This window comes from Vidua macroura, chromosome 4, assembly GCF_024509145.1.
Source record: "Vidua macroura isolate BioBank_ID:100142 chromosome 4, ASM2450914v1, whole genome shotgun sequence".
In the NCBI taxonomy this organism is placed as follows: domain Eukaryota; kingdom Metazoa; phylum Chordata; class Aves; order Passeriformes; family Viduidae; genus Vidua; species Vidua macroura.
Genome location: NC_071574.1, coordinates 49,845,408 through 49,989,586, shown reverse-complemented (window position 1 = coordinate 49,989,586; position 144,179 = coordinate 49,845,408). Strand labels below are relative to the sequence as shown.

The 144,179-nt window shown below is 37.2% G+C and overlaps 2 protein-coding genes across 7 annotated transcripts; one reads left to right on the top strand and one right to left on the bottom strand.

Annotated features, from left to right (window-relative positions):
* Nucleotides 1–24,745: 24,745 nt before the first annotated feature.
* Nucleotides 24,746–27,598, top strand: SHISA3 (shisa family member 3). The gene is made up of 2 exons (XM_053975229.1): nucleotides 24,746–25,040; nucleotides 25,934–27,598. Exons 1-2 carry the CDS (start codon nucleotides 24,746–24,748, stop codon nucleotides 26,383–26,385), a joined length of 747 nt encoding a protein of 248 aa, XP_053831204.1. The 3' UTR covers nucleotides 26,386–27,598.
* Nucleotides 27,599–31,305: 3,707 nt separating this feature from the next.
* Nucleotides 31,306–135,464, bottom strand: ATP8A1 (ATPase phospholipid transporting 8A1). Of its 6 annotated transcripts, none has more exons than XM_053975222.1 (37): nucleotides 135,332–135,464; nucleotides 127,174–127,288; nucleotides 125,880–125,979; nucleotides 123,328–123,426; nucleotides 120,407–120,452; nucleotides 116,455–116,495; nucleotides 115,489–115,562; nucleotides 111,378–111,447; nucleotides 110,654–110,781; nucleotides 107,358–107,469; nucleotides 106,381–106,546; nucleotides 104,112–104,239; nucleotides 101,377–101,454; nucleotides 98,937–99,025; nucleotides 98,376–98,420; nucleotides 95,870–95,942; nucleotides 93,786–93,891; nucleotides 92,508–92,590; nucleotides 92,294–92,343; nucleotides 86,818–86,887; nucleotides 85,730–85,814; nucleotides 82,078–82,217; nucleotides 80,097–80,235; nucleotides 78,835–78,899; nucleotides 76,324–76,496; nucleotides 73,572–73,755; nucleotides 73,352–73,462; nucleotides 66,802–66,876; nucleotides 66,559–66,681; nucleotides 63,972–64,050; nucleotides 60,068–60,129; nucleotides 56,846–56,902; nucleotides 56,284–56,391; nucleotides 44,363–44,451; nucleotides 43,842–43,934; nucleotides 36,108–36,199; nucleotides 31,306–35,767 (listed from the first exon to the last, which is right to left on the bottom strand). In XM_053975222.1, exons 1-37 carry the CDS (start codon nucleotides 135,378–135,380, stop codon nucleotides 35,670–35,672), a joined length of 3,495 nt encoding a protein of 1,164 aa, XP_053831197.1. In that variant the 5' UTR covers nucleotides 135,381–135,464; the 3' UTR covers nucleotides 31,306–35,669. The 6 variants fall into 6 exon arrangements, with proteins under 6 accessions (XP_053831197.1, XP_053831196.1, XP_053831198.1 ...); XM_053975221.1 differs by lacking the exon at nucleotides 115,489–115,562 and adding an exon at nucleotides 112,844–112,917; XM_053975223.1 differs by lacking the exon at nucleotides 98,376–98,420.
* Between the last annotated feature and the right edge of the window lie 8,715 nt (nucleotides 135,465–144,179).

Sequence of the window (144,179 nt, the reverse complement as noted above, 5' to 3'; positions counted from 1 at the left end):
TTTGGCCAGCAGAGCCCAGGTTTCTTTTAAATCCTCCTTCTATAGCTTCCATAACAATTACCCCTTGTCCTATTGCAGTAGACCCTGCAAAAAAGTTTGTCCCCATCTTTCTTGTAAGCCTCCTTTAAGTCCCCTGAAAGGCTGCAGTAAGATCTTCCTGAAGCCTATTCCCCATGCCAAACAGCTCATTGCCAGGTCACGTCCAGCCTCTCACCCACCAGCATTCCCAAGTCGCTCTGGGCAGGGCTGCTCTCCAGCCATCCATCCCCCAGTCCGTGTCGATAGTGGGGGTTGTCCCGACCCAAGTGAGGGGCCTTGCATTTGGCTTTGTGGAACCTCCTGAGGTTCCCATATGCTCACTTGTTGAGCTTGTCCAGGTCCCTCTGGATGGCATCCTGTGCCTCGGGCACGTCAACCTCAACCTGTGGATTGCTGGGGGTGTCCTGAGACAGCGCACCCGACTGCGCAGGCAGCGAGTGAGCAGGTGCGCATCTGCCAGGGGATGCTGCCCCGGGGGACCCGCCGGCACAAACCGCGGTGTGACGGCGAGCAGGACGCGGTTTCGGACGCGGCACCGGCCGCAGCGGCGCCCGGCCGGGCTGCCCGAGCCGGGGGGACCCGCACGCTCCGGCAGCGCCTCCAGAGGGCGCTCCCGGCCGCCTTTCGGGGCGCTCCGGCGGCGCCGCCGCTCCCGGCCGGCGCCGGCCGCGACCCGCGGGGCCCGGCGGAGCTTCCGCGGGCGAGTTACACAACTCCCGGTGCCGATGAAAGGCATTAACACACCCTACAGACCTTCCAGAAAAAAGCAGCAGCGCGTATACAAAAGGCGGTTTGCCTTCCCCCCCCCCTTCATTACATTCCATTGCTTTGATAAATTGTGCTGGTTTTGGCTGGGGTACGGTGAATTTTCTTCACAGTGGTTAGTACGGGGGTTTTACCCTTCCGACTTCCCTTATCCCACCAAACAGAGTGAGTGAGAGGCTGCGTGGGGCTGAGCTGCCGGCCGGGGTGAAACCACGACATGAATACATTTGAAATAGTTGTAGGGTCACTGCTGCAAATGTGGTGCCCAGGGAAAAGGAGCTCACGTGTTTTTCCATAAGCTCTTCATTTTAAGAAGTAACTAGCAACAAAGGAAGAAGAGGTGGTCTGAGCCTCTTGTGGGATGCCTGTGGGTGGGAGTCGGGATGGATTTCCTCCTGTTCTCCTCTCTCCCCTGGTGCTTTAACCATAACTAACTGAAAGGAATTTCCTATACTTGGAATAGTTTTTATGGTGGCTGAAAATGCAGATGCTGAGCGTGCTCACCTTTACTTCAAATAAAAGAAGCTCTGGGTGAAATAAGGCCTCAAAGAAGATTCAGCACTTCATGAAATTTTGTGAAAACTATAATGTTTTGAATTCATACATGGAATAAGAACATAGACTTCAGAAAGGATTTTTATTTCATTATTCTCTATGCCAGATAATTTGGGGTCTTGGAGATATAGCTAGGGTATGCCATACTTTCCAATTCCAATACTTTTTAATTGCATCAATACCTTTGGGTTGATCTTACTGAAAAGTTGCCTGTCTTTTAGCTAGTAGAATATAAAGTTTGTTTCAAATAAATACGGATGCTCCTGTCCTAATGGTGAAGTCAAATCTGCCAAAGTACTAATCTGGCTGTCTGAAAATAAAATAATATCAAGAAAAGCTCGGTGTTTTTCATTTTTTTGGACTACAAACAATGTGAAAAACTCCTGTAAATGTTTGGGATGCATTAATGTTTTCCTGATTCTTCTAGTTATGGTTTTTCAGTGCACAATTCATATTTGTTTTCAGACACTGCCAGGGCAGACGGTGTGCTCTGACAAGCTGCAGGCACACACTGCTTCAGCAGATTCCAGGGATTTGTTCTCACTGTTTATTCCAAAAATAAGAACATCTCCTCCTAATAAATGTTGTATGCAAATGTGGTTCAGTCATTTCGACATGAGATTCTAATTCATTCATTTAGAGATGTTCATTTTGTAGTGTATGCAAATTTGCATATGTAATTCAGCAAAGGCAGAAGCAATCTTTTATTCTTATCACTTCTGACATTTTAATCAATGATTTATGTCTTATTCTTACATTTTTTAGCCCTCCCTTGGAATGCTAAGGCAGATTATTATGCATTGATATTTCTATACATATATAAAGCTCATTAAGGCTCTTTGACAGAAAAATGGACAAAGTGCAGGAACAGGGGGCAGGCATTTGGGGGCTTATGCTTTACCTTCTCTACAGGCTGGTTTTGCTCATTTGATAAACAGCTTCCCCGTGTTAATGTTGCTCCATCTGTGCAATAGAGATAGCACTGCCCAAACTCAGAGGTGAGACTAATTGTAGTTTTTGAAGCTTCTTGAGCTCCCTGCCTGGAAACTGCTCCCTGGCTGGAAACTGCTATATAAATATTCTTCTGGTCACAAATAAAATGAATGAGGTACAGTCCTAGGTAATGGAGATATCATCCATTATTTCTAGGTTTTGTCTGTGTCAAAGGTGTCTGCAGAAATGGTAACCTCTTTTTCTAGAGACTACCCCTTGAAGGTATTCACAGTCACACACTCACTGACTTTTTGACAAAACACAGATTTTATTGCTATTTCCTTCTTTTGACTTCATTGGCTTTCCAGATCTGAGGGACTCAAGTGAATTTTATTACTTCCTAGGCACCATCAACAGAATAATTTATCTAGTCTCAATGCCAGTCAGTCACTCCTCTGTGAATCCTTGGAGAGCAGTTGAGTTACAAAGATGATTGGGAAAGGCCGAATTGTAAGACAAAGAATTATGGAGGAGTAATTTTGAAGGCCTGATTTAACCAACAGACCTTTACAGCTGGGATGAATATGTGAATAGAAAGAAATCAGCTGGGATCCCAGGTTCCCTTTTGAGTCTGAACCTGGGTTGCCATATTTAGAAGAGTGATGAAATAAAACAACAAGGAATTTTTCAAAAGTGTAACTTCAGCTTAAAGGGTGAAAATATAGTCTGCAATTTTTTCAGAGTTAGGGCTTTGATTATATAATTTTTGGAAATACATTTGTATTCTTATATGCAATAAAATCAGACTTGCACCTTGCAGGAATCCAATTCCAATCTTCACAAGTGTAAATCCATCAATGGTACTTGTCAAAAGCAAAATCTCAAGCATGTTTACACTTAGAAATGGGAACTATAAACTTATACTTTGTGCTTAGAGGTGTGTGTTTGGTAAATGCCACACCATATTTCTGGAGAATAGAGGCATATATGAGAAATCTATTCTTTATTCTGTAAGACTGATGCAGCTGAAGTTCACAGTGTCCCTCTAAAATTTCTAGGAATCTAGGAAAATTTCTGGAGGACATCCAAAGTCACAGTCCAAACACTTTTCATCAGAGTAATTCCTGAATTACTCCTGCTGCACACTCTAAACTACTCCTGCTGTACACTCTAGTCTGCCTCCCATATTTGAGTAAATCCATGTGACTGCAGTTGATAAATAGTTGGCCCAAAGAAAGGATGGCAGTCAAAAGAGTCCCAGAAGATACAACTGGGCATTTTCATTATGAGAAAGTGCAGCCTGACATCTAATTCTATACAGGTATTGGTAAGAGTCCTCTGATCTGCAAATATACCCAGATAATCTTGATGTCATGCTATCAAGCCCAGGATAATGAGAATAAACAAGATAAACAACCAGCACTATGAGTTTCTTTCTTGTAACTATAGTAACAAAAGTAAACATTCTTGACATTTGTGTAAAGCTAAACAACCTGAACAGAGATGAGTGCACACCTCTCTGATCTTGGACATGTGGCTTAAAACAGAGTTCTTGTTGCTACTAGTGAAGAAAAGTATAAATTCTAGGGAGGTGCTTAGGAGTCAAAGAAAGGTGGGGAAAATAGGCACTGAAGTATCTTATCTATGTCACCTCTTCTAAAATAATTACTCAGACTGTTGTTTTTCCCCTAAACAAAGTATGTTAAGAGTTGTCTAGTACCACAAGGATAGACAACTATCTTGAAAATAAAATAAAATATGTTATTTTCAAAATGATTCCAGGGCCTGGAGCTCTAAAAATGTCATTGTCCATACTCTTTCTCCTTGTCCTTCTCCTGACAGGCCAGAAAAAAGAGCACCAGTGTTCATACTGTCAGAAAATGCATTTCATTCTTACATTGCATAAACATTTCCTGTATTATACAGACATTCCAAACATTTTTTATCTTAATTCTCTTTATTTTGGTTTAGTTTATATGAAATGTGAAAAATAATAACAGGGATTGATGTCCTTGTGTTTTCTGTTGTTACTGAGACCAGCCCTCAGAACCTCAGAGAGTTGGTAATGTGGAATAAAGGAAATAAACTCAATTGTAACTGTAATGGTTTATTATTTCTTAACCTTTATCCTACAACACCCTCCAACCTTCCACTTTCTGAGAAGCAGAAGAACACCAACTCCTGTAAATGAGAAAACAGGAAAAAGAAAGACATTTGGACTGTGTAAAGTGCAAAGTGATTTCTGCTTCTGTATCAGAGGCAAACAAAACAGACACATTTTCAGTTAGGTACACATATTTTGTGTTTTTACTTGCAGGATATATGGTGTCACAGGAAAGTCAACCCAGACCAGCACATTCTGGGCTGCTGCTCCCTCCACTGCTTTTATGGAGCAGAGCTGCTCAGCTGGTGCCCCAAGCTCTCAAACCATTTCAACTTTTCATAAAAAGCTGCACTTCTGGAAGATTTGATATTTTTTCCAGTACCCAAACAGGACCTAGCAATTTATTTTTTGGTAGTAAGTACTCATTAACTGAATTTCAGAGTTTTCCTGTGTGGTTTTAAAGGTAATTTGGCCGGAGGTAAGAATACGGACCCCAAGGGCTACAGCCAGCATTTGTTTCACATAAGTCACAGCTTGCTTTAGGTTATATTTTCTTTGGAATGGAAAGCTAATTTGTTTAGTTGTGTTGGTCTGAGGGCATCAAATTGGCCCATACTGTCACTGGTAACAAAAACAAGCTCACAGACTGCTCAGGACATCAGTAAAAGTAATTGGTCAAATTACTTCAGCCAGCCATAGCTCTAAAGGTAGACGTCTGATAAGTAAGTCTTCACCTTTCAGGAGTTATCAGTCCATACATCATTCTTGACATGAAATGGGCCTCATTTCCACAGCTTTAGCACCAGAAGGGTTTTTTTTCTCCTTTAAAATAACAGCTGTGCACAAGATAGCACTGAAAATTTTATACCAGTAACTATTATCTTACTGAATCATACCTTAGAGAACAGTTCTCATTGGATATTTGAGTGTATTTTGTAATTGTACTACTCATCCACTGAAGCAACACCTTTCAAATCAAACATTAATACTAACTCCAAGCAAAAGAAGCTATCACGCTTCCTGCTAACAGTAAGATGAAATAAGTTTAATTATTTAGTAAAATTGTTTGTGCACACATGGCTTCTCTTTCATCATTGTGTCTCAGACTAACAGAACAATTTTCTTAAGCTAAAAGAGTATTTTTAAACATATGAGTTATGTGGCCTCTCTTCTTAAAATTTTTATACTGCACTTCACAGCAATGTGAAATTATTATAAGGAGCAAGACAGTAGGCTTGTTCATGAATAACATGAGGATGTTCTCTCTGTTGCTGGAGAAACAGAGCAGGTACCACCCAAACCCCTCTGGTGAACAGTGTAGGTGGGCTCCAAGCCTGGAGTCCCTGGGGCTTTCTTCCTTTGCTTTAAGATGGAAGGAGCCCTGTCACAAAGGGCTATCTCTAACAGATAATACTGAATATAGATCCAGATACTGGGTTTCTCTCCTTATATTGACTTTGATGAAGAATTAAAATTTAGGAAGAGTAAACACATCTCTGCCCTTGAAGTTTAGTTTCTTCACAACAGAAAAAGTTGCACCACCATTTTACAATGCATTTACCTCCTGGCTTGGTAATTTTTTTTTGCTATTGTAAAGATTTAATAGGTCTGGCTGCATTGGTTTTGACAGAATTAATTACTCTAGAGGATCAAAGGTGTTAGTATGACCCTGGCTTTTTACAGCATTAAAGGATAACCAATGTACAAGGTTTCAGATGCAAGAACTTCAGCCTCCTAACTCTGATGATCCTTTAAAGTTGTCAGGAAGGAAACATTATGTAAGGCATCTGAAATGTTACTCATTAAACTTTTTGTTCCAACACCATTTCTTATAAATGTTTTTTTTGAATTGAAGAGACATAAGTAAATTCTGTTTCCCATTATCTTCTCATCCCTTCTTTGATAGGAAGGAGGAGAAAAGAAGGGAGATCATCCTGGGTCATGCATACTGACTAAAAGTCCTTCTTTGGCAAATTGTGTAAAGAAGCAAGTGCTCCTAGGCATATCACTGGTGAAACAAAGATCACCTCAAGTTATGGGACATACAGAATCTGTGACCGCCAAAGCCCCTCCCCTAAATAAGCCTCCGTGGATACCTGGAGCTTGGACTGTAAGTTAAGGCACCACAGAGGGAACCTGAGGTAAAATAAAGGCAGTACTCCTGTCCAGGTGTTATCTCAGACCAAGGGGGAGGTAAACAAAGCTGGGGGAGATGATAATGGACAAGGAAAGCAAACACAGCAACCGTGCTGAAATCAGCTGATTTTCTAGCTACTTATGTGTCTGCACCACATAGTTTTCAATCAAACTTATTTTGTTTGTATCACTTAGCAGAAGTTCTGCCACTTTACACATCGTCTAGTATTCAAAGAATGATACTTCTGCAGTATCTAGCTAATATATAAATGTCCTGATGATAATCAGAAATGGACAAATCAGCAACCACATCCCAAATGGATTTCAGCATGTATATAGAGTTTGATATATATGGATACATGGGAAATCAGGCTGCTGCTTCTTGAAAATCTACGATGTAATGCTGGATTCCAGCCACTATGCAAGAATATGTGCAGACAGGGGACATAAGCTTTGTTACTCTCTTTGTTCAAATTTGGGTACAAGCTACTGAAAAACCAAACAAAATACTATGCTTTTAGCTCTTCACATTAATGGCTTGTTTCACTTTTCTACCTGTTTTCACATTTCAACAAGTCATTCTAATATGTGACCAGAAAAAGAAAAGGGAGACATTACAATACTAAAAAACTGCTCATCTGAGTTTAATAGTTCTATTTTTATAATTATTTAAAATATTATTATTTAAAATTATTGTCTCTGCAAGCTGTTGAAAGATGTTTTCATGATACATTTTTCATCAAAAATGCTAATCTTCCTTCTTAATAATTCTGCCTTTAGTTTGCCTAGTCCTTCATCTGCTAAAAGGAGTCTCCTTTGTGTGACACTCCTTCATGCAGCCCACGAACACCTTGCTCAGCCATTATTTGTAGTAGGACTGTTTCAGAGGGTCACTGAGATGAGGCAGATTAGAACAAATGCTAACTTAAAGTGAAGGACAAGTGATTCAAGGGGGTGCATGAGTACCAACCACTTGATAATCACTTGATAATCACAGGTTAAGTTGGGTTTGACTGCATGTCAGGGCTGTATGATGCTTCCTGTGCATGGTGCATCCTGAAAGGCAGCAAGAATGATCTGATATGGAGATCTGTGAGTTGAATCAATGGATATTTTGTCTTTTGGATTATCCAAGTACCAAATGCAACAGTAATCCTTTGCCTAAGCTGGACAAGCTGGGAATTGATAGTTCCTCATCCTATTGCATGTCTTGGAAGGTTCTGCCTCGCTTTAGTGCAAGAAAGGGAGGTAAGGGACCCTTTGCTATCCAGGCCCTTGAACTGCTCACCATTGTCTTCCTTAGTATCAGCAGCCTCCAACCTGGGGAATGGAACTATAAACACTCCAGTGAAATATTTAGTGTGAGAACAGATCTGACAGAGACAGGCACTGTCAGCACTGATGCAGGTGCTGGTGTGACAGCAAGAGAGCAAATGGCAGGGAATTATGAGGAAGCACCATTCCTAGGGTCACACTGCAGTCTGGCTGACAAAGAAGTGTCAGTTTCTGTCAGAGATGTGGCTTTGTGCTGCCTCCCAAGTAGGGAGCAGAGAGAGTGCTACTCTCCAGCTGCTAGTGGGCTAAATTTTTTCCACTGAGATGTTGCTTCCTGGGATTGCTGTTTCTTCTTTTGTATTTGTAGGCGTCTTTCCCATTACTATTGTGTGCATCAGGTTGTTCTGAAGGCTGACAGGGTTTCAGAGCTAAATCCATGTAGCTGCAAACCCAGTGAGTCTCAAAAGGCATCTTGCAGTTTTTGATTGTCAGGCATTTGTAAATTATGTGGTCACCAGGAGTTCTGGTACATAGCAGAGATCTTTTTTTTTGTATGCACCCTGAAAAGTTTTGCTCCCAAAGGATGTTGATTAAAAATTTTAATAGGGGTTTTAACACTCAAGCTACATGAAAATGCTCAGCCTTTAAGTGCTGTCCCCAGCATTAATAAAATTACTGGGAATACACTCTGCATTTGTGTTACAATTATCCCTCCGTTTCTATTTCGTTCCTCTAGATCATCTTGCTTCTTTCAAGTACCCTGTCTCCATGATTTATTGCTAGATCTGCTTTGTCACCATCTGCTCTGCTATTGCTCAAGAAAGAACAAATCCCCTGAAAATATTACTGTCCAGACTAAGCACCATATAAGCATCCTTTGCACATTCAGCCAAACATTGACTAATGGCAAACTAGACTATAATCACAAATTCCCTTCTTTCCTGTTCACTACAGTTCAAATTCATATTAAAAGCTTTGTGGAATTCAGCTCTCCTCCTTGTGGATATAGGTTACCATCTGTCTGGTTTCCAGTGGTACATTTAAAAAACATTTGTCCCATTTTCATAAAACATCCTGCTGTACAGAAACAATTTTAATATCTAATTACACAGCATTATGTATCACATATGTCACAACCAGTATAATTTGGCCTAAGTTTCTCTTATCTAGTTTAGTCTGTTTTACTCTTTTAAATTAGATTATCCAAACACCTATAAATCCAATAGCATGCCTCTAGCTAGAGTAATTAAAAAAAATAAAATAAGTAAATACTGAACTGCCTGAAGAATATTTTGGATTTAATTAGGTAATTTATATAAGATCTTAATTTCAAAATGAAGCAACATTTTAAACTAAAGGTTAGTGTACTTACCATTGCATTTAAAAAAAAAATCCAAATTAGTAAAAGCAGACAAGAGAATGGTAAAAGGTATCAGTTATTACGGTGCCCGAACACATGCCAAAAATATAGCAAAATAAATTATTCTTTCATACTTCTCAACTCTTTCTAGTCGTCACCAGAGGACAGTCACTCTGTAGTCAGTCAGGGGACGGCCTCTTCCCAAGCCACATCTACTCTGGGTACTTGATGTGAAGCCTACTCAAGCCTGTGGGAAGCTTCAGCAAGCCATGGTGCTGTCAGGGACCGTGGCTGAGGGTCTGGGAGAGGCAGCCAGGCTGCATCACAGCTGGGGTGTGGTCACACCCCTGGCCAGCCCACGTGCCATCAGTAACTGCCCCCCTGTGCACCTGTACAAGGCAGTTTAAAATGCTCTGGGTGCAAACATGCTCTGGGAGCACTGTGATTTCAAGTGAACATGAGACTTCTTGACAGCAAAATTCCACAAAGTGGCAGCATTCCTTGTCCTAGGCCTTGCACCGCTTTGCCTGGCTGGGCTGGGCTATTTCTGCCCTGCTCATGCAGGGATGATGCTCCAGCAGAGGAGGCATGATGCCTAGAGCACCCTGCTTCCCCATGCCCTGGCCAGGATCTTTCTTCTTCTCCCCCGGAAATGAGGGCGTTCCTCTTGGAGAGCTCCAGCCTGAGTGGGGTGAGACTGTGTCAGGAGCTGGAGCTGAATGAGGAGAGAGACAAATTAAGTAAGAAAAAAAAATCCTTCCTTCTTCTACCCAGAAATTCAAGCAGAAATTCTACCCTTGGCCAAAAATGATGGCATTCTGCACCAAGTTGTGTCATGATGCTTTTTTATGTTATCAGGTTCTGGAAGACTCAAATAGTATTTCCCACAGCTACCCCAAGAAGAATACTTGCAGCAGACCACTCTTGAGATGAGATACAGATGATGGATAGCAGCAATTATTTTTTTGAGAACAAATTTTTTTCTGTCTGTATCTAGTCAGAAAGCAGCTATCTTGTTCACAGCTATTTGTCTAAGAGAAGCTATAAATTTAACTAAAGTTCACAGGGAACATACACTCTGAAGGGTGGTGGAATTCTTCCCTGTAATCACATTGGTTCTGTCACACTGAAACAGAGCCAAATTGTTCAGAAGTCTCCCTCAATTTCTCTGAATGTTCCAGATAGATATAACACAGTTGGTCCAAAGAACATTGTTAATGATGGAGTGTGTAGTATATGATTTCCCCCCAAAACTCAGAATCATCTTAGAAGAACATGCAGCACCAAGAAGCTCATCCTGAAAGCAGCCAATCTTGGTTAACCAGCCTGTCTCCACTGAAATGCCTTGTGCTCTTCCATGTGAGAAGGACTCTGGCTGCTTTGCAAAGAAAAGGTCTGTTCTAAGAAAGTGTCTTCTTGAAGTGAGGAAGAGAGGTTGAGACACAGAGATATTTCGAGAGACTTAACTCTGTCATTCCTAGAGGGTGAATGGACTTTACCTAAGGCCTATGGCTGGGGAAAGGAGAATCACATCCCCCAGGACTGGTCATTGTTTGGTTGCACATTAGCAAACATCAGTTATCTGATGTCCTGAGCATGTGGGCACTTGACCAGGCTCCCCATGACAAAGTGGGAGAGGCAGGACTGTCAGCAGTGCAGCACCAGAGGCATACATGTGGTCAGAGCTACCCAGCTTTTGCAAACCATGATTATTTTCATGAAGTTATTGGTGTTAAACTGAATTCACAGTGGTAAATATCAGAGAGTGATGTAATTTAAAAAATGGACATGGAATCCTCAGGAAGAATTGCAGAAAAGAAGGGAAAGTTTGCAAATCACATAGATTTTAGAGAACTCTGTTCTAAAGACATCCCAGTAGGACAGTAAAAGCTCTTTGTAAGAAAGACTTCATAGGCATTAGATATTTAATTATACTGCTGAGCTAGTCAATGAGATTTAGAAAGTATTCAGCTATCAATACCAAAGCCTATTTGATAACTACCCCCAGTGGTATTATTATAGTATCAGGTGCAGCTAGCCAGGAGAAAAATAATCTGATAGCCATGAAAATTTATCAGCTGTTTCAGGACAGATTGTCTGACCAAGAACAGTATAACTCTGAAGTTATCTCAGAGGAGACCTCCTGAGTTCTATAATATTCAAACCGACATATGAATGAGTAAAAAAGAACACAGTTAAGTATCATAACTTATATTTCATTATAAGTCTATTACCCATGTCTCTTACCTCTTCAACTATCCAATAAAAAATATATATAAATACAGAAGGAAAATGATCTCTAAATTTACCTTGCTGTAACTTTGCACTTTTTGCTGAGTGACAAATATTTTAACTTCTTGCCCAGAGCTTCATTTACACATCTGTTCCTGAGCACGTTCACTCATACAAAAACTGTGATTGCCAGAGCAATCATGCTTACAGCCTGGGTACAAAATAATCTTCCATTTATGACTTGCCTATGCACAGAGGTTTAAGTGCTCCAATACAGGCAGGATTTAACAGGCATCTCACTTCTCATCAGGGAATTAATCAGGACAAATGATGGTAAGGCAGGCATTTAATAGGCAGATAACAGTCATGATGTTTGCACACATAAAGAGATAGTACCTGATGGCCCTGACCTGTACAGTGGGACAGAAGTCAAAGGTTTGTGTAAACTTATTAGAGATGAGAATGGAATAAAACAAATAAATTATCTGTGTGATTAAGTCGCCTGGTGAAGGAGAGTGTTCACAAGAGGCCATTGCTTTAAAGAAGTCTTGGCTCTATCACAGTTAGGAACTGCAACTCTGGGCACCTCCATGTTTTCCATAGAGTTTCTTGTGTCGCCAGTTCCCTGCTGTTCATGTGCCATTAATTCACCCGTGGGATGCACAGCTTTGATCTCAAGGATGCTTCCATTTTATTTAACTCAATTAGGGTTCAAATAAGTCTCAGCATATTTACAAATCCTTTATTGTGCTGAGTGTCCACATGGCTATGCAAGGAACTAATGTATCTAACCTTTCATGCCTAAGTGATGGGAATACTTGGCAGCATTCTTTGCATAAATCTGAAATATGCACTAGAACAATATGTTAATTCCATTTTATGATTGCTGGCAAATGCAAGACAGCAATACACCTATATTCATACCAGAACACACATTAATAAACTTAATGAGCATTTTAAGAATCTCAAATGATTCAAAGCAAAACAATATAAAGTGTTTTCTTTATGATTTTCAAGAATGATAATTATTTTAGTGTCTCTGTCTCAGTTCAACTTCTCTAACTAAATAAAAAGCCCTAGCTGTACAATAAACTTTGGAATATAAAAGGTGTATTCAATTTCAAACATATCTCCTGTTTACCAGAAGTTGACTTAATTATCTTTCAGGAAAAAATTGTTTAAATCTGCTTGATTAGTTTATAAGAAGGTTCTAAAGCAAGTCTACAAAATACAGATGCATCTTTTATTACAAACCAACATGACAAGATGATTTTCATTATTAGTAACAGTGAACCTGAGCATTTTTATTCTTACTGTGCTAAAGACTGTGATTTCCTGTAGTGTGTTTTTGATTCCTAAGGGGTATTTGATGGAGGGTGTGGGAACAAGCCGTTACAAAATCTGTGACTGGTCTAGCATCCAAGGCTGAGAATGCCTGAGGACTCGGTATTCTCAGCAGAACTACCAGTGTTTCATGGGAAGACAAGAATTTTTATCATGTCTTAACTATTGGTGGTAAAGATCTGCAATCTGCTAGTTTAATCTGCAGAATAATTTGCTGATACTTAAGTTTAACTCTGAAGTGCTTGTGTAATAGAGTGATGTTTAACCATACAGCATGTGATCTGCAGAACAAAAGTTTCAACTAAGAAAAAGACAAATGGGTGACTGCAGAGAAGTGCAATTATTCATAATTGCAAAATTATGAAAATTTTACTGGAGAGTGCATTAGCTTCTGAACAATTAAAAAAAAACTTGTCATGGAAGTGTGAGATTAGGTCTTAACTAGGTTAATTTACATGGCATTTGTTTGTTTCACTCCTCAGTACTCTAAAGCATAGGATTTGTAACAGGTCTATTAATCAAAGTGATGGAAGAATAAAATATTCCCACTTAGCCAGGAAGGCATCAAGTCAGTATCAAAATCACAACATTTTAATTTAAAGCTGTCTATCTGGACTTTGGAAATGTTTAGACTATGTAACCAAAAGTTAGAAACCAAACATTTGAACTAAGCTGATAAAAAGTGACCATTAATTGAGGCTGAAGTCAACAATCTGGCACTGAAGAAATTTCTAGGCCCCTGAGCCAAAAGTCTGAAGTAAGATTAAGTTTGTAATAATTCATCATCAATTCAGGATGAGATAAGCTCCTTGAAGGAAGCCAAACGTGGGTAATACAGAGGACTACAGGCAGTCTGTACAATAAACATTAACTTTTCTTCTGAGAGGGAGGCTAATGGTTCAGCTAATTTAGGACTGGTTTTTTAGAACAGTATTAACAGTGATTTAGGGCTGAGGCTACTGACTATTATTATTGTTAAAGATTTATATAGACATGCCAGCTATCAAACCCAGCTGTTGGACCAGCTGGGATAGGCAGTGTACTTGCACATATTAGTGCCAGCACTTGCTCCACTGACCTCAGTCTAAACCCCAGTGGTTTATTACTACAGGAGATGTACAAACAGCCTCAGTTATAAAGTGATAAACACAAGCGAGATGCTCTAGTTCACAGCCACCCAGCAAGCAGCAAAGGGCTCAAAACCAGGCTATGAACAAAGCATGCTCTGTTGAGCACTGCGGATTTTCAAGGGACAGCCCGTGGCTGCTGGAGGTCTGCAAGGCCCACAGAAGTGGGTGGGAAAAGCAAAGTGCCTCTATGGCTACTTTTGCCTTACACAATGGTTCCCAGTTTCTTTTATCCACCTAGTGTCCTTCAAAAGCTTCTTGAAAAGAACAGTTGTGCATAGGATAGATGTAGGAGGGGAGCTGAAGTGAGGTATTTTCCCTTGTTTTTTTTTCACTTGCCAAAAGGAGCCTTTGAGCGAGAGTAAAATGTTGCCGATGTGTTACTAATATAATCTGTGTGTGTGGTACACTGGTACATCCTCCTGCTTCTCTCCTGCAGACTGTGGAGAGAACTGCTGGCTGGGCCTGAGCAGGTGCTTCTTGCAGCCTTGCTGGGAGGATGAACTGAACTGGAGGGTGGGACCAAGAGTGTCCTGTGCTCATTACTGATCCTTGCAGCTCCTGGGAAATGCAAGCGCTGGGCAGTAACAGCAGCTGGCAGGGAGGACACGTGAGAGGCAGCTGGAAAGAGACAGACACAGGTCAGGAACGGGGAGGAGGAGACTGCTGGATGAAACATCCACTTTTGCCAGAGCCAGGATCTGTGATGGTGCTCTTGCAACACACTGCACAAACTGGGCTGCAATGAGGTCTGCAACCTGGCATCCCCACTGGAGCTCTCCCACCGGGAATGGGACATGCACTCCTCCTGCCCTCTTGCATGGTTACACCTGACTGTTCCGAATGCAGCCTTGGTATTATAGACAACATCATTCAGAGAAATAGTTATTCACCACACTGTGTCATTTCTCATTCCTCACACAACACTCGTGCACAGTCTGTATCACGATGCCTCTTTTGCAACACGTGCTCTGCACTAACAGAAACTGCTGCCAGAAAAGGAAAACCCGTGACATTTTTTGGTTATGAATACCCTGTCTCATGTCTCCTGGTGATAAAATGCTCCTGCCATATCCCTGGCCTGCTCTGTAGATGGCAGTGTGCAGTTACTTTCTGTGGTATATTTACACACTAGCTGCTTTCTTGACATTTGCTGGAAAACTACTTCACTCAGTAAACACTGAAAACGATAACATCGAAGACTATATTTAAACACTATAAACTTCATATCTGAAATAGGAGTATTTGTTAAGTGTTTGCTGTAAACTTTAGAGTATCATAAATCCACTTGTTTTTATAGGTCAGATCCCAAAAGAAATCTAAGCAAAGAGACTGAAATGTAGATAAGCAAAAGAAAATTTCCTCAGGCTGTTGTATATAAGAATAATAAGTAATACTCAGAACTAAAGTTATTAATTCCCCAGACACATGACTACATTCAGTCTACATGAATACTTTAAGTCAAATTCAAAAGCTAAATATTTTAAGTCACCGTTACCGGTCTCAAAAATAACTAATGTGTTCACCAAAACATTTTATGAATCTCCTCATAGTTCTTTAAAGTTTTAGTCTTATTTTAGTGTCCTACATGACAGAGTATAGCCTGTACATGTTTTCCTACACAATTCTTCCTTGAGTAACAATCAGGCTTCACAATTGCATTGATTCTTACATGGTGGTAATGCTCTAAAGTGCAAAGGGTGAAATGACTTTGTGCGGACCCTGCTGCTTGTGTCAGAGAATCATAGAATCATAAAATGGGTTGGGTTGGAAAGGACTTTAAAGGTCATCTCATTCCAAACCCCCTGCCATAGGCAGGGACACTTTTCATTAGATCAGGTTGCTTAAAACCCTGTCCAACCTGACACTGAACTCTTCCAGGAATGGAGCATCCACAGCTTCTCTTGGCAACCTTTTCCAGCACCTCACCACCCTTACAGTAAAGAGTTTCTTCCAAATAGCTAATCTAAACCTCTCCTTGGTCAGGTTAAAACTTTTGCTGCTTGTCCTGTCACTATTTGCTTGTGAAAAAGTCCCTCTCCAGCTTTCTTGCAGGCCCCCTTTAGGTAATGGAAAATGCTACAAGGTGTCCCTGGAACCTACTCGTCTCCAGGCTGAACAATCCCAGCTCTCTCAGCCTGTCCTCATGGAGCTCCATTCCTCTGATCACCTTTGTGGCTCTCCTCTTGACTTGTTCCAACAGGTCTCTGTCTTTCTTATGCTGGGGGGCCAATAGCTGGACATAGCACTGCAGGTGGGGTCTCAAAAGAGAAGAGCAGAGGGGCAGAATCACCTCCCTTGCCCTGCTGGCCATACTGCTTTTGATGCAGCCCAGGATGTTTTTGGCCTTTTGGGTTACAAGAACACATTACCATCACATATCTACCTTTTCCTGAATGTCACTGATGTACAGTTGAAGCCAGGAAGGTTTGACCTGAATTTTGTTCCTTAAAGCTGGGCTTCAGGATTGGCACCTGATAACTAAAACTAAGCATGTAGGTGAGCATGAAATACAGCTTTGTTCCTTCCCAAAAGTTTTATCTCCCAAGAAGGAAAACTGGTGTGGAGACTAAGATAGGAAATGATAAAGTGTGCATGGGGCTGTCTGGCTTGAGCAGAAGTCGCTCCTCGGCTCATCCAGGAGCCCCTAAGAAGGCACTAGGTCCAATGTTGCTGGGCAAGTGCTTTGCTCTTCATTGCAGCAGAGAGATAAGCAGAGTGGATATCAGATGGGATGGATATACATCCCAATAGTGGCTGCCTGCTAAAAGTTCTCCAGCTAAAATCTTCTCTGTTTGGTTAACCGCTGCAAACCAACTCAATCCTTCTCAAGCTGAGGCCCCAGCAGCAGCAGCAGGTTTGTGTTAGTGACCCTGAGTTCACCAACACTCACAGTTACTCACAGTTACTTCATTTGCTTACAAAGATGGAGCTGCAAGAGGTCCAGACCCCTCAGGGAGCAGACAGTGTTTGAAAGCCACTACTTGCTAAACAGCAGTGACAGAAGAATTGCTCACAGACATTGTGCCAGGGGGCACTGGGAGGCAGCCCATCTTGCAGGCACCTTCAGCAGGGGAAAGGCTGATGATTTGGCTGGCACCTGTTTGTGTGAAGGAAGAAACCATGGGAAGCACACACAGGAGCCTGTTATGTCATCTCTCCAGCTAAGGCAAAGGAGATGAAGAGGCTGCTGACTGAAGAGGTTGCTCCATGTAGAACCATGGTGAGACACAAATGCAGACTCTGCCTGGCACCACTGCATCATGATCATGGTTATGGCAGCAGCCAGTTTGTAAATCACGGACTTGTTTGGCTGTCTCATGGGATCTGTCTTCAAACAGAGAGTTTGGAGACTTGTGACAAGACCTGAGTGAATCAGGTGAGTGGGTAACCAAGCTATTTTGGCTGGGGTGGAGTTAATTTCTTCAGAGTAGCCAGTATAGAACTGTGTTTTGGATTTGGGCTAAGAACATTGTGAGGGAGTGGCTGCAAGGGGCTGAACTGCAGCTGGGGTTAAACCATCACAGCAACACAAAGGCAAATGAAATGCTGTGCCTGCAAAGAGACACATTCATACTTCTATTTAGACACTTAACAGGACTTTCCACAGTATTATTCCAGAGAAAAGGATAGCCCAGTGAAGACATCTGCTTAATGTTCAGGTGCCATCAAAAAATTACCAGCAAAATATTTTCAAAAGTGTATCAGTGTGCCTGCTCTAGGCTTTGAGTTAAAGCCAGTCCCCAGTTATTACTGATCCAAAGTTTAAAATGACTATATATTGGTCTCACTAGATAAGACCTCTTTCTGGCACACAAATCTTGTTTGGATAAAATTTAAGACAGTGTACTTCAGCACAGGATCCCCAAATATTTCCTCTGTGCACATCCTGCTCAGCCAGATAGCCTGTGCCTAACAGCCTGCTCACTGCATGGAGAGGTGGAGGTGGCACTGCTGCAGGCTTCTTACCTCCCCTGAAGCAGTTCTGGATGGCCACAGAGATGAGACTGGGTGAGACTGGATCCATCTTGCTCAGATCTGGAAATGCAGTATATCAGGAGCAACAAGCACTTGAGCACAGCAACTCTGCAGCTACTCAAAACGGTGCCAAAGTGACCCAGTCCCTGACTTGCCCTGGGAGATGAGGTAGAGCTCTTCCTTAAATCCTACTTACCTGCAGTCAGAACAAAGAATATGGGTCTCAGTCTTTAATCTCATCTAATCTGTCATTCACTGATTACATTATCATAAATATAAAACTAATTTATGTTGCCAAATGCTAATTTCTTCAGACCTGAAATGTCTTAAATTCTTTGGGAAGTCTGTTGTTTGTAGGAACTGTTTAAGAGGCCATTCCGCAGACAAGATAAATTCAATGAATGGAAAACCCCACAACAATCTGTTATAAACATACAATGATATCAACACAAACCTAGATGGGTGGTCCTTAGCTGGATGAAATGTAGCCTGAGGAAGACGGTGTTGAGGACCTGAGCCAGAGGAATTGAGGGCTCCTATGTTCAAAGATGCAGAATTTCACTCTGTTTTTTGCATTGGAGAGCTGATATTTAATGCTCACAATAAATTTTTAGCAGCAATAATATAAGAATTTTTTAAGATTCCTGTTTGTACCATTAAAATATTTAATAAAATTACCTCTTTGGCTGCTGATTCAAGTTTAAGGGACCGGTTTAATTTACCAAGTTTAGTTCTACAAAGGAATTACTCTTTTGAATCCAGAGGCTCCACTGCCTCTTAGTTGTGTGCAGCTTTCATGTGTAATAAGCAAACAATTAGTGCTAGATATTAATATATCCTACAAAACAAGCTCTCCCTTAGTTCTTTAAAGGATGTATCCTACTTAAGGCTAAAGGTACTCCATAATGTGTTTATTTGGAGATTTCTTTGTGCAATTATTTGACAGTTATTGTCATGCTTTAATTTCATAATAACAAAAAAAGGAAAATGCGTATATTTAAACTTAGGCATATGTTTATTAGGCACTCAGTTAAGGATTGAAACAGTGCCCTCATATGCAGCAATATTTATTTTGGAGAAAAAGAAAAATGTTGTCTTCATTCTGTGGTAAAACCACATTTTCTTTCTACACTTTTCTACACTCAAATATCATGTTCTCTCACATCCTTTCACCTTTTTTTGGTCATTAATTCTGTTTCAAGGAAAAAGAAATGCACATTCTGCTACAGAGCAAAGCAGGTCTGATGCTGTCCGACTCTGCTTTCTCATCTGACCTTTCTGTTGCAATATTCATTAATGTGACTGTTTGGGGGATTAGGGAATTGCCTGGCAATAGCAAACCAAGCTTTCCACCTCTAGCTGGTAAGCTTGGTACTGTTTAATAATGACTGCAGCAGTTAAGATTATTAGGAAGTGTGGTTATTTACTTGCAATAACTCATTTTTTTCTCAGCAAGTTACAGAGAAGGAGCTCTGTGCCAAATCACGATTGATTAACAGTTTTCAGGTAGAACAGTAGTCAAAATGTGGCCATTTTTCAATCTTTTTTTGGCTGTCAAAACATTTCCCCATGTTCAGTGCTTTGAAAACAGCTGTTAGAAATACAAAAACCCAGTCATTTTTCTACTTTATTTTTTACTTTTTATTTCGGGCTTTATTAGCTCTTGCTCTGCTAGTGGTTGGTGTAACTACATACTGAGCTTTTTTTTAGAATCAAGAATTGTTGCTTGGAGAATTTGTTTCTGAATTCCAAAGCACAGGAACTTCTGGTTTAAAAGTAAAATTAAACACTTCAGAAAACCTTGCTTGGTAGCCATAAGACAGACTATTTTTAGCCACACCTGGAGTGAAGAAAGGATAACTGCACATCATGTAAGATCAGAAATTCCTATCTATTCTAGACATCTGTCCCTGCTCTGTGTTTAGAGCTGTTAGGAGTAGAAAAGATGGATGGAGAGCATTGCTGTGGTTGTACAGAGGGGATACATTCAGCACATGTGAGTTATGAACCTAACACAACCAAATCATCTTTCAGGACATGGTCTCTGTAGAGCTCAAAAGTAAGGCAAGAGTGATCTTCTAAAGGGTAGATGGGGATGGCTGGGATAAAATGTTCCTCAAATAGGGAAGCTACATTGCTGGCTTAAAAATATCTTCCACTCTTGCTGTCTTAGGAGGAGAATGAGGTTTGATCCTAACTGCTCTACCTAGCAGTGCTACAGACCCCAGATAAGGAACCATTATGGTGACATATGTGCACACAGATCAAGATACCAGTGATCAAACATTCTGCTTCTTGAGTGAGCCCTAAGGCACTTATGATTAATCTCACTTACTTTGACAGTCATGAGGCTGAGATAACCAGACTTCTATGTTTTTCTCCACAAACTCTAACCAGCTTTCTCAATGGTTACTGTGGGCAAGAGTAAGTGGTGCTGCCTTTAACAGCTGGCTTATGTAACCTTACCCCTCAAATATTCCTGAGAGACTTCAGAAAATATGGTGATATTCCTGACTGGAAAACCATGCAATAAGCAGACAGGAATAAATCATGTGCGGGAATAAATCATAAAAAGTTGGCTGTCAGAGCTGCAACCTCCAACCCAAACCAGAAAAGTACAAAAGAATACTGAAAAAGAAGCAAGGAAAAAAAAAAAGAAAAAAAGAAGGAAAGCATCACATTTCCCCTTGATTCAGTCATCCAAAATGCACTTTATGGGCTTCATGGGTCTGTTTTAATTTGCTGATGTAGGCAATAGGATGAGGCTTTGCAGCCAGAGAAGGAGCAGAGATGCAGCGTGGGACATGGGCCTGATTCTGGGGCATCTCGCAGCACTCCTGCCAGCCCTCCCAGTCTGGGACACATGTGTGGCCTGGCAGGTGGCAGGGATGTTTGTGGCCTGGCAGGTTGCTCTCCCAGCAGGACAGCTGGAGGAAGGGCATTCTCACAACCAGCCAAGACTAAGGATATCATTTGAGAAATCAGCATACAGGATTTTATTCAACACAGTCTTTATATGCACAATGAAGCAAATCACAGAGCTCAAGAACTAGCAATTTAGGTGGCAAAATCTTTTGTTTTATTTTTAAAGGGAAATCTGCTTGCATAAGGCTGTTTTTAGAAGCTGGTACCTCAATTTGGCCTTTGTTACCCTTTGAAATCCAAGACAAAATTTAATGAAAAGCTGGGGTGAAATGACTGATCCTGCAAGATATGACTATCAGAAAAGATATGAGCTGAGCCTATCTGTCATTGCCCTAGTCAAGACAGAACTCTGACATTATTTAGGAATGTTTGGGAGATTTTGTCTCTGCTTGGACTCTATTAGCTAATCCAAAGTTCTGTGACTTTCCCTTACATTGCTAGTACCTGCCTGAAGTGATATTAGGATTTACTCTCATGGTAGAGCTTCATGGGTCACTGCCTTGCTTTGTAGCCTGAAAGAATGCCAAAAATATAATTGTGAAATCAGGGGAAAAAAACAAGAAAAAAATCCCAAATCCAGAAAATGGAATGTAGCAAAAGAATTATTAGGAAATATGAATATGTTTAAGAAAATGTTAATATCTGTTTTTACAATTGATCTATTTGGCAGTAGTAAGGTAATTACTGTGTGCAGGGAGCCAATTATTTCAGAAGTCATTTAAGAAAAATTGTTTGATCTTGCATAGAAGCAGATGAGGAGTGCTATAATGTGTTCTCCCTGTAGGTTTGCTATGGAGACAGTAAAAAAAGCCTGCTAGATAATAACACCTTAAAATACAATTAAGTATCTTTTCTCCCTACTATATGACTGATCTCCCCTTGATTAATTTTAATACTGAGCTTTATAAACAACAACAATCAGAACTACACGAGCTTTTAAAAACAATGTTTCTCATTCAAAATGAATGTGATGTAACTAAGTTTATGACACATCACCTGGAAGCTGGAAGGTTTTGGCTGGGAATAAATAATAAGCAAAGTCAGCACTGGTACTTTGCAGGAACATCACCCAACAAAAGCCAGTCTAAAAGCGAGCTACTCAGAGCTACCCAATGTCCTCAAATCCAATCCATCCATGACATCCAATGTCATCCTACATCCTGCAGATGCAGGATGATCAGCAACAGTCAACATGTTAGTATTTTCCTGTATTCTTAATTATTTGTGGATTTAGTTTAAATCCACAAAAGCAAATGGCAAACGGCAAAAATCAATGCAAATGAATCTTCTAGCATGTCAAACTGTACCTTTGCAGAAAAGGGAGCAGAACAAAGGTTTTTACTGCCTAGGTCAGAACAATCCAGTTCACCTCCGCTGCAGTCGCATCACATTCTGCAGGCTGTATCAATATTTTAGAGAAAGGAAAAAGATCAAAGAAGTAATTTAAGACTTCAGCAGTTTATAGGAAAACTCATGTATCTTCAAAGCTTTCCAGGCTGGCAATGTTTGCAGGATCAATCCTGAAATCTGCCACTGACTTATTTGGCAAAAGGGAGATAAATCCACTTGTGTGATTGAAATGCCATTTGGCCACACAAAAGTAAACCAACCACACACACTTGCAAACTCATACTTAAGAAACTCTTAAAAGAATTTTCTTGCAGGATGGAGAAATTTGTGACTCAAATAAAGAGAAGGTTAATTTTGCCCATTTGCAGGAGACTCTGTACAGGTGCCATCAACAGAGGGGAGCAGAGAATAGCCTCTGCCTAAAGGAACACTAAGAGAAACATTTGTATTAACAATCCAAGCACTAGAGATGGAACAAACAAGGAGAAATAAATGCAGGTCAAAGTCTTCCCAATGTCTGTGAGCTGGGAGCCTCCTCAGTGCCTCCACCCAGAACTCTGTCACTGCATTTCCTATGGTAGCTTAGGAGCTGAAATATCTCTGTATGTCAGAAGGCTTTTTTCAGACCACTTTTTTTTTTTTTTTGGAAGCTGATGAATTAATTAACAAAATCATCATATGATCTCTGAGATATTTACTCATTGACTCCTACCAAATGAGGCTTTCCTGCAAACTTGAGAGGACGGCTCTGTTGTCTCTGTTTCCTCTGCACCTGAGACAGCTAAGTGCACCATGAAGACCTTACTGAGTTCCTGCTCCAAGCCTCATCCTGGTCAACACAGAGATTCCTTTTGACCTTCCTGGAAGCTGGATTAGGCCTTTAAAAGTCATACATTTTAAAACATTCCATGAAGGTTATGTTTGCTTTAAAACCACGGTGAAGTAAATGCAAAACTGTATTAATATTTAACATTGGCTTATAAAAACTAGGAACTTGTAGTCAGGACAGCTGGTAAAAGTCTAATCAACATCATCATTTCAAAATGAAAATGCAGAGGACAAAATATCACATTTTCACTTTCAGAATCTATTTGTTTTTCTTTTATATCTTCTATAGCCATATCTGTTAAATAGCCATGAAAAATATTTTTAATTTATGCAATTTTTAAATTTGCTTTTTTTGATTTGGTGGTACTGGTTATACATACAGAAATCAAAACAGGAAAAAGGGTCAGAGGGGAAAAAATAGACTAGATTAGTTAAAAGAAAAAAACCCTACAAATATAGTGCTTGTGGACTGTATTTAGGAGTTGGCCAGAAGTCTAATGTCTTGATAGATGGTTCTAAGCGCACAGTTTTATTGCTGGTACACAGCACACTTTGTCCCTTTTGTTTGACTAAACTTGCCAACTTTGGAAATTAGTGACATGGGCATTCAAAATGTTGGACAAGTGGTCAGACTCTGATATACATATTCATAACCCAGCGGTAAATGATGTCAGGAAGTTTCAGATGCAGAAAAAATGCATTTTTTTTGTCCAGCACAGCTTTAATGTAAGTTTCATAAGTACTTTCACCGTTGGAGCAAGAGTGCCTCTTAGATAGCACACAGGGGAGACATCATTTAAAGAAATGTTTCTTTGCTTGAACCAGAAGTCCAAATCTGCTCAGTTCATTTAAAATGTTTTTTTCCTCTAGAATAAATGAATAAGCAGTTCCTTTTGTGGTTTTTGCTTGGTGACTTGCTATTATTCTTCTAGCAGAAAAAGGATTGGATTCTTATATGAACAGATGTGTTCCTCCTCCCTAGCCCCACACCCATTCTCTCCCTTTGGAAAATAGAGGTGACGGGCCTGGTGTTTGACTAAAAGAGGCTGTAAATCTTCTGGGGATATGCTGTTATATCTTTGCACGTAAAAAGTATGGAGGAAGGGAAACAGGTTAAAAAGCAAAAAGTCTTTGTAATAAATCATACACTGTACTTGCTTTTTAACCCATAGAAGCGCAGGGCTGCTTTAATAAATTACCAGTGCAGAGAGCCTTCTGCTTGGTGGTGGCCGGGAGTCAGGGGCACGATCGGGTGTGTGGGACGGGAGATGCCCGCAGTCCCGCTCAGCCCTTTTCTCGCAGAGGCCGGGCACAGCCTGCCGAGAGCATGAGGCGCTCGGAAAGCAAATGCTGATCTGGCCGCAGCCTCCCTCCCTCCGCGCCCGGCCCCGTCACAGGTACAGAACGGGACCGGCCGAGCCGCAGGGGCCGGGGCCAGCGACGTGCGGGGCGATGCTGCGGGGACGGCAGGTGAGCGGCGGGAGCGGCCCCCGGGGCGCGGCTGGGGAGCCGTGGGGGGGTGTGTGTGTGTGTGTGGTGTGTGTGAGTGTGGTGTGTGTGAGTGTGGGGTGTGTGTGTGTGTGTGTGAGTGTGAGGGTATGTGAGGGTGTGTCAGCGGGGCTGTCTGCGAGTGGGTGTGTGAGTGTGAGGGTATGTGAGGGTTGTGTAGGGGTGTGCGTGTTGTGGGAGCTGCCTCCCAGCCCCCGGACGCGGCGCAGGAGGCCGCGCACCGCACCCGGGGCCGCCCCCTGCGCGCCCCGTCGGGGCGGGCGGGCGGGCGGCGGCGGCGGGGAGATGGCGGGGCGGCGGCGGGCGCTGCCGCGGCTGCTGCTGCGCTGCCTCCTGCTGGGGCTGCTGGGCGGCGGCGGCGGGGGCCAGCCCGGCGGCGGCGAATACTGCCACGGCTGGGTGGACGGGCAGGGAGGCTACCACGAGGGCTTCCAGTGCCCCGAGGGCTTCGACACGGCGGCCGCCACCATCTGCTGCGGCTCCTGCGCTCTGCGCTACTGTTGCGCCGCCGCCGAGGCTCGCCTGGAGCAGGGCGGCTGCACCAACGACCGGGAGCCCTCGGAGCCGGGAGTCACCGCCCGTGAGTGCCCGGCCGCGGGTCCCGAGGCGGGCGGGGGACGGTCCCTGCGGAGCATCCCCCGGGCCCAGCTCGGTGCGCCCCCGCGGCGCCTGCGGGGTCCCTGTCCCGTCCCGGCGGGTGGGCTGGAGGCGGGCGCGGCTCCAGGTGGTCTCAGGCGGTGGCGCCGGTGTTGCGGCCGCGGCTGCGGCCCCGCGCCGGGACAGACCGGGAGCCCGGGAGCGCGGGGACCGTAGCTCCGCGCTCCCGAGGACACCGGCAGCAGGATCCCTCCTGACTGGAAGGTGCACTTGTATTTTAAGTTTGCATCGGCAAACTCTGCTGTGTCTGTCTAACTTTACTGCTCCCGGAGGTGTGAGTGGGCCCCGATGCTCCGCACGCACAGCCCCACCGTGCTAGTGACCGTCAGTTTCCCAAACAAAAGAAATCCGGCAGCGCATACGGAGACTGGTTTCCCAAGTCACACGCTCTGCGCTTATCTTCCACCTTAGGAAAGGAAGCGATTTAATAGCATCTGCAGCATTTGAGTTTCACCTGCAGATTCAAGCTGTTACACTGGACAGTCCCGGCAATTTGGGGGATGAGGGAGGGGGAGAGGAGTGAGATTCTTGAGCTATACCTAACAAGAACCAGTGAAGGGGGCACGATGTAGACAGCTTTTACCTTTGGTAACTATTAAAACTGTAACAGAATGAATTTTTTACTGCAACCTACAGGTTTTAAACACTGATTTTGTTTCAATGATAATGGTGCTCTGTCTTCTGAGCAGATTGGTATGTTATTGGGACTGAAATGATGTGGGGCTTCATAAACACTGTGGAGTTTATTTCTACACAGAAGATCTGTTACTTAAGTGGGCTAATTTGCATGGCTTTTCTTCTTCTTTCTTCTCCTAGAACCAATCTACGTTCCATTCCTCATTGTTGGATCAATATTTATTGCCTTCATTATCGTGGGCTCGCTGGTAGCAGTTTATTGTTGCACATGTTTAAGACCTAAACAACCATCACAGCCAATACGATTTTCTCTGCGGAGCTATCAGACCGAGACTCTTCCCATGATCTTGGCCTCCACAAGCTTCAGGACGCCATCCAGGCAGTCCAGTACCGCGACAAGTTCCAGTTCAACGAGCAGCTCGGCTCGCAGGTTCTCCTTCCCCCGGGCAGAGCCAGGCTGCCTTGCGGCGTCCTCACCTCCACCATACACATCTGGCTGCTTCCAGACAGCCCACACAGTCCACCTGACCCAGCCATCAGGATTTCTGGTGTCTCCACCATACTTTGGGTATCCTCTCCAGCCAGAGCCTGCCCTGGTTGGGAAGAACTGCTCTGATTTTACTCAGAGCTGAGAGAACTTGTGAAGAAGTAATGCAGCCTTTGAAAGCGCAGGGACTGCTCCTGTTGGGTGTCACACTGATATGCACTGTGGCTGCAGAAGTCAGAACTGTTCCTGTGGGTGAGTTGCCCTTGAAAAGTGAGGGGTCTCACTTGAGATTGCATTTCCCAAACTTGGATCACACTTACAAAGGAATTGTAAAACACTGCAAACTGTTGCTCTAAAACTGGACTGCTCTGCCTAATTTGTGCAGAATGTGTTCAGAGACAAGTAAAAGAACCATGTTGGGATGAAGGTACTCGGTGCTATAAATGACATTTTACCCTCATGCAGTTAACTTTGTTAAGAAACAGTGGCTGCTTTCCACTGATAATAATCAGACTAGTTCTATAAAGCAGCAATAAGCCTGAGAAGTAAGAGAGGAGTAATACTTACTAAAGAGGATCCTTGAAAACATCTGACTACTTACTACTTCCATGAGCAATGAAAGTAAGAGGAAGAATTTTATTAGATATCAAAATGCAGAGGCTTTTTAAAAATTCACATAATCTACCTGAACTTACATTGCATATTTGGATTAGTAAACTTTAACAGTGGTAGATAAAACTAGTAGTAATTAGGCTAGTTAAAGATCAGACAGTCTCACAGAGTCAAATTATCTATGAGGAAAGAAGAATGTATTCAGCAATATCACCAATAACTTCTCCACATAAAATTCTAAAAATAGCAGTCTACTAGAGCATTCTTCAGAAGGAAGTATTTATTGTCAGCTTTTTGCTCAGCAAGTGTAAGTTGGACAAACTGATAATGAAGTTCTGTTTGTAAAATTAGCCATGTATAAAATGTAAAGACAAGTTTGTAATTTAAACTTGTAAATTTAAAAATGCATTTACATCATTGACATCACTAATTATTTAGTAGTAACATATAAAAAAAAAACTACCAATAAACTGTGTGGTTGAAATGCTGTGTCATCAGTATGACTCCGTACAGGTAGTATTCGTTGAATTTGGTTGGTGTAACTCTTTTGTACTTTTTTCCTGTTAAAATAGTTTATTCTGCTTTTTAAAATGATTTACAACTTTAACTGCACCTGTTGTGCAGATTTAATATAATACAAAATTCTGACTATATAGCAAACAAATAAATTAATTTCTGTCTTTTACATGCAGCTGCAGTGAAAAAGTGTTGAAAATGACACTGATTAGTTGGGTATTTTAGATTAAACATCCTGCACTAGGAATAAATTCTGTTTGCCCTTCTACATTCCTTCTCTTAAGTAAACCAACAAACCAAATGGAAGACGAAAAAAAAGCATCTAAACCAAATACGTGCAGTATGCAAACGGAAAATACACAAGTAAAAAAATGCAGTCATTAAAGGGCTTCTCTGTATACTTGTTTTTGTGAAAAACTGAAGTCATTCTGTGGGTCAGAATCTACAGTATCAGAGGCTGAGCTTTCCTATTTTATCAGCCTCAAACTCCCTGTGTGTATGAGCTGTTGAAGTACATTATAGCTGACCTATTTAACAAGTAGTTTAGAAAAGCTTCATTCGTTCTTTCTCAAGAGTTGAATAATGTTTTCATAGCAAATATCTAGTGATCAGTAGTTATGTCAAAAATATTTCAAAGTAACCCTTTACATAAGTTTTTTACTGCACAATTAACATTATAATCCAGCCAACATTACTGCTAGAAATGCAGAAAGACAAGTTCTATTATAATGATGTTTTAAGTAATAGGCTCTAGCTTAAATGTTGTAATCGTTAATTGCAACCCAAATCATGATACACAGCTGTGTGTGTACTAAGTTGCAAGATACTAAAAATTAGATTTTGAGTATTCAGGAAATTAATTGAAAGTTAAGTGTCCTGGCCTGTAATTTTATTGTAGAAACAATCTTCAAGGAAGAAAACTTTTGCTTGCCTTTGATGATGTTCCATAGGACTCTGCACTGCATATTTTGAATGGCTATGAATGGGACTGCTCGTCAAGTAACTTTTTTGAAAAATCATTGAATATTTCAAGATGTGTCAGCTGTCTTGTTCAGAAGCATACTGTGAGATGTACTGATCACTTGTGTATATGGCAGAAACAGCAAACCAATTCAAATGTATTTTTTTACAAATTATAGTTAGTCTCCAATTAGAAGAAATCTTTATCTAGTAAACCAAGGCAACACAGACCCATTCTGGAAGCAGAAACTTGATCACTTTTGACTAAGAAGGGGCAATTTATGTACCTTTAAAGAGCAACTAGTCGTCAGAGCCACTGACACAGGTGGTGAGTGGCTGAAATTCAGTGTTTTCCTCAAAGAAAGAGTGTACAAAGAAAGAAAGTTGTGAGTTTGGCTCAGTCACTGCCCGTTACCATTTGGTGCTGTACAGGCCAGGCTGCTTCAGTGTGATGGTCTCAAAGGATCTGCAGTCAGTTATTAATGTTTTAACATAGGGACAGATTTTTGCTACACTTGCATCCAGCCTTACATTTTAATGACTATTCAGCTTAAGGAGAGCTGTGAAGTTCATTCACATTCACATTCTAGTTTATTCACTGTGAAGTTTATTCTATTCTTGCCATGTAGCAAGAAACTCAGCCTAGCAGGGAAGACCCCTCTGAGCCACTTCCTCTCTTCCCCTGATGCTGCATAACGGGTTTGTCCTCACAGAATAGTTGAAGAACTTGACACACAGGAATAATTTCATTGAATCAGACTTGGGTAAGTCTGTAAGTTTACAGAGTGCTAAGTATTTCACAGATCAGTAGCCAAACTGCAACAAATCCTGCAGATGTGGTTCTTTGGGTGGGAAAGATCAGTTGTAGTTAAAATAGCTGTACTGTGCTACCTGTAGAACAATTGAGGTGGGGATTATGCACCATCTGCAAATAGACAGACAAAGAAGAAACTATAAATAAAAAAATCTCTATTATTGTTCATGTAGTTACAGTAGCAGTGACCCATATAGCTGGAGGGAGAGAAAATGAGGTGGCCAGAATAAAACCCATGGATAGAAACACTTCTGCCTGTGCCAGTAGTTTCTGACCCAGATAGATTTGGTGTGCAGGTGAGAATGCTGAATTTCCTTCCTAATGGAAAGAGCCTTTTGGCACTAGATACTCCTATGATTTATAGGCACAGGAAATTTTCCTAAAACTTGCAGACAGAACAGAAATGACATTGTGATAGCACTTTAATGACTATTGAAATGGTTTGAAGGGCTGGATGTATTCTTGAACTGAAAGCAATTGCCTAGTATCAGAAGTAACATTTACAGGCAGTACTTGCTTTACTGCCATGTTAACAAAGTAGATTTAACTATTTCTTTTGGAATTCTGAATTCAGTTCATACTCCTTTTACTAGCACTAGATCAATCTAAAATCAAAATAAAAGAATATTCACACTCATTAAATCGATTACTGTCATTCACACATGATGCAACAAATGCTTTGATTGCCATTAACTGGTAATGACTTAGATGAAACCCAAGCCTTCTGTGGATAATGAGCAATAGTGGCATGCCATTTGTTTAGGGTTTCCACAATTTGGGATTCTGAAGTGTGTATCTCCAAAATGCATCAAGACTTTCCAGCGCTAGGAAAAACATTACAAGTACTTGCAAGAATGCCTGAAGGATTCTGTTTGAAACTAGGTAAGCAGTACTGTATGTGGCTATGTAAACTCATGGATTATTTGTAATACTAATCCCAAAAAAAAAAAAAATAGGTGACAATTTCAGAAGCATTTTGTCATTACTGTTCAGTTACAGCTTGACATAAGGACATTAATGAACATTAATGAACATTAAGGAGATGAAGTTGGTTTTCAGTGCTGTTTTGCTGTCTATTGCAATGTGCTCTCTGGACTTAAACTCCTTTGAACAATGAGTCTGCTTTTAAGGGAGCCACTGCCCCCCAGTATCACATGAAAGTTTTTGACTCACAGTTACAGCAAGGCTGAAATTCCATGCTATCCTGTTTTCACTAGCAAAGGCAGACAAGGAAATGCCTTTCTGTTATTTTTCTTCTTTCCATCCATGACTTGTGCAAATTCAGGGGGCTGTAGTGTAAATCAGGTTAGTGAAATGATTTTAGCTTAAAAATAATGTTTGCTGTAAGAAAGAAGGGAAAGGATTTGAGAGGGATCCTGGATCATTATAAACTGGATTATAAAATGAATAATTTCAATGGCCTCATGACTACCAGTATAATAGAGATGGTAAAATATTATGAGGTGGAATATCCTTAAACCAGCTCTGCTACTACAGGCTGGATCTTGTGAAACTAGCACCATGTAAGATGCATGTATTATCGAACCCGCTTGGACAGAATACAAAATAAATTGTCTAGTGTATATATAAAAGTCAGTCACCCAGCTACTACCAAAACTCAGTTAAGGTTTTGATAATATTGATTTTTTTCAGTGGTGAGCTCTGTTAGAGGAAAGAAATACCAGCTATTATCAAAGCCAAGGGATACAGTATTTACCACTGTCATCTGGAAAGGGAGGTGACGTTTCCTTATTCTTACTCTTATCATTCTTGTACTACATACTTCTCTTTCAAAATAGGTTATCACCACCAGAGTATGTCAGGGCTTGCTGGAAGTCACTAAATTGCAGACTCCTGTGCTCCTTGGTGTTTTTTTTTTTTTTTTAACTTTTCTTTTTTTAACTTTTCTCTTTTTCACATGAGAACTGAAAAAGACATCTCAAAATAGGTGTTAAAAAAAACCCAAAACCAAACCCAACAAACTTTAAACCAATTTACTACTTTTTCAGTTTACCTTAAAAAAATGTAAGAACTCAATGATATTTGTGAAATATTATTTCTGGTATGTCTCATTTTAAAGAATTCAAACCCAAGAATGATGAGATATGTTTTCCTCTGAAAGTAATCCCTAGCATTTCCAATCAATTAAGTCAACAAAGCATCTTAATTTAATGGCAAAGTTTATTCATTTTTTAACAATTAAATGACAAAACATTTAAAATTTGCAGTTCAAAACATGCACATTCACCAAATGCCAAATGACATTTAACACTGCATAGAACTGAATGTATTACTAAAAGAACTATTTAAAAACCACAGTGCATTTAACATCCAGTTAAAACTAAACCTGAGAAACTACCATAAACACCGAGTCAAAAAATCTTCATTCATGCAGCTTCATAATTTCCACAACAGTTTCAGCAGTAATGGCTTAGTGGAGCTGTAAAACCTCACTTCATCTTGAATGCAAATTTTGCTGTTTTAGACTGACCGCCTTCTGCAGCGGTTAATACATATCAAAGACTGAAAATCGTTATGAAAAAATATGTTGAAGTAGAAAAAAAATATTAATGCATTTATGGCTTCTACGCTACATTAAAGAAACACTATAAAATATGACTTAAAAAAACCCCAAAACTTGTTCTGGTCACAGCTTTGCATTACAAATCACACTGTACATGGAAATACTTTTTTTTCAGTATCAACCCTCAAAAGTGCCCAACTTTGCACATCATTGCTCAGATGAGTAGTCCTCACAAGCAGTCCAGTTGAACCCTATAAGAGTAGTGGTTTGCATAAGCAGGAACCAGGTTTGGAATGCTAAAATATTCCTTTGTTTAATAAAGATCTATTGGTTAACAGCGAGGAAACTGGGGGAGCGAGGGCAAAGAGGGGGAAGGAGAAACTCATTTGTTGAGTTTTGTAACCAGCGAAAACATCCAGTACCAAGGAAGCTGAACTGACAGACTCATTTGCTTACACAGCACTAGCTTCTCGATATATTATGAGCAGACTTTTAACGAAGGCATTAAGAAACAGGGATCAACAACCACCATGCATCGCCTCAGAACACTTAGAAATAGTGCCTCATGCAGACAGAATGATAAATTCATCAGAACTACAACTGCTTTTACACAATACACAAGAAAAAAAGGGAAAAACTTTTCTCCTTAAATTTAACACATATTCCAAATTACTCATCATTCAAGATGGGTTCAAATGTCATGATACACATCTTAAGACAGTTAATGCTCATCTTTGTAACAAGGTGAATTTTATGGATGCATGTGGACATACAAGAATCTTCAGCTATCTCTTAGTGTTTCAAAATATTTTATTTATCATTTTATACAAATAGAATGATGACTAAGTATAAATCTGTTGAAACTGCTTTGCAAAAATATGTGTAAAATTAGGAAATGGCAAGAAAAAATTCCAGATACAAATTGTCAATAGGTTTGTTAAAATTTGTTTCAATTTACTCTTTTGAATAATTTCTATATATATGTATGTATATATTTAAAAATAATCAAGCAAAAGTATTTATATAAGATACCCGATTTTTTAGTGGCACAGGTTCATCTTTAAGATGGAAATTTTTAACACTAACTTGCAGTGCCCATGAAAGAGATGGAAAAGTCCACGTGAACTCTCTATTTAATACACTTTTGAATTTTCGAACAGTAAGAACAGAGGCATTGTTATGAGCATTTCCGCCTCAACTGTTCTTTTTTCCTTTAAACAAACATCAGCAGAATCCCCTTATTTTAACAAAGGTATGACATGCTAACAGGATGGAACTAGATTATATTACTGTGTACTTAATATGAAAATAAAGTGCATATTGTATACTTGGCCTGACTTAAAAATGGGCACACATAGATAAGATAATCTTGTATTTTAAAATGGAATTGTATGAGCAATCAAAACCCACTGTTTTTGCCACATTTGTCTTTTTTGCTATTTTTAAGAAGTGGTATCTTTCAACCACTAATTATCAGAAAAAGTACAGAGAGAGGGGAAAAATTCATCAAAAGTAGTAAAAAAATGCACTTTGTGAAATACTCCTTCAAATTCTGACAAGATGTAAGCATGAAATGCTGTGACAAGATTATCTTGCAAACCTTGAAATTAGTCTGAATTTAGGATCTTAAGAGTGGTTTCAGTCATTTTCTTCCTTTTTAAGGTAGTTAATTTGGGATGTACTGTGTGTTGTTTTCTTCAAACTGTATTACAATGGTAAGACAGAATTTTATTTCATGGGAAGAATAAGAGATCATGTAAATATTTCACTGTATGTATTTCACAGAATGTTCTAATCCATATCTGCATAATTAGCAATTCAACCAATTAGAACAGAAAAAAGTTGCCCATGAAGAGACTACGTATAGATTAATTTTATATGAATTAAGTACACAGAAAGATTATAAAGGAGCAACAGTGTCATGGTTAATTTCAGAAATGTTTTGAAGGTGGTTATTGTCCCTTGGATGACAGAAAATAGGGATCCCCTTTTTAGGAAAGGGGCATGCCCCTGAATTTTTTCTTGCCTTAGGTCAAGTGATTTGGCCCTCCCATATTGATCCATCTATTTATCTATGCCTGCAATGGCTTTTCTGAAGGCAGTTCTTGTCTGCATGACTGGCAGTACTGTTTCTAGCTCCCTTTCTCCTTGTGCCTGCTGTTTAAAGATCACTCTGCGCTACTGAGGAAGACACTGCATAACATGCATATGAAATGCAGACTGCCTTCCCACTGATACACCTTCCTAAGCATGTACTTTCACATAGTGCCTTCTGTTGGGTTTTCTCTGTGTATTTTTAAGTTTCTCTCAGAATGGAGGATAAGAAACTTGTATAATGAGAATAATTACATGTTAAGCATTTAGCTAGACAAAAGACAAGGAGGTAAAGTCACCTTTAATATGACAAATGAAGGAGGGCAGAGAAAAGATGGCACTGGATGACTTGTTATGTTTTGGAGAGCAAAGAGGAAATACTTAATTTAACAGATCACTGGGGATATTGTTGTTCTGCTTTTCCATCTGGTAGATCTCCATAGGAAAAAAAAAGAGACAATTCCTATGCAATGCACAAAAATTTACTTAACAGTAAAATCAAATGCTACTATAAAAAATTGTATTTTTAATGTAATTATAGTATCTTTTAAACCTGGAATTAAACATGGACTAAAGAGTGGCAAGAATTAACTAAATTTTAAAGTTCAAGTAGCCTTTCTTAGTTTGAAACCTGACAGTTGTTGGATGGTAAGTTGAGAAATACCAATTATAACTACTTGAAGAATGTATCACAATGTTCTCATTTAATACTGCTCTCTTTTTTTTTCCCCTCATACCAGGTGTGTATCTTTTTCTGCAGTCACTTTCTCAACATTTTAATTAAAGGTGAGAGTATATAAGTATTCTGCATGACCAATAAGTTGTAAAGAGACTGCTACAATGTATTTCACACCTTTATAGGAAGTGACTTTAGTGCAAATAAACCAGTACATACCACAGACTAATGAAGGGCATGCTTTGCTCTGTATTTCAATGTATGCATTTGAAATAATCTTAGTATAAAAATGTTGAAAATTTGATTAATTTTAAAAAATAAGTTTAAACAAACTTTCTTTTGAACCTACAGTATAAGCAGATACAACTAAGCATCACAAAAATAATTAAGTTTGCTAAAGGGAAGTAAGGCAGAGCAATTCTTAAAAATTGAATAAAGTATTACGTGTACTCCATTATACAAGTTGGCAGCCATATTCAACATACGCAATACTAAATGAAAATAAGGGGAAAGCTTGTATAAGGCCAAAGGTGCAAAGACTTGCAGTTTTGAAAGCAAATGCCAAAAAGGCCACTCAAATTAGACTCACTGTACCTTCTCCTCAGGTGTGGAGACTCAAGCATGCAGTTCTGAGATCAGGACTGGAGATAGTTTCCTCCCAAATTATTTCTAACAGAAAGCATTTATGGAACTTCTTTGGCAAATGTTTTTAGATTAGTTTGACACAAACATCTATGAGCATCTTGACTCAAAATCTTTCTTAAATAAGGTGAATTCACACCATTAAGATACTGGGTTTTTTTCAGCACTTGTTGAAATCAAAGGCTTGTTATCAAATGTATTTAAATATATTAACACTTAAAAACCCTCACAGATGCTATTTGATCTGTCAATGTAAAGTACATTTAGCAATCTGACCACTGCCCTTCTAGTATATGACCAGTATTGATCCAATTTCATTGTAAAATAAGCAAGCTGGCAAGATACAAGGTAAATTCCAATCTGTTTACAAAAGCTAAGCAAATACTCGTTAAAAATTTAGAGATGGTGTGTTACAGTATAGTTGCACAGTGCTTATGTCTACTGAATACACAAATCCAAACTTTATGGAACAAGACCGTCTTAGATCTTTCGATGTCTGATAACTGGACCATGGTCGCAGCTCCCAGCAAAGATCTAGTAGCCTGTCTCACAAAAGTAACAACTAAGGCCTAAATGTCCAGCTGTGTTGCTTCACCATTCCTCAGGCCTTTGCTTTGTGGTATCATAAGCTCTTATGACTTCAGACTGGGAAACAATTCCATTTTCATCTTGAGAGAAGGCGTAGCCATCTGCAGATATAAAGCGAAATAGAAACAAATTAAGTTTTGATAGTTTTTATTTTTTTAAAGCTTCGATAAAAGCAACTTAACAAAGATGAATAGAGGAAAATAAACCTCTTTTCAACTGTTAGGAAAATCCTGTGCCATTTCTTACAGAATTTTGCAGTTATAAAACAGCAGAAAGAACTCTGCACAGTATCTTGGGTACTAAGGGCAACTTAACCACAGGAAAAGAACATGGTCTAATGGGTTTAGGATACTGCACTTTTACCATAAATAAATGCAGTGAAAGGCAGAATTTTACTGCTGTGTTATTAATGGATATTAATTTTTGTCAGTGAACACTTACGAAGCAAGTTTTGTTGCAAAGAGTCAGAGCGATATAAGTTCACATGGTTCTTCTTAAAAACATTCTTCAGTAGTTGGGCTCTTTCAGTTAAGCTAGAGAGAAAGCAGACACGTGAAAAATATTTACTTACTAATTACCCAATCCCTTTATGTTTGAGTCTGCTCAATGGGAATTAATTGTTAAATGAGAAGTGTCCATCCTCCTTTTTCTTTTTAAATTGTGCCTGATGCCATAATTAAGATTATGATTAAAAGCTTGCATGAGGACAGATGATTAAGTTCTGACCCCTGGTAATGATTTTACTTGTCACAGTGCAGGCAAAATATCTGTTTCAAACACTGCTGTGTGCTGACAACACAAATAAATGAATGATATTGTGAACCTTTGAGTGTGACTCCTTTAGAAACACACAATGTAAAGGGAAAGCACTGTCTTCTTTGATGTAGCACTGCTTGAATAGTGCCAGGCTGAATTAGTCTTTTTATCTTACATAGAAAGTGTTCCCAGCCTCGGTTGACACAGTACCCCAAAGGGATGGGAAATGAGTGGAGGGAAAGCCATGTTCATGGTCATCAGCTGTGTGTACAGAAACATTATTTCCATGGAAACTGTTCTAGAAAGGAGCTTTCCCCAGGAAACTCCAGAAGGTGTTTTTTCTGAAGATCATACCCAAATGACAAACTACTATTGCTGCTAAAGTTGGCCACTTCAGCCCATCTCCTTCCTTCCCAGCATTACTGAGTTTGTTGTTTGTGTACACACACTGTTGTGTTGTTTGTTGTTGTACACTTGGGTACCTTTAGTGTGACCCAAGGTACTCCTCATTTCAGCCCAAGTGGAAAACAGGAGCATTAAACATTTTTTAAATTGAGTCTCAAGAATCAGCCAAATGCTGCAAACTGTAGTGAAACAAGTAGCAAAGGTATTGGGTTTCCTTTCTGTCTTTCTTATGCTAAAGTTCTCTCTAATAGGAACATACTAAAGAAATACCAGGTAGATGAGCCATAGGTCAGAAAAATTGCAAAATATGAGTTTTATAATAACATATTAAATATGTGCAAGGGACTATATTAAAAAAACCCCAAACAAACTCTTCAATGTCCTCTTGATTTGATATTCACTGTGAATTACAGCCTGTGTTTCAAGAAGTACCAACCTATCACTTAAACACTTCAAATGCTGAAAAATCCAGCCCACTCTCAATGTCAACTGGTCTAAAATCAGTTAAATTAAAAAAGAGATGTATCTTATGTTTTATATGAGTGTATACTGATTTCATATTGCTACAGTTTTGCTAGATTAGCAAAGTTGTCTCTTGTGCAATGATGTAGTAAGAAAACAGATTTCACACACTGTATGTTACCAAGTTTTGACTACTCAAATTACTTTTTAATACTATTGTCAATAAGCGCAACAGACTTACCTTCCCAGGCTATCAACCAGACTAAGTGGTGCAAAGAAGGGAACTAGACTGCTTTCCTTACTAGATTACCATTCAAGCCATTAAATTAGAAATGTTCATTCTTTCTTAAGTGACTCTATTCTTCCATATGAAGCTGAATCAGTATTTAGAGCTGGAGAGACTAATGGTTTATCTCATCTTTCTGTTCCCCTCTAGTCTGGTGGTTAAAGCATATGGTGAAAGCTTGGCTTTTCTAAGTTGGAAATGGAAAATAAACCTGTAATTTCCACATCCATAGAGGAATGCTACCTGGAAAATCTACAGGGTAAGGTGACAGGCAGGGGAAACTGTGTCTGTGGCCATGTTTTGAATGAAAAGATGTAATGAGACTTCCTTGTAAGAAAAGAAATTAGGTACCAATTCCAGGAAGGTAGTTGGCATCTGCTGACTTAATCAAGAATGGAGAGGCTGAAGTACTGAAACACATCTTACTCCCAGTGCTTTCCTAAGCTAACTCTCTGGGGATTTTTTTTTTCATCCTGCTTGCTCTTCTATGCTGTGTAGGAGCCTTCTTTTTTAGTTCAGAGCTGTAAACTTTTTAAGTGACACTAATAAAAAATTAGGGACTGAAATCCAAACCATAAGAATACAGAGAATGAATAAATAAATCAGTATTTTCATGTAAAATTGGAGGCCAAGGAGGTGGAAGACTATGGGCGCACTTAGTTACAATTATCAGCTGCATCTCCTTTGCAATACATCTGTGAAATCCTTATTAATGTGAGTTGAAATCAGAAAATTTCTATGAAATGTTTGACAGGTGTTATTTTCTAATAAAAAATATTTTATTTAAAACATTAGCATGCCTATTATACCATTCTTGGTACCATCATTCCTTGCTTGTATTCCCAAATTGAATGTTCAGATTGAATCACAGAATCACTAGGCTGGAAGAGACCTTCAAGATCATCGAGTCCAGCCCATGCCCTGACACCTCAGCTAAACCATAACACTGAGTGCCACATCCAGTCTTTGTTTAAACACACCCAGGGATGGTGACTCCACCACCTCCCCAGGCAGACCATTCCAGTACTTTATCACCCTTCCTGTAAAATCTTTTTCCTAATATCCAACCTACATTTCCCTTGATGCAGCTGGAGACTGTATCCTCTGGTTCTGTCAGTTGCTGCCTGGAGAAAGAGACCAACCCCCACCTGACTACAACCACTTTTCAGGAAGTTGTAGAGAGTGATAACGTCACCACTGAGTCTCCTTCAGGCTAAACAACTCCAGCTCCCTCAGTCATTCCTCACCAGCCTCGTTACCCCCTCTGGACGCGCTTGAGCATCTCAAGGTCCTTCCCAAACTGAGGGACCAGAACTGGACACAGCACTCAAGGTGTGGCCTCACCAGTGCTGAGTACAGGGGAAGAACGACCTCCCTGGTCCTGCTGGCCACACTATTCCTGATACAGACCAGGATGCCCTTGGCCTTCTTGGCCACCAGGGCACACTGCTGGCTCATGTTCAGCTGGCTGTCAATGAGTATCCCCAGGTCCCTTTCTGCCTGGGCACTGTCCAGCCACACCGTCCCCAGCCTATAACATTGCAGGGGATTGTTGTGGCCAAAATGCAGGACTCGGCCCTTGGACTTACTAAATGTCATCTTATTGGACTCTACCCATCCATCCAACCATTCCAGGTCTCTCTGCAGAGCTCTCCTACCTTCCAACAGATTGACATGCTCCCAGCTTAGTGTCATCTGCAAATTTACAATGAAAGATTCAACACCCTCATCCATGTAATCAATAAAGACATTGAACAGAACTGGCCCCAGCACAGACCTCTGAGGGACACCACTGGTGACTGTCCCCAGCTGGATGCAGCACCCTTCACCACCATTCTCTGGGCCCGGCCATCCATTCCTAACCCAGCAAAGAGTGCTCCTGTCCAAGCCGTGGGCTGCCAGCTTTTCCAGGAGAGTGCTGTGGGAGAGAGTGTCAAAGGCCTTGCTGAAATCCAAATGGACAACATCTACAGGCTTTCCCGTATCCACCACGTGGGTCACATGGTCATAAAAGGAGACCAGGTTGGTCAAACATGACCTACCCTCCTAAACCCCTGCTGGCTGGGTCTGACACCCTGGCCACCCTGTAAGTTCTGTGTGATGACACTCAATATAAACTGTTCCATTACCTTACCATGTACTGAGGTCAGGCTAACTGGCCTATAATTACCAGGATCTGCCTTCCCACCCTTTTTGTGAATGGGTGTCACACTGGCCAGCTTCCAGTCATCTGGAACCTTACCAGTGAGCCAGGACCATTGGTAAATGATGGAGAGCACCTTTGCAAGGTCGTCTGCCAGCTCCCTCATCACCCCTGGATGGATCCCATCTGGTCCCATAGATTTATGAACATCCAAGCAGCTCAGCAGTTCTCTGACTGCCTCCTCCTTGATAACAAGGGGACCATTCTGCTCCCTGACACCATCTACCAACCCAGAAGGATCCTGAGGAGAAGGCATTTTCCTACTAAAGACTGAGGCAAAGAAGGCATTAAGCACTTCTGCCTTCTCCTCATCTTCAGTTACTGAGTTTCCTCCCTCATCCAATAGAGAACAAAAGTTGGTCTTACCGTTCCTTTTGCCATTAATATAATTTGTAAAATAATTTTTTTTTTCTCCTTTACAAAAGTTTTTAAGTTAAATTTGAACTGAGCTTTGGCCTCCCTCATTTTTTCCTACATGCTCTAGCAATCCCCTTAAATAGTTGTTGAGACCTGACCCTCCTTCCAAAGATGATACATCCTCTTTTTATTCCTAAGTTCCTTCAAAACCTCGTTGCCCATCCAGGTTGGACATTTGCCTCGTCAACTCATCTTTTGGCACACAGGGACAGCCTGTTCCTGTGCCCTCAAGATCTCTGTTTTGAAGCACACCCACCCTTCCTGGAATCCTTTGTTTTTAAGGGCTTCTTCCCAAGGAACTCTCTGAATAAGTCTCCTAAATAGGTCAAAGTCTCCCCTTTGGAAGTCCAATGTAAAAGTCTTATTAATGTTCCTCCTCATTTCACCACATTTCATTGCTTAAATGCTAAGCAGTGAAAAGACTACCTTAAACTTTTACAAGAATGTGAAGTATACACATGTCTTAGTTAATGTATAGTGAAGTTTCCACTTCACAGATCTGATTGCTGGTAAAGAAAATACAAAATACATAGGAAATACACTTGAGAAAAGTGCTTTCAGCTATTCAAGTATTAAATTCTGTTCCTTTTCTATACTTGAAATACTGTGGGTTCTCTATTATAAATCACCCTGTTGCCATTCAAATGCATATTTAAATATCTACATGTGAAGCCAAGACAACATGGTTTCATAATTAACCAATGTTAGATCACAGTAACTAAATGCGTGTGCTCATTATGTGTACCTATATGGACAAGCAGAATATTAACTATTTTTGAACATGAAATATATACCTTTACAGGCAATTAAGCACAGTTATAGAAAAAAAATATTATTTTATGAATTCCTGTAACCCTCACAGTAAAGAATTTCTTCCTAGTATCTAAACTAAACCTACCCTCTTTCAGTCCTATCACTACATGCCCTTATAAAGTCTTCTGGCTTTCTTGTAGGCCCCCTTTTCAGTAAACATTCAGATACACACTGATTACAAAAACTATCCACTACAACAATCCTGACCTTATATCTCTGGAAGCTGAGACTTCTATTTTGTGTTGTAGTATTTCTAAGATGGGAATGGACAGAGAGGAAAAGTTTCTGAGTTATCTTTCTCACTATTTCCCAGTTACCTTTTAATCATGCAGTGATTTGTATATTCTTAGGTTATCCTGGCATTTAATGAGAACAAATCCCTTCTTCTGCTGTAACAGAAAAAGGTACTCCCACAGACATGCACACTAGAATAAGAAAGTCTCATGTACATATCTTAAACAGATGTAGAGGACATTCCTCACCCATCTAACTACTTACTCTGTACTGGAAACTAATTAATCTGGGCTTTTTAGGATTTTATTTAGGAGACTCAAAAATGTTTACAGAAGTTGAATCAAATTTTTGTAGATGCAAGTAAGTCAGTTCATCAGACCATTTCTTTAACAATTAATACTTTCTCCATAAAAGATTAAGTTTTGGGTCTATCACCTCAGTTTTAATACATTAAAAAAATAAGTGAGGGAATAAAATCTTGAGAGATATTGAGTTGTGTAACATCCAGTGATTTGCATATAAGGTGGATGCTTGTGTCCTTCAGAAATACTGGTCGAAAAGTAATTGTGGAGAATTAGATCTAAGAAAGATATTCGGGCAGGTAACTGAACATCTGTCATGGACCCCTCATAACTATTTAACTGTGGGATAAAAAGGTAATTACAAAAGCGGTGGTGAAAACACCAAGCTCATTTTACCTATATAAGAAGGGATTTGGAAGACATGCTGTGTGTAGAACGAGGGAAAAGCATCCTGCCTAGACAACTGAAGTTAAAGTATCTGAATTGGGAATACAAGGGAAGTCTTGGGAATGCAAGTATGAAATACTAAAAAGGTAGGTTACCTTACTTTTTTCTATACCCACAAGATATTCCCCTTTTAGCACCATCTAGTGCTAATGTCTGCTTTCTTTCCTGCAAGTCATTCTTCTACAGCTTTTGCTCTTTGCAAAAGAGCATAGAGCATACGTTGCTTCAAAGCTCACCACACTGATAGATGAGCCAGTTAATTTGGGAGAAGATAATTGCCCTCAATCTGCTTGAATGACCACTGCCACTGAAGAAAAGCATCTGTAACAATCAATTTACATCATATTTAAAAGCAAGAGAACTTACTCTTGCAATCAATGGTTAGGTCTTGCAGTGATGAATGAAAAGTAAGCTTGAAGCAGGAATTGCCACCAACTAGGGGATTCTATAGTACTTCCAGTGTGAAGCTGCTGCTACAAAGACAGCATATAGAGCCTGAGAGGAGACTGCATGCAGGTATGTCCTCTTCTGTAACCCACCACACTAGACTAGGTGTTCCATGGGTGGCAGGATGAGCTTCTTGGCCTCCTGGAAACCCAGTTCCTTGTTACCAGGAAAGATGAACCCAGCTAGAGACAAAACATTCTTGTGAAAGCTCTCACACAATCTGGATACTGCCCCATTAAAAATGGTGTTTATCACCTTGGTATCTGATGTACTTGATCTCAACCTGGTAAATCCTAGTAAACAGATTCCCATTGAACTGGAAGAGGAATACAGTAAGATTGCTAAAATATCTTTATGAACAAAAGGTACTTTCTGAAAATTGAACCTCTAGTAAAAGAAGTGGCTGTGTTTTTTCTGGTCTCTTTCTGTGCATAGCTTGGTAGGAAAAAAGTCTTCTTGGCTAAGCTTTTTGCCATGAAGACACAAAATAACAGCGGTCCAAAGAAAAGAAAGAACAGGAAAATCAAGTATCAGCAGTTTTGGCTTTTTTTTAGACTTCACAAAACTCATGAAAATGAAGACAGGAAAAGAAAGCTCCAGTTCAGCCAAATGGCACTAATGAATTGGAAGGGGGTGAGAGGGGGATTTTGTCATCTCATACATTCAGCGAGTGCTTGCTACAAGTTCAGCTTGGGGTTAAAAAGTCTGAAATATTTTAGTGAGTGCACACCTTTATGCTGAGTTTACATGTAGAAAATGTCCTATTGTCCAGTTTTACCTTCTCCCTTTTCAAATTATCTGCCTGGTCCATGAAGGAGGACATAACAAGGGAATTCTTGTGGAGTCTTAAGTTAAAAATTTTACTTACTTCATATAGGTTAATCAAATTAGTTTGCGCTGGACTGGAATTAAATACAAAACCAGCTTGTTATATTTAATTTCAGAAAACACTAGACACATTGTTGTTTTTCCCTATGCTACTGAGCAGCTTTTATAGAATTTAATTTTTGTTTTTTGTGCTTAGGCCCTGTTTACGGCTATACTAGAAAATGATGCAGATTTAAACTCATTTTGTTCTAACTCATTTTCTTCTTACTTAGTTTGTGAATGAATTGTTAACACAGGCAAAAGTCACTGAATTAGAACTGCACCTCAAGCTTGCTCTATACATAAGAACCAGAAATCAGTCAGCTACAAAGACAAACATCAGTTAAAGCTTTTGGTAAAAACCTCTATATAAGCCTATGAAAAAACACATAGGCTCAGTAGACCTGAAGGTCCCTCACAGATGCTTTTCATTTGTACAGCTTTTGAAAAATAACCTTTTCTCTTTGATACATGTATAAAGATAAAAATATTTAGCTTTGTTTTTTAAGACGATATTCTACAGATTTTTACTGTACCTCTTGCCATGCACAACTGCCCCAGGATCCTCAGACTTTGCTTCCAACTCCTGAACTTCATCTACCAGTGTCTTGTAAGTAGCTCTCTTTACCCTGTAAGTACATACAAAATACTGCCAGACTTACTCTTCTTGAAAGTAGAACAACAGATAGTTTTAATGCTTATATAAATATTCAATTTATAAATCAATTTCCTCAGACTTAAAACTAAGATTTACAAGGAGAAATATCAAAAAACAAATCTAGAGAACATATTTTATAATCTGTTCTTGCAAATTAGAAAGAAAAAAATATGTATTAATAAAACACTACAATTATTGAAACATTTAAAATAGTAATAACTCTTGTAATAAAGTTTTTCCAAAACAAAGATGGTAAAGAATAATTTCATATAATCACCAGAATTGATCTTATATAAACCCCTGAATTGATCTTAATTTGTTTGTTATTATATTAGTAATTAGAACACACAATTAGAAGTCAGTACTTTCTTCTGTAAACACTGGCATTTCCGTACTCACACTTTGTATACTATATCAAGAAGTAAAGCTGTCATAGGAATACACAGAAGTCCCATCCAAAACACTCCAGAGCTGAACATCATAGCTGCCTGAAGAGAAAATGCATAAAATGTGATGTCATGACAAGAACTAGCAAAAAAAAAAAAAAATCGTATAAATATCAAGTACTTTGTTGAGGCTATCAAAAGCAATTTTAAATTAATCATTCTAGTCTGACTAATGTGAAATAGAACTTGAACTCCTTTCTAAAATCCCCTGAGATGCAACATGAATCCAGTAAATAGTAAGCACTATTTCATGTCAAGGAGCTGGTAGAAAGATACAGTGCTTAGCTCTTAGCATGGGGGAATCACCCCTCCACAATGCTGCTCCATACCACTGTGTTGATTACAGGCATTTCTACCGAAATCAGATTTATCAAAAATCCACCCTTTTCCAACTTTCTCAACACATTATGACCAGAGTTTTCCAATTTGCAATTGACTCTAAGAGGATATAACAGTTTCAGACCCTTCATTTGGATACTGGACACTGTTACAATTATCCTGCAATGTAACTTGGAGCAAAGTTTTCTCCCACAGAGCTCGTTGTACCACAGTTCCCACACTGCCTCAGACTCCTGCTAAACAGATTGCTTAAAAACAAGAAATAAGGAAACAACCATTTATGTAATTACAAAAATATGCAACATATTGTTAAGTGAAGATCTAACACATTTATACACGGTGAAATATTTGAAAACCATGTAATTGTTTTTATCTGTGTATTTGTTTTTTCTACACACCACTATATGTAATACATAGGAATTTCTTCTGTTTATAACTTGGTCTGTAGAAATACTAAAAACTAAAACATATTGAATGGCCAAAACAAACATCACAATATATGGACATCAAAGGAAAAATGTCTTTACCCTTGTAATTCATGCTCAATTGTCTACATGGATAATATTATGGATGCAAAGAGTATGAAAAATACTTACTGAAGCATGTTACTATAGGTTTGAATTGCAGCCAGTATTAGAAATACTTTCATAATGTAATTTGATTGTAGAGAAGCTGAAAGTAACACCACTACACAACAGAAGACTTTCAAATCCTTTGTTTCATTACTTGGAGACTAATTTCTTTCACAGGTTAAGCCTCAGTATGTAAAATAAATAAAACTTTTTACTAGTTTTAATTAGCAGATGAATAGTAGGTAGCTTGCAGTAGCTGAAATCTAATTTCTCAACATGCATACATGAACATTTAAAAATTATACTCAATATGTAGATATATGAAAATAGAGGTGAATTATTTTCAGAAAAAACCCTAATTCTCAGATAAGCAAAAAGTTCAGTTTACCTTGTTTTTGTATCCAAATTCCTAATGACATTGATTCTTTGGAAAGCATTAGAATGTACTTTAAAAATGTAATAACCTTCCCATGGCTATGTTAAAAGGACATAGATACTGCCCTGAGATTCTACTAACTACTTCTGTCAACAGCTGCCAGCAAAGGTGTAAACACTGAGCAGTGGCAGGTTCAAAATAAAGCAATTAATATTTTCAAAAAGGAAAAAAAAGAGAAAATTTTGTATCAGGGTGAAACGCATTAGAAAAAAAATGTATTAGCAGTCACTTTATAAGCAAAACCTGACTTTTGACATATTTGATGAAATACTCATTTCCTAGAACATGAGTTAATAGGAAATGTCTATCATACATGCATTTTGCAAGACATTTTATAATTAAGTAGCAATTAGATAGACAGTTCCCTTAAAAACAAAAAAAAAGGCATAAAAATACAATTTGAACTAATTCAATTATTACTTCCTATTATTAACAACATTTTTTTGTATTCATAAGAACACAGCAAAGAGCTGTCCTTGTGTTAGCCACCCGGTATGAAATGCTTGCTGGTGAAACAGCAAAAGTGATAATGTAGGTCTTAGGATGTTAATTCTGACCATTGTAATGCTAACTATGAATGAAGGAACAACTGGCGCCTACTATTCACTCCATCCAGCCTTTGGCTTTACAAATGAACAACATGAATTGAGGTAAAAAAAAAAAGTTTTTCTGCGTCATATTTGAAAGCCTGTCAGATTTTTTTTCTTTTACAGAGTTAATCCAAACCTAAAAGATTTAAAGCCGACATTCGCATTAAAGACAGAGGCCCTCTTTGTATTTTTTGGACGAAGAGGGGAAAAAATAAAATCCCACAGAGGTATTTCCTTCCTTTCTGTACAAGAAAGCTCCCCCCTCACTCTGTAGAAAACATTTTTGTCTCTAACTTTTCACATCTCTCTACACATAGGCAGGTCATCTGGGAAATGGCAAACCAATCCCTTTCAGACAATGGCACTAACAGGAGCAGCCTGTTCTGGGGACGGACTCTGGCTGCCTCTGTTTGTGGTTTACAAATTGTTCCTAATGTGAGAGATTTGTGGTCTATGCCAAGTCTTCCCCCTTTAGGCCTTGTGAAACCAAATGGAATCTGCCACAAAAGTGGCTCCCAGGGGAATTCAGAAGTAATCCAAAATGAGAGCTGGGAAGCCCAGTTTATTGTAGGACTTACAAATCCTGCAGGAAAGATAAATAATTTGTTGTATGTGTAGTTCATGCTCAATATTAAGACTTTCTAAAATAAATTAACTTTTTTTTTTTAAGTTTAGATTTCTATATAGGTTCTCATTTTTCAAAAAAGAAAAAATTGCTGAGAAATACTCCTTTTCACGATTTAGTGGCAGATAAGAAATCCTGGCTGCAAAACATTTTTAAAGCACTGCTGAAGATGTAGTGTTAGGAAATTACACGTCAGAATGAATAGAGAATATTCACTTTTTCCTCATTATGAAATGATCTGCCAAAAAGCTGGCTCAGATTTTAAAAAGCCTTCAAAAATAAGAAGAGAAAGACGAAAACAGTGGTAAAATTCTTGCTGCAGAAAAGCTTACCCTTTTCAGTTTATCTATTTCAAGTATCATCTAAGTACACATCTCCTTCCTATGAGCTACAAAGCTATAAAATACCTCAACAGCATCAAACCAGCAAAAAACTTCATTAGTAGTAGTTATGTGCATGTGTTTGCCTTCCAAAGTACTTACTGTTGTAGTACTAAACCAGACCTGCATTAACTTCCAGTGCAATGAAGTTCCTACAAATAAGTTCTTGTATTGCCTCTAGTCTTTCTTTGCTATGTAGAGTTTAAAAAACATCTTTGAGCTCTTTTTAATTAAGAACTGTGACCCTCAGAATTGCAAAGAATTAAGTTCCTCTCTATTAGGATCTCTAGTTATTAGGTATATTAACCAAGACAGACCACTGGAAGCAGAAAAGATAAATTGGGCAGTTCAAAGATCAGCTCTGCTGTTCCCGTTTGAGAGAATGAGAATGTAACTACTGAATTTGGAGAAGGATCTTTGAAGTATATCTGGGAATAGCAGATTCTGGCTCACAAAGAAATGTCCGCTAATAGACCAAGAACTATTAAACGTGAAGGTTTGAGGAGTCAAAATGGAAACTACCTATTGGGAATTAAATGGAAAAAAAAAACCCTTTAGACAAATACTTTTGATTCCTGAAGTGAAAGACAAAAAGCAAACTTTAAATATAAATTATTAAATAGGTAAAATATGTTAGTATCAGAATGGTAACATAATTTTAGGCTCTCAGGTGAGGACAGATGACTCAAATGGATATGTTTTATGTGATGAATTCCGATTAACTTAAAAAAATCATCAATAAATCACTTTTTATTTTAAGTAATAATATTATCCACAAATGTACCCTGAAACTTTTTTTCTCTAAACAAGAGATCCACATAGGTATAGAAAGGAAGACATACAGATTACTGATTTCTGTTTTGTAAAGACTCACAGGTTTTAAAAGACAGGCTGGGAAAACTTGGAAGGGGGGTGAAAATCTGCTAAAGCTGTAGGAAAATGCCTATAAGAACCTTCTGCTGAGGATGAACTTGAGAAATATTTTGGACTATGAAGGAAAAGCCTAGCTTTTACTGTTGAATTATTTCAATGTTCTTGAAAATTTAGTACACCAGTTATTTCCCCTGAAATATCCAGAATTTGGATAATATTTTAATCCAGACTGGTAAAAAAGCAGCACAACAGAAAAGAAAAAAAAATAAAACACAGCTACCCTAGATATTAGCCATTGAAGAATGACTATATTCCACAAGTTTTGTGGTAATGAAGTGAGACTCGAAAGACTTTGGTATTTGCTTACCATACAGAGCTCAAAGCAGTTTTTTGAAATACAGATTGCCAACTCAGTTATCTGCCAGGTTCCCTTAAAAGCATGTCACAGTAATTCTCTTGTTTGGAGGAATTTAGAGAAATCATTACTTCCCAGATTTTCGGGGCATTATTTATAGCTCTCCCTACTAGCGCTGAGGAAAAGTACCATACCAGTTTTTCTTAAATATACAACCATTTAAATTTATTTATTATGCTATATTCTGCAGAAGTTATTAAAAAAAACATTCTGCTGTTTTTTAAAAGTGCAAAAGACAAGTATCCATTAAGAGCACCTTTTACAGCTGGAGTGACAACACAGCAGGGTGCAAAAGCTCTAAGATCCTCACAGAGAAGCTGTTGATGTATGGGCTGGGTGAAGGACTGTGAGATAGCTGAAAATGGGCTGAGTGGCAGCTGGTGATCAGTGTCAGGCTGGCTGGAGGCCAGTAACTGAAAGTATACCCCAGGGGTCAATACTGGGTCCAGTTTCATTTCACATTTTCATTGAAGATATGGATGAGAGGCAAAGTGTACCCTCAGGAAGTTTGCTATGACACAAAATGGGGGGAGGAGTGGCAAATGCAGTAGAGGATTGTGTTGCCATCCAGAGACACTTCAAAGGGCTGAAGAAATGGGCTGACAGGAGCCTCATGCAGTTGAACAAGGAGGAATGCAAAATCCTGCACATGGGAAGGAACACCTCCAGGCAGCAGCATATCCTGGAGGCCACCCAGCTGGAAAGCAGCTTGGAAGAAAAGGACTTGGTCCCAATGGACACTAAGTCGAAAATGAGCCAGCAATGGGCCCTTGTGACAAATAAAGTGAATGGTATCTTTTGGCTTCGTTAGACATAGTATTGCCAGCAGAGGGGAAGGCAGGTCCCCTCTACTCAGCACGAATGAGGTTACACCTGGGCAAGTCGCCAGTCCTGGGCTCCCCAGTACAAGAAACACAAACATACTGAAATTAGTCCAGTGTCCTGAAGCATCTCTCATACAGGAGAGAAACGGAGACAGTTGGGACTATAGCCTAAGAGAAGGCTTAGGGGGATCTCTCACCCTGAGTGGAGGGTGCAAAGACAGAGCCAGGCTATTTCAAGTGAAGCCCTGTCACGGCACAAGAGGCAAGGAGTGCAAACTAAAACTTGAATCTGAACATCAAGAGAACCTTTCTTACTGTGAGGGTGACAGAACAGGGACACAGGTTGTTCAGAAATGTTGTAGTGTCTCCATTCTTGGTAACACTCAAAAGCTGTCTGGAGCAACACAGTCTGGGGCAACTTGGTGTCATGTCGAAAGCATTATATCAGATGACCTCCCGAGAACCATGCAACTGTTCTATGATTGTATTCTATGCTAAATACTTTGCTTTGTAGGCTTTGCTCTACATTAGACTGAAACCAATTCCCACTTTTGGATCAAACTTTAGACAAACATCTTACTAGAGAAGACCTGTCCATTAGCGATTGAATTATCTGGCAAATGATATTTTCAAAAAAGTTATTTGGTGTTTTTGTGTAAAAAAATCCAATGTAGTAAAGGCATTAAAGGATGCATATCTAATATTTTAATAAACACGATTTCATATAAGCCCGGATACTTGGCATAATATAGAGAGAAGCAATATTTAAGAAACCACTGCTGTCAATATAGTATATTGTAATACACCTTTTCTACACAGTGCAGTTAAATCTTCCCAAAAGAAATATTACTGTTTCTCACAAGACTTCTGCAAACCTCAATCAAATGATCTTAAATTCTGTAAAATACATGCTTGTACCTTAACTCCAATTTCCGCCAGTAGTTTTATAAATCCCCTGGGTCAGACAGAGCAGAAACAGATGGTGCTCTGGAGAACTTTACAGTGCGTTGTCTACAGTACAACAATAAATTAAAAAGTTCTGTGGGTACTGAACTTTTGCTTTAGTATCAATGTCATACTTCTTATTCAAGTAAAGTATTATTATTATAAGCTATCTTATTAATCATATAGGTGTAAAAAAAGAGGCCTAACAATTCAGAGCACAAAACAGTAACAAGGAGCTTTACTAGTGTGAAATATACAACAGATAGATTTGTTTTCACCCCTCCTCAATTACAGGTTTGCAACTCAGACCACAGCCAGCTTTTTTCAAGAAAGAGATAACCATATTTGTTTAGAAATGTATCTGTTTTTACAATTTAAAAATTAGTCAGATTTTTTTAAAGAGAACTTAAAGGAAAAGTAGACCTATTAACTGCAAGGATAGAAGCACTAATGGAAGGTTCTTGCAGCTTTACTGACACATGAATGGAGGCTGCTCTGATTAGCTGATTTAAGTCACAGAAATTTCATTAGTCAACAAACAAGTATCATTTTCCTAACTGTGAGTACTTTGTGGGAGGGAAACAGGTGTTCTGGGATAAAACTCCCCTCTAAATATGACAAAACATTGACAACAGGAAACTTCTGGCAATTCCCTGAGGATAAAAAATCCATTTTGATCAGTATGACAGAACAGTTTTCTGTGTATTGAAGAGTTTAAATGAAAAAGGAAAATACTCCTACAAAGCAAATACCTTATCAAATACATACAGACTCGGCATTTACTTTTAAAAACTTACGCAAACTTCATCTGGCCTAAACAGAAAATACTGAAAGTTGTTTAAAATATTTTGGAAGTATATTTCAATTATCTATTTGTTAATATTATACATAGAAGTATCAACCTAATTTATATCAATGTAGTAGAAAGACAGACCCAGGCAGTTGATTCTTTCAAGTCCACAATAAAAATTTTCTTCTATTCTGTAGTGACCTCTTTTTTGAAATTAAATGGAACTTGTTTAAGACAATGGGTCAAAACGTATGGTGTTAAACCTAACCCAAAAATGCCTACAAAGAATTTAACGTTGTTTTATTTTTGCTTTCTTTCCTGTGCATTTATATTTAAAAGTACAGTCTTTACTGTAAAAAGAAAATATTAAGTAAGTAGAATAGTAAAATATTAAGAAAATAACCCATAAAGTTCCTTGTTCACATGCTTCACACTAGACAGTACCGACAGAAAGCAAATGCATGAATAAACATTCCTGCAGATGCAATGCAAATTGTAATATAATAAAGACTATGCTACAGAGGATGCGAAGTTGTTAGAAAATCAATGAAAGCTTTTGAAATGCTTTCAGTATTTCTCTCTCATAAGCTGTGCATCCCCATTCCTTCTCACAGAAATAGTGTTTTGCGACTACTACCAAAATCCTCCTTGCAGAAAAGGTATTTTAATATTTTGTTATAAGTAGCTAGAAGTTGAATTCCTAGTTTTTTAGGATCTGTGTCTAAGACTGGAAGAATATAGTCCCTAATTCTTGGCATAAACTCAAGGAAAGTAATTTTTAAATGAGTGATTTTAAAGTACAAGCAAAATAATATGAAAGTAAACAGTAAGTTCCACTTAATTAATGATAAAATATTTGTGTCTTGTTTCTACTAAAAGACTCATGAGGTTGATTTGCTACAGTACCTCAACTAGCTACAGCTACTATACTATATAATTAATTACTTAGGTTATCACCCCTTTTTATCACATATTCTTCTTCAGTTTTATGGCCTATTTTTCCATTTTCTTCAGCTTCATAAAGCCCATTGCTTCTCTTGTAGTTTTCATCCATTTTTCCTTCTAGCCTGCATCTGCCAAAAGACAATAGTGAACTGACAGTTTTTATCTGAACATCATCAATCAGTGAAAATGAATGAACCTTTCTTCACTTGGAACTTTATTTCTTTAAGGAAAAAACCCCACAAATGGAACAGGAACTGTTTTAAGGTTGGCAAGATGTAACTGGTTTCAGAATTTTAATATGGAAAGCTACTATAACCAAGACACCTACTATCAATCTCTAAGAGATAATCAGCTACAGAACTACCAGTTACTCATATCAGAAGAACACTTGTGCCAGGATACCTTACTCATGTGACTCAAAAGTCAAACTGCAACTCTTCTGGTGCACTACCTATTTAGCAACAAGTTACCACTACTTACAGGACTTAGGACTACTGTACCATGGAGAGCCACGTAGTTCCCACACTGTGAGAAATAGTACTGTATAGGTGGGTGAGTTGGCCTAGTGCAGATCTACCAGTCTTGAAAAACCAGAAAACAATGGTCTTGGGGCCAGAATTGTCTCAGCACGCTAGATAAACTGGACATTTTGGATCAAGGGAGGCCCTGTGTGTTTTTATTCTGGGAAAACTCAGAGCAGAAGAGAGAGACAGAAAAATACACGTGATTGTACTATTAGGAACATGTCAAGGAAAGGGGTTTCAGTGGCCTAGACAACAGAGAAAAAATGCTGTAACTGTCTTAATTTTTCATTTCACTATATTTTCTTTTAGAGCATGGCATTCTGCAATCTTTCCTTCTGTGATACCAACATACAGCAACCTATATGTAAAAGACAACTTTAATTATCTTCTGTATAACTGGAACAATACACAAAATGATGGAAACAATTAGTGTAAAAAGTCAGAAAAACCTGCAAAAATATGTGATATATTTGTTTCTTTGTTCAGTAAGTGACTGGATGATGCTTGGATGGTAAAAGATGAACACAAACCAACAACTCTTATGCTTTAACTTTGGGCCACTAGCTTTAGTGCTCAAACATAAGAGTATTAGCAGCATGAACTGACTTTTCTTCTGTTACAACTAAATTTTTTCTCAAGTCATTACCTTGCTGTGTTCTCACTGAAATACATTTATCAGAATCGAATATTTTATAGGAATGGATACAAAAAATTAGTTACAAAATATTTAGATTAAACCCTTCCTCTGCACCCAATGAATGAGTTTTCCATCACCTCCATATGCTTTTTCTCTCCCCTTCAAGAGCACTAGAATTTTATTTTCTTGGAACAGAACCAGGAATAAGCAGGAAGAATCTTACTATTTTCATGACATTAATATGAAGAAAGACCAAATCCTTACTAGAATGCTTCATTAAGTGCTTTTCTATCTCAAAGAAGACATGAAAAATATGTTTGTAGAAGATATCATCTAGCTGGAACTTAACTGTTGGACGAATATTATGTCAAGAATACAGACTGGAAAGACTATACACCTACTAAGACAGAATTGTTACCAGCTCTAAGAAGAAGAAAGACAATACTTTTAAACTTTCTAAGGACTATAGTTATGTAACCTACAACTATATATCCTTATAAATCTGAAGTTTATTAAAAAGGGGCATTTTTAATGAACACATTTGGGGAAAAAAAATTCATTGAAGTCCCCTTCAGCACAATTTTTCAGATAATACCAGCTAAAATGGATAAAAAGGTAAGAAGCAGACATGTCAGCAGTATGTCAGCTTTTGACATACTCTAACTTTTGCCAAGTATAGTTGGATGAATTTTTCAAGTCTGACTCACACAGAGAAATTTTTTGAAGAAATCAGGCAAGCAGTACTTGCACATGCAAGTAGAGTTGCTTATATGGATTTGTTTCTGTCACATCACAATCTTTTGCATAGATAAATCCTTTAGTTTCACAATCTTTTGCATAGATAAATCTTTTAGTTTCAATACTTTTGGAAGGCCTGATTTGCTGCAGAGAAACTCAGTGAATTATGCCCTGTCAGAGACCATTCAGTCAGTAGAGGGGCTTCCAGGAAAGCTTACAAAAATCCTGCTTCCAGTCTGAGCTGTAGTATGCATCAACAGGACTTTTAGCCACACAGAGTGCAGCACAAAAAGCTGGACCAGAGTTTTGAACACAAGCTTCAATGGCCTGTGATGCTTTTAGAAGACTTTGTTCTGACATCACAGACATTCAAATATATTCCTAGAAAGAAAATAAAACCAACCTCAGTCAACAACACGCCCCGTTTGAACAACTTCATGCACATACAGACATCAAAACTACTATATACACATACATGCATAAGCAAACACACTAACAAAATAAGACTGCCTCTTTCAAGTACAGATAAAGTTTTATCGCAACAAATAAATGATTTTAGGTCATAAGTCAGACTACTTCGGCACAATGTTGAATTCAAACCTCAAGAGTATTATTTTGTCACAGTTAGATCTCTTTAATGAAGAACCATTTCTAGAAGATCACAGGAATTACACTCCCTCAAAAACTGGTGTTTTCACAGCAACTTCAGGGTCTGAAAATGTACTAACTATAACATTGTTATTTCAATAGTGAAGTATCCACCCTTACATCATACCAGGTGTAACACACCATTTTGTTTCCACTGTGCTTATCAACATAATTGTTCTGCTATCTTAAAAGCCATAAAGTTCTTACAAAATCTCTAAAAAGACCAAATTCCAAAAACATTTTGTCTCTTCTATAAAATACAGTATATATGAAGAAAAATGCTGAAGTACAATAGCTTTGATTACTTTAATTTACAATAATATAGAGAATTAGTTTTAAGTAGTGGAGGCAATGTGGTAATGTACAAGATCTATATATATATACATAGGTAAGACATTATGATACAGAGGAAAACCAGCTAGAAATGGTGTATTTTCAATTTTTTTTCCTTAGGTGTCCAAGTATTTAAGATAACACTGCTTTCCATTAAAATGTAGTAGTTACAGAAATACCTGTATACTATTTTTTCCTCTAACTGTTGAAATAGGAGGTTGGATTTATGAGTCTTGATTAATTTCAAGACATATGTGCCTACATTTCCCACATCCTGTATACATTTTTAAAGTGCTGAATTATATCACAGTGGTGGTGGAGTTCAAGGGACTCACTCTTTTACTGATGTAAGGCTTGATTTAGTTGATATGCTTTGAGAACCATTAGAAGAATACCCTTCTGACACAAGCTGGTATTCTCAGTTTCTGATTCCCACTGAGAATGCACATCGAACTTCTCAGCTCAGGAGGTACTGGTCATGCCCAGAAGCAGACATTAGTGTCTGGGAAATTTATACTTCAGATGTTTCTGGAACTGAATGGTATTGAGAATTTGGGACTGCAGTTCCAATTAAATCAGATAAGGCAGCAAATAAGCATCTTTTACAGATTCAATCCAATCTGGAATATTCAGAGCAGGTTTACACAAATGCAATTAAAAATGAATGAGAAATCACTAATTACTGTCAAAAGGTTAAAGATACATTACAATAATGTATTCCAAGAAGCACATTAATCAAAAAGAAAGTGTGCATGATAAGCAGTTCATGCAATGTTATAGCACCTCAAATTTTTTTGAGGCATTTTATGGAAGTACTTGGAAAATTTGTAGAATTCAAGATTAAAAACAGCCTTAACAGCCTTTAATTGAAGATTAAAGTAGCCTTATCCAGCAGGCTACTACTGGTTACTTCATTATAAAAAAATGCTCCAGAAAAATAAGCACTGTAATTCTGAGAACTGCATTTGGTAAGACTTTTCTTTAGAAAATTAAAGCTTACCTAAGAACTGAAAAGCAGCTTACCTGTCTATTCTTTCTCATTAGACCATATACTCACAGCCTGTTAGCTGAGCTCCATTTTCACAAGAGTGAAAATTGATTATATTTTAAATAAACATGGCTACCATATTGAAGGTAAAAAAGACAGAATGACATATGCTCCTCTAGTTAGCAGAAGGATCCAATAAATATTAGGTCTGTACTACAGACTGAAACAATTTTTTTTCACACATTTGGATGTTAGTTAAAATATATTTTTACCTCTCCTGACATATCTGGTGCCATAGGAATGACTGGCCACAAAGAAGAGTAGATTCCAAAAAACACTACCCAAAGGGCAATGCTTCCCCAGATTGCTATATGGCTGAACTGTTAAAACAAACCAAAAAAGAACAATTATCACAGATGCATTATAAAATAAAATAAGATCTTTGCTACCTAGTATTTATAAGGCTACTTTGATATATGGGATTAAATTTCCATGCCTTGTATTAATTTAACTCTACTACTTCAGCTAGCTATTTCTTAAAGGAAAATGATACCAACAGCAGCAATATTACTGTATTTAAAGCCAATTTAAATTCAGTTACAGTAAGTCCAGAGCAATTTGATTTTTCTATTTTAAGTATTACATCTGTTGTAATTTTCAATATTGAGCATTATTTTTTGTATGTGGATATTCTGTCCTTCCACACAGTAACCACAGTTTGAGACTGACAAACTCTTAAAGGGTGCAATATAACAAGTAAGAAGAAAACAATACAATTATTCATCCATCATATTTCATAGAACATTTGAGAATATGGTAAAGACATTTGCTTACCAAAGTCCAATATGAGGTCTCTAATCCAGCCTTCAAACACACAGTCAGAACCACAAACTTCAGGAAAGAAAGACAGAGAGAGGATTCTTAATATGGGTATCTTAACATACAGAAATTTTTAGTTTGGTTAAACTTTCAGGAGAAGACAAGAAAAAGTAAATTGCCACTACAAGATTTAAGGATGCAACCCAGTAATAAGCTAATAATAGAACATTAAGAATTACTAGCATTATTAGTTAATAATGGCCACTCCCTTGATTTGGAAAACTCTTATTTTGCATTAGAAATCTTATCCTTGCTTCTTAGAACTCTGTAAGTCTGGCTCTTACAAAGGTGTTGCATCTTTATTGATGGTATTTTGGTTACACAGAAAGGTTTATGGAAAGTGTAGTGGTCCTCTTCAGTAGAGACTAAAGACTCTCTAGTTACAGACAGGATGACTACAACTTTCTACACCAAGACAGATTTAGAAGACATAGATGCTGGACTGAAATCTTGCAATTGTTCAAGTCTACATTAGTCAAAACAACCAAAAATTTTGTTCACTTCATTAGTAAATAAGTAATTTGTACCAAACCCTGAAAAGCCCAGGAGCCAACCCAAATGTTGGTAATATAAGACATATGTTGTGCATACAAATAACATGTTGAGTAAGTCTGTTATGTCATTTTCATTTTCCCTCTTATCTTTATCCTTTTCTTATCTTTATACTTTTTACAGAGCAGTCTCTGAAAACATCACGTTTGTAGGACATGCTCCATTTTAGCTTACAGATGAAAAAGAGGAAAAAGTTTATAATCCCACAGCAAGGATGAGTTGATCCAGGAAAAATGTTTATCTTCTTCCTTTGAAATTCATTCAAGCAAGTTTTCTGTTTACCAGAGAAATAGTTATGACATGTTGTAACTCACTCGTGAATGTGTATCTCAAGTTTTGCTTTACATGTAATCTGAAGAACATGAGGTTGAAAAAAGGAGTCACAAAGACCAAATGCCAACTCTAACAGCTATAGTTTAAATTCTAGTTTGTTGGACAAGTTGGCAGCACTGACTGTCAGTGAGTTTGTTTGTATCGAACTTCAAGCAGCCTCAGAAATTCAGAAGAAATGTACTTCAACTAGAAGCTGAAGCAACTAGTTAAATCTTTCACTCTGTCTGGTGCTCAGAAGGATACAAATACTGCCAGAAAGCTTTCACCTATAAGCTTATACTTTCAATTCTGAAATCCTGAAATTTCCTGTTTCAACTGTGCTATTAAGGACCAAAAAAAAAAAAAAAGTCACATCACCACAATTTCATTATCTAAAACATGTATGAAATCTAATCAGAAGAAAATTGAGGACGATTATGAGTATTCTAATTTGCTTGGTCTATCCAGGTTGAGTTCTGTATTTGGATGCATGAAAAAAAAGATTTATGGAAAAATAACCCAAACAAACTCCTTTGGTACACTTGTTTGCTACTTAGGTCAGTCATAAGAGAAGTAAACATCCTTCAGGATAAGATCAAACATTGCTGCTGCATAGACAAAATGTATCCACAAAACAAACACTGCAGATCTCTAGAAAAGGAGATACACAGTGTGAGTATAGAGCCTTTACTGACCCGTGATGGGATCAGATCTGATACCCCTAACAAAATCACCACAAGCCACTCCCTCAAGGATATGGGGTTTATTGCTCCCTCCTCTGCTTCAACAGTGCACTAAATCCTACCCAGGAAGCAAGAACTCAAACTAGTATTCTGTATAAAGACTGAACTTCTTTAAAAAAAAGATTCTCTGAAATGGTCATACAAACATTTTCACAGCACTCTATTCCTATTTGGAATTTATGTTTAAAGAAATAATTCCAGGACATATTATGAATCATTGCATATTTCTGAACTTTATTTGTGGATCTAAATAAACTAAACTATATCAACTTCTGAATTCCTTTCTTATTGACTTTTGTAGAACTGATGACTACATGCATCTGAAATCCACATTGTAAACAGTATGAGGAATGAGAATTACCTTAGCCTCAGAATTTTGATGACTGACAACTGTTACTATTCATATACTTCACATGAACAGATTAAAAAAAAAAAAAACAAAACCAACTCTCCACCCTAATTCTGAAAATCTCTCCAAAAATCACGTATGTTCCAGATTTCCTTGAATTCCTGTGCAAGAGCAGGAAAACATCAATTGCAACTTCTAGATTTCCCCAGGCCTTTAACCCGAAGTGAAGGAAAAATGGATTTTTTTGGGAAATTCTTGACCACTCTGCAGGTTAGTACCAAGCAATTAACCTCTCAAGATGGTCAAGTTTCAGCTCTCCTAGATGAGAAGCAGTTGCAGAATGTGACATATGAGCAGCATTGTGACCTGTGTTTTAGCATGTGTCTAGAAAATTTTCTTTTTATTTCAGTTATGGTGTTTCCTTATTCCCCAAATAAGTGTTTTTGATGTAAATTCGTATTACAGCCCCTTACTTTAATGAAAGAATTAATTTCTTTTTTGTACCTGCCAACTGTGAGGAACTTGAAAAATTAATTGAACTTTTAACACTGAAGAACAGAAGACAATAAGCATAAATCTAATTTTGCTTCTATGAAAGATCTTGGAAACCCCACTATTGAGTAACATTCATATCTAGTAAGCACATATTTAGCTTTACTGATTTATTCTAGGAGATAGAAGATTAAAATGAAAAAACTCAATTATGACTACTATCTGTGAGAGCAACAGAAGTTTACTGTTAGGTATGGATCAGGTGTATTTCTGGTGGTTTGATTGCCTCTGAAAAGGCATCCCACAACCTTTATTCAATATGGCTCAATGCCTCTTTTAAGGCCTCATGATAAATTAAGAGAGAGAGAACAGGATTGTAACATTAGAAATCCACAAACCACTTCTGTAATCAACAACCTGAGATTTCTCCAATGCAAGAACTTAAACAAAATTAATAAGCATGCTAATTAGGGAATTATAATTCCCATTATTCAAAAAACCAGAGAGTTAACAGTAAAGAGCAAATGTATCTTTTGCATCTTTTTTAAACTGCTTTGTTTTAAAAATTGGAATTAGAACACAAAGTGCACTCCAAATCTTCTCAAAGAGTCATTCAAGAGCCATTTCTTACTCTTATGGCACTGCACTGAATTAAGTCTTCTATGAATAGAATTAATAGCAATAGTATCAGCATGATCTTTAAAATAGTTAGAGCCAGTGTAGACTTACAGTGTATACAGTGTTACCCAGGAGCAGGTAATCAGAAGTTTTGCCATTGCCGAACACAGTACCTGGAAAAGGAAATGGATAAAAATAAAAACATTTAAACATCCACAACAGAACTATATATGATCTTAATTTTGATACAAAAGAGGTGGCAGCCCTTTTTACAGGGTACTAGGAGATTTCATCTTGAACTGCAGTGAACACTAGAGAACTATGACTTGTATCATGTTTAGTGCTCTTAAACTTTCAGTGACTTCTGGGATCATGCAGGAAACAGGAACTTTCTGTGACACCATATCCCAGAAAGACCAGCTTTGAATTCAGTAGCAGTGCAATTAGAGTTCCTTTTAATATCAGAGATATAAAATCTTATCTTCAGAAAGATGTGAAATATAATGGTTATAGTATATATTGATTATAACATGTAAGTAAGCAGAAAGCTTAGAGTCAGATTTTCATGAATTCTGTTATTTTTGGTATGGAAACATATCTTTGCTCTTATCCATATTTCTGAATTCAACTTCACTAAGAATACAAAATATACTCAATTTAAATTCTTGAGATGCTTGTCATTCATAAAATTTTCAAAATTTACCCAACTCAAATATGTAGATTCATATAAGTACATATCCATTTGGCACATATGGAAACACACACACACATCAGTTATGCAGAGTCAGAGCTCTCAAGAGACGCATTTTCATAAAAAATTGTATTTTCATAAAAACCACATGCTTCCTAAGCTTAAGATTCTAAAGCAGTGAATTTTCCATTATTTATCAGAACTTCATGACTATTTTTACAGCATAGGCCTTTCTGATCCCAGTTCTGTCAAATTTATTTTTAGACATGGGATAATCAACAACTGAATTATTATGAGGAAATTCCTCATTCTCAATTAAAAGTACTGGGGGGGCTGCAGTTTCCCATGTTCAGTTTTGAAATGCTTTTAGCATTCAAGGTTGTTCATACACTGCAACTAAACTAACTAAACTGTAACACTCTGCTGTAGAGGTTCTAACCACTGGGATATTGCTTTTTACTGCATTATACGGAGTAATCAAAATGCTGTGTAATAGTAAGCAAGGATAAAAGTAAAAGACAATGAAAAAGGAAAATAATAATAAAGAAGCCTTTTTAAAAAAAACTGTATTGGAGGAAAGAGAAGAATAAAGGTATTTCTCTGTGGAGGGAAATCAGGGATGGATTTATAACTCCTCTGATTAGGCTGGACAGAGGAAGATGACAGAAATGGGGATAAATGCTGATAAAAACAGCCTGTAGTTGGAAACACTCATTTTCCACTATCTCAGCTGGCATATGGTATATTAAACACTGCTAATTAAGTATGTTTTCATATTTGCGTTGAATGTTTTTCCAGCCTCCATTTCATCTTTATATATGCTTGAAATTAAATCCGTTTTGGTTGTGGATGAAGAATGCTCCTCTCTAAAAGCTTTTCAAGACTTGCAAAGACAGTTTAACACAGAAAAAAATGATGCATTTACTGATATTCTGGAAGAGACAGCTGGGGACAACTTCACACAAAAATACTAGGATAGAAGTCCTCCTTAACCTAGCTGTCTCCCATTCCATGATGAGGAGCTCTCAATGGCAGCATCATCAGCTCTAGTGATACTTGTTGCATTTCTGACACTTCCCCTATTTAACTTTCTCTCTGGACAGACTAGCACACCAAGAAGGACTACAGGAGCTGAAGCCTGAAAAAAAAAAAGCTGAGACCATAGCTTATTTTAAAGATTATACAAAAGAGGGAGCAATCTACTAGTACATATAAGTTTGGCTTCTGCCATTATATTGACAAAGTTCCATCCAAAGAAGCTTCTGTGAAGATTTATGTGTCACTTTTTGTATCCACATGACAGTACCTAGACTGTAAATTTTGTGTACTGTACAATGGTAAGGTCCCATGGAGCCAATTCTGACAAACAATTCTTGCAAATCCATACTTATTCCCTGATTCCATATTTCTTGATAGACTCTACTATGACATATGCAGTTTGAAATTTTCTACTTACAGGTAAGAAACAGGCGGACCAGCAAGACTATGACTAAACAGGAGAATTTGACCAAGAGAAGGGCTCCAAGAGATTTTAATTATCTCCAAGATTTGTTTTTCAACATTCTAATAACTACCTGCTAATATATGCACTGCGCTGCTTTACAATACATACCTAGCAGTAAAGAGCATAATGAGAATAAGACAGAGGAACAGGCAGGCAGCTAAGTGTATTTCCACCAGTCACTGTGCTGGAACTCAGCACTCTAATGCACAAAGCTGAGCTGTACCTTTATGTATCAGGACCTATCTGTACCTCTTCTTTGTTAAGAGAAGGTGGAACCAGGGACCTGCTCTCTGAAGTTCCTGTCTCTGGTACTCCTTAGGAAACTAATAGCATTATTTTCCTTTCCTCTTCACACGTGCAGACACCAGTGATTTAATTAACACCATATATTTTTTTTTCACTTGTATCTCCTTCATGCAAAACTCTGAGCACCATCAGACCCATGCTAGGTACTGATTGTATCACCTCACGATGTACACAATTCCCCCAAATCCCAGTTCTGTTCCCTCACCCATCCTTTCTCTAGCAAAGAAAGGGAAGGTAGCAGGCAATTTGTTCAGACTCACAGAGGCCACTTGCCAGCAAGACAGTTCTAGTCCAGGGTTTGCAGGCTGAGAAGGCTGAGCTCTCACAAGTGCTTGTATAGGTATCTCTGCCATTCACAAATGAACTCTACTCTGCATCACCACAGACACTCATTGAACGCCTATCCAGGATGTAATGCATAAATCTCTCACATGGATTGGCTACAGCTTTGAACAGGGATTTCAGTTTGAATTTGAGATGATGGTTTTAGAGTATGCACTGGCATTTTAGGAATCTCATTCCTCCTGGGCCGTCTAAACCTCTCCAATGCAAACTGTTGCCACTGAACTCACATTCAGTGTGATGTGAGTGGCCTTTCAGAGAAAACAGGCTGCCACATCCCTCCCTTTACCCATTAGGAGTCACGGAGTGTTTTCCCCTCAAGCTTTTAGCGCATAAGCAGGTGTTACTCAGCTGAGCTGAGCCGCTAGTCTCAGCAGTTTCAAAGGTCCATGAGAACATTTCTGTCCCCTGTGCCAGGGCAGACTGCTTGGCTACATCACCAAAACTGAAAAGACACTAATTTTCAGAAAAGCTGCGAGGTACACACTTGTTTTTTTTTCTCCCCACAAACCAGAAACAAAACAAAACCCCACCTTTATGAGAGCTCTTCCAGCCCCAAGCATTCCCACAAAACGGAAGCAGTGCTTTCAAGTTTCCTTTAATTAGCACCACTTTCCTCTCAACCACCCCACTTCCTTCTGCAGCTCAAGCATATACAACAGCTGAACTAGAAGATGGACAGGACTGAGCAGTCCAAGATGCCACTGTTCCTTTGCCACAGTCCTACTCATAGAAATATAAACTAGTAGGTTAGTATGGCCTTGAACTAACAGGACAGAATGTATGCACAATAAAACTAAATGTTGACAAAATATAAGAGACAATACAAGGGATCGTAGCGTTTTAGGATCGTGTAGGTATTTACTGTGGTAGTGTATTTTACAAAAAATAGCATAATTAAATAGCAATCTCTTTTTCTCCATCTCGTTTCAGTTTACATGAACACTACTGAGATAGTTAAATGTATAGGTACATATTATTATTCCTACTTTAACACAGATCTTATATAAAATATTTTATGTATATGGCATCTGGTTCAGTTCTAGAAATGGTGTCTTGAAATTTAATCACACTGACCTGTTATTATTTATAAATCTTCCCTTAGAAAAAAGATAATATCTAGAAATTTTGTGCTTTTAAACATTTATATTTTTATTTTTCATAATACTTACCATGCTGGAGGGCTTTTAGTGGAAACCAAAACAGAATGAATGAGTGGAAGAGGCCATTTAAACAATGAACCCAGAAAACCTAAGAAAGAGAAAACAGAAAATCCATGAGAACCATTTGCAATAAACTAGCTCTGTGAACCCTGACCTTTCTTTTTATCTGTGTGTTAGATTCACAAAATGTGTTTTTGTTAGGCCACCACTGTGAAGTAATATAACTGACAGGCACTTTCTGCCTCTTAGCTCTTCATGGGTCATTTGTTTATTTTTATGCTTTGAAAAAAAGTGTGTATTATCTCCTCCTTTTAATTTCAATTCAGAAGGGAAATTACAATATAAAAATATGGGAATATCGTCAGAAAAATTTAACTAAATTAGACAGCTGGAACAATTGCTACATTCTAAGTGGGGAATTTAAAAGGACTACAGCTTTTATAATTTGCATTTAGTATAAGAATAAATTTAGATAGTAGAAAAATTAAAACCTGAGTTACACATATGCCTAACCTATATATTCCCCCACACAAAGGAATTTAAAAAGCACAAATATCAGTTTCTTCCTTAAATTTTTCCTTATATACTCCATTCTTGAGGAGCACAATTTGATCATATTAAAATTCCTTTAATGTATTCGCTAAACAATTGAAGTTTTACTTCCAAACTTATTTTCATTTGTAAAAGATGCCTTCTGCAAAGGATTGTATTAAGTTTAAGAAAAAACACTCTATTAATGCTTTCCATAATATATTGCATAATGACATAAAAAGACTTAATAAAAAATATGTAGCCCTTCAATATGTATTTCCTTCAATATGGCAATATTGATTTTTTCACTAACAATGCTTTTGACTGTTATGGCTTTTATTGTAACTGACTGCTGCGTATCTTGAGTGTTAAGGTGTTCAAACAATTGAAATTAAGTTGCCTGTCTCACATTTTCCACAATGTCTCAATGTCTTTTGTTAGATTGTACAGCTACATTAGGTTGCATGGTCCAATTTACACTCTAATACTTTGCAGATTTAAACTTGTGCTACTCATTAACCTTTGTCTCTCCTTCTTGCTATGTCATTACCAGAAGTTTTTATTTGACAGAAAGCACAGGTGGGTGCAAGAAAAATTAGTTCTACTTTTCCATTTTCCTGACCAATTCTTTTTGTCCTATGCTAATCCTTTAACCTCTGTCACGACCTCATAACCTTTGATCCCTTTTACCATAACAAATATCTGCATCAATATTCAAGGCAGTAATGTTTCCAAATCTTTAACACCAACTATTCAACTTATATAGGTGGGAATTTTGTAGCTGGTGAGTTTGTAGACATTTACTCATAGCGAATGTTGTATGGGAACAGTCACAGAATTTCCAATTAAGTCAACAATACCTCTGTGCAATAAAAAAAAATTAAAGCTTATTTTAAAACAGAAAACTAAAAACAACTATTATAACTCATACTTACACTGTTTATTAAAACTATCACAGCACAATAGTGTCTATATTTATGGGACCATGAAAAGCTTCGTATTTGGAAAGCATTCACAGGGACACAAGAGACACTGTTAAGTGTCCTTACAAGTTTCAGGCTGGCTTTCGTAGGTGAAGGGATGAAATGAGGAAGAAGGAGAAAAATCTCATCTGTTTCAGTGAATAAGGATAGTTTAGACAAATAATTATATGTATATTGGGGTAACTCCCGTTATATAATATAGCACAAGTGGCGCAGACATGAGAGTTAAGTATGCTGTATCAGCTCTGCAGATTTACTACAGATCATCACACCTAGGCATCGTTAATTCCAGGATATCCTGAAAATGTCCCCAGGTTCAACATAAAATGACATTACTTGAAATGTCACAATTATATTAACAAAAAATAAAATCAGAAGATCTTTCACAAAAGTCAAATACTCATGAAATCACAGATTCAGGCACAAGTTTAATTTAGTTTTTTTAAAAGAGATTTTTATGGGCAATGCTGTAGAAATTTTGTGTATTTTATACATTAAAGAGTCCTACATTCTTCTACTACTACTTATGGTAGTCTCTCTAAGTTGAACATCACCCATTTCCCACAAGAAGTAGCTTCAGATTCCTTTTGATTCACATTGACACATTCTTGACTCCAAGTATTTTTTCCCAAAACTCAAAATTAAACCATAAAATCACAACTCCAAATTGACAAAGAATAGTACCATGTCCCTCCCTCTACAAATCTAGTGACAGTTCTTATTGTCCACTGCAACACTTCTCCACAGGCTTCAGTAATCCATTTCCATCTAACAGTACAAATACATACAGACCAGTGACAGTCAGGTCTAATCACTTCTGCCTACTGAAGACAGCTTTATTACCATCAGAAAAAAAATAAAAAAGGGTGGAAAAAATGAAATCCTTGTTGTTCATTTCCATACTTGGTAAAAATGAAAATATATGTATATGATTTGTACCATTCACTGACAAGTGTATACATGAAAAGAGCAGCAATAAAAATCCTCTCCATTTTTAATTATGAGCAGCACAAAACAAAAAGGGTAACTATACTGAATTCCTATGAATTTTTGCTTTATGTTTAATTTTTACAAAGATCTACCTTAGTATTAAAGTCCAGTGCATTTTGGGAAGTCTTGTATAACTCAGGGTATTTCAGCATGTTTTCTTTTCGGCAGGATCTCTCAAATATTCCGAGAGTTAGAGGAGGCATTGCTGTAAACATCTAATAGGTGGTTTAAAAAGAAAAAATTGCAAAACTTTAGAGGTGAGGATTTGCTTAAAGATTGCTTACTCAAGAAACATTCATGGCTAAATGTAACTAAAGGCACAGAAATTGTCTTACCACATTGTAAAGACCTATACACCATCTTTCAAAAAGAATTTGTCCAGAAAAGCCATTGACAAATGCAAACCAGACCTGCAAAAGATTAGAACCGTGTATTACTCATATGTCTTGCAAGGTACAATAAACAGATTTTTCCTCAGCTTCGCAAAAAGGGATACCCCTACAACACATTTATAACACAGTTGAAAATGTTTTGGTTTAAACCCATATGAAAAAATTAATGATAAACCCAACTTTCAATCAAGAATAGATAGTGGGCAATCTAGTCAGATATGTGAGCAATTCCATGCAAATAGGAAAACATTCAAAGGAGGTTACTATTTTCAGAAGAAATGTCAGGTTCTTTAAGGTTTTAAGAGTGATTCAAGCTCACTGAATTCTTAATGAAATAAAAATTCTGAGAAATATGGGCTGGTAGAAGGGGAACCTACAGACTAGTATCATAGACATCTCATTGTTAGCGAACTTGACTAACAAAATTAATTGATTAACCTGCTGTTTGGAACTTAAAACTACCAATAATCCTTACTCATGAAAGGATTAGGCTTTACCAGAGCACTAAAGTAGAACTACTTAGTTAAGAACCACTAACTCAGCTACAGGGTACTGTAGAGAGGGAAGCAGACATCTCTTTAATTGCATAATTTAAATCATTTTTTGCTAAAAGGTTAAAAGAAAAGATATTTAATTTGAAATGTGTGATAGCATATTTTCTAATGTTTTTCAGCACAGCATGCAGTATATCTATTTTCTCCTATTATTTTCATCCTTGAATTAGTTCAATGACAAAGTGGAGAAGTTGCACATCTGATGGATCTTTATTAATAAGTTACATTGAAACTATATTGTCTAGGAAAAACAAAAGCTCTTAGGTAAGACAAGTCAAAATCATCGGAACATTCTACTCTGTTTAACACCCATGTTTTACAACTGAATTTTTAGATGCTGCTTTCTTACAGTTCACATTTCACTGAACTTCATTAAGGAAGCATGAATTGCTACAATCAATATGTATGTTTATCAGTATGTAGCCAGCATGGTCTCCAGGTGATTGGATTCCATGACCAAACTCAGATTTTTTTTTTTTAATCATGTGGTGCAATGCCTGAACATGTTTGTGAGTACTTTGACATGGAAAACCTCTTGAATTTGGCAACTATTAACACTAAAAATGGGAGGTAAAATCCAGCCAAAATTGCTATTTGTTCAACAGATAAGAGTAAATTTTTTTTTTTTTGTGGCCACTTATTAAAACAAGATTGGATACAAAGTAATGACTGTTCAAGCTTGCAATACAGAAAGAGAGAATACCCTGAATTTTCCAAAATCTTATAATGCTAAATTTGTATACCTTGGTAGATTTAAGTGCAACAAGCACAATTTTCTAACCTTTCAGACTATAAACTGAAAAGACAATGGAATTACTTTATTTCAGCTGAGTCAGATTTTTAGCATCTCTTTTGTATTTTTATTTTTGACTTTCAAAATACGAATTATGATTTAATTGTGATGAATTTGTTGGCAGCAGCTTCTCAGTAGCTGAGTGTAAGGGTGCAAGATGAGTACATAATGAATTGTGCATTACAGAATAATTACGCACTCAACATCAGTACAATTGATGCTTTTTCCCCCTTGTTTGTATCAAATACTGGAGTAAATTTTAGAAGTATTGATTTGAAAGGGTTAGGGTGGTGGAAGAAAAGTGACTCAGTAGCTGGTCATAAATGTGTACATCTCATTGCTGGTAATTTCACATAGAGTTAAGCAAAGTATCACTCTCTAGGAAGAAAATAAAAGACCACAAGTACATATAGACTTGACCCTTCATAACCAAGGAGTATATGGAAAAGACATTAACTTTCCACTGTGCTTTAACCAGGAGGTGAAGTGTTATAAAATGCTAGTTTTAAATGAAAGGCCTAAATACATACACTGAATCTATTCCACATGTTGCCTGCTTTTACAGGTAAATGATGTTATGCAACACTCGGAAATGTTTTGGAGTGACTTTTAAAAAGCAATAAAATTTTAATTTGCAATGGAATGTTGCTTTCAGCTTATTTTGTACAGAATTTAAATTAGAATTTTCAAGGTATTTAAGCTGAAACGGTTTTAGTATAAAATTGTAAAGAAATCCTTTAAGGTATAGTATTGACTTCCTGAAATATTAACATTTACTTTTTTCTAAAGAAAGCACACAAGTTATAGGCATTTTAGTTCATTTTAGTGTAATAAGGGAGTGGAATATATCTTGGTCAGAGGCCTAGATGCAAACTAAAGAGAGATGAAATTTGGTAGCATCTCTAAGTTCTGAAGTTCTTATGGAATCTATCAAAAAAGTCTATGAATAAGAAATCTTTCAATGTGGCTAAAAGCAGTAGTCTCCAGTAGAAACACTATTGTTTAGTGGAATACCACATATTTAACTTTAAGAGACGAAACAACTTTAGTATCTAAGCAGAACCATTAATTTTATATTATTTACAATACAGTATTTGAATGTTCACATTAAGAACAACTGGCTCAAGCCATAATGGCTCAGAATTAAAATATCTAAAAGGTAGAGAAAGAAAAGACAAAGGACAAATACAGCCCTCATCTCAAACTGTAAGAGAAGAAAATAACCCACCTATTTGCCTAAACTTCTGAAACTTGGGCCCTAGAAAATTACACTCTTAACCCTACATGAAAAAATTAATATGGAGCTTGCTACATTATTAACAGTGACAAGAAACACTTGCTCTGCAAGTACAATTTATTCAGACAAGTGTGTTTCATCCTAGTTATGAAGGACAATGAAGGCAGCTGTACCTGAAAAATAAGTTTTTAGGATGCTGGACATGACAGTAATTTAGGAGCAGACTCAAACACTTCTCTCTTACGGTATAGGTGCTACTTTAACAACTCAATTACTAATCCAGCTCCCTTTTACAGAAGGACAGGTGATTGGTGCTCTTACAAAGTATTTTAGACTATGTATGTGAACAGGCAGTGAAAATTCAGACCATTGAGTAGTTCAACGCCTACAAAATTTTCCATTGAAAAGGAAAGATTTAGGTCCCCAGCCTGTCTAAAATGAGATGGATCTCAACACAGACCCTTCTATTTCTAAGTTTTCCAACCATGTAATGTCAGAATGTGGGCATGAGCACAATCACTTTCTGCTGTGTGTGTTTCAAACTGAACTTGGTGCAGTTTGCACACCTCAAGTAAGCCATGGCAGAGTGAACCACAGCAGCTGAACTGTGCAGCTCAGACCCAGTGTGAGTATGCCTAGAAGCCTGCTCATGTTTGGGTTGTGCCTTATGTGGGTCTCAATATCATCATGGCTACTCATCTGATATGTCAGGCAAAGGAAATAGGAACAAAATGGTAAATTCCAGTTATGGACATGAACAGCTTGGGGAAGGGGAAAAATAACCTCTTCCTCATCCAAAGTTTATGGAATAAAAAAAGTCATTACAGCTCCAATTACTTAATAAATTAATTATCTTCATAGTATCACTTCAATTGCTATGAACAGCCATGTTTAAACATCTGTGACTGAAATTTAAATCTCAATTCCACACATCTGTTTCTTCTGCTTGTCTTGGTCTTTTACTCTTTCATTTGATGTTTCATGTTGGGTAAAATCAAATCTTCTGATTTTTAAAAACTGTAAATCCTTTTTACTTAATATGAACCAGTTATTTTACATTATTACTAGTTAGTAATATAGCAAAATGAGTTTTGCTATAGGAAATACAGCAAAATAGGAATAGGAAAATTTTGTTTCTCTGATGTCAAAGGGTGATTTTCATGACTTCATAAAATGAGTAGTTTAATGACAGAGTGTATACAGTAATGGTAATTATAAAAAAAAAACAAAACAATCCACAAAGGAGTTCTCAATCATGAGATCAGTCTCAATTCCCTTTATAAAATAATGACAGCTCCTCCAAAATAATTATGAGACTTTGCATAGGCTTATCCTACATGAGGTGTGATGCTCTGTACAGGCTTAATAAAGCACGTTAGTGGTTTATTAGAGATTCAGAGTTTTCACTTGTAATTTAGACTGATACATCAGAATATAATCTCTCAAGTCATTGTGACTAGTCCTATACAAAAGATGAGGCACATATTTAAATAGCAATTGCATCAAGACACAGAGTAGAAAAACATTATTACAGATAACTTTGAATTTCTCATGAATAGTTTAAATGCCAGTAAGCACTGTTCACTGTGCCTGAGTATCACTATAGAGCTTTACCATTTTCCGAATTAAGAAACCAATTTACATCAATTTCATATCAGCCCATGAATGCCTAGGATAAAGGCTGTACTTTAGATTAGATGGGATATTTTCTATTATTTTCTTGATTAGTACTGAGCAGACATTTAAAAACAGGATACATATCTATTAAGTAAAGGTAGGTATTTTTAGTTATTGTCAAAATAAAAGGAAACTTGTTCAAAGTAACTTCCAGACATGCCTTTCACAGTACTATTTTCTAAACTCCAAGACAGAGGAGGTGTGGCCACAAAAGCCTCACAGAAGTTTTCCTGATGTAGCATTTCTGCATATTAAGCAGCAGCTTACAAATACTCATTGAGTTCTCTGCTCCCACGCCTGGTCTGTACAAAAAAACTGAAAAGAGAGACTCAAGACTGGCAGTTGTCCTTTCTGGAGACATTCAATGATGAATTTCTGCCCATTCACTCACAGTATTGACATGAGCTATTAACATCTCTGAAAAGTTTTCTGAGCTGACAAACGTGGGGTATACAGGAATTCAAGTAGAATTTATTTTGTCTTCCAGAGAAGGTGTATATGGCAAAATGATTGCATGCATTATATAAAGGGTCATAACAACCCATATCAAAATGAACTCTTTGCCCTTCCATCTCTCAGGAGGAAGAGACTACCTGTTCATAAAATCAAAGCCTTAGACCTTTAGGCTACGATCTCTGTACCCTGCATTTAACTTTCTTTCTCAAAAATACAAATAGTGGGATACTTACATCTGATTTAAGTTAAAAATTTACAATATATTTTCAGGTGACAATGACAGAAATCTAAGGAAAATAAGTTGATATGTTTTAAAGCCAACCTTTGTATGCTTTCTATAAGCAAAGTATACATTAATATTGTTTTTTTCAAATACTTCTAGAGCTACAGCTAATCAGCATTTCTGGAAGTCTGATCATGTAAGTAGATACCCAGCCTTTGAAATACAGCATCTAAAGTCTGCCATTTCTACACAAAACAGGACCTTTAGTGAACTTGCTTTTTCTATAGCTTCCTAATTTATATTTTTCAAAACAGGCTAAATCCACTTAACTTGCTGCTACTTAAATAGAAATCTATTTGCAGTAATAACACAGTAAGGAGAGAAAAAAGAGGAAATATAGAAAATATAAAAATATGGTAAGAAAAATGCACTCTTTGGGCTACAACTTTTGTACATAAAAATTATTAAAGTATTTTCAAATATTACAACAAGTAAGGTCACATAAGTAAGTATCAAAATTGGAAATATTAATCTAATGTTTACATCAGGTTTAACAGAAATAGGTCATTTTCTTCCAGTAAAACTGAATATACTTCTCAAGTTTAAGATACTAATTTGAAAATATGTTTTAAAAAACTATGAAAATTTAAAGGGTATCTGTTAACCCCATAAATGTAACAAATATGTAAGACTATCTATAAAATTTATTTCATGGTCAAGATTTTAAAAAATAACCCCGAAGTTTCATTGTGAATATAATGTTTGAATCAATTATAAAGAAAAGTAAGGGAGGGGAGAGAGGAGCTTTAAAAATTTATTTAAAATATGTTCAAAATCTTGTGATTTCTGTGTGGTCATGAAGGGAGTGAAAACTACCATTATACATTCTGTTCTAACCATACCTAACAATAAATGTACATTTATTACAACACAATCCTCTCATACCACTGTATTTTTTGCAAGATTTCACTCCTTAAGATCCCAGGTGAAAAAACTAGGTCAGCTACTTTCAGGAAAGTATCCCTGTTCTTGAACAGGAGCCTGTGGATGCACGGTCACCCCAGTCAGCAAGTGAAAGGTGCCCAAGAGTGGAAGGAAACCTGTCTGTAAAAACCCTGGGCAGTGCTCTGAACAGCAACAACCCTGCAGTGCAAGAGAGACCTTCCAAAGGGCTTCCGATTGCGAACCCGACAGTCCCCGACACCAGCGCAAAGAGCTGAAGCACACGCATCTCTGGGTATATTTAAGACAAACTTGTAACTGGATTCCTTAATTACTGCAATGATGTTACATGTACAGCATTTTAATAAGTTAGCAATATTAGAAATGCATTTAGTACTTAATATTTGCTATGCATTTTTAAACAACTGTGTTTTTTTAAAGTAAAAAAAATAATATTAATCAGTTTATTAAAAATGTCAAGATTCAGTTCTAGTAGGTATTTATTTACAGTTAAAGTGCTTTTAAAAATCATATATAATATATCATAACCAAAAGATCAAAATTTAAGATTTTACTTTCAAGAAGTAACATTTAATGTACTGTAAAATTACCTCGATAATATAAAGGACTATATTCTTGTAGAAACAATATAAGATGCATTTAGCTACTCTGTTATAATTCCAGGCTCCATGAACCAACAGCAAGTTCTTCAAATACTTGAACTGCAAAAAACATGAAAAATGAACAAACGTACAATTAAAACATACATATGCAAATATTAATCATATTCTAATATATTTTAGTGTAGTATTTTGCAGTGTAATGACTTACCTGAGCAATTGAGTAGTCTGAAGAGTTAGCAGCCTGCAGACCTTCATTCCCACTGATACCAACACCAACATGTGCTGTTTGTATCATACTAACATCATTTGCTCCATCACCAATTGCTAGAGTTACTACCTTGACTTGTTTTTTAACCATTTCTACAACTTCAGATTTTTGAAGTGGTGATACCCTGAGGGATAAAAAAAGAAACATGTTTAATACAGGACTTTCAAATGAACGTACTTTTAAAACATACTTTATATTCTGTGAAAAGGTAATAAACTCAGGCCAATTAACATCCTGGTCAGCGACCTGATCTTGTTATTGCCCTTCAAGGATATATGCTAAAAGCACATTCACAACACAATTAATAAAAAACAACATTTCTAAACTTTGGATTACTTAAAAGCTGAAAGAATATTCTATGCTGAGAAAGTCACCTTACCAAATGTGCTACAGAGAACTGTTTTAAATGTATTTTAAAAAAGTAAAGGAATGAAAAATAATACAGCCTTCAAATTGAAGCTGGCTATGTAATCACATTATTCAGTGGCTAGCACAACACATGCACAACTATTTGACTTCTGGAAAAGCTGCATGGGATGAGTGCAGCTTTATGGAAAACCTGGGTTGAAAGTTTCTGGGCAACAGCCCTTCTGAAAAATTCTGTGGTCCACCTATATAAAAAAAATCTTTCTATGATCTTTTGGTACATGTTTTATTTGAACTCTGCTGTTGAGAATTGTATCAAGACTTGCTACAGCCAGCTTCTACAGAAGATTCCTGACCTGAGTCCTTCTTTTTCATCTTTTTAACTTCTCAAGAACAGTGCCTTAATTCATTTTTAGACAATGTTATAGGGGCAGCTGGAAGATGACACTGTCACTGCCTCAAGTTCATGGTGAAACCAGTAAAAAATATTTTTCATTCATTTTGCTCACTCTTAGCTCTACATTTTTACTCCAGAATAACCCATTTAACATTCTTCTTGCATATATTACTCTGAAACCAATACAGAGTTGGAATTCAGTTTGCTAAAGTCTTTAAGCCAAACATCTGCTTGGAATTAATAACATACACAGATTTTTTTTTTTTTTTTTGAAGAGAAATGTCTACTGAATATTTGTCAGCATCATCTGTTCTACAGCTAGTCTTAGGAAGAATCCACTGGTAATAAATGCTCCTACACAAGTCAGTGCAGCCTGCAAAATTAAAAAAAAAGTGGTGTAATTTGTACTTTTAGAATGAAGGAGAATTTGAGATGTTTACTGCCTTTATATGGATGAAGAAAAAGCTTACATTTTTGTTAAGTCTGGATTATATATATATATATATATTTAAATTTTTAAAAGTGATTTACCTTAAATAAAAACTACCATTTAAAACTTTTTTATTTCAATCTCATAAACAAGGAAAGGAAGTTTTTGTTACTAAAGACAAAGCATTTAACAGAAACAAATATTTTGGCAGAATTTTGACTTTTGGGAAACATGGGATATTAAATATGTTCACATTAAAATAATGAGTTTTACGAGCAAGCATTTTAGTTTTAAACCTGTAGCCAATTTTTAAGCAACCACAAAATATGTCAGACATATATCTAGATATGCACTGAAACCAAGTGACCTAAGTATATAATGGAAGTGTAAAATGAAGAAATGGCAGAGAGAATACTACTAGAACAGAAACTTTCATTTTGCACTTTGCACTGTTTCTTTACAAGAATGCCAACATTAAAAGACAGCTTTTAATGTTGGCAGTGCAGAATACTACTCAATGGTTCCCCAGTTCAACAGAAACAGAAAAATTATCTCTTCAAATGGCATAAAATATATTTTGTAATCAAGGAAAGAGGAGAAATAGAAATATAGCTTTAAAAGATCAGTTCTACATGTATCTCCTGCTTGTTACTGTACTGAGCAAACTCAACCTAGCAGAACAAGCACAACACTCCAACTTATCTGTCAGAAAGACTCCTGCCATTAGGAAGGTGTTTATACACAGTACAAATTGTTCATCAGAGTAACTTCTCAGTTTAGCAGACAGTAAAACCTTAGTTTGAAATTCAAACTGTTTCAGGCTGAAGCATGGCTACAAAGCTTAAACACAAAAACATTAATTGAAAAATCCCTTGGTAGCATGATATTGATTTTCAGAAGGGATGGAATGACTAGAAATATCGTAATATTACCTCCTTTTCTGTGTCCTTTTGCAAAGCAGAAAAATAGTTCCATTTTGAACAGATTTTTCAGATGAATCTGATTTATTTTAATGGAACAATGGAAGTTTATAGCTGTAATAGATGATATTTACAGGAAAGGATGAAAGGGTTCATTGTATAAACAAACCCTATAATAATGATTAAAAAAGGCATTTTCACCAGCTTCAGGTAATAAAAAGCATGCTGAGTAGTACCTTTAACACTTTTGTACACTTCTTATACAGTGTAACCCTCATCTTACAGAAAACCAGCCTGTGGAGAAAGATCTACAGACAACTCTAGATATGCTAAAACCTGTGGTTAACTGTGGTAATTTCAATTCAAGGTCAAGATTAGTGTCTCAACCTTATTGAGACTACTCTTGATGGATTAGAAATTATATTCCTGGAAATATGCAATCTGAGTGACTCTGACAAGTACACTTTGTTGCAGACTGCTCTACAGTGATATTTCACTTGAATGACTGTATTTCATAACTTCAGTTTATTTTTATACGTCAATAAAAATAGCATGGAGAGAGAATAACATAAATCTTACCTGCAACAAATAACAGCTTTACATGACAAAGCCAAATCCAGGAAATACTGTCTTACTCCAAATGTCAAAGCATACTTCAGAGATTTACCATCAATGATGAGAGCAAAATCATTTTCCTTCCTTAAAGCATCACCAAGAGTACTGCAATGATGGCTAAGTGTCTCTCTTGTTCCCTGTTGCACAAAAAAATGGTGTCCATTATTTTTAGTTCTTAATATTCTTAAACCCAAATTTTTCAGTGTGATCAGAAACACTGGCACTTTGGTTTTTGAGGAAGGTGCCCTTTGCTTCTGCTATCAAATATTATAAAGTGAAATAATATAAAGTGAAAAGAATAAAGTGAAAATTAATTTGAAATGGCTGCACTATTAGAAAGACAGTAGAAATGTTGTGTAGGATTGCTCTTTCACTCTGCCAAAAAAGACGTGTATAAGTTATGGTGGAACTTTTAATGCTCTTTGAACAGCAACAATAGTTGCATAAATATTTGCCAGAAGACACAGGTATACAGAAAACTAATATAATAATACAAAAGATGACTCACATATATAGAGATACTAGAATTTGCTACTATACAAAATGTTCCTAAATGTTTAAAAAAAAGGCAACACAGATAATTAATGACATAAATATATGCATTATAACTGATAATTCTATTACATTAAATTAATATTTTAACATAATTTAACAATTATAACATGAAGTACATGTTATACAAAGGAACATATTTTGTATTTTTCAATTGCTAATGACAGTTTGAATCACACCTACAGAAGTCACTGTTTTGTGATCTAGTACTGATTACATTCAGTAGACAATACATTCATATGTACTTATTCACACAGCAGCCTGCTTTGGGAAGGTCACTGACATATAGTTAGCTACAGTGCAGCTGTACCATGGAGTGTATGAAGGACAAAAAATATTGCTTCTTGCCCTTCTTTCTTTTTGAAAGACCTTTACAGAGCTACAACATACTTCTGTTTCCTTCTTCAAAGCCCAGAAACAAAAATGTCGGGATCTGTGATATTTAAATGCTCCCAAGATTGTAGCAAGTTTCTGTCTTTCAGCCCTGCTGCCAAAGAAGAAGTCATAATTCATCTGTGCTGGTTTTCAAGGTTGTTTATTTCTTCTTATCTAAAATATTTTCTCTCTGACCTGCAGCAGGTCTGTCTTGCAGGACAGCGTGGGGGCTCTGCCCCTCAGTGGGATGTTACAAACATTCTATACTAGAAACTACGTGTGCTATATTTACAATAACGTGCCAATATCCATCACCCATGTTGAACAGTGTGTCCCCAGCCTAAACCAACAGAAAAATGCCAACACCACAGTGAAACATGGAGGGCATGAAGAAGAAGAAAAAGGACAAGGCACACCCAATTTCTTCCATGTTGCCCCCTTTGAACCCCTTATCTAGAATCCTAAAATTCTACTTTTGCACCCATGCCACACTAATTACTACTTATATCAAACACTCAGAGCTTGTAATTCATCCTATAAGATTGAAAACTCTTTTCCATGGACAAAAATCAGAGACAGTGTCTCTTGGGACTCTGTACAGGGGGGCTCCTGACCCCCTGCCAGGGTCCCAGACCTTCCAAGGCAGCCAGAGGGATGCCCTGGATTCACACATAAGAAGTATTTTAGAGGAGAAAGGAAGACAAAAAAACCTCTTCTGCTTGTAAAATATTGACTTTGGAAGCTAGTGACATCCTATGACAACATGTTCCCATATTTTTTTACATGTTTACCAACCAAATAATTGTGCTACTTCAGTGATGTCAGGCGTACATAAAAAAAATTTGGTGTAGCCACCTAAAAATAAAACACTGAACTAATTAAAAATCTCAAAACCTTCTGAAATGAAATTAAAGATACTGCTTTGCCTTTAAGATATTTGCATCTCCATGTACTCTGTATTATGGGTATATAAGGAAAGGATCTCTCAATCTCTACAGAATCTAGACACTCCAGTTTGAAATAGGGAGTACACTGTAGCTATCATTGCAGCTACTACCTTTTATTCTTATACTATATTTATATAAATTTACTATAAAAATATTTTGTTTGATAGATATTTACTGAACTTTAGAATCATCACACTAGAAGTGGTTCATCTGTAATGCTAGTATAATGTGAAGCTCCTGGCTTTGAACCTGCATGGATGAAATCTACTACATGGAATTCATTTGCTCATGGTTGTGAAGTTCCTTTGTGTAGTAGCTGCACTGTGATTTCAGAAGGTGTAGACTGTTTTCCAGTTATTCAGTAACATTCTGTCACAAAGTTCATAGAGTCTTCCAAGCATGGAATACTAAAATTAAGAAAGCAACACCCAAAACAAACATAAACAACATCCCCCAAACCATGCTTTTGGCAAAATTTTCTGTTTGTCCAGATATATAGACACCCCAACTTATTTTTTACACTACTTTCACCATGATGTCTGGATATTTTAAGCAATAAAATAATGTTTCATGAAATGAGAACTTTAAAGATTTTACTTACATCAAGAGAGCCTTCATTTATAACAATTAGTCCCATGTTCTTTCTCAAAAGTTTACAAGAGTGACCTGTTAGAAAAGATTTTCTTTTTAAAAATCTGTTTCACAAAATGCATTATAATATAACAAGGCATTTTTTTTCCTGTAAGAGACCTACAGACAGAATTAAAAATAAGATTTCCCTAGTTGAAATAAATGATAAAAAATAAATTCTACTGCATTTTATATAAGTACATACAGGTACTAAGACAGAAGAGTTAGAATTTCCCTTGCTGCAACTTCCAGCTCTTCTGCTTTATTCAGAGGTGCTTTAAAGAGAGTTACAGAAAACAACAAACAGATCTCCCTAAGCCATGTAAATTTTTAGAATGCAACTTGCATTTCCTTCAAAACTTGCAAATATACACCTTTTCATTCTTTCTTTTATTCTTTAATGCATTAAACAGGATGCATTTTTTGTGCTAATGATTTAGGCTGCCTAGTCAAAAATATATATCACCATTCTTAATATAGCAGAAATACTAGTATTATGTGTATTGCCTTAAACCTGAAGGTACTAAGGAAAATAGCCTTAGATCAACTGTATCATGTGCATATGGAGAGTTCTTTAAGATTAGAAATAACATCCAAGAAAAAGCATATATAGGACTAAAGTGAGGCTTTATTTTGGACCTGTATCTACACTACAGCAGTAAGTGCTGATGTGGTCACATGCAAAGAATATTAAATGTTAAAAACAGCTTTCATGTATAACTATTTAAAGATACAGATTTATCATTGTTGTAATCAGTCTTTTTTTACCATCCTTCATAATAAAAGGAAATAATAAAGATAAACCTTTGTTAAAATGTTATAGTACTTTAGTTTACCTTTCTTGGAAAGAGGAAAAATACAGAAAGAAAACTAAGAGTACTTACATTCTCTTAATATTATTCCCTCTCACTGTCAAAAGTCAATATGTTCTTTTAAATTCACTTTGTATGTTATAAAAAAGTTTGATTTCCTATTTTTTTTCCTCCTCTCTAATGTAACTTTTTCTTGCTCTTAGTATTTTAACAGGGGCAGAATCTGTCATTCCCTATCCTCCCCCTATCACTGACTAAAAAATAAGTTCACATTAAAATTCTGGAGTGACATACAATATTATTTTTTACAAGACAACTTTCCATTCTGAAAGAAATTTTACTGCATCTACTGCTATTATTTTTAAACATGTAACAAAGACATCAAATAAGATGTCTATAGATGTCTATACAGATATAATACCAATATTAATGGCAGTCTCTTGTTTGTCCCCAGTAAGTATCCAGATTTTTATGTCTGCTTTCATGAGTGTCTCTATGGTTTCAGGCACTTTGTCTTGTAGTTTATCTTCAATTGCTGTTGCTCCGAGCAGCTGAAGATTCTGTGAAAATAAAATATTTCATACATACAGGTTTTTTTTTGGTTTAAATTCAATTTCAATGTTCCATTTATTTTATTTAACTCCTTGTATTTATAACAAGATTAATGCCCTCTAAACTCTTTAATCAGATTTGGTATCAACAAATAAAGAAGTTCCACTTTATTCCATGAGCTTTAATTTAGATACCTGTGTGGCTTGACAAAACTACACAGTGTGACCACTCAAACTTCAACTAATTATTCACTCAGTAATTCAGTAGCTTCTTCAGCAACAGCTACCTTTTTCTGAGGAGTACCTCTCTGATTTCAAGGCTTCAGGAGTGCTCATACCATGCCTTCTCTCTTTTAATGATTTCTCTTCACTTTGTAAAAAAATCCAAAACACCTGTAAATTTATCTCAGTATTTTATGTTTTATTTTAGCTTCCTATGGAGCAAATCTACACAATTTTTGTGAATACAGCCATTTTTATATTTCTTATTTCTATACCTTTAAAACTAGTTAAGTGTTAAAGACACCACTATAGATCTAATAGTGTGCAATCCTGCTAGCAGCATGGCCTGCATACTACATCCTGAGGAAGTACTTGTGCAACTTATACACAAATTTGTAGAGGTAGCATGGTTGTCATGGCATTAAAAAGTAACATAGTTTCAAGACTGTTTTGTCACATCCAAATAAACTGCTCAGCAATGTTTATTAGTGACTGAAGCTATATACCCTCACCTTTCTTTTTCATGACTTAAACACCACAGATTCACGAGGCTCTGAATTTTAAGTAGCTTCATCAATCTCTTATACTTTCTGAGGGAAAAAAAACCCGAAATAACAACCCCAAAATTTAAGTATCAAAACTTCAAGCAGTGTTGGTCTCATGCACTCCTTTTTCTTATACATTTAATAGTCATGGGACCTTTTTTTGCTGAGGAAGTCTTAACCTCATGCTTGGCTACTCCAGGAGCAGTGTTGCCAGAAACTTAAGGCTCTGCTCTTGTGATGCTGTATCTGGGTGCAATCTTGCTTTATGGGCCTTCAGTAAAACAGAGGCTGACAAAGTGGAACAAGTCCAACAGAGGGACACAAAAATAGCTTAGGGCCCAGAGCACACTATATTAAGAGCACTGGAAGAAGTAGGATGAGTTTAACAAGGGAAAAAAAGAAGATTAAGGGAGGGATTCCTTCTGCTAACTGAAGCTTGCAGAGCAGCCATCCTTCTCCAAAATGTATACTGCAGAGTGAAAGAGCAAGAGGCATCAGTCACATTCTGCAGCAATAAAAATTTTAATTCAGAAGAAGGAAAAAAGACTAAGTTGAGCATAAAAAAAACAATTACCTGCTACAGCTGGGAAAACTCCCTCCTTGTGGATACTCAAAACTTCATCAAAGTGTTGGGCAAGCTAAACTAGCCCTGCTTTGAGCAGGGATTTGTGTCTAGGTGACCTCCTGAAGTCCCTTCCAATCTTGACTACTTAATTGTTCCAAGATCATTATATAATGAAGCAGATGTTATCTGTTATTGAAGTTTTTTACACTCTAGAAGAACTCTGAAAAAAAGCTTTCCAGTAGTTCAACTCACATTCAATTTTTTCCAGCAAGATATCTACTTGCTGCCAAAGCTTTATCAGATTGTTTTCTTCATTTTGATTATTTAAACTGCAAGGACTACCTGACACAACTGTCAGTATATTGCTAGAGTTTGTTTTTCTCTCTAAGCATTATTCCTCAATAGTGATTCACTTTTCATGGTACAGAAAATAAGGACAATAATGACACTCTTCTGCTCATCCCTCTGTCCACGCCATCCTTCCCCCAGCCAACCCCCACCCCAAAAAGCTGCACATACTTTTTCAATTAGTTCATAGCTCTCCTCAAGTTTGAGTACTCTGTTTTGTATAGCTGTAGAAGCACGGTGATAGACATCCAACCATTCTTGATAATCACTTTCTGAAATCTCAGCCACAGCAAAACACAGAGTTCTTAAGCCTAAAGAGAAAGCAGATAATGATTCAGTATTTGTTAGTCCCTTCCCTGATATGCCTGCAATGAGTACCTTTTGAAAGCTGAAATTATTCTGTATTTTATGTATGTTTATGCCTGATTTCAAATTACTGCTGCACATCTTGAAGAACTTTTGAGATATACATAAAGTAAAAATGAACTATAAATAGAAATTTATTCAACAGAGTAACAGTTTCAAAGAAGCTGAATGTAATACAGGTGATGTATTTCACTGGAAAAAAAAATTTATATAAGATTTGACTTAGTTTAAACTGTAAAAAGACATGAAGAAATCCCAACATTTGCTGAACAAATATGTACATTGAAACATTAAAAGTGCAAAATTTAATTGTATTTCTGAGAAAAAGCTTTATAAACTTAAATGTTGCTAGGCTGGAAAGAAGTAAAGTTAAAATGTATCAGCACAATGTTACAACTGCCCTCTTCACCCCTCCTCAATATTCTTAGGGAATTCTAGTTTGAAATTTATCACCTAGAAGCCAACTTTGAATCCCCTCATTTAACTTTCCCATCTCACAGATTGTTTCAGCTTTTCAAATTCTTAAAATAAAATCATTATGTACCATTTGGCAATTTTACTTACCAACCTCTGAGCTGGTTGATATTATTAACAGATTTTTTCCTTCAGCAAAAATCTGAATTAAGCATTACAGCAAGAATTTGAGACGGCATGATGTTAAGAAATATCTATTTTTTGATGGCACACATTTTACACTCAATTTAAGTAGCTAGGTGTGAATTTTCTAACAGCTCATTTTCACATATTGCCAGATTTCTGGAGAATGACATTGATGTAACTCTTTATATCCTAGCCACAGTTCGCAGGCCAGTAGATTTAGAAGGGGGGCAGGCAGGATTAATGTAGTCACCCTTTGGTCACTTGCCCACTCTATTCTAGGAGACAAATAGCACCACAACCAGGGATGGTTAAATGTAACCTTTATTTGGTCACAGGTTTCTGGAGCATACAGCTCAGCAGCAGTGGTAAATTTGAAATTATACGAGGTTAGGCATGAAATAATACACGTGTCTTAGATGTAAGAGTAATTTAGTATTTTCAGGATAAAAACCATGTGTAATGTGGGTATTCTGACAACTAAACAGCATTAGGAACACAGTGTCTCACCATCTAGACTTAGAAGAATAAACTCAAGGCTGACAACTCAACTGATTTTTTTTCTCTGCATAATAAGGATATGCATACAAGGTCCAAAGCAATGAATATAGGTGAAGGGGAGGAAAGGAATCTATGTCTGACTAACAGTGATACTATTTCCACAATGCTTTCAACATATTTTATGCAGACAGTAAAATGAAGAAAAGAAATCCAAGTGTATGGAATGTCAGCAAATAGTTTTTTCAAGGTATTTACTTTCTCTTTTTAAATCACTGTCTAATTATGTATTTTTTTTTTTTTTTATTTTTAATATACTTCTTTTCATTGTGATTTAAAAGAATCTTCCAAATAAAATGTGGAAAACAAAATATCATTAAGCCTGGTTGTTAACAGACTGGAGCAACACAGGAAAATTACAGAGGCTTTTTCTATTTATCCAAGCAGGCATTAACACTCAAGCTTAATGAAAGCTTACATATAAATGCCAGCCATGCTAACCACTTCATTTTTGAACAACACACCAAGAGCAGGCAGCAAATGCCAAGGACATACTGTCCTGCCACATGAAAGGATACTCATGAGAAACTTTGCAACATAGCTGGCTGCAATTTAAATCTGAAGTAAAAATAAATACCAATTTTTTAATCAATTCCAGAGATATGTGATTTTTTTTTAAAGATTGAATTTTATGCTTTTTAAAAGGTTAGAAATTCACCTTATGAACAGTAAATCTTTTAATCTGCTGAAAAGAAGGATACAAAAAACACCTGAACAAACTTCTTATTCTATCATATATACAGTGATTCTAAAGACAGATGGAATTTTCCACTTTTTATGTTGATTTATTAGTGCAACCTGACTGCTAAGTAGTTGTACTACCAATGTAATGAGAATAGTAATTAAGAACTGGATTGAAATTGTCACATCAATTCACACAGGACAGAAGACAGTGATTGAATTTTGTCTTTTCTGTAACCAAATATATACCTTATGACCCAAACTAACTTCACACCTAAGTAACTTTTTCTTGACTAATTCTGGTTAAGCCTTTCTAGAACCCCAGTGTGTATCTGAGGCTTTGGGCTATACCATCAGTCAAATTTTTTCGGGTATAGTTCTGCTTTCAATTTTATTGTAAAATCTATTCTAACTTTATTACTTTAAGATTCTTTAAGACCAACCAAATGCTTCCTGCAGAGATCTTGATACGAAAAACTAACAGAAACAGATCTGTGACTTGTTTCTGCTGTCACTGATAGAATCAAGAGACTGAAGCTGCTTAATACACTAGCCAAACTCAAAATTCCACGATAAACCAGAAGACAAACACTAGAGAAGTCAAATTCATGACAAAAAAATGACCTTTCATGATAAGAAGAATATATGGCCAGAGATCAGTTAACAAAACATAAGCATTGTTTTTAAGTTTTCTTCCTAGTGTAAGTTTATTTTTAAGACACATTAAAGATAATTTTAATGTTCTAGTAGCAGTGTATTAGAAAAATAAAGAGGTAGAAACTCTGCAGTTCAGATTCCCATAACTCTTATAATTCTGCTTCCATCTCCTCCCTACCAACTCATTGATAAATTGTAACACTATGATACTGCACAGTACAACTCCTGAGATACCAATGGCGTATGGCATCGAACATCTAGGAGCTGTGCAGAAACGTTTCTACCGTCTGCTTTTCTCCTCACATCTGTACTGTGAAATCCACCATAATTAAATAACTGACTGGCTGCTAGTATCAATCATCTTAATTTCACAGTCTTTTAAATTTTACTTACTATTTCTACTTCACAAACCCTCAAAGAGAGGTTCCCCACCTTTGGCAACTGTTTTGTAAAAGCGACTATTAAAACTGCAGACACCAAAACAAACCCTATGGATGCTGGCAATCCCCGTTATTGGGACTGGTGACAGAAACAATACAGCTAAAAGCTACCTTAAAAGCACTACACTAATAATTTCCAAGCATCTTTACTTTGGCTACTTCTCCCTGTGTGCCCATCCCTACAGCATTCACTGGGTATGGAACATGAAAGTGACCATGGGAAATGAGATCTTCACAGAAACAATGTGCTATGTGTTTGCTCTCTGGAAAAATATGTTTTGGTTAAAAGATTCTGCTGTATACTCTGTGGGTGTGTGGGTTGTTTTTTAGGGTTTTTTTCTAAGCATGAAGTTATTACTGAAATTTCTTAGGAAGAGGAAGACTTTTCTTAAGGAGACATTGCTAAAACGTACTTTTCAAACTTAACATGAGTAAAACACTACAACAAGACAAAATTGAAAAAATGGAAAGTTGAGCAGTAACTGAATTCCATATTTGTTTTTATGTGGAATAATATCACCCACCTTCTGTAGCAAACTGCTCTAGATGTTTTAAGGTGATTTCTTTGTATTTTGAACTTTCAGCAAGACGGTCATAAATTACAGTATCCTACAAAACAAATAACTATAGCTCAGAACACTTTAACAGAAAAATGATTTCTATTTTGGGTAGACAATACAAATAATGTAGAAAAATGGCTGAAAAATAGAACTGTATTATTTAAGCATCAAAAATTAATAGACATAATCTTATTTCATAAGTTAGAAAAGGACTTTTTAATCCTCAGATGTTCTAAATTCACACATTCTGTTATAATGCAATTTTTTTCTTCATCATTTTTTGATGTTATTTCCCCTTATTTTGAAAAGTACCAAAATGTTGTCCTCCTCTTTTAATATTATGCCCACAAAGTAAAATTAGTGCTTCATAACTGCCATTCTCAGATTTTTTTGTAGCCAACTTAATACATGGAATATTAACAAAAGGTTTTTTTTTCCTTCACTCGAGATGATAAAAAATGGACATTTATATTCAACAAACTTCCTTTCCTTAAACCATTCTGGAACTGGATTTCATCTCCTTCCCCCTCAAACTTGACTTGACATACAGACTGAGAACAAATGAGCAACTCTGCCATTCCCATATGCATTATGATAAGGATACCTTCTCACAGGTCCTGCTTTTGGGAAAATCTACTTCTGCATAATATCAAGGCTTGGTTAACATTCCCATCTAGTCAGTTATGCTACATTATTATGTCTATCTAGTGATCCATGCTCAGCTATTCCAGCAAGTAATTAATACAGGCTCATCCATTTTCTTGAGAGTACAGAAGGAAGCAATAATTAGGAAACATAAAGGTATTAGTCCAGTACAAAGAATAGGATGAACAGGTCTGTCATACCTTCATAGGCAGTTAGTAAAAAAAGACATTAACTAGTTCATCACATTGAACAGCTACATAGCAAAACAATGTAAATTGAAAGTGGTACATCAACATTCCTTCCCCCATATTTTCAATATTTTGACTGCAGTTATTACAATCTTTTACTTTTGTATTTGTATTGGTAGCATGTATTCTCTGTTACAGTGAAAAAAGAATAAAACTCACAGCTCCTTTGCAGTAGAGTCTTAACTTCCCTGATGGTGTGCGAACTATCACTGACATTCTCTTCCTTGTGCTGAAAGGGAAATAAATTCTCTATAAGGTGGTTCATAAATACAAGCATTTACCAGTATTTTACCTAATAATATCAATATATATCTTATATTACACACAGAATAAAAAGTCAATGCTATCTATTCTGAATTATATTCTCAGCTGAGTGGGATGGAAAACAGTTTTAAGTGTCTAACAATTAAAATGAATGCTATTTTTCTTTATGTGCATACTTCTGTAGGCCTTTTTTCTATCAAAACAATAAGAATTTTCACCTTCATCTAAATACTGTATGACAAAAAAAAAAAAAAACCACCTTAAAGCACAAAGCACTTATCAATATCATAAAGAGGTAGTGTATCATGGACTATTTCAGTTTTATTTTCCTTCCCAGCCAGCCAGAGTCGCTCATACACTGTACAGTAATCCTATTACTGTTATCCCAGAGTTTTGTTTATCACACAAATTTTCAGTATGCTAAGAGCTGGACTAATTCTAACTATTGTCTGGCTCTCAGTTATTAGTAAAATCCAAGTTATTTTTTCTTTTTGTCCTCATAACTGAGGTAGAAATTGGAAGAAAACATGGAGAAGACTGTCATGGTCTGCTTTCTGTCTTCTTCCCTTTGAGGTTTGCCAACAAGCATTCTTTAGGTGCAAGATCATGTCCTGTCAAGATGTGTATTTATACCATAAGTCTTTCAAATTTCAACTTTATAAATAAATCTACAGAAACTATTCAGGGAACAAAACACTTCTCACAGAACAGTTCACAGTAAAACAGAGACGGAAATAAATGGTTCTTTAACAATTTTGGTTGCTGTTGGAACTGGATCCCATTTATACATCATCAAAGAGCATTATTGTATGAATGGTTCCTGAAGTTCAGACTGCCATGGAAAACATCCTGTAAATGGAATCTGGACATAGGTGAAGGAAATAAATTTATAATTATAGGTGAAGTAGTGGGCTGAAGAGTATCTTCAGGAAAACATTTTCTAATTCCACCTGGGTGTGCACTCTTCTTCAAGTAAAAATTTCTGAACAGCAATATTAAATGACATTGTTACTGTGAATACTGCACAAAAGCGCAGACAAAGCCATTACTGCGATTTCTTTTCCATTTCACCTCTAAACCTCAGATAAGTAGAATTCCAAAAAGCTTTAGACAGTGTCCAGTTGTGAATCTACTTAGACAACACTGGAAAAATAAGGATCATCTAAACTACAGTTAAGCTGCCTAAAATAAAAGCAAGTCTCAGATCCACATTAATTCCAGCCAAGACTATCTAGCTTCTGCTACTTGAATTCATTACAGTTGCCTGAATGTTCAATTCAGAAATAGTGAAGAAATTACAGTGGGTTAGGGGGGGTTTAAAACAATAATTTGATATATTTACCCTTGACAGGTAAAAACTCAGCAGTTTTGTACTTGTCTTGCAATACCAGAAGATTGCAACCTTGAAGTCCTGTATGGAGCTGCATATTATTCTACTGAAGATGTATCAAAGAATAACCAATGACTTCCTGTAGCATTCTGAAATTTTAGCTATAGAGACAGATATTGAATCTTGACTGACACAAACTTTCTTAGTAAAACTACACTAAAGCTAATGACCAAGAGTTACTGTCAAGGACTTCTAACTTTTTATGAAACTTTTTATGGCAGTGACAGTTCTATTTCCTCTTCCTGGTGAACTACAGTAAGCCACTAAAGTGCACTACTACAAATAACTGTCATTGTGAGACCACTGTTTTGTTCTGCTTGTTCTCTGTAGAAGCAATGTTAGCAGCCATAAGGATGACCTGGTTACAACAGGAAAAATACTGAACAGAGTATGTTTGCTGAAATAGTGACAGAGAAAATGTCTGCAAGCCTAGAAATTGGAGACATCATGAGATTCCATCAATACGCACAAAACTGTAACTAGAACTTTTTGTCTGGAAAAGGGAGAAAATACCATAAGAAATCAGGAATTGACAAAAATCTGGGTAAATAAAAACTGGTCTGGGAGAAAAGAACATACCATCATCTATGGCTGTCCCAAGTGAAATCCAGAAATTAGCAGCATCTACTGACTGCTGAATGTGGTGGTGTCTTGCACTCCTGTATGTCTGTGCCCCACATAAATTACATACTTGTACTGAACCTGGAGCCTCTCTAAGAGCCAGCCCCATGAAAATCATCCACAGGGTGTGCTTGTATATATTCCTTTGCTAACAGTAATTTTTAATAATCTGTAATTAAAAAAAAAAAAAAATCAGGAAAAAAAGCTCCCATGTCCTTGTGTGCTATGGAATCCTGCAAACCCACTGTTCTGATCTCCATGAACCTGCATGCTGGGTAACCCCTTGGAATGTTACAAAGAGACAGAATAGCTGGTAATTCCCAAGGAGGTGCCGTGGGATTACAAATAGACAGAAGCATCTTAAAGAGACAGAAATACTTCTCTCAGTCACAAGATTTGTCAAGCAGCTCTTGACAGGTCCAGTTACTCTACAATCTGACTGGACTTAAGATTAAGCAACCACAGAAAACAAACATCACTATAGAGGTTTTGGTACCTCCTCTGTCAGCCACTCATTCTTCTTTTACTTTTAAAAGTATCAGGTCTTCAGTCACAAAATCAGAGTATTCTGGAGCTCTCTGAATGATTGAGAGGAGGTAAGGCCTCAAATGTTCTAGGATGCCTTCTGTCTGCCCAGCAGAACAGCTAAGACAATGTGGATTACTCATGAAACCAATCACACAGGAGAGACAAGAAGCTTTAAACTGTAACTATCACAGATGATTTCTGCTAGGTTGTGGAGGTATATCCCAGGGATATAGACGAAAATCAGTAATTAAATCAACAGATAGTACATACTCCAAATATTGAGATATTATTACTACATATGTACTCAATACTTGCCAGTGAGATTAATTCTGGTGCTAAAAATGCAATTCTTTCCTCTAGGAAAACAAGCAGATACAAATCAAAATCTCATTCATTAGCATTGCTAGAAATGACATGTTGATTCAAGGACTGATGTGCAATTTGTGCCCTGATAGTGGACATTGATTATCCTTAATGACACCAGGAATTACAAACTCAAAATCTTATTTGATTTCACAACTGGCTCAGGTGAAAACACAGTGCATGTAGCTGGCACAGGGATGAAACCAAACATAAGACTTTCTATGCTTCTGATCTCTGAGAGTGACTTGCCTTCCCCTGCCCTGCAGACACATATCCTAGGAACTGGTTTGGGTTGCCAAGAGACAGCTGCAGTTTTTCTATTTGTTATAGCACAGGCAATACAAGCACAGGCACAACATTGCACAATTCCTTCCCTAACAGTACAGGGAGGCCTGAACAGCAGAGAATCTCAACAACCCTTCACTTCCTAGAACTAAAGGTACCACAGCAGTTATGGCATCTGAGCAGACTATCTACTGGAGGCTACGTAAACACAACACAAGTTATTAAGACATTATTTGCTAATTTTAAAAATTATCAGTATAGTACTTTCAGTATGCCCACCTGCCAGTTAGACTGACAACTACCTCCTCGCCATGAACAAAGTATAATTACTATGTTGTATAAGTTTACTTCTCTCTTTACAGGCACAAGTGTAATCAGTCAAAAAAGAAAATACCAGAAGTGATGAATCTCCCAAGTATTCCTATAAGTTTTACTTCTGTAACATGCTTCTCTGTAAGACTGTCCTATCAAATCTTGATGCTGTTGCACTCTACTTGCAGAAGACTCTTAATCTAGCCTGTACTGGGAAGTGGCAAGGAATTAATTTGCGTTTTTTTCTGGAACACCTGCAAACTCTTAACTCAACAGTTCCTTCAAAACAGATTATTGCTCTGAAGGTACATGCTCCTATCCATACAAGTAGTGCTGTTGTGGAGCCAAAATTTCTCTTGCTGTGGAACTCGGGTGACCTCTAGTGCTTCCAACAAGTCAATTCCAAGAACAGCTAAACATTGCAGAATAAGAACAAAAACATCTATAAAAACGGAATACTTAACAAAATTCTGGGATCAGTATCCACCAAAAAATTTGTACCTCCAAAGGTTGAGATTTAAAAGCAATTCTCCCATCTCCATGAAGTATTATTGTTTAAATTACAATTTTATACTTACACAGAAGCTTAAAAAAATCTACGAAATCAAAAGATCAAAATCATAAACAAAGTAGCAATCCTTCACTGCTACTCCAGAAACACAGTATGAACTTTCACAGAAGTCAAATTAACAGCAATGCGCTTTGCACTACATACTTGCTAACTTACAAAAAAAAAAAAATAATATGAAAGCAATGCCTGCAAAAAAAATGAAATCATTACATAAATCTAAAAAATTAACGTATGTCCTCCACAATATATAAAAAAAAAGAATTGCAAACATACATTAAAATACATTCAAAAATATAAAAATTACTTTCTGTTGAATCTTTAATTGTTTCATACTATTATTGATATTACTATAACTATAGGCAACTACTCTGATTTCACACAACTTACACATCTTCAGTCTGTCTCTCATGCATTGGATTGTTTTATTTTTTTTTTTGGGTTTTTGTTTTTGTTTTGGTTTTAGCTAAGCTTAAGGGAAATATAATATGACAGGAAGGAAAACAACAATCACTTTCCGCAAGCACAATTATGAGGAATCATTTTAAGAAAAAAAGGAACTTCCTCTACATACAAAGCTCTTCCTTATCCTGTGCCAAAGTAAGCAATAGACCTACAAAACATTTAGAACACAGACAGCATACACAGATACAATACAGACAGCTCTACATAAGAATTGAAACTGCATCCATATTTCTTATGGGTATATTTGTAACTCCAAGAACTTTAACATGAAATTTTTACTGAAAGCAAAAAGATGTGATAAACCCAAATCCCAAGTAAACCAACTGGTCAACACTGTAGTGATGCTGCTCAGAAGATAATGAGACTCAGTCTAGAGTATTTAAATAAGCTGCAATTATACAAGCGTGTTTAAAGTCAAATGCAAAATGTATTTTATCAGTCATAATAAATACATTTACTTTTTAATAAATCATATGGTGCCAGGGCTTTCAAAAATACATTTAGAAGTCTGAGTACTTTCCTATATTATTTTCCACATATTTTTTTAAGTTTTGAAATCAAAGGTTTTTTTAATCTTTAAGCAAAGGCAAAAGTGAAAAATATCAGTCACTATGTAGACAACAAGAAAAAAAAAAGCCTCTGAAAATGTTTCACAATAAACCAGGAGGTGTAATCTTAATCATGTACTCTGTTTTGTCTATAGTGTGTTTACATATTACACAGATACAAGCTATACAACCTGCATACTTTGCCTGTAAAAATATAAAAAAATGCAAGCATTTTTTTCCATGAGAGAAGTGTCTAAGTATTTTCACAAAAAGACACTAGTACAAATTTACCTTGTAAATTCCAGGACATTTAGCAGTTCATATCTCTCTTCCTGTCCCAACTGAAGAATAAAAAAAAAAAAAAAACAAACCAGAAGAGTAAGAATTAAAAAAAAACATCTCAAGGAAAAGAACCAAAACCAACCAAAATGTATCATAATGCAGTTATTCAGATTATTTAAATGAAAGCATAAGCAAATACAGTAAATTATAATAAAGTACTTACAGATTCAATGATTACTGAGTCAGGTGTCCTTCCAGTGAATACAAAATGAAGATTCCTGGCTGCTCTGACCAATGCTCCTTCATCTGCAGCAAGTTCAACAGTTATTTTACAAATATGCCAGAAAACTGTTAATCATGATTTAATCAACACAGTCGAGGCTTTTCTACTTTTCACTTCCTTTTCCCTTTATGGATTTTAAGATTAAACATGGTGCTGGAAAGAACTCTTTGTTTCTCCTGTGAAAACTGATGAAATGAGTTGACAGTTCAGAGAAAATAAGCCCTGCAAGGAGCACACCTCTCAGCTCAGTAATGAGAGCACCCTCTTCAAAGCACCTAGGTTAGCACCTTCCTCAGCTCACTGGACAACGTACAGTGCTTTTTGTTGAAGTTCTGGTTTGGAAGAGAAGAGTGGTAAGTCATTGCTGCAAATAACAGATAACTTCAGTGTTTACATTCAGGAAACCAGCAACCATATCTCCAACAGTCATCAGTTGTCTCCAAGTGGCTCAGGATGTCAGAATGGAGTTTGTTTATAATGCCCTGTAAAACACTGCCATGACCCAGTTAACTTTATTTAAATTAACTTTATTTACCTCTGCCCTTGTCTTTCAGCTGTTGAAGGACAGGATTCACAGAAGTAGCCACCTAGAAGCTGGGGAGCCAAGGAAGAACCTCTGCACTTGAGGTAATTTTTCCCATCATAAATTGTAACACATTAGCTCAGCAGAGCTGAGCATATTTTAATCTTTCTGCCTTGCTTATTCATTTCCTGCATTCAAAAATTGTCTATGAACCACAATAGACTTGAAACAGACCTTTTGCACAATAATCTTTTCTCAATCCTTAACAGAATTTATCCTATTAAAAACATTAGTTTTGATTACACAGTCTGTTTTAAATCATTATCACGGTTACCAAGTACAGAATAGGCTTATAGAATAAACAAGGCCATGAAATTTTTGTCCTGATTTGACTTTTATTTACTTCTCAGCACTTCCTTTAGAACTCCACAGCAATCTGACAACACCTGAGCAGTGCTGTATGGTTATTGATTCTTTACCCTTACATAATCCATGTAACATTGAAATGTATTTTCTAATGAAAATTTAAAAAGTCTAAATCCTTTTTTACAAAACTGATTTTAGCTGATTTATTTTTTGAGGGATAAGTTTGGTTATTTTTTCTTAATTTTGGAAGATTCTTCAAAAACAATAAACTGAGTAAAATTTGCTTGTTGAGTTGATAGGATATGTTCACTGAGTTATTTGTGTCTCACCTGGAGATGCTGCTTGATATATAATTTTATCACCTTCTCTTTCTGGAACTGCTGTATGACACACTGCCATCATTGTCAAGAACTCACATATTATAGGTGCAGTTGGCTAAGGAAAAAAATAGGTCAGAGTGTGATTAATCATTTGAGCAATAAACAACCAAAATGCAGTAATAGATATAGACAAATAATAGCTCACAAAAATTTAATGAAAGGCACCTCTTTTCTTTAAATACTATCTGTAAACTAATTCCAGCATGCAGGATAACTTCTTTTTGCTTACATACTGGTTATATAAATAGAATTTAGTGGCATTTGTTATCAGAACAATCAAAATTAGATAACCAGAAACACGGAACAGTTCAAACAACTACTTTTTAGGGAAGGTAAGTATGAATGATGTATTGAAAGAATTTTACTTTATTCACAGAAGTCTCTTTGGATGTTGTCCTTTTTACTAAAAAATAGTCTTTTACTTTTGCCTTGTACTGTATTTGACAACACTTTTTGAGAACCTTTAGAAAGATGTAGCAAACAAAAATCACATGGAGAATGTTGCAAGATCAGACTGCTTTTAAAGATGAATATATCAGGCACTTCAAAGTGTAAAAAGTGGAAACAATTTAAAATTCTTTAGCCACAAGAGAGGAAAAGAAACATATAAGTAGAACAGTTGATTGGACTTGACAAATACAGCTAAGAACCTTATTACTACAGTTGGCATTTGCAAAATGAATGAACTGACTGGTTTAAAAGAAAGCCCAGCATTCCCTGTAAGTGAGCTCAAAGCAGCTGCCACCTCAGCTGAGGGTTTCTTGTAGCATACTTACGGTATTTCAGAATTGTAGTAGACTAAGAATAACATTACAATTACTGTATAAAATACAGTAATGTCTGAAAACCTAATTTAATTCTGTAGTGCAGAAACACTAATGGGAGCAGGTTCTTCCTCTCTTCCACTGATGGCCCCCAGATCCTCTAAGATGCATTCAGAAAATTGAATTACAAATTCTTTCCCAAAGCACTTCAGAATATATTTAAAATACAGTGTTGAAACCTCGCTTTGAATGTGTACCTGAATTTTTAAGATGCATACAAACACATTTTTATAGCATGCTCATATTATATATACCTAATACTACATATCTACCAGAAAACTTTGAAGACTCAACAATTGCACACTAAGGACACTTCAAGAACTGCAGTAATAGCTGATGCCTCTTTCCAACTATGCCACTCTCCCTGTTACTAGCACTGTAAATATAAATGGCCTGTGCAGGTAAGTATGAGAGTCCCCTTTGCTTTAGATACACTTGAGAATTGTTCTCAGATGTCTACCATTAAAGACTGACCCATTGGTAAGAAAAAGATACCTCACTGTCTGTCAGTTAAACTGGAACTAGCCTCCTGCAAGGACAAAATTTAAAAAAAGAAAAGAGCAATTTACTTTAACTCTTCAAAAAGAGAACAGTTACACTGTTTAAAGTAGGTGTTGTTTATGACTAGGTAAAAAAATCTCTTATACAAGCAAAAAGCAGAAAGTGGCAATGATGGTACTGTTTCTTAATCAGATAATAAATAACTTGTTATTTTCCTGAGAAATGTATTGTCTCTTTGGGGCAAATATAAATCTCCAAAATGCCTCCTTCATTTCATCATCTGAAGATCTAACCTTATGGAAGCCTGCACAGAAACCCAACGCATACGGTTAACTCTTGACTCCTGTCCAAGCCCAGGAAAGTCATGTCAGGATGCAAGTTAACTTGGCTTATCCTGAAAGCTTTAATGGATGTCATGACATCATCTGAACAGCAGGAGTACCAGTAAAACACCCAGAGAAATAAGAACACAAGACTACTTCAAACTCGTAACATCTGAACCATAGCATCAAAAAAGGAGGGGGGAAAATACGGGTTTGATCTTCTTGACATATATCAGCAACAATTACAAAAGTATTCATGAGCTCATACTGATTTTGTATAAATACACAATTTATTTGTTTTCCCTCAAAGGACATAATCTTTTGAATTACTGGAAGCAATGGCTTCGTCTCACAAAACAATGATATTTTTTTCTATATAACTTACATGGTTGTTTTGAAGATTCTCCAGTAATGATACGTCACTAAATGTTTTTTCTTCTCCATTTTGTGGGCCTTGCCTAGAAATAATTGAGTAAAAAAGAGATCACTCTTAGCATGATTTTAACAGTTTGTATACAAATCATCCAAACACAAGTTTTGGGCTATAGCTGCTACAATAAAGGCCGCAATCATGTGTTGTGAGAAAAAGAATTGAAAAGGTACTTGTCTCACATTTCCTAAGTTTATTTAATTTAAAGAAACATTGGTTTATATAAATACACTTAAATCCAGTCTTTCTGCTGAATTCAGGTAATGAAGGATGAAGTAAAAATATATCCACAATGTAAAACTGAGGCTTCTTGTCCTCTGATCTCTAGAATGACGTTATAGAAAGGACACAAAAAATATATATGCCCAAAGAGATCACAGGTCATCAAGAAATTAGCAGTTTTGGGATAAGTTTCTAAATGCAGAAAAGCAAATCTGGTATCTGAAAGAGCTAAACAAATTAGTTCAGACATCAGAGAAGTCTGCATGCAGAGAATTTGCTTTTTATTGCTGATGATCAAAAAGTAACATATGCATGAAATTGAAAGATAAAGAAGACACAACAACAGTGGTGAAGTATGGACTTAAGAGATACAAGGAGGAGATGGTTCTAGAGAAATAAAGCCATACACTAACATCTCCCAAATTGCACAAATATTCTGGCTGAATGTGAGAGCTCAGATATGTAGATACTTCTAGGAAGATTTGTTACTGCAGCTGACTACAGCTTCAGTCTTAATACTACAGCTAAGTATTAAGACAATCTAGATGACTTTGAATTTGAGTGAAACAAAACAGTGCTGAAAAGTGAATCCAGTTGAAGGAATTTTTTTCTCATTTACTTTATTTTGGTTCTTGCTTTCGATTACATAATCTTACAAAAGAATAAATACATTTGGCAATTTAAGTTGAAGAATAAGCCATATACATCAAAGGCAGCCTAAAGATTCTCTATGAAAACCAAAAGTGAACTATTTTAGTCCTTGAAGTGCCAAATATTAACACCTTCAGATACATTATATTTTAAGAGTCTAAATTATGTTTAGAGACTAAGCTTTAAGCTTTGTTTGCTTAAAGCTTTCTGATATAAATTTTACAGATTCTTAGTGTTAAAATACTGAAAAATATTTGCAGGTGTAAGTTTTAACAAAGTAGAAAACAATTCTTTCTAATTAAAAAAAAGATATAAAAGATTTGGGATTTAGTATATTAGTCATGTTAGGGCTAGAAATGTTACTGGTACAAAGAGATTTTATTAATTGCAATAGATTGACACATGAAGAAATTTCAAGTATCATATTTTCTAAATATTTCTAATATATTCTTTGCCTATAAGGTTCAGGGTTTTTTTTAACTATTGTTCAGATATCAGTTTATCCATTTCACAGTGTTCATAAAGATATTTATGTGAATAAATATTTATTTAAAACCATTTTTTTTTCATTAATGGTTTATGAGCAAGCATGCTTAATTTCATGTAAGCACTGCATTGTTTTAATGAAATTACTTGTATAGAGTTAAGCAAACTTCTCCATCTTTAGGAAACATTTTCCTTCTGTAGCAAATGATATTCAGGTCAGGTAAGATTTTCAGGTATGCATGTGTACTACATTTTATGTGTTGCAGGAGGAATTTTTCTGGCTTTGTTTTTTTTCTATCTAAACAAAGAATTATTAATGCTAATTCAGTAAAGATTTTTTTTCCTTCAAATGTTTTCAGCAAAAGATGACTAAACATTCCAATTTTGTGTGACATTGTCTTGTTGTCACTTTCAACAAATAAAATAGTGATAATTTAAAGACTGTAAATGACATTTTTTTCTCTGATGTATCTGAGCTTACTTTGAATGGTATTGCAAATATTTAGTGTAAGAAAGTATGATGAAGAAGCACAAGGCTTCATGTAGATGATAGCAGAAAGGAAACCAGGACTTTTCTTTCCTGAAGTCCCCATTAAGACATGAATGTTAGTCCCAAGTGTTCTAATCTCAGTTCCAGTTAAGAACTACATAGTGCTAATATTCTAAAACTATCTGGAGGAAGTAAAATACCAGCAGTAACATATTTTTCACTCTCAAATATGGATTTTTTCCCTAAACATATTATTGATTATTACTAACACACTACTGACTACCAGTAGAAAAGTGTGATTAAAGTTACCACAGTACCAGATATATAATAAAAGACAAAACTTCCTCTCCAATAATAATTTTGAATTGCACCAGGACTGTCAGTATAATGACTGCACTGTATTTTAGGGACCCACTTAGAGATTCTATTCCAGAGTCTGCAACTTAATGCCATAGAATTTAGATGGCATAACTTTGTGCAAGGTGGTCAGTCTGTGTGAATTCAATGTTGAATTAACTTCTGAGCAGTAAACTATCTCTAAATATATTGCTCAGTATTTTTAATCCTGAATCTTCAAGAAGCAGCAGAAGCTAAATGATTTTTAGAGCTTACCAATCATCTGAAGGAACACTATAATCCTCAGGCTCAGGGCAATGGCTGCACAAGAAGCAAGGGAAAAATAGAACAGGGAAAGGAGAAAGAATCACAAATGCTAAAAAATTTGATCACATGTTAAAACAAGTAGTTAGTTAATAAAACAAAATTACAAAAAAACCTCTGCTTTGCAACTATTTTGCTAGTGCCTAGATTGCAATGATAATTGCAAAAATATGGTCTTTCTATTGAGACTTCATAAACTATAACAAACCAGTTTTCTGCTTCAGGCTTTTGTTTGTAAGAACATTCAACACAGTAAATGACGGCAAAAGCATGCATACTGAAGTTGCCTTACAGCAGAAAGCCTGTGGTATCTCAACTTTATTTTTGTTCCTCTTTGCAAAAAAAAGATGTCGTGACAGAACTTACTCTTATAAGTAACATTTTATAGTAACAAAAAGCTGACTGAGTTGTAGATATTTTCAGGTGTAAGTTTATTTTAACTACAGTATTAATGTATGAGCACAGATGGACAGGCAGAGGCATACAGATAAAGAAATATATAAAAATACCTACCCATATGCAATTCCTGCTACTGTACACTTCTTAAATTGCATGACATTGCATGTCAGGGTACCCGTTTTGTCAGAAAATATGTACTTGACCTAAATGAATGATAAAATCCATTATATATCAACATTCAGCAGTTACTGACATATCTAGTACAATTCACGACTATCAACATATGAAATATTTTTACCTGTTCTGCAATTTTCATAGTTTATAGGAAAAAATCCAACAACAAAAACAATACATAAACATGGCAGATACACAGCCTTCATACCCATTTCCAAAGAAATCAATCAACTGAGATGTCAGGAAACTTAAGCTTTCTTCAGTGCACAGTGGAGTAATTAACCATCCCTCACTCTATATTTCGCTGAAGTGCAAGAAACTTGTGAAGACCAATGACTTTGCCAGTAAAACATTAAACTTCAGACAGAAAGCAATATGCTAAGAAAAGTATCTATATGCATTTCTAAACCAATCTTTTTGACATAGAAGTATCCTCTTAAAACCAAAATGTTAGTAAAAGCACAACAGTTCAGAAATACCAAATTACAGGAAAAGTAGAAATACATTCCTTTCTACCTACTCTACATCTGCTATTCCCCTGGCATTATAAACCCTTCTGTTCCAGAAACTACTAGGTAAAGCATTTTAAAATTCCAAGCTGAAGTACACGAACCTGTTATATTTTAAAGTTTTCTTTAAACCTAATCTTATGAAAAAAGTTAATATATGAAGAAATGAGGTTGTCTGTGATGAACCAAAAGTTCTATGAGTCACAGGTAAACTTCAATTCATTAACATTTACTTCTAGTTAAAAAACAAATCCAAGGATTCTTAATTAGGAATTAACTACATTATACCTGGGACTAAGACAGCTATATATTAGTAAAAATGTTTCTGAGGAACTATGCCTTAGCCAAATCAGCAGTTAGAAGGAATCCTTCTGTGTCAGGTTTATGATGCAAATTGTATTTTTTTTGTGTCTGGGCACAACAGGAAAATGGGAATTGCAGCTAACAAAAGTCAACCTTTTTTTCCCCAACACCAAAGTTTTGCCTTTCCTACAACTTGAAGATCTCTTGGGAGAAATGTCTTCATTATGTGCAACCCTCATGTACTTCAAAGAAGAAACCTGCTCTTTTTAGTAGAGTCCTTTGGTCTCCATACAAAAATCTGCTTAAATTAAGAATCTGTCGAAAAAATGAAAGTGGAGATCTCAAGAAGCCTGACTAGCTCTTGATGGTGAAGAAGAATTTGATGAGAATCCTAAGAAATGAAGACAGAAACTATAGAAGTCAAAAGGAAAGAATGCGTCTGGGAATGTGAATAACAAACTAGCTGCAGAGATAGAAAAAACATAGTGTAAAATGAAACAGAAAGAAAGCTAAGATTCAACAAAGACTCTAGAGGAGCTTGTGCTCCCCTTCAAAGCCAGGAAAACAACAAAATTTTCTCCACATACATGTTAAACCCAGCAGGCAAAGGCTCTGTACTCCTCTATGTGGACCAGTCATAGAACACATTAACCATCAACCAGTTTTTCCAAAAGGCACATGTCTTATGTATTACTCCCTAGGACTGTTTTACTATATGACTAAAACAAAGCTATTATTTATTGGTTTTATAAAGCTAGAGACAACTTGTACATGTCCATGCAATAAAGGATTAGTTATGAGAACTTCTAGGTTAGGAAATGCAAGAACATGCATACTTGTGTTCATAATACAATTCAATTAAATGAGCATGTAATTTATTTTCCACAGCAAGAGTTGCTCACCACCAGTGTACCAGAAAGTTCACCAGACTGCAAATACAATTGACTGAAAGAACAAATACCATATGTAGTTCTTCTAGAAGCATACCCTCTGCCCCAGACACACTTGTACTGTCATACTTCCTAATTATGAACAACACGTAACAAGTGCTGTCTTGTGAAAAGCTGAACTGATTTTACAGTATTAAAAGAGAACTCCAAAGCACAAAGAATTAGGCCCAAATTTCCAGGTTTAATCTGGCCCCCATTCCATTCATGGCTTCCAGTCTTTAGTGGCAAGAAAAGAGGACTTGTATAGAACTGATTCAACCCTAAGATAGTCGCTGTCACTTTGGAGGAATGCAGAGCATGTGAAAAAAAATGACATACTGAAGATGTACATTATCTTAAATGTATATACTGAGACTAAATTTTATGCCACAGACAGCCTTAATGCTCAAAATTCCTTTGATTTTGTAACTATATTGATACGGTTCAATCTTCTGTGATTACCACAGGCACATTGACACAGAGATAATTCACTGATACTGCAAACTATTTTTAAAAATATCTGACAAAACAAAAAGAATAGAAATAAGCAAATAATAAGGCTAGAGTTATATTTTTTGAAATAAATCCTCACATGAATAATTTCAATACAGAGTGAGAATCAGTAATTCTTTTATCTACCTGTCCAAGTTCTTCATTGAGATTGGAAGTACGAGCCATTGCAGCAGTGTCTGTAGGTTCATAGTGCATGTCTATGTCCTAGAGATAAAAAAAAGTACGTATATTTAAAAATCAGTCTTCCAGAACTTCTCTACAAAAAATCTAGCACATGAATAGAACAGTTAAGTGTAGAAGAAAAGACCACACATGAATAGATCTACCTAAGATTGTTTCAACATGGGAAGCCACAGACACTATCAGATCACTTCCAAGAGTTCCCCAGAAGAAGTAAGATTTTCTCATGGGTGATTTTGCTGAGATTATTTCTAGTGATCAGTATTATTGAAAAACTGTTGACCCACACATTTAAAATGACATGAGCAACAAGCAGAAATTACTCTTACGGAGAAGTGAATCTTACCTACTTCTACTGTATACACAACCAATCATTTCTAAACAGCAAGATAAATATATATCTTGAGATAAAAACATGAAGATAAATTTGAAAGTACACAATAAACGTAAGATACAATTCATATTGTGTGAGTTCTTTTCCTCTTACTTGTTAAATAAATATCAGAGTTTGTTTTTAAATACAGCGAAAGATTAAAACATTGTCAAACATGGTAACATAGTGCAACAGATTGCAGATGACCAGCTTCTCCATACAAATATAACCTACACTATAATACATACATACAAATATAATCTACACACAAAGAGGAATATTACTTAGATAAATGTCCAGAGTCCCAGATTTGGATAAATTAAAGGCAAGTAATCCCTCATAATGAGAAACTGGGGCACGAAGAAACGTTAAAACTGCCTTTCTGATTTCTTGCATAAATAGTGGCAATCTACACTTTCAAGACCTGTCTTTGTTGAATATTTATTTTAAAATACAGACAATTAAGGAAGAATTTTGCTGCATTCTCCAATTTGTTAACAGTTTGTTTTACAGCACAAAAGAAAACCCTTAAGAAATAAAAACCAGCTGACTGCTCACAAAAGTATTTAACTTTTAAAATAAAGCAATTCTTCACCAGCTACTTCACATGCATTCTTACCTGTATCTCCATAACTTATCTCACACATACAAATCTATTTCACATGTTTGATGAAGGAATTGGATTAAAGAGTTCAGAATGCTATGATAAATTTAGATTTGGAAAAAAAAATGGAAAAATGGAAGGCATGTTTGCATGGCTTTAAGGAAAATAGCTCACTCCCACCTCAGAGTAAGCCCTTAATTTTCCCCACTAATTCATTAAGAAAAAGAAAAATTAAAGGATTTCAAAATGAGCTTTATATATTTCATAAGGGATAATACTAGCAGACACTGCCTTTGTATAATAAACCCCACTCCCTTAAACTAGGGTTTTGCTTGGAAAAAAAAAAAAAAGCAAAATGCCAAAGCAAAATGCCAAAGTCTGGGAAGAAAATATGAAACTGGACAAAACTCCCCAGTGCTGCAAAACACATTCTTCTGATCATTCTCAATGAAATTCAGAATAAATACCTGAATATCAATACTGAGAAAGTAAAAAGCAGAAAAACACTGTCAAGAGACTGAAATGTTACAGTTCATGGCTTCAACATTGATGTGAAAAGCTGCAACCACCAAAGCCCACCTTGAATGGGCCCCCTGAATGAAACCTTGGACTGTGAGTTAAGGTGCCTAAGAGAGCTTGAGATAAGATAAAGCGACACTTTTGTTCAATCATCTCAGGTCTGGGAAGAAACAGATAAGGCTGGGAGAGCATCCACCCAAGGGCCAAGCTCCCAAAAATCATCCCTCCCTAGCTATGGGCTGGGGGAGGCCACAGCTCCCAGTGTCATCTCCTGCTGCCAGGTTGGCACAGACTCCTTCCCCAGCAAGGGTGGAGGAGGAGAAGGAGGACAGCCTTGGGTGTGTGGTGCAACCTCTGATCAGAGGTAGTGAAAACCCATCCTCAGTCCCACAAACTGGCTCAGCTGTGAAACAACCCCCCAGCACCCCAGGAAAGCCACATCCCCAGGACAATCATGTGAGGGGCAATTGAGGGGGTGTCACAATCATCAAAGACCACTAAAGTGCTCCCCAGACTCATTCCCGAGGCCTTGCCTCAAAGCACTGCACATGATGCAAAATGATGCAACCAATCTAGAGTCTTGCCAGAGACAGTGTCAAACTTGCCCTGGACATTTCCACATGGCCCAAAGCAGGCTGGTTAATTCAATATTAATCCATTGAATTCTATGCCTTTTGGAGGCAGACTCTCATCACCAAGAAGACCAGACAGATGGAGAGGACCGGTGACACATCGTTGGGACCCACGGAGGGGTGATATATTTCATTTAATCTGTCTCTCTCACTCTTCCTCTCCCCCCACCCCCTTTTTCTTTTTCCTTCTTTCTCATTTACTGTTAAATAAAATGTATCAATTTTTGGGTATCAACATTTAAACTTGTTTGGCTTTAATCATATTTTGGGGAATATTTGAACCTTAAGTTTCTATCTGCAATCCACAGAAGGTTCACTCTGCTCCTCTAGAATTAGTGGATCACAACAAACATGCTATAAAAATCAATCTGATGCAGGTATAACAGCACTAAATGAAATAATTTATTATTACCTCCTCAGATTCCACTACTAATAAATAAACAGCATTTAGAAAAAGCGTGAAAAAAATGTACACATAGACAAGCAATCCATCATTTCACTTACTTGTGAACCACTTTATTTTAGAAATCAATATTATAAAAATAATATTTACCCAATTTATGAAATATGCCTGGATAAATTTAACGACTTCAAGTGTAACCAACAAGCTGATTGGAATAAGATTATTGAAGAGAATGATAAAAGTCAAGAAGTTCAATCCAAAGTTGCTTGCTCCACCATCTGCCAAAAAGCAAAGTAATCAAATAAATATTTGAGACTGTAGTTAGAAGTACATATATGTATTATATTCAAAATATTGGATTAATAGCTGATTTTTAAAGTGTTCTAAGAAGAATCTTTGGAATTAATCACTTGCCTACATAAGACCTTCCTCAGAGTTAAGGATCTGTATTATAATAGTGGAGTTCAAATTCAGCAATCTTTGCAATCATCTCCAATTTCTAAAGAGCAAACTTACCAGCCATTTCCTCTTTTGCTATATTTTAAGATCAAAATCTGGGAATATTTATATAAGCAACCAAGTTCTAAACTCAAAATGTAATAGTTTTATATTTTGAAAGGGGAAATATATAGTGGAATGAATTTTTTTTTCAATCCATCTTCACACAATCATATACTCTCCCTCAACAGAGCAAAATGCTATGAAAGAGGTAAATTCACACCCCATGAAAGGAAGATATGAAATTAGAGATTCTAGTGAAGGTTCTAAACAACTGGAAATGTGAATATTAACATATAAAACAAATAGTTTTATAATACTTTTTCCTTTAAAATTTTAGGTGTTTCTTTTAAAGATAACTCTAGAGTAGCACCTCAGAAAGGATGAGAATGGGAAAGTCTACTGGTGCAGTACTGCAAAAGGGTAAAAGATGGAGCCTGCCTAGCTGTACTTAAGATATCTCAAAGAAAATCAGCCTCAGATAGGTTTCCCCTATCTGTCCAATGTGGTTTTGGTTGTTACTCTAAGAAGGCTTTGGAGACTTTCATTAATATCAATTCCAGCACCAAATTATGTACTTGCCTAAAAGATCAGGAAGCTAAAAAATTAAATAACTAAGGAGAAAGGGGTATAAAATGCATTTACATATAAATTATAATGCTTCTTACATATCTGGTATCAGAACAACTATATGCTGAATACTGTCTTAAAGGACATACCTTACAAAACTCAACCCAATTTCATTTAATCATGAGACATATATCAGAAGATAAACTGACATGGATAATCAGTTTAGAACACACAAATCAAAATATCAATGGCCATTATTTAATGTTTCTTTTTCCAGGAATAACAACAATTTATGAGTTGCTTCAGTACTGTGCTAAACATGTAACAGCCACCATATCCTTAAAACTTTTATATTTCCCAGAAAAGAAAAAAAAAAATGCACAGATAAAGCACATCTAATGCCCTTCTTTGATATTACCCAAAATTGTCAATATTCTTTGAACTAGTTCACTTTTTCTTATCTCACTAGGAAAACATGAAAGTTAAGTTTCTTAATTAAAAAAAAACAAAGAGGTTTCTTTCTCAGTATCAAAAAGAAGGGAAGCAAAGCTCATCATAAATGCAAGATTTTTCTTTAAGAACTTACCAAAACCCCCCTTTGTCGACTACATTCAGAAGCTTTGTACTCAGGAGCTCTGTTTCAGTTCTGGCTCTGCCTAAGTAAAAAGGGCCCTAAGAAATTCTGAAAATATGAATAACTGACTGCAAAATATATTCATGAAAACTTCTTTGAAATCCTGTTTCCTCACAGAGGGTCAGACTCTGTCAGTATGTTGCATACTGCCATGAAGGCCTGTGTAACATCACACTGCCCTACATCCACCTTACCTACAGCTGCCCAGTGTAATATGCTAGATGAAACTTGTGTCTCTTTTATCTTCTCTAGGAGGAATCTATTAAGTTCTGATATTGATTAGCTAAAGCCCTATAAAAATTATAAAGCCACAGCACCATTTCCTAAGACAAAAAAGTTTAAAAATTCAGAAAAGTCACTGCAGCTTTAAGTGTAATCTATTGGTAACAGCTCAAAGAGGCTTCAGTCTCATGTCTAGGAAGCTGACTGTTTATGCCACTGGAATGCTGATGCAGACCTTGCTGAGCTGCAGAGATGGAATGCCTGAAAAAAGTAGACACAAACAAATCATCTCACCCTTCCTGAATTTAGCAAGAGCTCAGATGGCACAGTAAGGCAAATTTTATACTTGCTGTGATATACCTAGCCTAATGACTTTAGTGAAGAAAGAAGAGAGATTGAAAAAAAACCACTGTGCAAGGGAAGGTAATTATCCTCCTTTCCAAATATGAAAGACAACCACATAATAAAATATTAATATAGTATTTTAGATCTTACAATTTAGATCAAGATACCAGTCTCTTCCAGTATGCCTTCGGTTCCATATAGCTGAACCAATAGAGCAGATCAAAGACATGGCAATAAGGATGCAGAACAAAATCAAAATCTGAATATTCGTAATTCGTTCCACATTAGACATTTTAAGAGGTGGACTTGTTGAATTCTGCAAAAGACAAAAACCAACAGTGGTTATTAAATATTAGATGAGGCAATATGGTTCTTGCTTTTATCCTTTTCTCAATATTCTCCCAAATACATCATCACCAAAAATGCCTTCACTCTTTTACTTAGAAAAACCCCAAAACCAGCAGCTTATAAGTCTATGAATTGGAGCTTTAGATTTGTGACACAAGAAGTTTAAACAATCACACAGAACACTGGTAATACCAATAGTTAACAGTAAACATTAAAAATGAATGTGCACCTTGCACCTTGTCAGTGCAATAGAAGACAGCTGCTAATACAGACACACTTTTTCAACTATTTTACAAATTAGAAAAGCAATAAATAAGGCCCGAATGACCAATCTGAAATTCTTTTTTCTCAACAGGTGCGTCTCAATTCTGGTACTTCAAAACACATCAGGCAAAGTAATTTCAGTCTCTTCCCTCCTCATTTTATTTTCTGATAAGAATGATTACCTTTGTACTTGAAAGAAAGCCCCACTAAAGGACAGTTTTAGGAGCATTCAAAAATTAAAAAAGAAAAACTGTGATAACAGAACTTGCTAATAAAGAGTTTTCAATGCACATGTTACAAGATAGAATCAATGAATATGCTTACTAGTGAAAAAGCTGGGTTAAAGTGACTAAAATAACAAGAAATTGTTTTATTTTTATTGCTTTTAATTGATATGAAAGATGCTCTATTACTGACATTTTAGTACTATATTGAACCAAGCCATGTTTCTGTACCATGGAATTGTAAATTAAGGTAATAAAACAGACAGGTCAGACAAAATTCAAGGGACAAACCTGCATAAGTTTTGTGTCATGTCCAGTATAGACAACTATCCCATGAACCCACTGAGTATTTCTCAACTGAGCTCCTCGTAGAAGAATCTGATCAGATCCCAATGGAACAGTACTAGAAATAAGAAGTTTTACATTTTGACACTAAACCAGTCAAAGTCAATGATTAAACGTAATCAACATTTGTTAAAACTAATTTCTCAAAATTTACGTGATTATTGTTAATAGGTTAGGAACCTAATTTTCAGTTGACTTTTTGGGAGTTTTGACAGAGAAAACTTGACAGATAAAAATCAGGCTAAAAATCTAAGCTTTCAAAAATATTACTTACCACTTAGTTTTTATTGTGAACTACTAATTTTGATATGGTACTACTAACCAAGCATACTGAAAGTAAAAATGTCTAATTCTCCCGTGATTTAGGATTATCAATTTTTTTCCTAAATGATCTCTTACAAAATTGATTTTCAGTGCTATTTTCAAATGAAGTAATTTTGTGAACTCTCAACTTAGTCTACTCTTCTAGTGAAATAACCATCTTTTTTGAACACAGTTATTCAACATTCCAAATAGCATCTCATGCGCCTTCTTTAAACTGCAAAACCAGGTATATTTTGTTCTGTTATTCTTTTAAAACTGTGTGTAGTAAAAGAGCAACACACCCTCAAAAGACATAGGAAACATTTAATTATCTTAAATTCAGACAGTGTCTTTATACATACAATGTATGTCAAGTTTTCCTTAAAATACAAACTTTTAGTTAAGTGTTACTCTTTTCCATGGACAAACACACCCTGTTTTGCTACTTTTCTTTCTGTAAATACCAGCTGGCAGTTCACACTTGTCAAAAGTGCTGTAGTGCTTGGAATTCTTACCTAAAACTACTATCTCTACTTGTTTGAAACCAACACATTATTAAGATCACAAATTAACTGATTAAGGACAGCAGCTGTATCTCTGATATATAAAATATAAAGCATCTGAAAAAGCTATGATATTTAGTAACATTTTGAGTAGCTCAAAGAGTATAGTCAGGGTATGGAAAGCCCAGATCTGCTGGGTGCCATATGACAAATACTCAACATTGTGATCATACTCTGCTCTAATAAAGTGATGGTGCAATGACTTGACAGAGATCTCAAGTGTCTTATTTCCCAGCCTAAGCCTTCTTCAAATTGATTCAACACATCTCATTTCTCTTGCATTTTACATAACTACTGACTGTCACTAACATGCCTGGGGTGTATTCAGTAAAGGATGCTTTCAGTGGGAGAGGATGCTTTTAGAATACTTTCCTGGCAGAGGGTATATTAAGAACTAGTAATTTCTGAGACACATGTGAAAACTTACACAACAAAATGTTTTTGTTAACAAGTACAAGTACTTCACTCTTATCCAAAATTTTAAGAATGTCTTCAGGAAAACATACACTTTAGGCCTGGATAACCAGAATTCGACCTTGTGTTGCACAATCCCCTTACCATTCACCAAGCCACTGTCAAGTCATAGCTTCATATAAACCAGGTTAAAGAATTTTTCTCCTTTCTCTAGCTAATTGTCTTAATGGACTAAAACCAAGCTGACATGCTTCTGTATACTCATAAGCATAGTAAAGAGCTGCACACTTTGGTGATAAGCATTAGCTCACTCAAAGGCTGAGGATACCTAGAAAACTTTTGCCTCTTTTAGTTCACAGATTTAGCCAAAAGGCAAAAATCTGTAATGGTGCTATGTCTCCTTGAATACTGGATATCCAAAAGAAAAAAAAATTAATTTTTTTTTTTTTTGAGTTGCTCTCCCATGAAGGGTAAAAGGAAAGACTGAAAGGCTCAACAAGATACAACATTTAGGGCACTCCAATGACTTACTTTAAGTGAAAGAAGAGGGAGACACATTTTCAGTATCCTCTATTGCTTTTGCAAATATGTTAAGATGGCAAAGAATAAAGTGTAAATCACAGCTGCTGGATCTACATAATGTGGTAGGAAGGTCTAAAGATCTGGACAAATAAATATCAATTAGATGAATTTGCACTCCCTCTATTATGGGCAGAAAAAGAACATATCCCTGATTTTTCAGGCTGAAGTAAGGCCAAGATCCAAAAAGAGTTACTTACCTGTAATTCTTTTTCACTGAAGGTAAATATATTAGAGCCACACTTTTGGAACTATCCTACTGCACAGGAATGATAGGCAAAATATTCCAAAACATAATTTCTCAAATGAAAAAATTCTTGACAGCAGATGGCGTCCTCCTACACATTCTTGAGGGATAACAGCCATCAGCACATTCAATATTTATTTTTTAAATAAAATTTTAAAATTTGAATTATTAGAGTAAAAAGGATAGTATGCTTTTCCTTCTAGCCAGGGAGGAATAATTAATGTGTGGATCTCCTATAACTATTACCTTCAGAGAAGAATTACAGGTAAATGTTTTTCTCTATGACAAGTACAGTGGAATTATAATAGCTCCACACTCTTGAGACTGAAAAATCCTGGAATGCATCTGTAAGAAATCAGTAAATAAAAAATGGAATATTAAGGGGAAAAAAAAGAGGTATTTAGTTAGTACTATATGTATCAGTCTAAAACCACAAACATGAACAATACTGGATATGGAGAAATAAATGCCTACCAATAAGTAAGAAATACTGTCAATCTTTGGGAATGAAGGATCCAGCAATTTTGGATCTAGCAATAAATCTTCTGTGAATCCACAGAGGACCCTGACTATCAGTATTTGGTAAGCATTTCAGTATTTTAAGAATTTTTTGAGCAGTTTTACAAGCATGCAACTTTTACAAGTTGTAAGTGCACATTTTCTATTTTTAAAGCAACCTGCTTTCAGTAAACTAAGGTATTAAACATTTTTCAGCTACCAAATTAGAAGAATTTGAGGTATACAGCAATGGACTCTGTTCCACTTCACACTCAGGCAAAGACAAAACAATAATTAAAAGAAAAAAAAAAGCATTATTTCTATTCAGCTTCTGTAACAAATGACATGCCTAAGAAGTGAGTTACTAGGTACATAATCCAGAACTGTCAGAATTTGATTAGCAGTCTCTCCTATTATCAATACCTAACGCTTTCTGAAGGACAACTAGTAAAACAACTCAAGTTGTAGACATTAGAAGTAAGGTTTTATGCTTCTAGGTTTTCAAAAGAGTAAAGTCTAGCAGAGAATACATAAAAAAAGATTTATTGTTCATATTTTTACTTCAGTAGATTAAGAACATGTAGCTGTCTACTGTATAGACTGAACATCCCAAGGTCTTCTTCCTTGTATTCACGTACCCATGCCCATCCAGCCTGATGTTTCCAACGAAGTCATAGAGATGTCGGTTTGGGCTCTCACACTCAATTCTGCCAGAGAGTTGCATCAAGCTTTCTGTGTCCTTGATGTCTGATGTTAGTGGCAAACCCTGTAAACAAAATTCATTTGTCATGACATTAAAAAACACTATTCAATAACAAATCTACATGTTATACAGCTAATAGCAAGACCAGAAAACAGTTATCCCTATGGGAGCAAAATGGACCAGCTACACTTTACTGTCACAATCGGGTGCTACAGTGAAAAATTCACCTTGGCATCTGAAAATGACCAAGACAGGGTCATAATCCATCACAGAGCTCAGCAAAAATGTGCCTGCACACTGACAGCGCACTCAGACACTATCTGCAATTCCCTACCTGTCCCTGAAGGGCAATACTGGCCCCATCAGCTGCTTGCTGCAGGGCTTCTGCCCCGTCATCTGTTCTCTAGAAACAAAGCCAATATCCAAACCATTTATGTTTCTACCTATTCTCCCAAAGAAAAACCCTAAAACAAAGCACAAAGAATGACTTAGGAGTAACCACTCATTCCTCCACTTTTATGATGCCAATAATCCATAGCTTTTTATTCAAACCACTAAATTTTCAGTCTTCTAGAATATCCATTAATGTAAGAGAATGTTTTTTAAGTATCAACAGACAAAAATAATATTAGAAATGTTCCCAGAAATGAAATTCCTACCTGTCGAATTTTTAAGTTTGTCTCACCATCTAAGTTAGATGTTTCAATGTAGCACATGGCTTGTGGTTCACTATTAAGAGAAAAAAAGTCCTGAATTCAAAATTATAATGGCAACATCCATAAACTTCCTGTAATCTTGTAATACTCTTTTATGCAAAGAGGTTTGTCTTATCAAATCTTCAAAACCAGAATAATTTACAGCCAAGTCTATAAAAACTAACAGTAGTTTACATTTTCAGAGAAGTTTGCCAAAGCTTATTTTCTTAAATGAAACATTGACAAAAGCACTTTACACAGCAGAAGTGTTCTATCTTTACACATTTTCTGAGTGTGAGGACAGAACATTTACTATTTAAATCTAAGACAGAAAGAATTTTTGATTCTGAAGAATCAAATAAGTCATAAAAACCCCTTAACACTGAAAAGAACTAAGGTTTACTCTCTACACCACTTTAATGCTTCCAGTGTTTTCCTTCCTTCTAGCATGAAATTTGAACATCAATTATTTTTAAAATTTCCTTTATTAATGCAAAAGTGGCTACAGGTAAGTGATTTAATTTTAGATTATTTGCAGGATAATGTTAAGTAGGTTATTTTAACACAATTCTGTAAAGTACAAGCATTAAAGTGTGAAAAATTATAATAAGGTACATTCAGGCTACTGTTTTATTCTTGGCAAACTTCTCTAAAAATATAAATAACTTTTATTTAGCCTGCTTGGATGGAACCACCTGTGTAAGACAATTTTCACAATTCTAACATCTTTATTAGTTAACAATAAAAACCAAACAATATTTTTGTCAAGCATTTTTAAAACAAACTAAGGCAGCAAAGACATTTCAAGTGAGACACATGCTTAATTGCAAGAACTGTAGCAGATTACAGTGACCTCCAAACTAAGTTAAAGTTAGATCAAGGCAGGCCCATTGATTGGTTAGGGAAAAAACAAAGTGTGGTAAGAGTGCAGACAATAGCATAAAGCTGACATGTCTAAGAAACATGCATTTTGTCACAATACACAGGAACAACGCTGCTTTTGCCACCACATGCAGCAGAGATTGTGCAACATCCAAGTTTGTGCAGAGGGTCCTCTACCACTCCTACCAATGTTAAACTATATTCTTTGCTGAAAATAGCAAGTTGGTAGAAACACGTCTATTCCTCTTAAATATATATTCAACCTGGTGTTTAACTGTGTTTATTCAGTGACAACTTGTTCGATAAATTTTCATGGGGGTAGTGTAAAAACCAAGAGGACTGAAACAATTTTAACTTCTTGAAGTGTTATTGTGTATTTTCACTTTAATGATCTGTGATAAAAGAACCCTTTCTAATTTTATAAATATGTAGCTTTTGTTGGGAGAAAGGTGAATAGCAAAGCAAAGATTATCAACATGGCAGTGTTATTCATATTTGGTATATGAGGACCCACATACACGTATCCTGTGCAACTACTTTATTCTAACCTTGATGACAGACTGATGAGATCAGCTGGGAGATGTTCCCCATTGGTCACTTTCACTACTTCCCCTACTGCCACCTACACATCCCAGTTTGAAATGATTAGAACAGAAAAATAAGTGACAGGGAAAAAAAAAACAACAACAAAACAAAACAAAACAAATGAACAAAGACAAAAAGACAGAGTTTGAAATTATTATTCAAACAATACATGTTAATTAAAATGTCTGATGACAATTTTTTCAAAATCTATTTTAATCAGGTCAGAAAGTAAAGAGCTAGAACACTTTCATTGTTACTCAAGTGATTTATTTTACTGTAAGGCACAAACTTTAAGCTGCAGAACACACTGACACTGTACATAAACATAAAAAAGTGTTATGATTATTTCTCAACTGACCAAGTTTCCAGCCACTCCATACATCTATTAAAAAATAAAAGCCACAACAACCAATTTTCCAGAAGCTTTTGTGAAGAGCCAGGTACAAGTACCTTTTCTAGGTAGACATGCTGAAAATTATTTTGTATTTTTTTCCTGTTTTGCAAATTTTAGTGTACACTGAACTAGCAAGAACCATAGAGAATTAAATCTCAGATGTTTGTGTCCTTCACTGTAAGCAATTATAGTTTCCTAAAATAATTAAGATCCTCTTGTTCTCCAGAAACTGCTATTGCTGGTAAAAAAATCCAGTATTATTAGTTTGAATTAAAACCAGGCCCACAGACTTGCATTGCTTTTGGAACCTAAAATGTAGCTAGGCATCAATAAAGGCCTGAAAGCAAAACTGATGAGAGTCTTCCAGAAGAAACATGGCCACATGGAGATGAGAGATGGAGGAGAGCAAATGCCAGTATGCAGGCAGAATTAGAGGTCATGTAGTAAGTAGTACAGGGTTCTCTCCTGGAAGCAAGGCTGAAACAGGATCCTAGTAATATTACTAGGGAAAACATTTTAGCTGGAAGAAATGCCTGAACTGGGCCTAGAAAAGCAATTGTGATTCAAAGAGTCCCCATTGCAAACTAGATCCTAGAAGAAAAGCTGACAGGAAAATTCCATGTGAGTAATGGTCATAGTTGGACACACATAGTTGGACACACATAGTGTGTTCTAATAAAGGCACTAAAGAGGGGTAAAACAAAGTGGAAACAGTCCTGACCAAGTCCAGTAGCAGCTAACTATTATTTCACTGTCAACTTGTGATACAAGATTCCTTTGTGGGTACAAGGATTGCAAAGTAAGCTTTTCAGGCAGTTGGTATTTCCTGTGTGTAAACCACAACTGTGACGCAAGTGTCCTCCAAATTTGAAAGGGCAAAAGTGTGAAGACATCTAGGAGTAAATTCAAATTGAGGGGATTACTCAGGAATATTATGAAGAAGCTGGTCTGAGAGGATGTAATCTCTTCCATCTGCAAGACACTATGGTTAGCATGACAGAAGCTATTATCAGGCCAACAGAAAAAGTGTTCTTACTGCATGGTGTATTGCCTGCAAAGTTCTTGGCGGAGAAGGAAAGATCTTGGTGGAGAATTTGTAAATGCTTCTCCAAGTACAGAAGTAAAAGGTTTACAGAGGAAACTCAATACAAGCTAAGTTTTGAATAACATTTGCACTGAAGACAGACTGTGGGGGAAATTTACAGTATTTTCTGGGAACTACTTACACATGATAATAATTTATTATAAGTGTTTTAGAAACAGCTGCACTTAATTTTGAGATAAAATGGAAGACAGAGAAACAATGTACTAGTCTATACCACAGTCTGTCAACAGAAACGCATAGGATCCTAACTTCATTAATTGTAATCATGAGTAGATTAATTAACTTCAGTGGGGTCATAGAGGGTTTATACCTAAATAATAGTCATGTACATAACACTTCTGCTTGTGCCAGAAAAAAAAATTACAATACATTCACATTTAGGTAATATCCATTAAAAATGATTCTTAGAATCTGTTGTCTGTTGACCTGATCAAATAGATGTTGAAAAACATGCATCTCCCACTTAAGATGTGGATTTCTTAAATAAAACTGTCCAAGGAAATGATGATAAACAATCTCTGATTGTCCATGTAGAAAGGGTCACAGCATTACATGCTAAAAATTAAGTCTTGCCTCCAACTGATGAAATTATTCATAATATATGTAGTAGATAATAAAGTGAGTGTTCAGACAGTATTAATTTGATGATTCACATCTCATGTTCACTTTTTTCCCTGATTCAATTATGAAACTGGAGACTATAATTTAGAAACCATTTCTGTTCCCTGTAATATATCAATTTTGATATACTTCTGGGATGAAATTTGTTGGGTACACATCAAAAAGTCAACATGGCTAAATATGGCAGTTGAGGTCCAATTTTTAGACAGGGAACCAGCCTTTTTTGTATTGTGTTCAACAACAAAATTAACATACTACATTCATCTTAGGGGTAAATTGAATGCCAGTGTAATTTCAAAACTGCAATTGTCACAATTTAAAAAAAAACATTGATTTAAATGATGAATGACCAAATGAACACAAGCGTACACTTCAAAACAGCAGCACTTTTGTTTATTCTTTATTTCCTTGGAGCAATCACAATAAATAAATAAATGCAGGGTAGAGAAACCAGCCTCTACACTATAAGTATCAGTGGGCATCTCTACCTTGATGAGAGCAGTACAGTGTCAGCAGGTATATACTCTTTGCCTTTTATTATAACTATATCTCCAACATCTACCTGAAAGAAAACTGGGAATTGGTTAATGGTCTCAAACAAAATGTATTATACTCTTGTTTTAAGCACAGTAAATATTTACCTGCTGAATTTCCTAGCAAGACTGTTAGAAACTCACACACTTAGAGAAGTTAGATTGTACAACTAGAGTTCTGTCAAAAGTTATTGGAATTCTTTGGAAATCTAATCTTTACTAAGCCTAATTAGCCAAATAAGCCTAATCTTTAATAGCCCTCCCTATGCAGTTTTTTAATTTGGTTGGTTTTGTAAAATACTTTACTGAAAGACTGAAGCTGAGTTAAAGAAGAAATTAATCTCACCTAAGACGACAGTTTTATTGCATCACAATTTATTCTTGCTTCTTCAAGGTATAAGCCAATTTCATCTGAACCTTGCCTCCAAATTACACTGGGTCAAATTTTCTTCAAGTTTTCAGGTATGGCAACCATTAAAACTAAGTGACTAGATGATAGTATAAAGTTTATCTTGAAAGATACCTTTAAGAGTCCCTTCCTAACCACTGCATAAACGTCTTTAAAGTTCTCATGATTTAAGCCAATGAAGTTCAACAAATACAGGAAATAACTCGTTTCCATAAAGAAGTTTCTGCCTTGGAAAACCCCATTATACTAAGGAAGTGAGTAATTTTGCCACAGTCATCATATAATTCAGCTTATTTCCACTGAACTTGACCAGTTTGAACTCATGCCATGAAAACTGATTTGACTTCTAAGTATGTTTTGAGAGACAAATATCAACAAAGGAAAAATAAAATACAAGAGATTATACATTTCCCATAACACCAGTTATTCTTCAACATTAATAATTACATGGAGAAATAAAACAAATATTAAATATGCATTATGCTCTAAAAGTGACCAGTAAAGACACACACCTTTTCCCAGTGGACAATCTCCCATGCACCATTTCGTAGTACTAAAAAAAAGGAAAAAATAAAGAATTTTTCACTTGTAACTGCAGTACACAGGTATGTGCTAGATTCCTTATGAAAAGCCATATAGACATATCTAATCTACATAATATTTTAGAGCACACCTTGTTTCTATGAATTCAGATCAAGCATTTCAAATATATAGCACATATTCTTTATAACTGTTTTTGTACCATTGAATCTTATTACAAAGTCAATGAGAACATTCTACAGGGCTTGAGAATCAAATAAATCTGATATAGATTTTATGATAATGTGTTTTCCAAAATAAATCAGTAATTGGAATAAAAAGTTCTGAAGTTAAAAAGTTTTGAAATTATTGGGGGGGGTGGTGAGAGGAATATATTCAATATTCATTAAAAGTGCCAGGAGGCTTACTATAGTTTATCTGTTCTGTTGTTATTGGCATATCAGAGAACTTAAGGATCACTACTGTCACCTCCTCCACACATATCTTGAAAATATCCCATGCTATTTAGAGTAGAATTTATTAATTTTTCCCTGGTAGTAACAATTAATATTATAACCATATTCCACTATTCTATATTTAGAAGTATTATATTTATCTAGTTTTAAGTGTTACTATTATGATACAAAATCCATGCCTTGTTGCCAGTTAATTGCTAAGATTGTTATTTTCAGAGAATAATAAAGGTAATGGTTTTTTAGTCCCAGTTGCTGAGATGGATGTGCAAAAAGAAAAAGAAATGTTGCTACGTATCAATATTCAGATAATTTTATGAGATTGTTCCCTTTCACTGTGTTTTCCAGCTTTCAAACCATCAGGAAGCTTCAGTTCCCGATCAGGACCACATTCTTACACAAGAGCATGCTGACTTCAAAAAAGTGGATCAAAATCTGGGACTACACATGGCCTTTACATTTAAATTTTCTTGGAGATTTTGTCCAGGCTGACTCCTTTTCTTGTTTATCTCAATGATATCTGCAGTCATTACTTAACCTGCTTAGTAAGTCTTCCCCTTCTTCCCCCCAAATGTATTAGTGTTGATATGCTCAGGGCAAAGGTAGATGGGGCAATCTCCCTTTCTGACAGTAAGCAATATATTTTAATGACTGCCTCACCAACCAGCTGATCATTATACAAAATCTATTTTGACAAACCATTTCCCTCCACTGGCAAAATTACAGATTCAGTGTGATGACTGGTTGTAACACTGTCCTAAGGAATCCAAGACATTTGATAATTGCGCTGCCAACTACCCATTTCCATCCCCTTGTGTCAGCAATACAGCTTCTAATACAGCAATACTGATGGGGCCACGGCACCTATCAGATGAAAGAACTGACATGAATTAAAAGTATACCTTGCAGCAGTCCAGACTACTACATTTCACAAATAGTTGCACTATAATAACTGCCACTGGAGTTCTGTAGCTCTGAATATAAGTATGTCACCAGATGTGGCCAGGGGCTTTGTAAGAAGGGGATTCTGGTTGCAGAGGGAAGGTCCTGCCTGTCCTGCTGTCACCCCGTGTCAAGGTGTGTGCCCTCACTGCTTTATGCATGCTGCCCCCAGGGTTTGCTGGGCCCTTTGATGAACGCTTTAATCCACTCCATGGAAGGACACTATAATTTTTTCTTTCTGGATTTCCTTCTTGCTGGTTTAACTGGTTAAAATCAGCACAAAACCAGATGAGTCAGACTCATGAAGACATGCTGAGCCACCTGAAATCTCAAGCGTACTTTAGCCCTAGCTTGATCTAATAAGTTTTTAAGGACAATTAACACACACTAACATTCAGTTAAATCCATTTTCTTATGAGAACAAAAAAAAGAAGCGGTGTTGTTATGCACCTTTTATATAATGGTTAGAGAACTTGCACCATGAAGCCTCCTGCAGCCTGATTTTCTCATTTGTATCTCCCACTTTTCAGCTGTCTCTAACAACTAATTTTCAAAAGCATTTTCCATCTGCCCTACAGACGGCTACTTCATCATACTACAGAAAAGCAGATTTCATCCTGTCAGAATGTCTGATGGTGTCCTGCTGTATCATACATGTATGCAGCCTGACACAACAAAAATCATCCCCAGTGCAGCCTAATATATCCAAATCCTTTACAAAAGGTTTTTTGATAGTAAACTTTCAGAAAGTTAATTACTTAAGGCTAACTGAGATACAGATCATCATTAAGGAACAGAAAGTTGAATGGGGACCCATATACAGAATCTACACATGCACATGTCATTTCACTACAATTTTGCTTGTTTAAAAGGCAGCCAAAGGTGGAGTAGCATTTACAACATATAGTGCACATCACTGCTTTTCAGGGTCACAGAACTGCTGAATACGTAAAACAAAGTAAGAGAGTACCACACTGATTAACTTTTTAATTATTGCTTTGACAACAGATTGTACTTGACAATATACTTAAAAATTGATTTGTCAGGATGCTAGGATCAATGCTGCACATTATGTGAATCCTGCATTAGCTTAAGAAATGTATTTCTCAGTGTGAACAGTATTTCATTTATCCTCATCGCACATTTAACTTCCAAGATACTCTTCTCCATGCATGGAACATTCAGGAATCTTAGAACAGTTACCAAAGACCTTGATGAGAGGTAACCAAGAAGAGTCAGAAAAGAGAGTAAAACAAACCTTTTATTAAAATTTTGTACACTCTGGATGAAAAGGAAAATTGGAAAGGTATTTTAAGATTTCACTGCCACCAAAACTGTTGCTTGGAATCTCAAAAGCTATGAGTGGTTGATGAAAGAATTTTGGATGTTGATATTAAGTTTTCCTTTATTTTTTATGTATTGCTAAGAGGTAATCTGTTTCTCCAGACCTGTCCTCTGGAGATTTCTATTTCTGTGATTTCAGTCAATAATTTTGTTTCCCCATCCTAATCTCTCCATACCTGCTACTGAGCTCAGTAGTTTCTACATGCTCAATAGTTTCCTAAGCTATCTTGCCCTCCCAGCCCCCATTAATTTTACAGTAAAGGTTTACATACAGTTTAGGCAGGCTTTAAAATTTATGTTTCCAGTATTTAGCAGTGCTACACAACTGTTTATCTTTAGGTGATAACCACATTTCTCCCTAAAAAAATTAATGGTTATTTTTATTATACATTTAAAAGGATTCCATGTAAAATTTTTCTCTTTGTGGTATTTTTCTTATTTTCTGCAATCAAATTCACATGACTCTCATTCCTCCTCCTGTTTATAAAAACGAGACTAATTCCATCAAGAGATGTCTACCTCAGAACAAGTAACATGAAAAGCTGAAGAGCAGCAAACCAGGAACCTGAATTTTGACATCCTACCTGACAAGCCTGTTTAGGATCTACTAGTATCTCCCTCACTTTCCCAGTTTCATACCACTTTTCTTTTTCAAAATCTATTAGAAAAACACATGCCAATATTTTGGTTAGGGTACACTGACTAAGTATCTCATAGTTTTTAATCGAACTGTTACATAGATTTAATAAAAAAGCCCCAACAAATCAAACCCAAAGTAACTCCATTAATCTTTATCCACAGTTTTGAAGCAGCATAGAAAGATAGTTCTATTTTTTTTGATGGTTCCTTCCTGTTGCTGGCTGAAAAAAAATTATATTTGTACTCAGAAATGCAGACTTTTAATTATAATGTACGTCCATTAAATATACAGATCATTACAGATCTTCTAACAGTGACAGTATGACCTGTGCTAAATGAGTAAATGCTCAAGTTTCTTAGGAACCTCACAACCTTAATCTAGAACGCATTCTATTTTGTGGGGCTAACATCACTGCCAATTATTAGTTCAACTGTTTACATTAGAAATTTTGAAGTAATCTGCACATGCAATTTCCCACTCAGTTATGTCAGTAGTTCAAGTTGTCAAATTCAACCCCCCCCAAAAAAGGTTAAAAAAATTTCCTACCTTGAGTTTGTTTCTTGTTCACTGCATTATCAGCTTTATGTCTTTTCTAAATTAAAAATGCAGAGTGGTTAAAGACTTTTGTTGATAAGATAAAGGTTTCATACTTCTAATAAAAACCCCATCTATTAGCCCCTCCTACTCATCTATTCAATAAACCATATGAGTATTTCAACAGGACTATTAATTACTTGCATACTTATGAACACCAGGAAAGTCACATCCAGTTCCAGGCTAATTACACTGTACTAAAATATCCTTTCATGTGGGCAATCTCTATCTGAAGTCAGGCAATGACTGTGTAAATATAATGACTCCACTTCTACAAAGCTGCCTGCAGACTTCAACAATAGTAACAGACAAACAAACAAAAACTCAACAGCACACCCCCCAAACAGGCAATGATGCCCCTCAGTTTTAATATAGCTGTGAGACATCTTTTGACAGCAATCTTTTGATACAGCTATTAACAGCCAGCATTTTCAAGGTATGACCAAACTCAGATAAAAAAAGCTTAGGAGAGTACTAGTTTAAACACACTATTTAGGATTCATGAACTCAGTTTTTCTTGAGCAGGAACATGTTTCAAAAAATTAATTTAAATAGGTACACTTTTTAAACAAATGTTCAGAATTCATGCCTTTGTGATACAAACAAAATCTGAAGCAATCTTGTAAAATGAAAGAAAAATAAGTCAAGATACTTGAGTGATTTATTGACAATAAAATGTAGATTTGACTCTGAGCTAGAGGTTCTTAAAAGGCTACCTTTTAACTTTGCAAAATTGAAATATTATTTTTTACTAGATTTTCATAGATTACCAGCAGATTCTCCTTTCAAAAAGATGACTGACTGTACAGATAAATAACCTTTGATCAAAGGGAAATCATAACTTGACCATAGCAGATGTCTATTTGCCCAGAGGGTGAATCTCCTCCATTTTGAAAAGTGTTTTGAGAAGTGATTAATATCCAGTGTTTCTGAGGTATGATGGGTGAAAATCATTGGAAACAGTTGACAATCTAACACTGCATGTCACAAATCTTGCTAAAACCTTTGAAGCATATATGGAAAACACATGCTGCTCATGAATATTATCTTCTGCTAATGTCTTTCTCTTCTTGGTATTTCATTTCAGAAAGAGAAACATTTGGTTCTTGAGCTAGAAGTATTATTTTGACATGTGTATTTTTTATTATCAGTATACAAGGTTCCTATCCAAAAGCTTTAATATTAGATGAAGATTACCATTCATGGAGATTCTAGATATTTCACCGTGTAAAAAACCTGAGACATAATGAAAATTAATGGTTAAGGAAAAACATTTTTAATATTTTACTATGCAGAAAGTGGTCAGCTTTCTCAGCAAAAAAATGGTACAGCTGTATTGGTTTTAGGTATCTCTGTAACATTTGGTAATGAGAACTTTATTTAGCTGGTATATGCAAAACCCACTCCACCTGATTCCTGTCTTTCTCCCCTGCCACACTAAACCGTACACATCAAGTTGCAAAGAGCAAATGGTAGAAACAAATAACAAAAGAAAAGCGACTGGATGAGATAATTTTAAAAAGGACACTTTGTACAGTAGCAGCAGCCTCAGTTTTATATTTGCCTAGACACTGACAGATGGTGTAAGTCTGTAAGCATTAACAGGAGAATGGTTAAAAATATCTAAAAGAACATGAATTGCTTTTATGGCTTTTTTATTTTTTAAAGGGATTTTGTTTATGTAAAGAGAAAGCAACAAAGGCATTTAAGGAGAAGCTGACTGTAAGGCAGCAAAAACTAGAAATGCCAAATAGAAGAAAAATATTTAATGTAAACCTCATTGTGTCTTGCAGGACCACTTAACTCTGTGATCCAGGAGCTTCATACAACCTAGGGAGCCTACCATCCATTCACAGAGGTAACTGAGGAGAAAACTGATCAATGAAGGCAGCATGTGACCAACCACTCTCCATTCCAAACCTCCTTTGCAGCTCAACACTCTTCCTCTTGGTCATTTTTCTGCACATACATTGTAATTCTGCTCAAACACAATAAATCTGGTGTTCCCAGGGAGCTTACTGTTTGTGTGCAAGGAAAGACTACACTACCTGCAACCCTTTCCTAAACTCAAAGGGAAAAGCCCACAAACAGGAACACTACTCCTCTAGTGTACAAGACACCCTGCTGTACCATGACATATCTAATGTCTTGTCCTTCTCATAACATACCTGCAGAACTAAAATAAAACTAAAGCAGATAAATTCTTAGCATCTGGACTGATTTGGTAAATAATTAAGATTACTTTAACTCCTTAGATACAAAAGACATCAATTAAAAGATTCAATTATTTTAAGCAAGTTAGAGAGACAGGTTTCTATTGTATGCTTTTAGTGAAGAGAAGGAAAGAAGGTACTCAGAAAACCCCAACATCTTTTGTATGAAGTGAAACAGGGACTGAAATTCCTGTCTCTCAAAATAAAATAAATCAGAATGGACACTTCTGTGTTTACAATGTCCCACCTCTTTTGAAGTTTTCTTGAAATGCAAGAAGAAAGCAAAACAACCACTACCACAAACAGTTACTGGAAAGAGTCTAGGAAAGCCTGGCATAGGTGCCTAATGAGGACCAATTGTATGTCGGTTCCTGGCCATCAGGAGACAGCAGATCACACTTGGCACCAAGAAAATGCTAGCATTTAGGAAATGCTAGCAGTTAATTGCATTGGACTGGAGGAACAGGAAAAAAACTGAAAAGGACTATTCCTCATCTGTTTAAAAAAACATGAAAAGTCACAATGGTGAAACAAAGGATTTTATGTATGGGACATTAGAAATAAAGAGGTGCATCAAATACTTGGCCCTGGAAACATTTTGTAATATTCTAAATGAACAATATGATAGCTATTTACAAAATATTGCTATTAAATACTTACAATATCCTCTATTATCTCCTTCACTGCAGCTACAGCTAAAATAAATAAGAGAGGAACCAATGTTGTGTAGCGACCTGTTGGTGATACATCTGGTATTTGCTATTAAAAAAAAGAGAAAAAAATATTTTGCATTGTTGGTTGAAAACATTTTTAATACAAGACACAGTACTTTCTGTACAAATAAAGACACGAGTTCACTTTTTAGTTAATTATTTTAGTTAATTTAATTATTTCCAAGAGAGCTTTATATCTTAAATTCAGAAGCAGCTGATACAATAAAAGAACATTTGCATTTTAAGCAGTATAGTGTTCAATGGTACTATTTCCAGAGGTTTTAGTGTTTGCAAAATATTCACCTTCCTTTTCTGTGTTTCAAATTAAATTAAAATACATATTTATAAAATATAACTAAACTTTCCAATTTAGATTTTTGTTAGAGTAAACACTAGTCCAAGGTATTTTTGCTTCTTTATAGTCCTAATCTCTTAAGAGATATTTTTAATCATACTAGATATTAAATGATAAATTTCAAATAGCTGCCAGACTACCGTAAAAAAACCCCATTTTTGCTAGCCAGGTATGGGCACAGATGATGCAAGCAAATATGTATGTAAACTGTGAGAAAATGCAGCTGCTTATGTGATATACATGGATAGTTATCCATAATTGTCTTTATATTGATTAGAGTACTTAATGGCAAGACTGATACTTTAAAAGATTGCTGCCTTAACAGACTTATGGGTAAAGCAGTGTGATGACAATGAGAACTCTGCAAGAGAAGAGTACACTAACTAGTGGTGCCCCAAAGTGGTTAAAAGAGATCCTCAATTTATCATAAATGTTTTGAAAAACAGCCAGTGTTACTCATGAATTCTACACATTTCTTTTTGCTACCTCCATATTGTGCTTCTCAGAGAAAACAGGATGTTATAATATGCTTCTTGTAAGACCAATATAGATCTATCTTCCAGGTTAGAAGCTAGATGTTTTTCAAGGAATTAAATGGCAATGAGGCCAAAAGCTACTGTTCAGTAAGTGACTATATGTTGGCTACAGAAGAAAGGGATCTATCTCTTCTCCAGCTATTCCCACCTTTTCATTCCTTCCTAATTCCCATTCCAACTGCATGTTACTTTGCAGGCAAAATCTGAAAGCAAAAAGGTCACCAGCCTGTACTCCAATTCCACTCTCCTCTATTTCCTTCTCCTGGCAATGTAGGCTCACTGATAGCCTGACACACTAGTGGGCTTTAAAGTCCTAACACTCCACTTTCTAACACTTCTGAAACCTTGTATTCTTTGTCTCTACCTTGAGGTGCAGTGTGGCATCACAGGGAATACTGCTGGACCACTGGATTAACCTGAGATGCCCAATGGGGTTAGCAAGATGTTTATTTAGAAGCCACAGGCTTTCAGGCAGAAAATCTAATGAAACCCTGAACTTTTCCCCCCCTAGAAAACAGTTGTAAGCTACTTATGCAGGTGCAACATAAAAAAACTGCCCCAAGCACTTAAAGTAGAAGCAAAGACATTGGAGTAAGGACAGAGAAATAAACTTTGACTTTGCAGAAACATTTGAAGTGAGGAAGCAAAGAGTACATATTGTAGTTTATGTGCCATTTTTCAGTAATTTTTGTTTGGTATGTCAATCCCTAACACAATGACATCCTCAAAAGACAAATCAACATATTGTAAACAATGCATTTGAAATCAAGCAGAAAACGTTTTTCTATCAAATATGTTTGAAATGCAGAACTAGTCAATGGTAATTACGACTTCACCTGAACACAGTTCAATTTTTCATTTATCATATACTAATGCATTGAAAGAATAGTATACAAAAACCCCACAATGTTTTCAACCCCAACTATCACAAAACTAAAATACAGATGTACAAAATGTTATGCACTTCTTCAATGAAGTCTCAGTAAGCTGGGTCAGGGATTCCACTTTACAAACATACCTAATGAAGCTACAGTGGTGATATAAACAGACTATGTGCTTCCTTCCTAACCACTACATTGATTAGCTGGTTTACAGGAAATAGTTGCTGTAGTATTGGACTCCATAACTGGTTTTGTTTGTCCAGGCTCAATTTCAATCTTTATCTCTAAGAATAAATAATCACTTCCACCCAGCTGCAATTCCTGTCCCTCAAAAGAACTTACAGGAATAAAATTCATATAGTTCAGTATGTTTTTAGACATTACCCTCTAGAAGAAATGCCAACTACAGGTAACAGTTTTCTGTATATGCCAGATATTTTAAAATGGAATTTTCTTCTCACAAGTCTTTTTGACTCAACAGAATTTCAGCTATACTTAACCTGTTTTATAGAAAAATCTTTGTGTGCATTTTGTTATCTCCAAGGAGCAAGAAAGCCACAAACCCAAGCATTTTATTAAAGATATGTCTACATGATATAGCTGTTCTGATAGGCCAGCTAGCTTGGAAAGAACAGTACAGCAACCTCAAGTATCTCAGTATCTCTATCTCTAATATAAATGGTGTCTTAACAAGTTTAAAACATTAGAATCTTATTGTTGATCTTACCTGAAGCAATGCAATAAAAAGAAAAAATGCATTAGCAGCTCTTCTGAACTGGGAATAAAGGAACCTTGGCAGGAATGTGATTATGTTGTACTTTGCAGTGCTGAGAGGAAGAGACGAAAACACATGCTATTATTACAGAACAGAAATATCTTCAAATGTATTCCTTCCCTCTCAGTTATACAAGCTTCCAAATGAAACAGCTTACTTTTTGATTCAAAACTGATAAATACTGGATATTAAGTTGCTTTTGCTAGGCTGGAAGAAGAGAATAAAATTTATCTTAACAAAACAATCTCTCCTAAGCCATCCTTAACAAAATGTTTGAGCTCCTGTCTCTCTGTCAGCCTTTTACATCTGTTTAAGAACAGACCACCACCATCTAAGGTTCTAAAACAATACATACAAAAACAATCGTGCCAAGAACTTTTAAGCAAAAGACTTGTAAGAGTATTTTAACTTCTATATAAGTCAGTCATATTTACTTTGACCTTGCATAAAACTGTCAATATAAGGGGGAATGAATGTATCCTTCAAAAGCCCTCTACTCCGGAAGCAAAAGACAGAAGGACAAGTTGTATACACCAAGAAATAGCATATAAAGTTTCTCAAGGTCATGGAAAATCCCACCACATTATTCTCAATGTCTACACAAATTATGCACATTATCAAAGGTACCTTCAGAAAACAGACCTACTTGGGACAGAGGTGTCTTTGCCGTTAATTTCCTTTGAATTTTAACAACAGAAGTGAGAATATTATCAGATCTAAACACAGATTACTTATGTATTATGTAATTTAAGTTTAGTGTGTGACTTAAAATTCATCAAAAGCAAACAAAAAAACCCAGCATAAACCATCAGCAAAGTCCCTAAAGCCTGAACCTGAAACTGAACACTAGTCTCATAGGCAACCACAGCATCTTTGTAACTGGCTGACTGAAAAAGCCAAGCACAAACAATGCTGTGCTCAAGTGCAGTACATCTGCATCAGCATTCAGCTGCCAGGAATAGGTTCAAAGATAAACTGAACTGAAACCTGAAGAACAAATGCATCCTCTAGGGACACACTGATGGCACAGCTGTAAAGCAGCTGTATCCTCCCCACTCCATTCTTAAAAAATCAGAAGGTCAAGTTTGTAACTGAAACAGCTTACTTGTCTCCTCATTTCACTTCATTCCTCCTTCCAGTGTCTAAGACTCTCATTGGTGGCCAGTAGAAATGACAGAAGTAGAATAAATGAAAGCTTTTCAATTTTGCTATTCAGCATGCAATGTTCTAGTGTTTTTGTTAATACCTGACGTGATTATTGCAGAATTTGGTTAGCTGGGGCTGATTGATGAATATAGTTCTCACTTCCTCTTGATCAGCTAGGGAAGTTTTCTCTGAAACATCCTCTGTCTTCTCATAGCCTGTAAAAACAGAGCATGATTTTCCGTATAAATACATTTACTCACACAAAATTCAAGGAACTTCATGAGACAAAAAGGACATTTATTGTGAATGTGACCTCAATGTATTTGCATTTCTCACAGGTAATGACCCCTGGAAAAACAAAAAAGCTTTTTTTATATATTCAAGATGCTCAGTAAAAACCTACACTCCCCACAGACTATCCTTACCTTGTAAAGATCAATTAGAGTGGCATAACCTGAGACCTGCCAGCTCCCTCTGCACTCATGATTGCATCTTATTAGATCTCATGGACTTTTGTATTGCCAGTTTGTTTAACTGTTCCCTAAACTGATCATTCTCCACCAATGCCAGTCTTTTTTGTTTCAGACTCTCCAACTGGTATCAAGAACCTGTGGTTCCTGAAAGCTGATCTTATCAGTAGAGACCAAAGGGGAGAAGACACTGTTTACTGCATCCTGTTCTGTCTTTTGTTTCCAGGTTCCCTGAGGCACCACCTTTCCCAGTCATCATCTTCCTGCTGTTAGATCTGAAGGAGAACAAGAATGGCATCTACAAGCCACTCACCAGGTTAAACCCCAGGTAGTCTGTGACTTTGCCACCATCTCTCTCTACTCCTCTAAAGCCACCTGTTGCTGCTTTGATCTCTTGTAGGTTCCCCTTTTTAAATGTGAGCTTTGTCAGGGACTCCTTGCTAATTCATAGAATGGTTTGGTTTGGAAGGAACCTTAAAGATCATGTAGTTCCAACCTTCCTGTCATGGGCAGAAAACCTTCCAGTCAATCAGGTTACTCAGAACACCATCCAGCTTGGTCTTGAACACTTCCAGGGATAGGGAGTCTGCAACCTCTCCAGGCAACTTGTTCAATGCCTTACCGTCCTTAAAGATTTTCTTCCTAATACCTAATCTAAACCTACCCTCCTTCAGCTTAAGGTCATTCCCCCTTGTCCTATCAATAAATGTCCTTGTTAAAAGTTCCTCTATAGCCTTCTTGCAGGCCTCCTTTAGACACTGGAATGCTGCTAGGAGGTCTCCTCTGAGCCTTCACTTCTTCAGGCTGAACTCTCTCAGCCTGTCTTCGTACACATGTTCCAGCCCTGTGATTAACTTAGTGGCCTTCCTCTGGACTTGCTTCAATAGGTCCATGTCTTTCTTATGCTGGGGGCCCCAGAACCGGATTCAGTACTCTAGGTGGGGTCTCACAAGAGCAGAGAAGATGGGCAGAAGCTCCCATCTGCCCATCAAGGTGCTGACACCTGGACTTGCTGGTCACACCTCGGTTGATGCAGCCCAGGATATGGTTGGCCGTGAGGGCTCCAAATGCATGTTGTCAAATCCTGTGGAGCCTCTCATCCATCAACACCCCCAAGACTTCTACTCAGGGCTGCTGTCAGTCCATTCTCCACACAACCTGTATTTGTGCTTGGGATTGCCCTGACCCAGGTGCAGGACCTTGCACTTGGCCTCGTTGAACTTCATGAGGTTCACACAGGCCACCTGTAAAGACTGTCAAGGTGCCTCTGGGTGACATCCCTTCCCTCCAGCTGTCAACCGCATCACACAGCTTGGCATTGTTAGCAGACTTGCTGAGGGGTCAGTCAATCTCACTGTCCAAATCACTGACAAAATGTGAAAAAAAGCCAGCTCCCATACCCATACCGACCGCTAAGGAATGTCAGCTGTCACTGCTTTCCACTGAGCTGTTAACTGCAATTCTTGGAATGCAACCATTCAGCCATTTCTTTATCTACTGGGTGGTCCATCCATCAAATCCATGTGTCTCTAGAGACAAGGCTAATTGTGTGGGACAGTGTCAAATGCCTTGCTTCATCTAGTCCTTCTGCCACCTTGGCTTGATTTTGTGCTCATTGTGATGGATCAATCTTGAGCTGGAAGGATGTGATCACTGGAAGCCAAGGCCATTAAGCTGGTTAATCTTAATTGGTTGATCTCATTGGTTAATGAGATTCCTTCACTTGGTCCAGATTTTCTTTGTGACACTAGCCAGATTATTCCCAGAAAAGTGGCGTCAGTATATTCTTCATTCTGTGTGTGCTTAACTTGAAATAGTTTTATTAAACTCACTGACATCCCAGCACCTGCCTCCACTAGCCAGTGAAAGTTGAGCTTTCTGTATATTCTTCTAAGGTCTATGAGGAATCTTGTGCCAGCCTGCATCCCAATGTTCATCTGTAAAAAGGGACACCAATGTATTCTTCTCTCTCAAGGCTTTTCACTAATGTTTTGTCAACCAGTCAGCCACTACATTGCTGACAACAGGCCTAACCAGTCTTCAGGCTGGAGCTTGTAAAGTACCAACGGGTATAGCATAAATCAATCACCATAAAGTTTTAACATGCTACCATTAATGTGTGTATATAGTTGCTTGTTAAATATACACTATATAAACAATATATTCTGTATGAGAATAAGACACTGAAAACCCCTATGTTATAATGCAACTGAATACAACAGAATGTATAGCATGTCAAGGAAAATTAGAGCTGTACATGAAAGCTCAACACTTATTTCTAGCACGTTCTGTAAATGCTTGCAAACATATTAGGCAAAACCCAAGTCATTATCCAGTCCACTGGCCCCGTATATACTGGCCTCTTACCTATTAAAAAAACCTTTCGGACACTACTTTGCAAGGTCAAGTCTCCACACATTGAGAAAAGGCTCAGGAGAAACTTTTAATTTCATCCCATTTCCCATTCATAATTCACAGGCTCTATTATTATACAGGAAATCCCCACTACTACATTCACCCTCTGCAATTTCTCTATTTCTTTCCTCACCCGATGAAAGGCACACGCATTCAAACATCGGTATTTATCTCAAGAAGTCTCTTCAAAGGACAGCCAGCCTAACAGACTGGCCCACCTTAACAGGTGCCAATCAAATACTCAAGGAACCACACAGGCTCATTTGGCAGCCTAACCCAGAAAAAAAAATCTTCAGTAACAACAAATTGCAAATAAATAAATAACCAATGAAACAAACACAGCCCCCAAACAAATGAGAGTGTCTTTCAACAAGAGCACCCACTGAAGACCATTATTTTGATTCCAATAATAAATTTGGAAGCAGCATCTCTCTTCAAACACTCAGTATTTGCAGGGACTCCTCCTAAACCAGTCTTGATTAAAAAGTTTCTGTATTAGTAAAACAACAACAGTAAATTCCATACCCGTAATTTTTCCTTTAGGTAGGGTAGTTTAAGACTTTCAGCTTTCATTCCTTAAAACAGTCTCATTTTCATTACAAGATTGTACTGTTACATACATATATACTACAATATAGAAATAAAGGGGAGGAAAGAAAACCCTCAACCAAATTGCTAAAAGGATTTTAATACACTCTTCTTCATCATTAAAAACTTATTTTTTATTCGCTAAGTAGAGCTTTTGAAACCTCTGAAAGCTGATGCTGTAGCCAAGAACCTCTTACACAACTAAGTGCTGTGGTTTAACCTGGCAGGCAGCTAAACACCACATAGTCACTCACTTGCCTATCCCAAGGGTGGGGGCAGAGAATCAGAAAAAAGGTAAAACTCATGGGCTGAGATAAAAACTGCTTAATAGGATGGAAAAAGAAGGGAAAATAATGATAAAAGAATATACGAAACAGTAATGCACAATTGCTCACCAACCACTAACCAATGTCCCTCCAGTTGCTGAGCAGCAGGCTGCCAGACCCCTGCCAAGTCTCCCTGGTTTTGCTGTTCAGCATAATACCAAAAGGTCTGGGATACCCCTTTGATCAGCTGGGAGGCAGCTGCCCTGGCTGTGTCCCCTCCTTAACCTTTAGAACTCCCAGCCTCCTCCCTAGCAGGGCAGTATGAGATGCTGACAAGTCCTTGATTTAGTGTAAGTGCTGCTCAAAAACAACTGAAACATTAGTATGTTATCAACATTATTCTCATGCTAAATCCAAAGCACAGCATTGTATCTGCTGCTAGGAAGAAAACTAAGTCCATCCCAGTCAAAGCCAGAATAGTCTGTTTGCTAGCTCATATTTCTGAAGCATGTGGGATAGTTCGAAGATGGAATCACTATGAAGAAGAAAGTGTCTTCAGAATTATTTGTTGCAAAGCCATGACAGACCTTCAGTGACAGAATAGGCATTGGCAACCTGACCCATCAGTCTGTTCTTCTGAGGAGTCAGAGCACAGAAGGGAATTTAAATGACCTGCTTAAACCTGTTGGTACCACTGAGATGGCCAAGCCTGTCTAGAACTAAACCAAGTTTTCTCCCTGTTGTGAAATAAAGCCCAGTCAAAAGTAACTATAATGATCTCTGTTGCTTTTCGTTCTTTTCTTCTCTCTCTGACTTCCTTGTTTTCGCCCAGTTACCGTTTCCCAGAGCGCTGGCCAGGCGCTTCCGGGAGCTGCCGGAGAGAGAGAAGCAACAAACACCTTTGTGGTTCGTCTGATATGGACGGAGCTGTTTAGAAAGCGCGAGCAAGACCGAGATAAAGAGACTCAAGAGACTGGACACTTGTTGTGCAGTCCAAAGTAGGTTGTATTTGCCCGATCGCCGCACATACAAGTGACCCTGATCTGGGGTTCAGACAAAGGTTTTATAGGGGAAAATAAGAGATAAGGTGAAACCAATAGAACAATGCCCAGTGTGATTACATTATAAGTAAAATCCAATGGGAATAACTCCAGGGGGAAGGATGAATACACGTAAAAATACAGAATAGAAACTCCAGCTTTAGGTTTAGGAAATAGAAACTCCCATCTCAAATTCACAAAGCCCTTTTGCTCCGTTTGCGTAGCTGCACACTGCAACAGATCTCTAAATCTGGTAAAATGTTATATAGTCCTAAAGACCATAAGTAGAAATACCTAAGGATACATTAGGCACTACAAAACCCGATAGTCTGCTGAAGACTATCTGATGACCACTACAGAATTTCAAAATACATTCCTTCTTCATGTGAAAGTCATCTCATCTTACCCCAGTTCAGCCTCGCCTAGATTTTGTACAAGAACACCAACAAGAACTAGTTATTACCTACTAGTTTTGGTAGGGAGCATCATCATGGCACCTCAACTCTCTATCCTTTCTCAATGACCTAATATAGTTCACTGAACTCCACCAACACACAGAGGAAAAGGATTAATGCTTCAGTCTTCAGAGAATCCTAGTAAGACTTGAGAACAACAATTCCACTTTTCCAGAACCTCTCAAAAGAAATAGAATTATGTGAATGATCCAATTTCATATTATTTAATAGATGCATATATTAACTGTGAAGCTATATATAGCTAAAATAACCACAGTTAGTTACTGTATTTAATAAAGCTTTATGTAGGCCACTCTACTCAAAGGCTCCCCTTGTGTTTTACAATTGCAGAATACATGACATCAATTTCCTAAATTTGTTTAAGAGAGCCAGATCTTCTGTGCCTTGAGTGAGACTTTATTGATACACACACCACTTCAGAATGGTCAGCAGCACCTATTTCTCACAACAGGATAACAGACACAAAAACCTATTAAGACATGGTTATAAGCATGCTTGGTTATCCTTCATCAGCCATAAAGAATTTGCAGAGGTTTGGAAGAATGGCACAAAATCAGTAGTTCCTTTCTGCTAAAATTCTTTTCTCTACACAGGTAACATGTTGGTTTACAGACCCTAAAACACCTACAATTTTTATTTTGCAATAATTTACAGACTGTAGTGTCAATTCTTCTGTGCAGCTGTTGACCACTTCCTGGGAATGCTACATCTGCACATCATTCTGACAGTTCTGATTCGGTTTGTTTCATCTGAGCACATCATTTATGGTGTCCAAGACAGTCCAACCTGGTAAGGTAGTTCATGATCCATAGAAAAGACCTCTGAAGCAGAAATTAGTTGCTGCAGTGACAGGAGAGAAAAGTGAGATTTTATACCCAAAGATACAATACAAAAATTCTAGAATAAGGAAAGTAATACTATCTGTCAGACCCCCACAAGTCTTGGGCCAAGGAATGGTCCACACCATGACAGAAGTCATGGAAGCTGTTGTTTGTGATTACAGTATTACTAGTGTTCCAAGAACACAGAGGGACCCTGCCAGTAACAACTCTGCACTGGGAGTAAGACTTTGGTGGAGCTCTCTGAAAGCAGCCTTATCATCACTTGGCATAGTGCTTATCTAAGAGACTTGGGTGGTTGCCAGAACTAGGGTTTGACAGTTCCTTTATGTCCCTGTCAAATACACAGCAGAGTGCTGGGATTCTCTCTTTTAGAAAACAGTAGCATTTACAAAGAGCTGTTTAGGAATGCCAACTATGTAGTGTAAATATATGGAGTATATATAAATATAGATCAAATTAATTAGTGTCACATTAATATAAGACTAAGAAAACAGTAACAGATCTCAAATTTTATTGGGTAGTACTATATATATAGTAAAGTACAGTATGAGTCATAGAATCAACTCGACTGGTGTAATGAAAAAACTATCATGTCATTTTGCAAAAGTTAAGTTTCTTAAAAGATGCTTTATACCTACTGTCAGTCCTAAAGAAAGTGGTTTTGGTAAGCTTCTTAAACCCAGTATTTAACTCCTTCACAGTCACTCAACCTTGAAAAATAAACCAGACTTTTTTTTTTTCCCCTTTTACTGCAATTGTAAATCTCAGATAGCCAGTTACCTTTAGGGAACACCACATTTATTCCATTAATAACCATTAAGAGTTCTGGAACTAGATAACTTTAAAGAGAGCACCAATTTTACCAATTTATTTATGCAATGCTCAGTTTGCAGTGAAAACCAATTGTCTGGAACAAGGGTAAGTGAAAAAGAATTGAAATTAAGCACTGAAAAATTGGACATTTAACTAGTCTCATTATATGCACCTACTAATCACTCTGAATATACAGGACTGCTGCTCTGGTTGTAAACACATTTCAGAAGTGTTCCTGAAAGGATGCACTTTCTCCCTTTCTTCTTAGAAAGATGCATCCTTCTATTCCTTTGCCACTAACATTTCCCAGGCAGAGGCAGAGCCAGACCTCCTACAAACCTACTTTTGGTGGAGGAAGGCATATGACATGGTAAAACTGGAAAAGAACATCAATCTAACAGCCCACTTCTAATCCATGTTTCTTTGTGCTTTTCCTTGCACAAAAATTAAATAAAATAGTCTTTCTTTGGAAGAAGGAAGAAAGATACAGGGAGGAAGTTTCTGTCTCCCTATAGCAAACAAAGCACAACAAAGCAAAAAAAAAAAAAAAAAAAAAATCAACTGGATATATGGTTTAAGCAAGGAAACTTTCAGACAAGGGGATAAATCAAGCATAACTGCCTCAATACTTCTTATGCCATTACCGGGACATTGTTATTGTTACCTACAGCAACCAAAAGTGACAGGCAGTCCCAACATACTGCTGCTTTGGGGTCCACGATTTCAAATGTTACTTTTGCATAAAAGAAACCTTATAGTAATAATCCCACTGCAATGATTCTTTTCACAAGGCAGCTGCTGACACGTTGCCTTAGGTTAAACAAATCCACTTAGGCACGAGACCTCAGCACTGTCTGAAACTTCCTGGCACGAGGCGCCTTATCAGAAACGCTTGTGTCTGATGATGAGCGCACACATACATGTTACACACAAAAGAGGGATTCCGGCTTATTCCCGGGCCGAGGACCCCAGGCCATGAGCCCCCGCTGCCGCTTGGGGCCGGCGGGCCGAGCAGCCGCACACGGCGGGGAAAACGAAACCACCGCTGCCATCGCTGGGGGACGAAACGCTGCCCGGGGCTCACTGGATAAAGACAACCATAAATACGAGGCCTCCCTGAGAAGCCGGCACCGCTCACACCCTAGGCTGGGGTCGGTGCCGCCGCAGCCCCACCGGGGGCGCACGGCACGACAGGAGTCGGGGGTGAGGAGCGCGGCGGCGGCGCGACACCGGCTCCCACCGCCCCCTCCCGGCCAGGCGGCGCAGACCCCGCCGCGGCTCCGCGCCGGAACGCCAGCCGGGCTCCCCGGTCTCTCCCTGCCGGCGCGGAGAGGCGGGCGGCTCTTACCCTCTGCGCGGGAGCGGATCTCAGACACCGTTTTCTGCACCGCCGGCATTGCCGGGGCGGTGGCGCGGCCGCCTCCTTCCAACGGCGCGCCCTGCACCTGCCGCGCGCCGGAGCGCGCCGCTGCGAGGCCCGGGGCGAGGGCGGCGGGTCCCGGCGGCGGCGGCTCCTCCGGCAGCCCGAGGCGGCGGCTCCGGCAACCCGAGGCAGCGCCTCTCTCCGCCTGCGCCTCTCCCCGCTGGCGCCGCCGCTGCTCACTGACAGCCGCGGCGCCCGCGCTCCGCACTCGTCGGCCCCCTCCGGAACCTACCAACTCCGCCCCCCCTCCGCGCCTCCCTGTCCCGAGGCGTCCTGCATCGCTATCTGCCCGTGCCCCGGGCTCGGGCTTGTCGGGTCACCGCGCCTAACCGGTTACCGGCACTATGGCGGTGTGTGTCCCGCCTCTGAAGCGAGCGAAGGGCTTCCGATGCGCCCCCCACCCCGTGACGCGAGGGAATGGAACGCGCCGAGCCCTGGGCCGCTGCCCGGCGCTGGGGGCGGGCGGGGGAAGCCCCGGGCAAGGTCGCCCGGTGTCTCCGGCAGCCGCGGCGGGCGGGACCCGTGGCCGGGGCGGGGAGTGCCGGGGGCCGGGCGGGGTGAGCGGGGCCTCGCCAGGCGTGTGCAGCCCGGTGGCCTTGCCGAGGGACAGGGCCGGTGGACAGCGGGGCGGAGGCGAGCCGGCAGAGCTGCTCAGCCGTGATTATGTGCGGAGCGGACTCCCCGACTCCCTCCCTGCCCCCCGTGCTCTCGTACGCTGCTGAACGAGGTGTAGAGGGGCGCGGTGGGGGCCGGGAGGCGTTCATCCGGAGAGGGAATTTGAAACGGTGTTCCATTCAGGCGAGGAGGGTGTTGGTGCCACGCTCTGTTTGACAGGCAGCCTTCAAGCTCTCGCCCGACTTTTTATTTTTAATCTCAGTGAGGGTGCCGCAGCCTGACAGCCGTGAGTCAGTGTGAATCCAAGCGCTGCTCCCGTGTGGGCTGTTGGGAAGGAGGTCCCAGCCGCAGATGCCTCGGGCGGAAGCAGCAGCAGCGCTTTCGCTTGCTGACTGCGAGCGTGACACCGAGGTGACTGCAACAGGCTGAGCAGTGCGCCTGCCGCAGGCTGTCCCCATGCCTCGGTAAAAAACACACAGTTAAAACAGGATGCAGGACAAAATAGGAAAGGCGATGGGATTTGGAAGCAGGTCTACTTGGCATAATTATGTCTTGCATCTGTTTCAGTCAGGCAGAAAGCATACTGGCTGCCTAGAGGATGATGGAATGGAATAAAGCTACTATTGTCTCATGAATCTTGAGAGGTTTTGAGGCTGACGTGTCCCCTAAAGGCCACCATTGTGTCCTCAAGAAAGTACATAACAGATTACCGATGTAGGATTGCTGCTGTTTTCACTATAGAGCATATACACCCGCTATAAGAAAATATGATATATATTTAGTCTTTCTTGACAGCAGCAGAGTGAATATTTGATAAAATTGTATAAATTTAATCTCTGTAAATGGATGAAGCAAAACATGTTGTTGGTGGTGCTTAGGGTTTAGTCATTGACCTGGAAGTGTTATGTTAATGGTTGGACTCAATGCTTTTAGAGGTCTTTATCAGCATTAATGATTTTATGATTCTACGAAGCAGTGCTTCATTCATGGAGGAAAGTGAACCAAGAATTTCTTTTTCTTAAATGCTGAGCTCAGATATCAAGGAGGAGGAATACTTTCCTTCAGAGAAGACTGCATTAGGAAATAAATATTGTGGATTTCTTTCGAGTCACAGGCCAGAAAACCTGCTCGAGAGTGTCCTTCAAAAGAGAGTGCTCTTCTGCATCATCATATCTGTGTGGGTTGTTTGTGTTTTTGTGGGTTTCGAGTTTTGTTTTTTCTTTTCTGAACCAGAAGCAAGGATGGTAGAAAGATGTCTCTTCATGCATTTTTTCTGGTAAAACAAAATGCCTGGAACAGCATGCGTTGCTCATCCAGTTTTAAGAAATACTCAGTGTGGGTCAGTCAGCAGTGGGTAGTCTTGGCTGGTGCAAATTACTTTCAGCAAGAAACAGCTTCTAGTTTTCTGTGACATTCCATTGAAGCCTGACTGAAGCAGTCATTTAGGGGACTCAACATATACATGCATACACACATATATACATATATATATATAAACATCCCAGCATCGATAGGGCCCTTTTGTGAAAGAGAATACTGGGGGAGGATGGGAGTGGTGGTTTGCAATTTCTAGCAGCTTCACTATTGTTAAAAGGCTGCAATGAAATTGTGAAATTCACTATAAATCAATGTACATGCCAGTCAACATGCATTTCCCCCCAAATTACTGCAGTGTTGGTGACAAATAGGATTGTCACTTAAATCCACATTTGGATGCTATTTTATGTCTAAACTGGGTTTTTTGGCTGTAATATCCCTGGCAAGTGGTGCTTATTACTGATACCTTTAGGCAGCTGGAAGTGTATACTCTCTTGAGAACAGAAGATACTATAACAATGCTGCCAAGTATTATTTAAAATTGTGAATAGTTATTTTACAAATAAGGCCACTATCCACCTCACAAAACAACACAGCAAAAAAATTACTAGCCTTAATCTTGGTATACTTTTGTGTACTCTGAGTTACTATGAAAGCTTAAAAGTCTTTTTTTTTTTTTTTTTTTTTTTTAAGAAAAAGCCTTTTTTGAAGTTATAGCATGAGTAATATTTGAAAGAATGAGTAAAGCTTTTAAAATCTTATCATCGGTTAAGAAATTCTCCATTTTTCCAGGTTTTGTTCTACAAAGTCTCAAGGTAAGATAAACATGTTTGACCATGTAGTTACACAACAGACAGTTTATCCAGATGTCATCCAAATGAATGAAACTCAGCTGCTATATTTCCTGACAGTCCCCATCCACTTGCAACATTACTCCAGGAGAAGCACAGTAGTGTCTATTTCTTTTACATTTCCCCCAATGATCTGCCAGCAAAACCAGCTGGCCCTTGTATTTATTTCTTTCCTTTGTAAGAGAACTATATGAGCTCCATCCTTTCACCTCCTCTATGTAAATTGAATCTGTGTTACTCAAGAAGTTTCCATCTCCACATGCCACCCTTCCTGTTTTGATACAAACAGGTCAGAAAAGGCTTCTGCAGCTTTTTAAGCTGAGAGTATGCTTAGTTTATGCACTTGAAAATGTGCTCTATCTTTAAGGAATCCAATATTTAGCTTTGGATCATCACTTGTTTGGAATGTACATGACAGGACTGCAAAATAGAAGCAAGTTAGTCTGCTTTCCAACACAGCTATAAATTAAACAATATGTCTATATTCTGCTTTAAAGATTAAATTATACTCTTAATTGAGTTTTCTCTTCAATTTCAATGTGTATTTTGAAATATGTGTAAGCTCTAGTGGAACAGATAGAAATTTATTAGCATTAATTTGTTAGCACACCCTACCTTCTGGAACAAAAGATTATAGAAACCTCGTTTTTAAAATATATGCAGAAAAATTGCATATTCATTGAGAAGAATAAGTTATTTCAGACATAAAATGTCTTGCAATGACAGCTGAAACGTTGAGCTAGTAAAAAAAAATTGTGAAAGGATACACATTTATAAATATGACAAAAATACTACCTCCACTATTCCATAGTTTGATAATTTGACTGAGCTATGATGATCCAGTCTTACATCACCATTTCATCTGTAATGGCTTTCAGGTGTGAAGACTACTTAACCCAACTCAAATCTGTTCTTGCAAATGGTATAAACACTTTATTAGAAAAGATAGAAGTTTCCATTCTTTCTGTTATACTAATTGTGCACCGTTGTAGCCTTCCAGAGTAAGAAATACTTTAAAAAATGACTGCATATATAACACAGGATAAATGAGGTCTGCAGGCTTGAAGTTTTCACAAACTTGACATCCATAAAATTTTAGCCTAGATTTTCCCAGTAATGCTATTAATTCATATGAATTTTCAGGGTGCAGTTTCCCTTTGTGATATATTGATAAGTTGTCAGGTTTCATACAGTAGTGGAAGGGAAAATAATACTGTAACTTTTGCTTCTTTTCCAGAGCTTTGTGGAAAGGATTTCTGGTATTTGTCTTTTTCTGCTTCGTAGGATAGTACAGCAACTGGTGGCTGTGCAATTAATCTCAAACTCTCATAATTCTGAACCATTACTTTTGTAATTGAATACACAGGATACTCCCATAGCATGGGAAGTGTCTAATTAAATTTTATAAATAACTACATCTAAAACTCAAAAAGGTACGAAGAAACAACCATTCTAGCTCAGATGAGTCTGTAATTTACTAGAAGGCTATGTATGGTATTGCTGAAAACAACTAGTTCTGTGCTCAATAGAGCAATAGCATATTTTTTCTTTGCTTTCTTTGACCCTCTGAAAGGGTAATAGTTATAGATTTTGTGTACTGATTTTTAAATCCATTGTGCATATTTCTAAGCATAATCTTCTGCTAACTATTCTGTAAGTAGATTAGATTAAGTGCTTTAAAATTCTTCCTGAAACCATTAAAATAGTAATTAGGTTTTTTTTTACAAAATTACATATTAACTCATTATTTTCTAAACTTTGGAATTTCTCATGTTAGGTTTTTAATCTTCTCAGATAAATATATCTCCAAAACAAGTTTTTAAAAACTATTTGACTTTGCTGATATTTCAAATACAAATTTATAGTGAATATATAGGTATATAGATATTTTATATCTATTTCATTTACAGTGAATATATAGATATTTCATATTTATGGTGAATTTCCTGACAGTTATTTTTGTGGTTTAACAGAAAACAGCAAATCTTCTGTTTGCCCACATGTTACATCTGTGAAACTTTTATTATAGAATGTGCTTGGTTCATACAAGCCAATGTAAATTTATGTTGATTGTATCTTTTATGAATATGAAATACAAAACTTCTCCTTTCCTGAGGTGAGATGTTACTAAAAGAACTGCAACCTCCTGAAGTGGATATTTAGACATATAGAACATGCCACAAATCACATTAAATAATTCAATTTCTAGGCTGATTTATAGCAGCCTGTGAAGGCATTCCTGTTAGTTTCTCCCTCAGCTGCTGTAGCAGTACCTGACTGCGTAAACAAATCATAGGAAAGCAAGAAAACCCCAGACAAACAGAAACAAAGCAGATCCGGAGTGTAACAGATGCTACATCCTGTTCTTTGTAGATCAAACTACATACCTGAGCCTAAAGATCTACTACTCAAATTTTCTTTATACTCTTATAGATTCACATTCATGGCACTGAAGGAAAAAAATATTTACGGATATATAATTCCATAGGATAAAACCAAACACATGGTTGCTTGCAATGGAAGTGTGCAAGAGCATCTTCTGTGGTTTGCATCCTGTAACACTGTGTGGCAGCATCATTTGGCTCACATCAGACATGCAAGTTCCTGAAAAGGTATGATCTCACATGCTAAAAGGAATTGTGGTAGTTGGAAGCAGTCAGTTCCAGTTGGAACCTAGTTGTCCACAATGGTGCAATACAGTTATGGTCAGTTCTTAGTCTGTTTTGTAGCTTGGCCTTGAAAAGACAGTACAGATACTATTAAATGTGCCATCAGGAGCATTCCTTTTGGTCAATAAAGTTAGTGTATCAGTACTTCTTTAAGTCTACCTCATTAGGTTGGTTTTTTTTTTGTTTTTTTTTTTTTTTTTTTTTTTTTTTTTTTTGTTTTTTTTGTTTTTGTTTTTGTTTTTTTGTTTTTTTGTTTTTTTTTTTTTGTTTGGTTTTTTGTTTTGTTTTGTTTTTTGGTTTTTTTTTTTTTTTTTTCTTCATGCAAAGGCATGTAGTAATAGGACGAGAGGAAATGGCCTTAATAAAGAGGGTAGGTTTAGATTAGATATGAGGAGGAAATTCTTTTCTGTAAGGGTGGCAAGGCACTGGAATAGGTTTCCCAGGGAGGTGTGGACTCCTCATCCCTGGAGGTGATCAAGACCAGACTGGATTAGGCTCTGAGCAACCTGGTTTAGTGGAAGGTTTCCTGTCCATGGCAGGGGATTTGGAACAACAATATCCTTAAGATGCCTTGCTATTCTCTTTTGATATTAACATGAATAATGCCAACCCTATTATAATGAGGTCCTGGCCTCAATAATGCTAAGAATAGTGCTTAGCCCTTCAGAAGAAGTCACAGAATCAAAGAATCAGAGAATAAGTTGAGTTGGAAGGATCACTGAGTCTCATTTCTGACCCTCCCCCCCTCCAAGAGTGACACCATGGGCCTGAGAGCATTGTCCAAATTCTTCTTGAACTCTGTCAGGCTTGGTGCTGTGACCACTTTTCTGGGTAGCCCTTTCCAGTGCCCAATCGAAAAACCTTTTTCTAATATCCAACCTAAATCTCCCCTAACACAACTCCAGGCCATTCCCTTGGGTCCTGTCGCTGGGCACCACAGGGAAGAGATCAGTGTCTGCCCTTCCTCTCCCCTTCAAGAAGAAGCTGTAACTGCAGTCAGGTTTCCCATCAATCTCCTCTTCTCCAGGCTGAGCAGACCAAGTGACCTCAGCTGCTCTTCATGTGGCTTCTGCTCAAGGCCCTTCACCATCTTTGTTGCCTCCTTTGGATACTCCCTAGTACTTTTATACTTTTCTTTCATTGACCAAAACTGCACACAGGACTTGAGATGAGGTCCCCCCGGTGCAGAACAGAGGAGGACAATCCCCTCCCTTGCCTGTCTGCCTGATGCACCCAGGACAGGGTTGTCCCTCCTGGCTGCTGGGGCACTGCTGACTCACGTTCAACTTTCTGTTGACCAGGACCCACAGGTCCCTTTCCATGGTACTGCTTTCCAGCATCTCATTCCCCAGTCTGTCTGTACATCCAGGGTTGTCCCATTCCAGTTGCAGAGTCTGGCACTTTCCATGCTGAATTTCATTTGCCTGGTAATAGCCCAGTCAATTCTTCAGAACTTCAAACTGGTGATTGCCCAGTTTGTCAAGGTCTCTCTGCAGGTTTTGAAGACCATGCAAGGCTGGACTGAAATGATCATCATCTTGGGTTTCCATGGTCTTAAGTCATAAATATAGGTCCACAGGAGACACAGTTTCTTACAGGACTGCCAGTACCTATCTGCTGGACCTCACAGGACCCTGTCATGATATAACTGGTAAACTGGGTAAACAGGAAGAGCAATCATACAAGAGCAGACAGTTAAAGGGGAACATGAAAGTGAAGGTCTGTATGTAACTCCCTTGATAGTCAGTCACAGCTGTAGAAAATAAGAGGAAATTAATCATGCCTGAAAGATAAAAAACAAACCAACAAGGCAAAGATTTGAACTCTTGCCAGACTACTTGGCCTTCACAGTGGGTTCAAAGCTATTATAGCATTCTGCAGGCATTCCTTGATGTTTGTGAAGCTGTGGCAAACACACAAGTACTCATTGCTCAGCAGACAGAAACTGAAACAGTCATGCTGACAGTTTGGGTATAGTGTTGTGGCAAGCAGATTTATCCACAAGGAAGATGGCACAGGAGCAAGCACTGTTGGCACATAAAGAAAATGGATCAGGGAGAGTGTGGCCAGCCAGATGGCCTCTTTGTGGCTGATCATATGCTTATGCAAATACTAGATTAAAACCACAGAAGAGAAACCAAATGCAGATCTTTATACTAGATTGGTTTCTTCTGTGAGGGCAATTCTTATAAGAAAGTGCTAAAAGGGTAATGACTGGTGGCACACACAGGTCTTAATTACATAGCATGACCATTTAATTCTTCTGTTTAGTGATTCCTTTCACTCTAAGAAATCAGTGCAAATTAAAGTTATATAATTTTACATTGATAAAAATAGTAGAATTCACTGCTGTTTCCTCCATTTTATGCTGGCTTTAACACTTCCAATTTTAAAGATGTTATGACACTGCGTATGGAATAACTGGATGGTGAGGATGGCTGCTGAAGTTTGAATTGAAAACAGCTGGGATACTTTTCCAGAAAACACTGTTAAAATACTTGTATCCAATTAGATACATGTTTTTGGGAAAATGAGGAGGGGGAATAAGGAGAACCTGTACCAAAATGAATGCTTTCAGTTTTACAGGCAGTCAGTTACAGAAAGCACTGATAAGAGATATAAGTATCTATCCTAGTATCTAAGTAGAGATAGCTAAGAGCTATGAGAGCAGGCATATTCAAATATGAGTAAAGAGAAGGAAATCATAAACCAAAAACTCATTATCAGTCTGAAATCCACTCATAAAAAATCTGTTAAACAAAGCAATATAGTGCATGAATCAGCTCCATGGTTTGAGGAGAGTGAGCAGAAGTCACTCTCTGTAGTAGTAGGGCAGTACAATGGGCACTGTCTGTAGTACCCTCCTCCAGTGTAGCAGATTTGAGGTTGGAAACTGATCTCTATGCCTTCTTGTCACTTCTTGATTTCACTGCATTCAAATATGACCAGCCAACCTTTTGGGAGAGAAAATGGTGTGGTGAGGGACTCCTCTTTTAAATATTAACTGATTGTTTAGTTGAGAAACTGCAAAACCTTTGCAGACGTGCAGCTGATCTGCCTAATTGCCAGAGGAATGTTTTATGACATTGCTCAAAAAAGGCTGAGAATAAAGTCAACTTGAAATTGGGCGAGTCATGACTCCAAACATCTGAGCTTGCAGATTCTCAGTGCAGGCAGAATTTGACAGCCAAATCTCTGAAGGTTACACCATTTGCTGGGACTTGAAGGACAGAGCAGGATTCCCCTCTGTACTAGCTTTTCACAGTGTCTTTCTCAGATCAGGAGGAAATGTACTAGATTAACATTGAACAACTAAAATAA

Coding starts and splice junctions, on each gene's coding strand:
- SHISA3 (XM_053975229.1), top strand. CDS start 24,746: ATGGCGGGGCGGCGGCGGGCGCTGCCGCGGCTGCTGCTGCGCTGCCTC. Junction 25,041..25,933: donor GGAGCCGGGAGTCACCGCCC/GTGAGTGCCCGG, acceptor TTCTTCTCCTAG/AACCAATCTACGTTCCATTC.
- ATP8A1 (XM_053975222.1), bottom strand. CDS start 135,380: ATGCCGGCGGTGCAGAAAACGGTGTCTGAGATCCGCTCCCGCGCAGAG. Junction 104,240..106,380: donor CTGGTATCTTGATCTAAATT/GTAAGATCTAAA, acceptor GCTTTTTGGCAG/ATGGTGGAGCAAGCAACTTT. Junction 98,421..98,936: donor GTAGCAGGAATTGCATATGG/GTAGGTATTTTT, acceptor CTTCTTGTGCAG/CCATTGCCCTGAGCCTGAGG.